General features: G+C 35.7%; 1 protein-coding gene across 2 annotated transcripts; it reads left to right on the top strand.

Moving 5' to 3' along the window:
* The first annotated feature begins 39649 nt into the window (after positions 1–39649).
* LOC141547068 (uncharacterized) lies at positions 39650–120162 on the top strand. Of its 2 annotated transcripts, none has more exons than XM_074275414.1 (8): positions 39650–40188; positions 57435–57524; positions 63531–64405; positions 64826–65182; positions 85541–85677; positions 92326–92486; positions 107108–107220; positions 118930–120162. In XM_074275414.1, the coding sequence occupies exons 3-8, from the start codon at positions 63656–63658 to the stop codon at positions 119353–119355; spliced, it is 1944 nt and encodes a 647-aa protein (XP_074131515.1). In that variant the 5' UTR covers positions 39650–40188; positions 57435–57524; positions 63531–63655; the 3' UTR covers positions 119356–120162. The 2 variants fall into 2 exon arrangements, with proteins under 2 accessions (XP_074131515.1, XP_074131506.1); XM_074275405.1 differs by adding an exon at positions 62033–62143 and having other exon boundaries at positions 57398–57524; positions 63531–65182.
* The last annotated feature ends 24017 nt before the right edge of the window (positions 120163–144179 follow it).

The raw sequence follows: 144179 nt of genomic DNA, 5'->3' as shown, positions 1-144179 counted from the left end.
GAAAAAAACCAACCCACAGCTTAAGAGAACCAAAGAGCCAATAATTATACTGAATATACACATGGAAGAGGGAAGGAGTGCTGCTTTGGAATCAGAGGTCCTCATTTCATATTCTGACTTTGCTACATACGATTTTTCTGATTTTAGGGGAATCACAGTCTCTCAAGGCTTTAGCTTCATCATCTGTAAAATGAGAAGCTTGGACTAGCTTATGTTGAAAGATGCTTCCTGCTCTAAATCCTCTGTGATTGATCAGCTTGTCAAATTGTTGTTAGTTATGTCAATAAAAGGCAAAGCTGAGGGGAGAAGCAATGACAAAGAAACAGAATAAAATGACTCTGAAGCCTGGAATGTGGAGTGGAGAAGAGTAATAGGAACACTTGCTCTATCTTGAGAGCCTTTGGATGCATAAGGCACCTTTACTGAGGGCATACAGGGGAGACAAAGGGTCCCTTGAGCTTGTGCCCAAATGTCCTCTCTGAGCATCAAAGTGACCAGTTAGAGAGATGTTCACACACACACACACACACACACACACACACACAGGCAGACAGAAAGACAGAGACAGAAACAGAGAGAGAGAGAGAAAGAGAGAGAGAGAGAGAGAGAGAGAGAGAGAGAGAGAGAGAGACAGACAGACAGACAGACAGACAGACAGACAGACAGACAGACATACCTAATTGCTGGGGACTAAACCTATATTTTCACTGATATAAAAAAACTCCCAAATGAGGAAACTCCCTTTGCCAAAGCAGCTCAGTATCTTCTCTGCAATTTGTATTCCTAAAGAATTGCCTGGGAGCATTGAGGTATTCTGATTCATTATTAATTTGTCCAAGGAAAAGTCATGTTGCTATCTGTTCTTCACTCCACATTTATGAGAAAGCTATAAAAGACCAAAAAAAATCAAGTCACCGTAGAAAATTTTTTTTAGGGAATTAAATTCTATGATCACAGCTGGACTAAGTAGCTATTACATATCTATGTCTTTCAATATTTTTTTTTTAAAGACTGAGTGTCCCTGTCTTGTCCAAGTTGGAAGTGTAGTACCACTCATGGGTCTGCCATCAGTCCTGATCAGCACAGAAACTCCAACCTGCTCAGTTTCTGATCTATACTGTTTTGCTCGTCCTTAGGCAATCTGGTGGTCTCCTGCTGCTGGAAGCTCACCATATCGATGCCAGATTTAGACACCCAGTTGGCTTTAGCCCTACTCTGGCTTAGAATTCTCAAATTCAAGATCCAACAGCCTAAGTCTTCCCAATAAACAGGACTTACAATTCACAGTGACCAGGTGTCCCCCAACATCTACATCACACTGGTAATCTATTTTCAGCTACTGGGGAACATCATAAGAACTGATTAAGAAGACAGACTGCACTAAAACAGTTTAGTGAGCATATATTATGAGTCACTGAGCGAATCTCGTGTCAGATGACAGGCTTTTCCTGGAATTTGGCTTCACTTTACTAATAATTACTTGAATCCTCTTCTTTAATTCAATTCAACATGTGCATGTCTGAGCCTTTGTGTGGCCCTGAACTCCTAGGACTCAACTTTATGGTCCAAATGGATATTCTGCCTTGGCCTCATCAGGAGATTGTTTGTTCTTCCAGAAGATTCATTTTGCAATAATAATAATACATGTATTCATCAGGTCTAATTCATTATAACTCATTCTATTTGCCTCTGACTATGACTACATGGACACTGAAAATGATTAATACTGCAATGCCCTTCTAGATAAACCTCTAAGTCCGAATCACTGTGATTCATTGCTGACTACATTGGTTCCCCATTTAATACCAGATTCAGCAAAAAGCTCTAGCCCTCTTTGACTGGTTTTAATGAGAGGGAATCCAGTAGTATTAGGAACTGCCACAGTGCCTGCCTGTCTCCATGTGAACTAGACTGGAAGATCACACTGCCAGCCCTGGAAAGGAGCCCACCCACATCGGAGTAGCAAGCATGTTCAGGGAAAATTAAAAGCAAGGAACCCCCCCCCCAACCTCAGGATCCCCTTTGTCCCACTAAGGGTCTTTGGGCAACAAGTCACTTGGTCTAAATCTCTGCTAATTTTCCATATAGATGCTGATGAAATATAATACAGAACCCATTTACCTAAGAATGGATTTAGAAGAGAAGAAATGTACATCTCCTTGTTTCCCCTTTATCTCCCCCACAAAGCTACCTAAAGTTGCCCTGATCACATCATTCTTCAAATAGTTGGGTTTTTTTTAAAGAGTTGAATATATGCAAGATTTATGGCAGACTGTTAATCAGGGCTTGATTATATGTGTGTGTATAAGAGCATATATCATAAATTCTAATTTTTCTGGGCTGCAATTGGCTGTAACATTTTTACAACATAATAACATCAAACCAATTCCCTGAAACCATTGGGCTATGAAAGGCCATAATCAAGCACATCTAGTTTACAGTTCTTCTTATTCACCCCAAAGGTCAGAGCAATCTGTTATTTCCCACAATTCACAGCTGCCCTCTCTGTACTTGCTTCCCATTTTCATTCCAAAATTCCAAGACCTAATCTGAAGTAGGGTATAGTGGTTGGACACTGGGGCAGGAATATCTAGGTTCAAAGGCTATCACAAACCAGATTGTTTGAAGCTTAAATGAGATAATATGTATAAGGTATTTTTTTAAACTTATAAGACATTATGATCATTAGCATATTTTCTGAAAACTCTATCAACATCCCAGCAGATGTGATAAGCAGAGAGCTGTAAGTGGGGCACAGAAAGGGATTTTTCTTTTCTTTTTAAATGTTTTATTAGTGATCTTTTTTTTTTTCTTACATAAGTGTCACTTTCCATGACTCTGCCTCATTCTCCTTTGAACAAACAAACAGGTAGAATAAAGCAAAGGGCAGCTAGATGGTTCAGTAGATGGTACAGTGGTGAACCTATAGAAAGACCAGAATTCACTTTCAGCCTTAGACACTTATTATCTGACTAATAGTAGGCAAATTGCTTAACCTTGTTTGCTTCTGTTCCCTCATCTATAAAATGAGCTGGAGAAGGAAATGGCAAACTACTTCAGTGTCTGCCAAGAAAATCCCAAATGGAATCATAAAGAGTTAGACATGATTGAAATGACCAAACAATAACATAGTCAAGCAAAAAAATAAATCAACATATTGATAAAATCAGAAGATGGATGCCCTATTTTACATCTTTGCTCCTCCACCTCTCGCAAGTTTTACCATTATTCCTTGGAAACTTCAAGTTGTTAAAATCTTTCAGCCTTCTGTTCTTTTACATGATTGTGGTCACTGTGTAAATTTTCCAGAGATCTGCTTTCAAATCAAATCTTTTGATCCCCTTCACTGTATGGTAATTTTCACAGCTTTCCCTTCACATATGGTTGCCAGAAAGCTACATTAAAAGAACCTGCAGTTTCTCACCAATAAGGTGATGAAGGTGAAGGCAGATGGAGAGACCTTTTGACTGAATCCCAAGCCTGAATTTGCATCAACTCAAGAGTAGGAATGAAGAAAAGGGAAGAGTATGAGGTACCTAGGAAACTGCATCCAAACCAGCCCAGGCTGCTCAAGAACACATCTCATTTCACCAGAGACTCCAAAACCCTGGCTTTAAAAACATGTTAGGAATTATGCCCTAATTATAAAGGGACTGCATTCAGGGTTTAAAAGAGAAGAATAAATAAAAATACTGACATCTCTCTTAGTCTTCAAAAGTGCTTAGATCAAACGTACTCTCTCCTTTCCTCCAGGGAGACACATGACCTTCTTTTAATTCTTCCTCTTTTTTGAGGATGATGAGATAGGAAGAGGAGTAGCTAGGAGATGCAGTGGAAAGGGCACTCAGGAAGACTCACTTTCTTGAATTTAAATTTGATCTCAGACACTTACTAGCTGTGTGACTGTGGGCAAGTCATTTAACTGAGTTTCCTCATCTGTAAAATGAGCTGCAGAAGGAAATGGCAAACTACTCTAGTATATTTTCCAAGAAAACCTCAAATGAGCTAATTAAGAATCAGACAGAATTGAAATGACTCAATAAGATAGAAAGAAGCTCACTGGTGAGTTCATTAAGAGAGGATGGGAACCTTCGAGCTGTGACTTTCTCCTGTGTTTCTTTGTTGCCAGAGGTCACAATTCAATGATACTCTTTTCCTCCTATGAGAGGGACACATATCTCTGCCTCAATCCTTGGAGGCCATAAGCTCAGCACCTTCTTAGGAGCTGAGAAACAAAAGATGTAGAACTGCAAGGGACCACAGAAAACATCTCCTCCTGTCTCTCTCATTTTACAGATAGGATAACTGAGACCCGAGAAGGCTAAGTCTGGCTCTGGGCTCATTCCTCTCCACATCTTTTTGGGTTTCCAGTCAGTGACTTTGCATCTAGTCAGAGGCTTTGCATTTAAGTATAGTGTCAAAATTTCTGGGTGTTGCAAGGAAGAAATTTCTTTCTCTGCAAAAATTTGTCTCTATTGAGGAAACCTATTGTTCTTGCTAGAGCAAGCACATCAAAATGATCATGATGATGACAATTGTAATCATAAGATTGTATTAAATTCCAGCAGTGATCAATCCATGTGTGTCAGTTCCTAATTTTCGGTTCTTTCTGCTTCTCCCTTTCTGTCTTCCAAAAAGGTTTAGATTAGGAGAAGAAAGTGTTTCTCATGGGATCAGAGAATTAAAAACAAGAGCCAAAAGAGAAAGTCAGTCATTAAAGTATTGAATTGCATATCGATTGAAGGTTATTTCAATCAATCTGTTCAGGGCTATTGCTTCTACATCAGCCTGAGGGCCAGCCCCTTCCACTTCTATCAGAGAAGGTCTTGTCAGAACTACAGAGTATGTCCCTGATTTCCTTTAGGAAAAACAGGTTAGGAAGGACTTAAGGAGAGAAAAAGTCCCCTAGACCCAAAATATTTATTTGAGTTTTAACTTTTTAGGACAAAACTAAGAATCTCTAGGGTTTTTTCCCACTTTCTTTAATGAAAATGTATGACTTGAGAATTGATTTGTCATCGTCTGGTTTTAAATGAAAATTTTCAGACTGGAAAATAATAATAATTGTGTCACTTTTTTGATTTCATCCATGTTGAAAAGTATTAAGAAGCATTGCTATCTCATAGGACAGATGGTCCCAGTGAGCTTAAGCATTGAATTGGACAGTTCAATTCCTTTCAACAGAAGGTCCCACCTTTTGATTTTTTAAATTATTTTTAAAAAATTTAATAACTTTCATTGATGCCTTTTATTTTTATATCGCATCCATTTCCAAGTAACTCTTCCCTATCCAATCAACTATCCATTCTAATAAACATTAAGCAAGCATAACTGACATATTGACTAGATCTGTTTACACCCAAAGCTCCCTACCAGTGTAGTGAAGAGTGAGGATACCACATTTTTTTTTTAATTTTTTATTTTATTTTATAATTATAACATTGTTTTACAGTACATATGCATGGGTAATTTTTTACAACATTATCCCTTGCACTTACTTCTATTCAGATTTTTTCCCTTCCTCCCCCAACCCCCTCCCCCAGATGGCAAGCAGTCTTATATATGTTAAATATATTACAGTATAATTTAGATACAATATATGTGTGTAGAACCGAATTTTTTGTTGCACAGGAAGAATTGGATTCAGAAGGTAAAAATAACAGTTTACATTCATTTCCCAGTGTTCCTTTTCTGGATGTAGCTGGTTCTGTCCATCATTAATCAATTGGAATTGGATTAGCTCTTCTCTATGTTGAAGAAATCCACTTCCATCAGCATACAACCTCGTACAGTATCATTGTTGAAGTGTATAATGATCTTCTGGTTCTGCTCGTTTCACTCAGCATCAGTTGATGTAAGTCTCTCCAAGCCTCTCTGTATTTCTCCTGTTGGTCATTTCTTATAGAACAATAATATTCCATAACATTCATATACCATAGTTTACCCAACCATTCTCCAATTGATGGACATCCATTCATCTTCCAGCTTCTAGCCACTATGAAAAGGGCTGCCACAAACATTTTGGCACATACAGGACCCTTTCTCTTCTCTAGTAGTTCCTTGGGGTATAAGCCCAGTAGTAGTATGGCTGGGTCAAAGGGTATGCACATTTTGATAAATTTTTGGGCATAATTCCAGATTGCTCTCCAGAATGGTTGGATTCTTTCACAACTCCACCAACAATGCATCAGTGTCCCAGTTTTCCCACATCCCCTCCAACATTCATCATTATTTGTTCCTGTCATCTTAGCCAATCTGACAGGTGTGTAATGATACCTCAGAGTTGTCTTAATTTGCATTTCTCTGATCAATAGTGATTTGGAACACTCTTTCATATGAGTGGAAATAGTTTTAATTTCATCATCTGAAAATTGTCTGTTCATATCCTTTGACCATTTATCAATTGGAGAATGGCTTGATTTCTTATAAATTAAAGTCAATTCTCTGTATATTTTGGAGATGAGGCCTTTATCAGAACCTTTAACTGTAAAAATTTTTTCCCAATTTGTTACTTCCCTTCTAATCTTGTTTGCATTAGTTTTGTTTGTGCAGAAACTTTTTAATTTGGTGTAATCAAAATGTTCTATTTTGTGATCAATAATGGTCTCTAGTTCTCCCTTGGACACAAACTCCTTCCTCCTCCACAAGTCTGAGAGGTAAACCATCCCATGTTCCTCCAATTTATTTATGATTTCGTTCTTTATGCCTAAATCTTGGACCCATTTTGAGGATACCACATTTTAAAATGATATGCAATATTCCTCTTCTGAACCTAGATTTATGGGGAGTTTGTATTTGAGAATAACTTTGAATTTTCAGATGAGGTCAGATTTTTTTTTAAATCACCAGAGATGGCTGCTTTGGAATAACTTGACTGCATTGGGATGAAACATTACATTCAGTCTGTTGTTGTTTTAAATTAATCAGTCAATTAATATTTATTAAGCATCTACTATGTGCTAGGCATTGTGCTAAGTGCTGGAAATTACAAATAAAAAGGAAATTAATAAAAAGGTTGAGAGACAACATAACACAGTAGATAGAAGGCTAACTCTGAGTCAGAAACACCGGGGTTCAGACTGACACAAAATGAGTGATCCAAAATAAATCACAACCCTACAGAGTCCCATGAAACTGTCTAAGACTGATAAGTAGCAGAGTAGGTGCTTATTTGTAACTAATAAATAAATATCAAGAATATTAAGAAAAATGCACACAAAATATAAAAAGATTTCAGGTTATCTTGATCACAAAATGGCCTCAATACCTAAAGGCTTTTTGTTTCCAGCTGATCAAGGAAATGAGTATTATATTCTTTGGGGAGAAAAGGGATGGAGGAGAAAAAAAGAGATAGCATGTCATCCAAGCCATTGCCCTTGAATGGGATAAACTGAGTGAAGACCACTCATAATAATGTGGCTTCTACCTGTGCCCTAATTATGACTTGAGATTTTGCAATAACAAATTGAGCTACAGCTAAAAGCCACAGGTGCTCAATTATCTTATATAAACAAATATTTCCCTTCTGTCTCCCCCACATATACCTTATTATTAGCATTTAAGTACTTAATGCATAAAGAATGGGTTATTAACTATTATTTTTTGTTCCTGGATTCTGGGTAAATTAGAACTCCCCAGGCAATGGGAGGAAAGGTCAGAGGGAGGGGGTTAGGATCTATATAATCTTGTGTTTTGCAGTTTGTGCTTTGTACTCTTCTATTGATACCTTGTCTGTTGGGAATTGTCCTGTCTCTTGAGATAGTAATAAATCCTTTTTTGCTTTTTTACCTTGAGAGCCTTTAATTTGGGTAAGGGTCACTGTCTCACATACCCTGAAAAAATTAATACATCTTCCTGAGCGCAAATCAAATGAAAGTGAAATAATAATAAAGTAAAAAGAAAATAGTAATAAAAAATATATATGGGGGGGGTTTTGTATATATAGTGTATATGTATATATTATATAGATTCTATATGTGTATATACATATATGTATATATGTATGTATGTGATTTTATATATGTATATGTATATATGTGTATATATATGTATATATATATATGTATAATATATATTTTTTCTAGACTACAGGAAGAGATAAGAGGTAGGTGGTATTTAAAATATAACAGGTGAGAACTCTGCCTATGTTGTTCAATTGTTTCTGAATCTTCATGACTTCATTTTAAATTTTCTTAGCAAAGATACTTTGGGAAATCTATCCACTGCACTGTCTAGTTTCTTGAGTGACTGCCCACAGGCTACTGGTTTGCTCTAATCTACTTTGCATCTACTGTTCTACCTGGGTTTCAACTCCATGGAACAAGATGCTCCTCACAAAGTAATCCCATCTCCTCTAATCTTATCATGCTGCTAAATCAAACCCTTCCTCAGCCTCTTCTCTCCTCAGAGGGACTGAAGGGAGGAGTACTAAACTTTCCTTTGTAAGGGGAAGGCTCTGGATTTGTTTTTTAGATCTCTCTACTCTATATCTGCTATTCTCCCTGGTTTCAAATCGACAGCATGCTGGGTACTCCCTGGTGTTCCTTCTACCCCAATTACTGACTCCTTTCGTATGTTGTCTCTTCCTACATTTGATATTATAAGTTCCTTTAAGTCAGTGACTGCCATTTCTTTTAACTAATTGTATCCCCAGGGCTTAGCACAATGCCTGGCAGACAGTGGGTGCTTAATGAATGTTTTCTGGAGTGGATTTTTGGTTTAGATACAGACTCTTCAGGAAGACACATTCACTAGGCACTCTGCTGGTTTAAGGAACTATTATTCATGGTCCCTGATTGAGGAAACAGATTTTCCCATTTTCAGAACAGAAGGTAAAAGTCATGAAACTAATAGATGTAGAGAAAAACTTAGTGAGATCTGCAATGACAGGATTTGTCTTCTTGGAACAAGGATTTTACTTGCTTTAGCTAGAGAAAGAATTAATGATGTTATATATTTATATAAAGTTTATATTTTGTCAAAACACTTTCAGATACATTATCTCATTGACCTTCTTGATACACTGAGTGTGGAAAGGATGGATTTTAGTGCTCTCTGAGTACAGCTTGAATGCCTTTTGCTTGTCATTCAAGGCTCTCCATAAGTTGATCATACCCTTTCTTTTTGCCTTTATGTATAATACTCCCCTTCTGAATTCTACACCACAGACAAGCTAATCTGCTGTCTGTTCCCCATGTATAGCATGAGCTCTCCTCTCCGCTGACATTGCTCACACTATTCTCTATGCCTGCTATACCCTCTCTTTCCTCTTCATCTGTGAATTCCAACCCCAGTGCCCAACATTAAAGTTCATCTTCCACTCCTCTAGGACCATTGTTTGACTTTGTATACTTATGTACAATATTTGTGTACAATATATTGTGTATTTTTTAGAGTTTTGTATTTCTTTAGGTACTGTCATATAAGAGATAGAGATAGGGACTGGACCTGTGACTACATTGGGAAATGGAACTCCTAGAAGAAGAAACTCCTTCTATCAATGCAGGTTGCCACCTTTAATTTAATTGTCTTAAGTTTCCTACGTCACTGAGAAGTTAAGTAACTTGTCCAGGGAATTTTGAAGTTTTGAAGAAAGCAAATCTAAATGTCATGGTTATATTTACAATCTGATAGGGGAATAAGAAAGACAGAAATAATAATATTTTGCTGTATTATATAGGAAGTGATTGTAAATGCAACCATGTCCATTTGCTTTCTTCTAGGATGTCTAAAATAGTGTTCTGCACACTGTAAGCATTTGATCAATATTTGCTGAAAGGGCTCAATCAATCAAGAGGGGAAACTGAGCCTCAGAAAGGCTGTCACTTGACCAAGACTTAATTAGCTAGCATCAGATCTGACTCCAAAGTTTCCTCTTTCCTCTGTATCAAGTGGACCAATTCCACTAAAACAATTACTATTTGCTTATTTCCAGTCAGAAGTTTTCATTTTTCTCTTTGGAAGTCTACTCTCTGCCTCATTCTGTGGAGCAGTTGCTATGACATATACTTTTCTTTTTCTATGTAACTTGGAAGTAAAGCAGCTTAATGAATCATTGCAAATTTTCCCTCTTTAAACAAACAAACAAACAAACAAAAAACGCACCAAGCATGATGGTGAGATTCTTCTCTTTATATCTGAGATAGTATCTGCTCTAACATTTCTCAGGGCAAAGATATTTCTCTTTGTCTTTGATCAGAAAGGGACTGACTCCATTATCTGGAAAAGGGACCTGGGTAATAATCACTTCATGATATATCTGACAAGCTATTTTTTTAGTCATTCAGTATGCATTTAGGACATAGAGTACTACTGTAGACTATGTATGGAAAAATTAAACAGAATTATTAAATCTTGGATTTGACAAGGACTCAAACTTTGGCGTCCATTCCACATTTGGGCAACCCCAATTATTAGGCTTTCTTACCACTCTGTAACTTCTATCCTCTAGACCTAGTCCTAACTTCTAGAATAATGCAGGATACATCTGACCTGGATTCAAATCCTATTTCAAACAGCAATTGGCTATAAGATCTTGAGAAAGTCATTTATTTAATCTCTGCCTCAGTTTCCTCATCTGAAAAATGGTGATAATGACAGCACATTTCTCTCAAGATTGTTGTGAAGATCAAATAAAGACTTTTTGTAAAAGCATATAGTCTGTAATAGGGTCAAGATAACATACACATGCATGTAGAAACCTAAGATTTAGATAATGGTATATTTTATGGATAAAGGATATCATTGTTATGGTCACTAATTCCAGTAAAACCACCGCCTCTCCACAGTTTGGCAAACAGCATTCACAAGGAGGTTTGGCTAAAAAAATCCATTATCCTGCACTGTGACCAAATTATCTAGCCTAGTCCTTGGACACAGAGTCTGTTGCTGGGTCCATATTTGAAATCCTTCCAGCTTGATAGAACCTGCCAAAGATTAGGTTCCATTGGCATAGACTTTGAGAACTCAGAGTTCTCACCATGATGAAGCATTAGAGCAAGATTTTAGTGAAATTTAATAATAGATTGTTTTTTCATTGTTTTTAAATTTCCAAAGTGCTTTACAAGCATTACATCATTTGAGTTTTACCACAACCCTTGAAGGTCCAACAATGTAAGCATTTTTATTTTTATTTATTTCACAAAAAAGGAAACTGAGGTTCAGAGAGTTTATAAAACTCAAGGTCACCTCTTTAAATTTTGGAGCAATGAATCACACCCAAATCTTCTAACTTTTAATCTTTTTGAAAGGATGCTTCTCTCCATAACTTCCCTCCTTTTCCTGTAAACAGACAACATCACTTAGCAAATTCATTAATTAGGGTCATTCTATTATCAACTTTAATCATTTTTTTAGCTTGAACTGAGATCTTAGTTTATTATAGTCATTACTACCTGTCAGTAAGAGATAATGAGCTTGGATTTTACAAGTGACTACCATTAATAATAACCACATACTTTGTGATTTTCCTACAATGATCCTGGGCTGACTTGATGTTTTCATATAACGAACGATTGGAATGAAGGTACAGGGTTTCATGAAAAAGTAACAAATTATTAGATTATCTTTCATAATAGTAATTACAATGTGCATTCAGGAGGGTAGATGGGGGTGGTGTTGATTGTCACATTGGAAAGCAGAGGAATCAATCAAATGCAATTAAAAGGAGGCAAGAACTGCTAGAGACAAGACTGATGCACTGTCAGAATAAGGGCATAGTCTATTAGGAACTTTCAGGTCCTTTCTGGAAAGACTTTACATGCTTTTATGGGTCTGTGATCTCATCAACAATCATTCTGTTCACAAAATAGATCACAGCCCATCCATCTTTTCTCATCCTTTGTGATCCTGAGCCATGTGCTTTCATAAATTCTCAATTGAAGACCTACCCAATGTGCTTTAGCATTTCATAGTTACAAATATAATACACTTCCTGTTCATTTTAATTCCCCCCCTCCTTACATGATCAACCTCTATCCTTTTCCAGTTAGATTTTCCCCTTCAAGTCATCTGCAATTTTCAAGTTTCATTACTTACAACCATATAACATCAGCAAAAAAAAAAAAAAAAAAAAAAATACTAAGGTTGAAAAGATGCTTAGGTGCTAGAGTGAAAACTTTGTGCTTTTAAACCTTAAAAGCTTCAAATAAATCCCATCTCCTCCTACTAACAGATTGAATCAAATGGTTAACTGTCTACTCTAAAGCATTATAAAAATGTGAGTATGACTATAGTGATTTTAAAAAAATATTTGATTTTGTCTGATTTTTATAAATTCACAAAACTAAGAGATTTAAGCAGCTTAGAAGCTAATTTGTAACAAAAATAAAAAAATTTTAAGGGAGAAGTAATGAATAGGTTTTTTAAGTTTAATAAAATAAAGATAGTTACATCAGCAAATCAAGTGATAACATTTACACTTTTAAATTTAACTAACTTAAATTAATTTTTTATATTAAAAAGACAAAAATAAATGTTTCCAAAAAAATTTACTTTGAAATGGAAGATACACTAATCTCAACAATCATCAGAACTTTAGTTCTTATATTTTCTGGAAACTCCTGAGTTCCTAAAAAATGAACCCACATTATCTGCCCCAATTTTACATGGATAATCATACACCTTGCCCTAATTAGTCCATTACTATGAATATAATCTGAAAGTGTTATGAAGAATCCCTCTCTCCAAAAAAGCTATCTGTTCAAATATTTTCATAACAATATTGTATTATTTTCTTTTTAAGTAAGCAACCTAATATCTGATAAGGAGGGATGAGATAAATACATTGTAGTAAGTTAATGTAATGAAACTAAGAGGCATAAAAATACCAGGAAATTGGAGTGGGTGCAAGATTCTATTAAATAATTATAAAATGAAAAAAGGAGGATAGAGAGCATGGACTAGTGGAAAATTGGCCTAAAACTAAAATCAAGTCTCATTGCTGACACATACTGATACGATTCTGAGCAAGTCATCTAAAGTCCCTTTTGTCTAGATTAGAGTGTCAGACTCATGAAATCTTGTCAAAATGCCTGAGTGTAGTGGAACCAGATTAAATATAATTGAGAAATATTTAATAACAATGATTATTACAAATATATATGTAGGTGTGTATATAAGTATGCATATATATGTATATATACATATATACGTATATATACATATATACGTATATATACATATATACGTATATATACATATATACATATATATATATATATATATATATATATATATATATATATATATATAATACAATATAGATGATAGTAATTTGCGGTTTTCGAAGTCAACATGTGATTTGTAGAATCTGTTTCTATTCCACATCATTGGTCTAGGGAACTTTCTAAGGCTATAAGTTGCAGAGGAAATGTAGATCTATTTTTTAAAATGCAAGTCATTGTTGGGTAATGTGCAATTTTATTTATGCTTTCCTCTCCATGGATTGTTGCATTGCCTTCTAGGCAATTCTTCTAAAATTTTGGTATAACCTAATTTATAGACTTGTAGCATTTCTAGGGAAATTTTGTTCTTACAAAAATAATTTGTTATGTCCATGAGTCTCTTGGGATCATTCATAGTTCTTTGTAGTTTCCAGCTTAAATCAAGCACACCCTTTTCTATTCCATTCTGAGTATAGTTCACTATATCTTATTCTTCATTCCTAAGACGTGTGTGTTTGTATGTGTGTTCATACATATATACACATATTTGTATGTATATATATATATATATATATATATATATATATATATATATATATATAAATACATCTATCTACACACACACATATATACATGCATGAATATATATTAGGCCAAATTCAGTAGTGTACTGATTCAACTTCATGTCACAATTTGGACGATATACATTATTTATCCTCCTCATTTTTCCCATTTATTTTAGTAGGCTGATCTTTTTGAAGTAGCCATCACTCTTACTGAAGGGATAGTATTCCTTTATGTAAACTAGTACAATTCTATCTACACACAGAAGGATCTTAAGGACCCTAGTAGATATAGGGAATCCCTCTTGTGTTTAGACTCTTAATGAAAGATGTTCCATAAGACTGATGAGCACCCTTGGCAAATGTCTGTCTCTTCTTTATATTTCATTTTGACTGGTCGGATGAATGTTAATATTTTTTGTGGATATACTATTAAATGATTTGGTACAAATGAATATATCAATGAAATAGCATTTATTAAGTGCTAGTTATGTGCTAGTCACTGTGATAGACTCTAAGTATGTGAATACAAGCAAATAAGGCTGTATTTGCTCTCAAAACACATATCCCTAGTGAGCTCTTATATTAAATCAATATGCATATTAAGCTCCTCCTAGGTGCCAGGCATTATACTGAGCAATCAGTATTATATTCATTATAATTTTAAGCCAATTATGCCTTTGTGAAGATATATCTGGCTACAAAAAAAATTATCTGCAAAAGCCTGCTGGGTTTGATCTCATATTTTTGCCAAGGATATATTCAAAGCATGTATAGAACATTCTCATGAAGACTATATAGATAAAAATCTCTAGTTGCTAATGTCTTCTTGGTGGCCTTTCTTTGGGGAGAGGAATCCTAATATTATCTATGTTGGGTTTTTCTTCCTGTTTGTTAGCAATTATTCCTTCTTTGAGACACTTTAATATTGGATTACTGAATGCTTTTGAAATTTTGCTGCCTCATTTGACTAAGTATTTGGTAGTCTAGCAGTTTTTCCTTTTTTTTACTATCTTAAGTTTCATTTCTACTTCCTCATATAGTATATTGGGTAGTAAAGCATAAGTAACCAAATGCAGCAATTTTACTGTCCAGAGGGAGAATAGGTCACAATTAAATATATAGCAGCCCTATTCTACTTTCCCTCTTTTTGTTTTCCTTTTTTTTTTGTTTGTTTTATTTGTCACTTTTTATGTAGTGATTGGTCTTAACTTATGTCGTACCAATATTCCATTGCTCTTTTTTTGCCATATAAAGTTACATTTTACAAGATTCCATCCTCCTCCTCTGTAATTTATCATATGATTAATGGTCTGATGCTGAATATCATTGATCTAATACTAAGTAGGTGCTGTTTAAATTCTCTCCATTGGCTTCCATGCCTCTTCATTTAGCAAGGGGATGAAACGTTTTCAGTCTAAGGTGGTTTCTGGGATTTTTTGGCCTTCTTGTTGTCACAAATTGTTTAAATTTCCTGATAATCATTTGAAGAAACTGAGGATATTTAACTTAGAGAAGGCTTTAAAACAAACTTTTCTTTTTTTTATTATAGCTTTTTATTTACAAGATATATGCATAGGTAATTTTTTAGCACTGACAGTTGCAAAATCTTTTGTTCCAATTTTTCCCCTCCTTCCTCCCCACCCCCTCCTCCAGATGGCAGGTTGACTAATACATGTTAAATATGTTAAAGTATAAGTTAAATACAATATACGTATATACATGAGACAAACTTTTCTAAGAAATAATGAAAGGGAATATTAATGATGGTACTTTTATCTGTTTTCCATTTTTAAGTCATCAGTCTATTTAAGTAAGTCATATTGGAGCTAGTCATCCCATCTTTATTTTTTCTTCTAACTTGACATAATTTGAACGCTGACCTTAAACAATTAACAATCTGATAACACAGACAATTCTGAAATGATTCCCACATCAATAGTTAGTTTCATTTTTTTTTTGCAATGTTGTTTGGTTCTTATCATTTTAATAAGCTTTCTGACTCTTCTACAAAAGTTTTCAGGATGAACAACTTTCAAAAGAAGAAATGCAACCTATTAATAACCATCTGAAAAATATTCGAAATCACTAATAAACTGAGTAATGCAAATTAAACAATCCTGGAGCACCACCTTGTAGCCAATGGGAAAAAAGATTGAAAGATGAGAAAACTCATGGTTGGGTTTGTGAGATGAAAGATATAATTTTCTTTTTGATGGAGCTGAGATTTGTTTCAACCATTTTGGGAAATAATTTGGAATTTTTCAAGAAAAGTTACTAAAGTTTTCAAACTCTTTGATCTAGGGATTGCACATCTAGTAATCTATCCCAAGAAGATATTGTTTTTTTTTTTGTTTTTGGTTTTTAATTTTAATAGTTTTTATTTACCAGATATTTGCATGGGTAATTTTACAACATTGACAATTGCTTAAACCATTTGTTCCAATTTTTCCCCTCCCCGCCATGGCAGGGTGACCAATACATGTCAAATATGTTAAAGTATAAGTTAAATACAATATATGTATACATCACCAAACAGTTGTTTTGCTGTACAAAAAGAATCAGACTTTGAAATAGTGTACAATTAGCCTGTGAAGGAAATCCAAAATGCAGGCGGACAAAATTAGAGGGATTGGGAATTCTATGTAGTGCTTCATAGTCATTTCCCAGAGTTCTTTTGCTGGGTGTAGCTGGTTCAGTTCCTTACTGCTCTATTGGAACTGATTTGGTTCATCTCATTGTTGAAGAGGGCTATGTCCATCAGAATTGATCATCATATAGTATTGTTGTTGAAGTATATGATGATCTCCTGGTCCTGCGCATTTCACTCAGCATCAGTGCATGTAAGTCTCTCTAGGCCTTTCTGAAATCATCCTGCTGATCATTTCTTACAGAACAATAATATTCCATAACATTCATATACCACAATTTATTCAGCCAATCTCCAATTGATGGGCATCCACGAAGTTTCCAGTTTCTGGCCACCACAAAGAGGGCTGCCACAAACATCCAAGAAGATATTGTTAACAAGAAAAGGATCCTGATGTAAAAATATTCATAGCCCTATTATTTCTAATAGAAAAATATTCAACTATTAGGAAATGGTTGAATAAACTATGGCAACTGGAAGTATAATAGAATATTATAGGACTGTAAGAAATGAGAGGCAACAAGGGGGAGAATATAGAATTGGACATTCAAATTTTCTTCCATGGAAACATGGCCCAGAAAAGCAGTCTGTCATTTTGTAATTCAAGAACCCTAGATTCAGTCCCTGCTTCCCATACTAACTGCCTGAGGAGGGGCAATTCACCACCATCTTAGCATCTCAAGCAACTTTTCAAGACTGTAAGCTGCAGATGAATGGCTGTTCAGTATTTATGAAGGGAGATTCTTGCTCAAAAAAATCAAAGTTCTATGCCCATTTAAACATTACAAATATGAAGAATTTAGAGAAAAAACGAGACCTTCATGAAGTTTAAAAATCAGTAAAAAAATAATGATTATTTTTTAATAATGGCTATAATAAAGCTAATATTGAGAAGCATGGAAATGCTGGACAAATACATTAGCTGGTGATAGTGTTATACTTTCAAAGATAAGAGATAGTTTTTCTGTTAATATTTAACAAAGTAACAACTTTTTTTTTTTTTTTCTGGGAATGTACTTTGTGGCAGAGTTAGGGCATTATATAGACATTTTTAGGACATATCTGCCATAACAAAATGTGTCAATTTTTAAAAGTATTTCAATTTATTTTTAAAAAGAAAATGCCATTTTTATTATCCAGTTGTGTCCATCTTTTTGTGACCTCGTGCACCATAGCATGCCAATATATTCTATAGGATTTTCTTGGCAAAGATAATGGAGTGGCGTGCTATTTCCTTCTCTACTGGATTAATGCAAATAGAGTTTAAATGACTTGCCCAGAGTCACACACTTAGCAATTGTATGAGGTAGGATTTTAACTAAAGTTTTGCTGACTCCAAGCCCAGTATTCTATTCTAGCCATCTAGCTGCCTGCATGCCATATAGGAGTGAGGCTTCAGTGTAACTTCTAAATCCTCTACCTCTTTCATTTCTTCCCTTCTCATTCTATTTGTCGACATTGTTCACTGTTCAGTTTCCCTTCATGCTGAACTCATCAAGCATCACAGGTATTTCTTGCCACGTTATGTGGAATCTTGTCACAGTCTTCACAGACTCTCTGCTGCTTCCTCCTCTGCAGCAGATGTTGAAGGATAAAATGAAACCATCGTCATGGTGATCTTTTAGCTTATGTTCATTATGAGGACTGAAATGGGAGAGGAGTAAAAGCCTCACAAAATGAGGTTTTCACAGATTCCTTTATTTACCTCCTCAAAGGGGGGAAGCTCATGAATCATCTTTTCATTTGGTTGCAATTTCCCTCTACCATTTTATTTCATAGAAGTGGGGATTCTTAAACCTTTTTTGGCTCATAGACCTCTTTGACAGTCTGGTGAAGACTATGGACATTTTCTCAGGGTAACATTTTTAAATACATAAAATTCATAGTTTTATAAAGGATGTCAATATGTTGGGGTAGTTATCAAAGTACTTTTTAAAGACCAAGTTTTCATAAATTTCATATTTAAAATTTCTGATTTTTAAAAATTATAGCTTTTTTATTGACAGAACATATGCATGGGTAATTTTTCAACATTGTCCCTTGCAATAATTTCTGTTCCAACTTTTCTCCTCCTTCAATCCACCCCTTCCCCTAGAGGGCAGTCAGTCTCATACATGTTAAACATGTTAAAGTATATTTTAATACAATATATGTGTATATATTTATGCAATTCTCTTGTTGCACAAGAAAGATCGGATTCAGAAGGTAAAAATAACCTTGGGAGAAAAACAAAAATGCAAGCAGTCCACACTCATTTCTCAGTGTTCTTTTGCTGGGTGCAGCTGGTTCTGTTCATCACTGATCAATTGGTACTGAATTAGATCTTCTCTTTGTTGAAGATATCCACTTCCACCAGAATACATCCTCATACAGTATTGTTGTTGAAATGTCTAATTATCTGGTCCTGCTCATGTCATTCAGCATCAGTTCATGTAAGTCTCTCCAAGCCTCTCTGTATTCCTCCTGCTGGTCATTTCTTACAGAACAATAACATTCCATAACCTTCATATACCATAATTTACCCAACCATTCTCCAATTGATGGACATCCACTCAGTTTCCAGTAAAACTTCTGACTTAAACCAAGAATGTGAAATGAGTCCATTCCCTTATTAACAAGGACAGTAGTGTGTCATTAGACTATGATCTCACATTGATGAATCAATAAACATGTACTAAATACCTATCATGTTCCAGGAATTACAGTAAGTACTAGGGATACAAAGAAAGGCCAAAATCTTCCCTGCCCTCAACGAGTTTATATTCTATTGGGGGAAGAGATACAAAATAAATAGGTTCATATACAAAATACTACTGATAGTGAAAATAATGTTTCTAAACAGATTAAGATTATAATCTTTAATATCTTTTGACCCCTCTGCTACCAGTTTTCACTTTATCACTGTGGAAATGGAAGAGGCTTAAAATTTCTTGACCATGAGTTCAAATGTCATGACTTTTGAGAAATCAGTCTTTTGCTGCTAAGAAACATTAGCAGAGGAATTTTTTTTTGGGGGGGTGAAGAGAGGGAGAGGAAGAGAGAGAGGCAGAGGGGGAAGGGGAGGAAGTGGGAGAAGGAGGAAGGGAGAGAGGGAGAGGGAGAGGGGGAAGGAAAGAGAGAGAGGGAGAGAAAGAGGGGAGGAGGAGGAAAGGGTTTACTTTTACATGTCACTTCCAATAAGGTAGATATTTAGATCTCTCAACTTTTAACTCTAATTCCTGCATAAGTAATATTACCTCTAATTCCTACAGCACTTTAAGATTTACAACATCCTCTCCTTGTAGCAACCATGAGGGCAGTTTTGCTGATGAGAGTATTGGCTTGAGATAAGAGGCAGAGGCAGAATGCATGCCCAGGCAGCTGACTTATGTCTTCTCTATGTTAATCTGGATAAACTGTCTATTCCTTATGTCCATATAGACTCATTCCTTTTCCAGATATTAGTTGAAAGACATTTTAAACCTATATAATTCTATTCTTTTAAATCCATATTTGAATCATTCTGTTGGCTTTTAGCTGCAGTGGCCATTAAGCAGCATGGGAAGTTTTCACTGTTTTTCCTCAAATCTCTAAAGAGTTTCTTCTGTGTGTTGTATTATTCATAATGTTGTACTGACAGCGCAGAGGGAGGAGATACCCAAGGCTTCTCCTTCTGGATCGAGACTATGGACCCAAACCCACTTTTGTAGTCTGAGCCAACTGTACTGAAACATTTCCAGAAAATAGAGCACAGGATTATTATTTCCGACTTATGCCAATATACTTTGTCTTCTTACTGCAATTCCACGTGAAAGGGTGTCACTTATTCTACTATCCCCCACTTCAAGTACCAACAATTCTGAGCAAAGATAGCCTGAACCCTGTGCCTTCCCACCCATTTCTGAAGTTCATAGGAATATTTACATCACATTGGTTGGGGCATTAGTCACCAACTAACTAGCCAACATTTCATGGATCTTGCCAGGCCTTCATAGCCACCATGGGATCTCATGGTACATAGATCATCAACTGTATATCATCTTAGTTAACATTTTGCCTTGCTCCTTCATATAGCCTTGATGATGGATTGAACTTTGATGCAATTGCTTATTATTATTATTAAACAAAAATATATTAAGTACTTTGTGTCATATAAGTGAAGCTTGGAATTAGGAAGACTTATATTCATGAATTCGAATCTGGCCTTAGACATTTACTAGCTGGGCGAGTCACTTAATCCTGTTTGCCTCAGTTTTCTCATCTGTAAAATGAACTGGAAAAAGAAGCAACAAATTACTCCAATATCTTTGCCAAGAAAACCCCAAATTGAATTCTACACAGAATCCTGGTTTTAAATTATTACAAAGGAAACCAATTATGTTGAAATAAAAATGGATTTTTTTCCCTATTCAAGTTAACAGAACCTACCCTGAAATCTATCAGGTTGCTAACCTTATTCAGTCTAGTCTAAAAGCAGGGAAACTTGTTCTCTGAATTTGGTTCCATGACTAGTCTTAGGAAAGTGTAAAAATTTAAGCAATAAACCCAAAAGATGAAAGCCATCTCCCTCTTATGCCCAGGAGGCATACATAAATAAGTTTATCTTGTGTGTAAAGGGTCATATTTGGAAATTAAGAATACTTCAGATATTTGGGGTTTTGCAGTCAAAAAGGTCTTTAATCTCAATGACCAGGCTAGTATTGCAAACAGGTGCTGGTTTCTAATGTCTCACATTTGTATTCAGGGAGTCGTTTTCCATGTCTCCAAAGCCCACCACACAGGCAGGAAATACAATTTCAACGTGATGGATGCTACTTCTATTGGCTTCTTCTTTGCACTCTTGAAATTGCTGATCATACTTTTTTATGTCCTCCCCATCTAGCCCGCTAAACCTTTACACTCAGGACTTGGAAGTTGAATGATTATTTCTAGCTCCTACATGGGTTCTACCCAATCTACAATTTTAAAAGCAGTGTCAGGGGGTTCATTTGCAGCAAACCATTTAATTCATGCTGGGATGCTAATAGGCAGGCTCTATTTTCCTACCTTTTAATAAAATTATTGACAGAAACAAGTGGTTCACAAAGGACTCTACAGGGAAGCATTTCCCCTCCCTGAGCCCTACATTCCTTCTCCCAATAACTGATATTAAATGACACTAATGTCTAATTAAGAACTTGATTGTGTCCTAAAATATTTCTCCTCAGGAAACTAATATATCGACTCCAAGTCATTAGCAGAACTGTGAGCAGACTAGGGAAGGCACTGATGTTCTGACACCACACCTTTTTCTGTTCTTTTTGATTTCATTATTCTCTGCCTTCTAGCCCTTCCATGGCTGGACATTGCAATCCCTGAAGTACTCTGACAAACACATGGAATTATTGAATTACCCAGCCCCATAATCTTCTCTTCTGGTTGAGTGATTGAAGTGCCCATGACTTTCCTCTCAGATAGACTCAGAATACAAGTCCAGTGGGTATGGAAGTAACTATTCATGGTTATCTCAATTATCTCACTACTCTAGGCAAACTTAGGTAGCAGCAGTGCTGAGCCTATGGTCAGGATGACCTAACTTCAAATTCAATCTGTACTTATTAACTGGGTGACCCTGAACATTTAAGCTCTGTTTGCCTCAGTTTCCTTATTGTAAGATGAAGTTAGTAACTTTTTTTTTTTTGATGAGTTGGGGTTAAATGGTTTGCTTAGAGTCACACAATTAGTAAGTGTTAAGTATCTGAGGCCATATTTGAACTCAAGTTCTCATGACTTCAGGACTAGTGATGTATTCACTGTGGCATCTAGCTGCCCCAAGAATAAATTGTACAATATCAATTTGTAACAACAATTTTTGGAGAATCAAATGAGATAATTGTAAAGCACCTAGAACAGTTATCAGGTACATGTGTAAGCATTCTACAAACACCATTATTCTTATTAACTGTTCTCTTGTTATATCTTCAGTAATCCCAAAACATATTCTGCAATTTCTCACTTTGCTTTCTTTACTCATTCCCGCCTCCTTCTATTCAGATCTTTTCCTTCCTTCAATGTCCAGCTCAGTTGCTATTAATTTCTCTGCAAAGCATCCCCCAGTTATCCAATAGCCTTCTGATATTTTCCTTGAGATCTGCATAATATTCTATAGCCTTCATGAACATTCAGATTATACTTTGTAATATAGGTATGTGAATATGTGTCATTTCTACATAGTAAAGCATAAAATCCTTGGAGGAAAGAACCACATCTTGTTCTCCTTGGTACTGATTGCCAATACCTAGGATAATGCATACAGTAGATTCTCAGGGGAAATTCAATATTGATTTTCAAGTTCTTGCAGCTAGAAGATCCTATTTCTAAGGGCTGGGAGGAACCTTAGAGGCCATTGAGTCCAACTCCCTTATTTTACTGATGAAGGGAAATCTTTTGCCTAAGATCACATAGGTAATATCAGAAGTGGGGTTGAACTATGGTCCTCTGACTATTGAGCTAGAATTATACTATTATACTATACCACTTTTCTTCTGTCCTAGTGCTAAATTATAAGGAAATCCACAAACATCACCTGGATCAAAACTAACAAAAATGATATTTTAAATCAGTGGTATTGAATTCAAGTAGGATGAGAGATTACTAAACTCTGTATAAGGAGAATTCTTGAAGTCCAATATTGATATTTGACCCATGTGTTTGATACCTCTGCTCCAAAGAATATCAGCATTTGGTCTCTAGAAAGCCAACAAGATTCAGTGATCTCTCCATTCCTATATTAACAGCACAATGATGTAAAAAAAATTAGGGAAAGATATCTGTAGGGTTCCACTGTTGATTTGTTCATTGACAATCTAATCTTCAGAGGGCTATCTTCCAGTCAGAGCTTCCCAGAGAGGAAGATTCTATTTCTTCTGCAGATATTACTGTTCCAGATTTAACTAATCTCTCAGCAAAGGATAACAAACTGTAAATTTCACCTTCTTTCACATTGTGGTTTGAGTCCTTTTCTTTTTTGAGTTCTGGTTAGGAATAGAAAATGACTTTAATTGCCTAATAACTTTAGAAACCAAAAGGCAATTATTGAATTATCAAGCCCCACAGCTTTCTCTTCTGATTAAATGATTCAAGTGCTCTTGACCTTTCCTCACAGGCACACTCAGACTACAAGACCAGTGGGTGTGGAAGTAACTGGCATAGAGAATAGACTATTTACTATTTCTGAGATATGGACACAATCCTCCCCAAATCACTGCTCTTCTAATATAAATGCCCTCACAATTCTGACCTTAGCATATAGAACACAAGGGGCAGTTCACTACTACCACAAGCATCCCGTTTCATGTTTTGTGGGATGTTACTGGCTTTGATGCGCATCCTACCCTCTTCCTTCAACTAAAAAATGTGGCAAATAGAAATGAGACACTTCAAGGTAATAAGAGTAACATCCAATTTCTGCTTATATATTTTGTTTTCCTAAAAGAGCACTAAAATGAGGGTACCAATGTTTTCAGCTTTGTCATTAACTAGTTGTGTAACAATAAAAAATCATTTTATCTCTCCATATTTTTATTTATTCAAATGAAGGGCTTGCTCCTTTTGGCTTTAAAAATCTATGATTCCTTTCAATAATGATCAACTATGAAAGACTTACTCTGTTTGATACAATGATCCAAGACAATTCCAAAGGTGCCATAATGAAAAATGCTATCTACCTCCAGAGAGAACTGATGAACTCTGAGTATAGATGGAAGCATATTTTTTCACTTTTTGTTTTTACCCCAACATGTCTAATAATGAAATATATATATAAAAAAAAAAGCTATGATTCCTCACAAGTTTTACCGTGTCAGTCTCTTGGCTAGAGTTCTCCTTTTGCTGATTATTCCAGTGTATCCTGAATATATTTCACTTGTACATGTTATTTATATGCTGATTTTACCATTCGATTTTGAGTTCCTTCAGAGGAAGGATATTTTGCCTTTTTTATATCTTTAAGGTTTAGCACAGTGCCTGGCACATAGTGGCAGATTCATAAATGCTTGTGACTTGTGGTTTGGAGCCTTTCAACTGTAGGTTGGTTGGTTGGTTGGTGGTTGTCATTCTTGAAGAGGACCAAAATGACATCACATCTTAACTGTAAAATAGGTTAAATGATATCCAAGCTCTCTTCCAAACCCCAAACATTCTGAATCCCTGAAGATATTTCAGAATTGAATGGAATAGTTTAGTAACTAAGAAAGTCTCATAATTCTTACATGAGATTTATTTATGATTCTATTCATTATCATTCCTGGTTCTTTCAGTTCAGTACTACACAGCTGACCCAGGATCAATTTTCCCACTCAAAATCTAGATCTTATGCCAAATTTGCAGAAGGTGAGATGTTTTATTATCTATCCTCATCTTTACAGAACTTTATTCTGAATGTTTGAGTTTTCCAAAGTCACTGAATCTTGATATCTGTGCTACAGCATGTTCATATATGACAAATATTTTATGGTCTCAATAAGAGTGGGAAGTGTGATTAATAAGAGGCTAAAATAATGCCAAATTATTGCCTCTTTGATGGAGAAATTCCTTTTTTTCTCCCAGCTGTTTTTAGTGGATGCTTGCCTTGATTGATTTCCAAATCAATCATGAAATATGCACCAGCCTCCAGATTTCTTTCTGATTTTATGAGAGGACTTCTATCCTAGCGTTTTCTGGGAACTCTGGTTCTGTTCCAGCCCCTTGATTCCTTTTTTCATAAGCTAACAGATCCTAAGGTCTTTAGCTATTTGCTTATGAAACTTCGGATAGGTGAATTATATGTGCATGAGAATAAATTTCAGGATTTTCCCCCCAATAGCTTACGAATCATCTAAATCCATTTGCAAAAACAAACAAGAAACCCCAACAATTTGCCAGAAGAAATTCATTCTGTATGTATGTGGAGAGGAGGAGGTTCACAATCCAGTGGACTTTTCCCCTCTTTTAAGTCATGTTTCCATCAGGAAGAATGAGAATGGGCAGCCACATACCACCTTTAAATATAAGCTTCTTGGTAATAAAAATATACATCACACGTAATGTAGTATATTCTACTTTTCATTGCTCCATGACATTTTGTCAAACAACTTGGACTTTATTTGGATCTTTCACTGAAAGGAGGAAGACAGATATTATATATATTTTTAAAGCTAGAGGATTTTATAGAGTGCTTTTGCACCTTGATTTACTGAAAAGCCATTTATCTTACCATGCAGGGATAAAAATAATAAAAAGAAAAGGCTTTAAAGATCCCTTTCTAACATTTTTGAGTACATGAATATAAAATGGGAAATTTGGTGCTGATATGAAATGTAGTTTGGTGTATCCTTGGCGTGTTGAAAGAATACATGTGTAATGGAGCACAAGATTTTCCATCCACAATGATAAGTTCAGCTCCACAGTTTTTTGCTTTTATCCCTTCTTTGTGTCTCTGTAATTGCTGGCTACATTGTGCTTCTCTAACTCTCTCTGTTTTTATATCCTTTTATGGGAAAGTGGAGCTGGTGCCAAGCAATGATGATGAAAGATGTGTATAAAAAGCAATCACTGTTACTTTATCAAAACCAAAGCAGATATTTAGGTCACTTCTTTTGATCAGAAACCTTTGCTTGAGTTTTCTGACATACTCTTCTGAGCCTGAATAGTGGGGCTAGGAACGGTCCTCTGAGAACTAGTACCTCACAGGTACAGGACACTGGAGATCACTGACCACCTCAAGATGAATTGTAGCATTACTAAGAAACTTACAGAAATCCTTTTGTTTACTCACTGCAATTATTTTGCAGAATGAGCTTTCTGCACAATTTCTTTTGATGATTTGAGACAAAGCTATCCCTCCCCAGATAATACAGATTGGGTCATGAGCAATCAAAAACATACTAAAATAACTTTAAAGGGGGATCAATACATAAATGTAATGTAGTATTTTTATGTTGAGACTAGTCTTGTGTCACTAGATCAATACACTCAGACATCAGATTGCACTAGAATCGCAGGTATGATTTTAAGAAGTTGGATGTGAGTCTTTGATCAGTCAGTCAGTATTTCTCATGTTTTGATTACAGAGTGACATAAAGATGATACATGCAGATTGATGAGCCAAAAATCATTTATAATTCCCAAGCATTTATTAAATACTTTCTGTATGTAAAGCACATGGTGTTAGCCTTTCTACATAGAAAAATTGATCATGGCAGTATGAATTGGTGTATGAACAACTGTTCAGCTATGGAGCAAAGCATATCAAGCTCCTGTTTTCCACTATCTCTTGAAGTCTGTCCAAATTCATGTTCATGGCTTCCATGACATTTATCCACATCTCTACTTTGTTTTTCCTTTTGCCTTCAACCTTTCTCAACATCAGAGTTTTTCCAGTGTCCTATGGCCAAAGTTATTTGGACTTCAGCTTTAGTATTTAACCTTCCAATGAATGGTCTGAATTAATCTCTTTAAGGCAGAACATCTGGGTTCAAATTCTTCATCAGATGTTTACTGGCAACATAACGGTGGGAAAGTCGAGTAAGCACTCTTAGTTTCTCCATCTATATAAGAATGGAATTGAACTAAGTAGGCTCTAGAGTCCTCTTCTGTTTTAATTCTATGATCCTGGGATTAGAAAATTTTAAAAATTGATGCATTTCCTACTTCTCAGTGAGTTTATAATCAATGAGATATGCATGCAAATAACCAAAACAGACATTTGAATATGATTTGTAGATAAGGTAGAAATAAAATGTTATGGGGAAATATGGGAAAAAATAATACTTTCTTCATCAATGAAGGCTCTGTGGAGGGAATAGCAGCCCCTGAGCTGGTCCAAGGAAGAGTTTCAACAAATGGAATCAAAGTGAATTGGATTTAAATGAGGCAAAGCTGTATAAAGTCATAAACCTCTCTCTCTTCTCCAGAGTCCAATGGCAAGACATAAGTCAAGACGATTGGCAATGGATCCAGCAGAATGGATTAAAAAAGGAACAAATGGGAGAGACATCAAAGAGGAAAGATACTAGGACTGATTAATATATTAATTTTATTCTTTCTTTTATTTGTTCCTTACATAATTAACTTAAATATGATATGTGCCTTTTTACTTTAGAATATCATTAATCTGAAAGTAAGGCCTAAATTAAATATTTGGTACACTATTCATGTAATAAAGACATAAACTGATTTTTAGTAGTAAATTAAGCCATTTTTGTTCCTTCAGCACCACATGTAGGAAAAATAAGAAAAATATATCTTTTTAGAATGATTTCAACTCCTCACTAAGTCATATTTAAAACTTCTTTGGAGCTCAGTTTCTTTATATGTAGGATGTAAAGATTTGATTATTTCAATAGCTGCTAGTGAGTCTCCTTATCTCAAGCCTCTCCCCATTCCAGTTTATCTCCTATTCAGCCACCAAAGTGCTTTTCTTACAGTGCGATTCCATCATGTTACCTATTGGACATCCCATCCCATTCAGGAAACTCCAGTCACTTCTTATTGGCTATAGCATTAAATATAAAGTACTCCATTAAGCATTCAAAGCCCTTCATAATCTAGTCCATTGCCAATGCATATTTTTCAAGGAAGTGACACTGGCCTCCTTGTTTTTCCATGAACAATATACCCCGTCTCTTGGCTCCAGGGATTCTGTCTCTTGTGTCTGCAACGCTCTCTCCTTTGCTCTACTAACCTCTCTGGCTTCCTTCAAGTGCCACATAAAATCCTTTTTCCTAAAGGGAGCTCTTATTTCTTGTACCTTTCCTGTGTTGGTTATTTTCTATTTATCCTGTGTATAGTTTGCTTTGTATATTTTTGTCTGTATGTTGCTCCATTAAGATTGCAAACTCTTGGAGGTCAGAAATTCTCTTTGTATCCTCAATACTTCAAGCACAGTGTCTGACACATAGTAGATTCTTAATGTTAAAGACTGATTACAAAAATAGAGAAGAACTGGGCTGTCCCCTTTAGTTTTATCTTCTGTGATTCCATGTAACTGTAAGGATTGTATGAATTAGCAGTTGCTTATATCTTGCTTATAAGTAAATTTAAAGCAATGCTATATATGTATGTTCAAGTTCTAATTTACTATCCAACTAATTAATCAACCAGCAAGCACTTACTATTTACTTGTGCCAGGCCACTGTTCTAGGTGCTGAAAATACAAAGAAAAAAATAAAAAATCTCTGCCTTCAAGGAGCTTGCATTCTATTGAAAGAATAAAATAATTCAAGGCAGATAACTTCAAGACTTACTTCCTCCTGCTAGATTACCCCAGAGTCAGCCCATTGCATAAATTGGGGAAGAAATAACCATTAATATAATCTAAGGATATTGAAAAATGAAAAAAATGGCTTTAAAATGAGTATAGAATTTGGAAGTTTAAGATCTGAGTTTCTATAGCAATCTAGTGTTTGATAAACCCAAAGATACCAACATTAGGGATAAAAATTCATTATTTGAAAAAAAAAAACTGTTGGGAAAACTGGAAATTAGTATGCCAGAAATTAGATATGGACCCACACTTAACACCATATACCAAGATAAGATCAAAATGGGTCCATGATTTAGGCATAAAGAATGAGATCATAAATAGATAAGAGGAAAAGAGAATAGTCTACCTCTCAGGCCTGTGGAGGAGGAAGGAATTTATGACTAGAGAAGAACTAGAGACCATTATTGATCACAAAATAGATTTTGATTACATCAAACTAAAAAGTTTCTGTACAAACAATACTAATTCAAACAAGATTAGAAGGGAAGTAACAAATTGGAAAATATTTTTATAGTTAAAGGTTCTGATAAAGGTCTTATTTCCAAAATATATAGAGAATTGATCCTAATTTATAAGAAATCAAACCAGTCTCCAATTGATAAATGGTCAAAGGATATGAACAGACAATTTTCAGATAATGAAATTGAAACTATTTCCACTCATATGAAAGAGTGTTCCAAATCACTACTGATCAGAGAAATGCGAATTAAGACAACTCTGAAATATCATTACACACCTGTCAGATTGGCTAAGATGAAAGGAACAAACAATGATGAATGTTGGCGGGGATGTGGGAAAACTGGGACACTGATACATTGTTGGTGGAGTTGTGAAAGAATCCAGCCATTCTGGAGAGCAATTTGGAGTTATGCCCAAAAAGTTATCAAACTGTTGATCCAGCAGTGCTACTACTGGGCTTATACCCCAAGGAAATACTAAAGAGCGGAAAGGGACCTGTATGTGCCAAAATGTTTGTGGCAGCTCTTTTCGGAGTGGCTAAAAACTGGAAGATGAATGGATGTCCATCAATTGGAGAATGGTTGGGTAAATTATGGTATATGAAGCTTATGAAATATTACTGTTCTGTAAGAAATGACCAGCAGGAGGAATACAGAGAGGCCTGGAGAGACTTACATGAACTGATGCTGAGTGAAATGAGCAGAACCAGAAGATCGCTGTACACTTCAACAACAATACTGTATGAGGATGTATTCTGATGGAAGTGGAAATCTTCAATATAAAGAAGATCCTACTCACTTCCAGCTGATCAATGATGGACAGAAACAACTACACCAGAGAAGGAACACTGGGAAGTGAATGTAAACTATTAGCATTACTGTCTATCTACCCAGGTTATTTATACCTTCGGAATCCAATACTTAACGTGCAACAAGAAAATTAGATTTACACACATATATTGTATCTAGGTTAACTGTAACACATGTAAAATGTATGGGATTGCCTGTCATCTAGGGGAGGGAGTAGAGGGAAAATTTGGAAAAATGAATACAAGGGATAATGTTATAAAAAATTACTCATGCATATGTACTGTCAAAAAATGTATAATTATAAAATTAATAAAAGAAAAAAAGAGAGAAAAAAATCTGAGTTTCTATTTTAATGAAGCATTAATTGAGCAATTACTATGTGCAAAAATTCTGTGCTAAGTTCTAGGGATATAAAGAGAAAAATAATTCAGGCCCTGCTCTCAAGGAACTCTCAAGGAGCTCCACATTCTAATTACAACACATAAAGTTTCACTGTAAATCAGATGGAAAAGCTCCAAGGTCATTAGATCATCATAAAAACAGAAAGCAACATATCTTTAATGTCATTTTTCTGATAAAATCATATCAGTTTCTGATATTGAACTATTTGACAATGGCAAGGACTTTGGTGGCAAAAAAATTTTCTTTTTTTGGCTCTTCAGTAGCTGTGACTATAGCAGCTACAGGAGCTACTCTCAAGTTGCATTTCCCCAGGGTTTATTTCCCAGACTGATGGTTGGTGGCTCTGGTCTGGGAGCATTACGATTCCAAAACTCTGGGGCTCAAATTTCTGAACTATCTCCCTCAGAATTTGAGGAAAGGGCAAGGTCAAAGTGGTTATGGAGGGCTGATCTATTTGGCTCATGATGCTGCCTCTTTTCTCCCTCAGTATACCCTGTTGCCCCAGTCAGCCTGGCTTGTTTAACTGCGGATAGCACTTGGTGTGAATGGCAGTCCCTTTCTTCAAAGGAGTCATCTCTCCATATAATGGCTATGGGGGCTGGGCTAGAACAAAAACATAGACAAGTCACAGGATCATAGTTAAGTTATAAGGGATTGAGAGACATCAAGTCTACTTCCTCATTTAACAGATTTGGAAATTGATGCTAAAAAACTTAAATGACTTATCTATCTAACATAAATGACATTTTATGAAACAGGTTTTGAATTCGAGTTTTGAATCAAATTCAGCACTCTATTTACTATGCCTGCTAGTAGACTCTGAGCTAATTTCCTCTTTTAAAATGAGGTTAATACTATGTATATTCTATACAGCACAAGAGTAGACACGAGGAAAATGATCTACAAAATGTATAGTGTTATTCCAAGCTATTATGAGAATTTAAAGGACGTGTCAAAACTCAGTTATAACAAAGCCTCTCTCCTCTGGTTAATCACCACTTGAGACATTAATACCACTTCAAATATGCATCCATAAGCAGGCAGAACCCTAAAGAGCAATCTGGAGAGAAGAGAAAAGAAATGCCACAAGTAGCTAGCTCCAATCTTCTTCTACACTCCTTCTTTAACCCTGCTTGATTACTTCCAGAACTCAGTATTGTCCTCTTCTGGACCCAAAGCCCAGTATAGAAGTGTTCTGAGCAGACCCTTTAAAGCCTGAATCTTAAGTTATCTTATCTGAATCATATTTGCACTTCAATATAATCTCCCAAACTATGGGCATGAGTTGGAACAACCCCTTAACACAGCAATGATCAATGATCTTTTAAAAAAAAATTCCCACATAAATAAATCAATTTACTTTTTTTTTCACTGTTATTCTGAACTTAACAAACTTTCATTTTTCCATATATAAAAAAGAGGAAAAGAATGTAATTAGGAACATTTCAGTAGTACACTGGAGTCAGGAAAAGCTGAATTTCAAATTTGACCTCATTCACTTACAAGTTGTATTAGCCTGGGCCAGTCATTAACTTCTGTTTGCCTAAGTTTCCTCAATTTTAAAATAAGAATAACAACAGTACCTACTTCATCAGATGGTTGAAATAATCAAATGAGATATTTGTAAAGCTTTATTTTCCTTCCCCCAATGTGAAACCACAAATCTCTGTTGCCTATAATTTTGTTTAAAAGTTATATACTGAATTCAGTAATTCCAAAAAATTCTTTGTGTTTCACAGGGAAATCATCTTCTGTTCACTATTTCATTTTAAAAATGCTTCATTGATAATTTTAAAAATTTGGAATAATTGTTTTATTTTATTGGCATAATTTAATCTCCTCTCCCCATTCTCTTTACCTTAAAACGATATAAAAAATCTTTAATAAGCTACTATACTTTTTGCAAAACAAATCCACACATTATGTATGTCCAAAAATAGATATCTCATTCTGCACCTTTAGTCCATTATTCCTCTTATTATTGGTCTTTTGAAATATGGTTGATCTCTACTGATCAGAGTTAAGTATTTCAAAGCTGTTTTTCTCTACAATCTTGTAGTAATTATATAAATTGTTCTACTGGTCCTGATCACCTTTCATCACATCAGTTCATGTATTTTCTCAGATTTCTTTGAATATATATCTTTCATTATTTCTTTGCACAAAATATTCTACTATATTCATATATCATAATTTGTTATCTCCCAAATGATGGACATCCCCTTAATTTCCACTTCTTTGCTACAACCACCAAAAAAATGCTATGAATAATTTTATGCTCACAGATACTTTATTTAATCTCTTTGAAGTATGTAGCAAGTATAGTATGCATAATTTAGTAATTTTTATTTACAAATTGATTTTCAGAATGGGTAGACCAGAGTTCCACAATGCTCAAGTATATCTTTCCATGTTCCCTCTAACAATTATATTCCTCTAAAATTTTGCCAATCTGATGAGTGTTACTTTCATTTTATTATCACTTATTTTTCTTAATTGTCCCATTATTAATATATTGAAGACTTAATATTATTTAAAATTAATATAGAGAGAACTGAGGACATATTTTCTTTCTTTGAGAACTTTCTAATTGTATCTTGGATTATCAATTGAAAAATGGCTTTTACTTATATGCTTAAAATAGTTCTACATATATTTTGGATATGATAACTTTATCAGAGAAACATGGTATATGTTTTTCCCTAATTCCCTTTTAATTTTAACTGCATTGATATTGTTTGTACAATGTTTTCCAACTTTATGTAGTCAAAAAAGCCAGTTTTTGAGAGCTCAGAATTTTCTTTCAGTCCTTCATTTAAGCAAGAGCTCTTCCTCTATCCACAACTATGAAAGGTTTCTCTTTTGCCCACTCTTATGCTTTGTTATTTGACTACATCTCTACTTGGAGATATTTCTGGCATATAGTATGAAATATAGGCCTAAACTTTATTTCTGCTAGACTGCTTTCAACCTTCTCAGCAATTTTTTTTGAACAGAGAGTTCTTACTTCAATAATTGGTTCTTGGGAATTTATTGAACATAATGCTAATATGTTTATTTGTTCCTGTATCCTGTTTTCTTAATCTATCCCACTGATTTTTTTAAAAAATTGATTATAGTTTTTTAGCATAATCTAAAATTACTACATGCCCCCTTTTTGCACTTTTTTTATTTTTTTTTCATTACCATTCTTGATCTGTCATTACTGCATTACAAAGATGGGGGACAAATGTTGCTTATCAATAAGCAACATTTGTCCCCCATCTTTGTAAATTAAATCTTTGATAATTTCATTGATATAGCAATGAATAAATTATTTTAGGTAATATTGTCATTTTTATTATGTTTGTTTGACCTAATCATGAATAATTAATATACCTCCAATTACTTAGATTTTTATTTCTGTAAAGAATGTTTTGTAAAATATAGTTTATAATTTTATTCATGTATCTCAAGTAAGGAAATTCTCAAATATTTTACATATTCTATGGTTGGTTTTAAGAGAATTTTTCTTTCTAACTCTGTTTTTTTTTCATTTTATTGAAAGGCTGATGTTTTGAGAGACTTTGTATATTTTGCTATTTTGCTGAAGTTTTTAAAAAATTATTAATTGCATCTCTAGAATTCATAAGCTTTTCCACAATAAAATATTCAAATATAAGACAACAAAAGTGAAGTTAACAGTGAAAATTAGCTCCAAACAACAGAGAATGGACAACAACAATTATTTAATATGCTATGTGAAAACAATGTCACATTTAATTCAGCACATATCAAATCTTGATATTAACATGATCTGCCATCACCATCATCAGTAAACCCAGATTATGACTTTGAAAAGTTGTGTCATAGACCTTCTTGCTTCAATGGATAGAAGTTGAAATACTATAATGTCATTTTAATGATTAAAAGGTAACAAATAGCTTTGCAAATAAAACGGCATTTTAAAAACTGATATAACTAAAGAATAGTTTTACTTACACATCATATGTCTGGATCTACTCACTGGAGGATTTTGGTACCAGCCCGAATCCTGATTATGGGTGAGGAGTGAAGGGCAGAACTCTTAAAGATGCTCAAAACAGGAGTTTATTTATTCAAAATTCCCTCAGCCTCATATACCCTAATACTTTTACATAACGATATTACACTGCACATGTGCTAACTATATACTGGGCATGGGAGACCACATAAACAACTTGCTATTGTGTGTAGATGTCTCTTTGCCACTTTAATATAAGTGTTTTAATTACAACACAGATTTTCACACCCCCTGATTTCTCGGGTAGATCAAGATGCCTTTAATGGGGATGGAGAGCCAAACAGACACCCTTTGCTGAGCTACAGGATCTTATACCTCCCACTATCTGTATCTACAATCATATATGGTTTTATAGAAATGACTGTATGATACATTTTATATAAGATTTAACCAATAAATTCTATTTTACTATATACATGCATATATATATATATATATATATATATATATATATATATATATATATATATATATATATATATATATATATATATATATATATATATATATGGTTGATTTGAAATTTTAAACAGTTAAATTTAATTCCATTAACATTTTTAGTTTCTTTAACTTTTAAAAAGTAAAAAAAACAAAAAAACCCGCCCTTTTAAAATGAACAACATTGAAGCACAACTGGTTTGAAGAGAAAATCTATTGGAACGACACTAGCATAAGCAATGATAATTGAAACATTTGAAATGAAATACAGGAACACATTCAGAAATATAGAAAATATGGTCTACTATATTTATCATTGGAATTCACAAGTATTATTATGGATGGGGAGGAAAAACTTCTGTTTTTATTTTATACAAATTCTTTAGCTTCATATAGCAGAAAACATGAAAAAATTATATTATATAAAGACAAGAAGATTTTTTCCAGAGAAAAACAAAATACATTTAATAAGCAATGACAAACATGTCTGTGACAGCAATAGGATTACTTATATCCATGGTTCTCAAAGTGTGGTCAGAAAATTCTGTAGATCTGTGAAACCCTTTTTAAAGGGTCTATAAATTCAAAATTAGTTTTTATTTCTAATATGATAAATATCTATAAATATAACCACATGAAGAAAAACTTTGGACAGACTCTCAATTATTTTTAATAATATAAAGATACTTAGAACAAAAATTTGAGGACCTGTGACATATAAAGTTGTTTACAAAATCATTAAGTATAAAAAGTCTCAATTAGTGGAAGAAATATAATATTATCCATAGCTATTCACATGCTCAAAAAATGCTTAGTGACTCACATACAAAGCAATTTTAAATAATTCACTTACAAATAATAGAAAAGAATTGTCTGAAGACCTTTGTGATTACTTTATTGAGAAACTGAAGTTTTATATTCAAAGTGATGAAGCAATTGCTGTAGTTTAAGATGATCATTTGGTTACATGTGTAAGCAGTTGTTTAAAATACTATTAGAAGTTATTGCTAGCAATGTCTTATCAGGAGAAATTTTTAGTATAATTGACAGATTTTTAAATAAGTATTATATAATGTGAGAGAATTCTATTGGTTTTGCACTGATGCAATTCAGTGTCAGAATTAAATAGAGGTCTATAAATAATAATTTAAAATGGAATAATAATTTATATAATACTTTAAAATCTACTAAGTGCTTTATAAATAAATATTACTTCATTTTTTCCTTTAAAACAACCCTGGAATTAGGAACTATCATCATCCCTGTGCAATTGGATATATCATATACTTCACAATCACTTATATCAAGAAATATAAATAAAGAGCCACAGACTACTTTTCAAGTAAGTACAAGAAGATTACTTTTGTTTTTTCCTAAGATCATTAAAAGCAAGAGAGGTATCACCAGATAGTATACAAAAAGCTAGCTTTGACATCAGAAATATTTTAAGATCTGTCTCATACATACTAGCTATATAACCCTAGCCAAATCACTTAACCTTTAAAAGACCCCAAGGAAAACTGGTGCAAATTTTCATGAGTAGAATAAATTCTTCCTTAGAAACTCCTTATACTGATGAAATCACATGTCAAATTAAAAAAATGGAAGGAAATCTTCCTATAGTTATAGTTATATAGAGAGTATATAGTTATATGAGTATTAGGGTATATAGATTTTTATTTTTACCAGGTTGTCACAAGCATTTGAACCTGAAAATCTTATTATCTTTTAGCTTCAAGTGAATGAAGAATTTTCTGCTTTATAAAACCAAGTTATTCAAACCTTAATCTTCTTTTTGTGAAATGAAGATTTCTTCTGTAGCTATCATAAAAACAAAATGTCAATTTCAATTAATGATTGAAAAAGAATATGAATAACAATATCATCAATATCACTTTGTGTCAAAACAGCCCAGTTATCACAAAAACAAAATTATTTCAATTATCATTTTATACACTATGATTATATCAATCAAAATCTATATTGTGCTATTTTATTGCCTATTTAACATTGATTCATGAGTTGTAAAATTAAAATAAATTATTCATTTTATTTAAATAAAAAGCCTAGGAAATTATTTTTATAGATTGTTTTATGAAAAATGTGGTGGCAGGAGAGGATTCTGGGAAGATGATGGTGTAGATCAACCAACCTTTCTTGATTTTCCCCATAAACAAGACAATATTGTTCCTCAGGACAAACATAGAAATTTAAAAACAAATAAGAGTTGGGGCTTAACAGTGGTCCTCCTGGGACAATCAGAAAAGATCCAAAGAAAGATAATAGGACAGAGATTTGACCAATGTGAGGTATAAACACCTTTGAGCTAGTTCCACTTGAGTAGCAAGTTCCACTTAAAAAGCTGGGCTAGCTTAGTTGGAAGCTATCTTTAGCCCCAGCCACAGGAACTATCCTCTTTCTGACAGTTTAGGGAGTCCAGCTTCTGAGTAAAGCGCAGGTGGAACACCAAACCCAGTTGCACTGCTGAAAACAGCCTTGAGCAAGAAGGGAGAACGAAAAGACCTAAGGCAGAGATACCATCAGCCTCTCCCCTCAGGAACAGAGGTGACTACACTAACAAACTCATGTTTTTTTAAAAAATGAATAGTCAAAAGAGAAAGACCTCAACGATTGAAAGTCACTCTGGGAATAGGGAACTCCAGGGTTCATCTTTAGAGGAAGATGCTGAAATTTAAAAAAAGCCTCTCCTATCCCAAATATGGTCACATTTTTTTTATATCATCACATATATATCATCAAAGGGTCACCTGTCCAAAAAGAATTCATAGAAAAAATTTTAAAAGACTTTTAAAATTAAATGAGATTAAGGAAAAACTAAAAATAAGAACATCCAAGAGAAACAAGAAGAAAGTCAACCAACTAGAAAAGGAAACCCAACATGTTAAGGGGGAAAAAAGATTCCTTGAAAGCTGTAATTGGTCAAGGGGAAGCCAACAAAGCTATAAAAGACCAAGAAATAATAAAAGAAAATATAAAGAATGAAGAAAATAAAATAGAATGTGAGACATCTCATAAGGAAAACAACAGATCTGCAGAATATATCAAGAAAGCATAACAATCATTGGACTATCTGAAAGTTACAATCAAAAAAAGAATCTTCATATAGTAATAGAGAAATGAAGAAAATTGCCCTGATATATTAGAATTAGAGGGAAATAGAAATAGAAAAAAAAAATCCATAGATCACCATCTGAAAGAGAACCTATGAGGAAATCCTACAGGAATATCATAGCTAAATTCTAAAGACCCCAAATCAAGAAGAAAAAATTGTTTATTACAAGCAATAAGAAAAAAAAAAAAACAATTCAAATATGCTGGAACTACAAAGTAGAATCACACAAGACCTACCTGTGTATACATTAAAAGATCATAGGTATTGGAACCCTAGATAGCCAAAGAGCAAAAGAACTAGGGTTCAAGCTAAAAATATCATACTTAGGGGGAAAAAAGACATTCAATGAATTATCAGACATTCAGAATTTTGTTGCAAAAAGAGCTGAGCTTCATAGAAAATTTGGCATATAATATCTGAGAGAAATATCAAGTTAACATCAAAAATTAATGTCAAAGAACTCAATAAGGACAGAAGAGGAGAGGAGAGAAAAGAAAAGAAAAAGAAAGAGAAGGGAAGGAAGTGACAGGTGATAACTGTTGTAGCTATTAAGATAAGGACTAGCTATAGAGGCATATCATCTGAGATACATACATATTAAATGTGTGTGTGTGTGTGTGTGTGTGTGTGTGTGTTCTTATTGTTTCTCTTACTTTGCACCTGGAAAAATGAGAATTTGTCATTGCTTGGGTTTTAGACAAATTCTCATTTTTCCAGGTACAAAGTAAGAGTAAGAGAAACAATAAAGAGAACATCTTTAACTTTTAATAAATTCTTCCTTATAGTGACAGACATGCCCTCTTTTAACTTTAATTAGAAACCAAACTGAATAAAATGCTTGACTGTGGCATACGACTGATTTAAAAGAGACTTTTCAACTCAGTACCCAAAACATGAAACAGTAATTCAAAAGGCTATTAAGAGCTAGTCCTCCCACCACCTCTAGTGCTGAGGGAAGGGCTAAATTAATCAAAATGGTAATCGTGTCACAAATCAATTCCTATTTAAGTACACTCCTACTAGACTTGACCATAAAATCCTTAACATCCCTAAACCACAAGCTTAACCATGTTATTTTGGAAAAAATAAGCCACCCCTTCTGTAAGAGAACACACACACACAAAAATCTCTTCATGGGCTATTAACTGGAGAGGTGATCATCTTCCTCATTTTCTCAAATAGCATCTATTACTCACCTGGAGACAGAGCATAATTTGAATGAAATCAAATATGAATTTACTTTGCCCTAGATGAATTAGTACAGGAGACAACAGGCTTACTCTTAATCATTTCCAGGCATATCCAGTCACAGATGCAAAAAAAAAAAAAGTCTCTAGTCAAAAAGATTCAAACGAATTATTAAACATGAGACTTTTGATCTCAGAGACTCCTAGCTTCTTACTCCTGGCCAGCACCGTGTAATGAGAGTTAAGAATTTAAAGCACATTTACTAAAGCCATTAAAAGCCTTAGAGGGATTTGTTTTCCAGAATCCTGGAAAGTAGTTTTTATAGTTTTCTATATTAAGAGAACAAGTTAGATCTCCCACAGTAGAATGTAAGCTCCTTGAAGTCAGGGACTAAATTCATTTTTACTTTGTATCAGCCTGGATCTTGCTTCTAAGTACAAAGTATAAAAAATAAAATTGACTGTTATCTGCCAGTGGCCAGTGCATACATTCCATGGTTGCTATGTAAGTTAATGAGAGCAGAACAGGAGTTGTCCAACTGAACAGAATTCAGGAGAAGCTGGACGGAGGAGCCTGGTGGTATGTGGTCCACCTTAAAAACCCTGTGTGCACACAGAAGGACAAATGCAGCAAACTGGGATTCTCCTGGTCTAGTTTGGTATCCTGGTACTTTACCTAGCTTTGATTCCTAACCTGGCCCTCACTTCCCCCTAGAAACCATCTCCCTTTCCCCAGCCTACCTCTAGCCCTCAGTCTTTGGTTTGACTGCGCTTGCTTTTTGGACCCTGCAGTTGCCTCTGGTTCATTCACAAAACAATGGGCATCTCTGTGCACTGACATTCGCCTCTGTTTTGGACAATGTAAGTGCCTGGCCTTTTAACTTTACTTCCCAGACACCAATCTCTGCTTATTTGAATTTTATCCCCCGCTTCCTTCCCTTGCAACACGGCCTGCTGGAAAACCCCTCCGCTGCTCTGCCAAGACTGGAAGGCTTCAGTTAGCATCATGGAGCCTGGGCAGCCACTTCCCCTGCCTGGGGGAACAGGACAAGTAGGAGGAAACAGATAAGGGCCTCTTGGGTAAGTGTTCTTTGTCAAAACACAATAATTCTTGTGTGGGGAAAACTCTCAAGAATAGGGAGAGGAGCCTGCATATGGCAAAGGGGCTGTGGTTGTATAATTCAAAGGGAGGCAAAATAGATATTTCTAACTCCCATATGGAAAGAGGAGGACCCTTGTAGGCTCCTTGTGGCAAGGTACCTGATCTTGTAAAGCTTAAAGGAAGGCAGAGGGTCATTTTTAGACACTTCTCCCCTGACCTTTCTCCAAGGAAGACTTTGATTACTGCTAGGAGGGGAAGCAAGAGGTTGGGCCCAAGAGCTATTATTCTGATTCCTCAGAGAAAATAGGTACTAGGATGAAAGTATATCTATCTCTTATCTTAAATATTGTTCCCCTAGAGGATATGATCAGGTTCAAGCTAACTTCTGATCATTATTGTCATTATTACTGGAAGATAAAAGCCCAAGCTTTATATCCAAGGCTTGACCCCATTCCCACTAATAGTTTCACAGTGAACACAGATAGAAAACAGCAAAGAAATCACAGCAAAACATAAATAAGAGAAGGTAGACACAGGAGTATATATTTGTTGTTGTTAGTCATTTTAGTGATGTCTATTCTTTGTGACCCCATTTAGGGTTTTCTTGGCAAAGATACTGGAGTAGTTTGCCATTTTCTTCCCCAGCTCATTTTAGAGATGAGAAAACTGAGGCAACAGGGTTAAGTGACTTTCTGAGGGTCACACAGTTAGGAAGTGTCTAAGGGTAGATTCGAAATCAGGAAGATGAGTCTCTCTGACTTCAGGTCTGGCACTCAGACAAAAACAGAATGAAGGAGTTCTCCCATTGGGAAAGAGTAACTCACCTCAATCAAAAGGAAACGCCCTGAAGTGTCCAGTGAGGTAAGCTGGGGACAGGAACATGATGAAGACTTCTGGTTCCACTTTCATGTTCCCAACCTTTTCCTTCAGTGACCTGAAGTAGAGCTGAGATCTCTCCTTTTCCCTTTCAAAACTAGAACTGCCTGAAGACATTTGACACTTGAAGAAGACTCAAACTTGATGAGATCTCAAAAGGGGATTCATTCAGAAGAGTCCCCAAAGGGACTGGCTTTGAAGTGTCCCAGAGGGGTAGTTCTCTTGCTTCTCATCAACTTTGCTCCCTTTCCCTAAGTTGAACAGGGTGTTCATCATCACCAATATGAAGAGAGTCCTAAATAAGTTGTCAAAATGCAGTGAATCCAACATTTAAACTTTTAAAAGATAAATGTTCACTGACAGCATCCATTCCACTTCTTCTTACCCTTTTGTTTTGGTAAGGGACTAAGAAGGGAGAATATAGTTATAATGAACAAAAAATGCAGAGAACTTGTCATGATTTTATAATTATATATAAATATAAAATATATTTATATATTGTATATGTGTATACATATGTGCATATGTACACAAATATATATTCCTCTTGTGCATATTCTACACAAATTATATGGATGTTATTTATTAGAAAATAATTCAGCCAACTGTCAACAAATGTGCAAATATGCAATGTACACTGTGTAAATGTGGCCTCTTATGCTTCAAATACTATGTGCACTGGAAGATTAATTTGGAGCTTGCAATTACAGTCACTAGTTAAAAGTCTAATGGTCAAGGCAGATAGATTTCTTCATTTTCTTTTCATGAATAGAATCCGAGACAAGGTATCTCTGAATGACATTCTTATTGTTATTTATCAATTGTCTATATGAATTTCTGTATGAAAATTAAAGTATTAATTAAAGAATTAATGTATATATATATATATATATATAAACACGTTAAATTTCTATGTGCATATTTATATTTATCCATACATGTACAAGTCTTGCCTATGTTACACACATGTGCCCATGCACACATGTATACATACTCACATGTATATACACATGTGTGAGCCTAATCTTATATGAGTACATTTGCATGTACATATACATGTGTATTGTACATGTGACATTTCAAGACTTGCACAGGATACGAGGTTGCACAAGATGAATTATGATCTGCACCAGTGAAAAGAGACACCTATATTAGTAAGGTCATAGATCCCTTGGAGTACTGAAGTGAATACATAGTTGACTAGGTAAAAAAGACCATTCATTACTTCATTTCTCACCTAGCCTTAAATCACTGAACGTGTAATGACTCAGGCAAACTGAGATCTGGGAAAGACCTTAGCTAGAAAAGGTCAAGGACTCCTACTGCATCCAGAGTCATCTCAAGTCATCCTGATCTACATTGGCCACTGGACCCAGATGGCTCCAGAGGAGAAAGTGAGCCTGGTGACCTTGCCCAGCCCTCCCTCACTTACATCCAATTTACATGCAAGTCATGGCGTCATCTCCCTGATACTATGGTCCTCTTCTAAAACCGAGGACAAACATTAATGAGTGAAAAAATGATATAACTGTTTATAAAAGTTTCTAGATATTGCCCAGAAGTGCTATGTAAATACTAGTTATTAATATTATTATTCTTCTCATCCTCTTGGATAGAGGTGGTTAAGTGATATAATGGATAGAAGCAGAAATTGAAGGCAGGAAGATCTGAGATCAAATTTGGCCCCAGACACTTACTAACAGTGTGACCCTAGGCAAGTCAGTTGACCTTATTTGCCTCAATTTCTTCATTTGTAAAATGAGCTGGAGAAGAAAATAGCAAATCACTCCAGTATCTTTGCCAAGAAACCTCCCCCCCAAGTGGTCACAAAGTCAGACATGGCTAAAACAACTGAAGAACAACAACAAAAATTATAATTTTTTCCACAAATATTCTGCAGACTATTTTGCAGGAGTAACTTTTCCCGTGTTTCCTTAAAAGTATTAGGATAAATACTCATAGATATAATCCATGGAGAATCTTTTGATTCCATTAATGGAGCTTAGACACCTCTTGGGCTCCATCCAGAGGGAAATCTACTTATAGTTATATTAAATAAATCTAATGTGTATACCTCTTTTCAACATAGGCTATTGATCAGTTAAGTGATGTCTACATGTTCCAAAAATATTTCTGTTAATAAGTGTTTATCATGTACTTTGAGAATATCAATCTTCTTTCTTTTTCTTCTTTCTATACCTGCTTAAATGTGATGGCCTCCATTATGTATATTCTTGTTAGAATAGCTTCCAAATCTATTATTGTTCATTTTATAGTTTGTAAAGTATTCCATCCTCTTGACACATATTAATTGAAATACCTTACAACCTCTCAGGAGTCTAAGCATCTTTTCTAAGACAATGTGTTGGAGGAGATATTAATTTGCATTTACAGAGAGGATTTCTCATCCATCATTCCCTATACTCAAGAAATCACAGAGTCAGTCTCTATCCCAATTCCTAAAGTTTTCTTTTTTAAATAGGGGTGGAGGGAAAACTATGAAAGCCATTTTGAAGATGGTAGGATTTAATCTGAGCCTTTAAGGAAGTCAGGAATAGAGGAGGCAGAGAGACGAAGAAGAAGAACATTCCAGGTATGAGGAATGACCACTGGACAAGCTTGAAGTTGGGAAATGGACTGTTGTATGTAAGGAACAGAAACAAAGCCAGTGTAATTAGATCATAAAATATATGGAGAAAAGTAAAGTGTAAAAAGACCAGAAAAATAGGAAAAGACTAATTTGTGAGAGATTTTTAAACATCAAACAAAGGATTTTATATTTTATGCCAGGGATAAAAACAGGATTTTGGAGTTTTTGAGGAGGACAGTGACATGGTCAAGCTTAAGTTTTAGGAAGATTTCTTTGGATGCAATGATGGGCTATAAGAGACTTAAGAAAAAGAGCCCAATTAAAGAATTGTTGCAATAGTCCAGGCATGAGGTAATAAAGGTTTGTAGCAATATAGTGGCTACGTAAGTGTTGAGAAGGGGACATCTACAAGAGACATGTGAAAGTGGACATTGGGAATTGATCTGTGGGTTGAGAACAAGTGAGAAGTCCAAGATGACAATAAGGGTGCAATCTTAGATAACTGAGAAGACAATGGGGCCTTAAAAATAGCAAGGAAGTTTAGAAGAAGAATGTTTTTTTTTTCTTTTTTTTTTTATTTAGAATTTTTTCCCCACGGTATATATGCATGAGTAATTTTTTTTATAATATTATCCATTGTATTCATTTTTCCAAATTATCCCTCCCCCCGATGGCAGGTAATCCCATACATTTTACATGTGTTACAAATATAACCTAGATACAATATATGTGTGTAAATACCATTTTCTTATTGCACATTAAATATTAGATTCCGAAGGTATTAGTAACCTGGGTAGATAGACAGCAGTGCTAACAATTTACATTCACTTCCCAGTGTTCCTTCTCTGAGTGCAGTTGTTTCTGTCCATCATTGATCAACTGGAAGTGAGTTGGATCTTCTTTATGTTGAAGATAACCACTTCCATCAGAATACCTCTGAAGAAGAATGGTTTTGAGGAAGAAAATAACGAGTTCTGTTTTGGATACGTTGGTATTGAGATTTCTATAGAGTATCCAGTTCACAGTATCCAAGAAGCAGTTGGGAATGAAAGACTGAAGGTCAGAGGAGAGGTTAGAGCTGGAAAGATAGAGCTGAGAATCATATGCATTAAAACAATAATTGAACCTATGGATATATTTGTAGGAAATAGAGAAACAGTCAATAAATGAAGGAATATTGAAAATTAGTGAGAAAATGGGGATGAGAGAGGAGACAATCTATTGGGGAAGATAGGAGAGAATGGTTTCAAAGATATACATAGAGTGGTTTGCTTGACATGGAGAAAACCCATTTCTCATATGAAACAGGGATGGAAGAGGAGTTAGAGGGAGAAGGTATCCTAGTGATATGAATTAAGGAATAAGGAAGGAGGGACCTCTTGGCAAATGGCCTCAATATGTTGTTGTTGTTGTTTTGAAGTATGATGCAACATATTAAGCCAAAGCAGAGGCTACAAAGAGTACCAGTGAGGATTGAGGTAGGATGAATAGGTATGAAATAGCTGCTATAGTGAGTGGGATCACAAACTTAGAGGGGTAGAAACGAATTAACCTTGCTGCAGTGAGTACCCTGTTGTTATTGTTTCACATACATTTGTAGTGGACCTAATCAGCCTAGTTTTGTGATTTTTCTCTAGCTCTTTTCAGCTTCCCATGAAAAAGAGTGAAGATGCAGATAAATGAGAGTAATACAAAATTGAGATGTGATTAGTCATGAGAGGCAATAGAATCAAGAGAAAAGAAATTCAAGAATGGAGGATAATATTGAGGGGAAAGAAAAGAGAATGCAATACAGAGGTGATGGCCTGGGAAAGCCCTGAAGGATGGAGCAATTGCAGGTTATGGTGATGATGAATACCAGGGTTAAGGGTCATAAGGAAGAGGAAAAATGGAATAATAAAAGATTAGACTGTAAACTCCTTGAGGGTAGATACTGTGTTTACCTTTTTTTGCATTCTAGGCCTTAGTACAATGTTTGGCTAATAGTAAATATTTAATAAATACTTGAGTGGTTCATATTTTAGAGTTCATGAACATAAATGTTGCAGGTGATGATCAAGGGTTTGACCATCTCTGTGAGAAGCTTATGTGGAATGAAGTTCAGTGTCAGGAATTTATCAGATTGAGAAAGTGGGAAACCAGGGCATTTGAGGGAATATCAGTATGTGAGTTGAAACCCCTACTGGTACAAGGGCAGGAATTACAATAGGAAGATTGCAATCCAGGCATTGGATTCAAGACCATCCTGGGGCTTGATAGATAATAATAGCACCTAGTAGGACCTGATTAGATGATGAATTTGGATTAAGCAAATCTCAAAAAAGGCAAAGGTATTGGTTGATGGTGGTATAGGGAAAGTCTGAAAGTAGTTATAAGGAGAAAGAAGTCTTCTGACTCCCCCATCATGAGCTATTCATGTCATCTGGAACTGTCCAGGTCTCAGTAAGAGCAGAAAATGGAGGTTTGCATAATGGAGTGATGCATAATGCCAGTTACATTACCCCTCAGGGATTTAGGGCATCTGAGGGCTTTATAGCCTCTCTTCCCAAATGTCTCAGTTGAAGTTTCTATTAATGACTAAGGTCCAATTCCATATAACTATTAGCATCAACTACCTTTTACCAAAGAATATATACTTCAAAAATATGGCAAGAACAAATGCACAAATATTTTCCCCAAGATGCACCTGAATTATTGGCAAGTCCCTGTCCAGTTATGGCATGACTGTGAAATAAATCCTCATTTCAGATCCTCCGATCTGTGTCCAGAAGGTCACTGCCCTTGTTCACATTTCTCTAGTGTTTCAAGTTTTAGAAAGAGCTTTCCTCACCACAACTATGCAAAGTAGATATTATAAATAACTTCCTTTAATATATAAGGAAACTCAAAAATTCCCCCATTTGATTTGCACCTTGAAAGTGAGACAAATTTTATTTGCAGTCTTAGGCTTTTATACAGCAGGTAAATATGATTTTTTTCCTCAGCTAATGAAAAAAGCACTGCTGTCATTATTTCTTATTAAATAACCAACTGGAACATTTCTGCTTTGAGATCAAAAGTGCAATGATTTGGTGATAAGAGACAAGAGCTGATTCAAGCTGTTATCTCGTCATGACTGAATGATACTGTATTGAGATCAATCCATTTGGATTGTGCAATTATTTGCTTCAAATGAAAATATATGAGGCAACATGGCTTGGCAACATTAAGGAGCAATTTCGGTACCTTTCCCTCCTGTTTTTGGTTTGGCCTTGTCTAATATAGAATCATTGATTCTGACATTTTAGTCAAAATATTTTTGACAACCACTTTTGAAATAGCAACCAACATTTCAAAGACAAGAAAATAGTTTGGTCCTTGGAAATTAATTTTTTTAATTTAAAAATTATTTTAATCTTTGGAGTCATAAAGACTCTGTGAGCTAAAAGGAGCTTTCAAGAATATTTAGTTCAACCATCTTATTTTGCAAATTAGGAAACTGAGGCCTGTGTAGATAAATAAATCTATAGACTATATGTATATGAATCAACAATTCTGCTTTTCTGCATTCTGAGTAAGTTGAACTCAGAGAAGAAACCTGGATAAAAGATTCCAAAGTAGGAATATGGAAATTTCCCTTTCAAGGGCATTTTATACTTCTCTTAATGCTCTCTAAGACTGAGTTTGCTTTTTTGAAAAAAAAATCATATATATGCTCATAGTCTACTAAAATACCATAGACATTTTTACATGCAGAGGGGATTGACCAAAGGAGTTCCCCATTCAATTTGATGAGCTTCTTAAGAAGTGAACTTTTTTTGTATGAGATTTTGGTATAAGAGAATGATGAATAGACATCTCCACTGAAACTAGTCAGCTTTCTGAATAGTGAATCTTTGAGTATGTAATAAACTCTAGTAAGCCATTAGTTGGCCACTCAATCCTTGGATTGTAAGTTTTTCCCAATTTTGGAAGAAAGGAAACTAATACATGATCAATCTTCACATAGAAAAGTATGGCATCCAATCTCATCTCCACTGGGGCTTTTGAGGAACTCTTGAGAGACAAAGAGCAAAAGAGAATGGAGAGGTGGCAATCATCCCCATAACAGCACCATAACATCCAGTGTTCACCACATCTGCAGTACCTTTCTTCAAGACTATGAGATATGATTTCTAAATGGCTAAGTGAAAAGTGGGCAGCTGTGATAGTCTTTTAACCATAGCCTCAAGGAATGGGCAATTGCTATGCCATCTATACCTTGTGTTTTTTTTTAATTCTACTAAAGAACCTATTTGCTGTGTTTAATATTATTTATTGTAATTATCTGTGGCTGACTCTGTCCTTATTTTGTCTGATGTCGCGTACAATGGAAACCACGTAGTAGAGCGACTTTTTCTAGCACAAAGCGAGACGCTCAACTCCCCAAACTAACTGGGGTAATTACCACAAGTCATTCCACTGTATGTTACAATTACATTTCCTTATAGAAAGTGAACATACTCCTATTGAAAGAACATGGGACACTTGTCTCAGTAGGTGATCCTAATTTTGATCGCAAAATTGATTTGGCCCAGAATCTCAGTGCTTACCTATAATGGTCCTACAGATTACTCTTAGTCCCTCTTCATCCATTCCTTTCTGATCTTCTAGAAAGAATAAGAGAATCATTAGTAAATAGCAGGAACTATTCATGTTGACTTGAAAGGGACAGGTGGCAGACAGCTGCTTGCTTATGGAACCCAAGAGAGCTATTGCTGAGTCCCTGTCTCCTAGTCATGGAACAAGGCATTACCTAGGCAACACAGTTCCAAAATCTCAACTTCTTGTCAAATAAGGGAAATTTCTTTGGCAACAAAAGCTTCAGAGAGAAACGTGAAAGAACTACAAAGTTCAAGAATCTTGCAATTCATTTTTTTTATCCTGAGAAGAGGAATTTATTTAGGCAGATGGATATCAGAATTTAGCCTTCTGGGCAAAGAAAGATTTCTTGATTCGCATTTAACTTATGAATTGGCTCATAAGTGAATCCAAGTTTGTAAATTCAGGTATACATAGTTTCCTATCCAGAGAAAAGGAATCTTCTCTGAACCATATCTATTGGAAGAGGAAAAGGACTACTCATATGGTACCATTGGTGGGAAGAAAAGTAAGGAAATAAAATAACATGAAGGAACTAAAAATCTAAATTTTTATCTCTACTTTTGCTGAGGTAGATCAGGGCTGCTTAAATTTTTTTTCCATTCATGACCCTTTTTACCTAAGAAATTTTTATGTGACCCTGGGCATAAGGGTAAATAAAATCGATATATAAATCAAACATTTACTGATAATAAACCATAAAAGTGTATTTTTTAAAAAATTTATGGTATACATACAATTTTACCATTTATTAAGGATAAAAGCAAATTCATATACTAATGAAATAGATAAGCTTGCTTATTTTTACATAAAGAATTAAATCTTGGCCAAATATTTGATCCAGATACATCTTCAATATTTTTTTAGAGTTGATCAATATTTTGGTTTTATAACCATCAATGCTGAGATGCCACTTTGAATAAATACATAACACAAAATGGCAGATGTATATTTAGGGTCATTTCAAAAACTGGAAATTCTGACCTAAATCCCAAGCCAAAATTCTTTCAATAATTCTTTTGGGAAATTTAGCTGTCATTTGATAAATGACAGCTTGAACTTTAATGGCAGATTATTTCAATTGAGTATGTTTTAGGGACTCAACTTAGTTTTTTAGAATCATAATTTGAAGGGAAGTGTTTCTGAAATTGGGTTTCTATATACTTCAAATTATCAATTAGAACTCTTAGAATTAAATCTTTCAGAAGGTTACTTTTCAATTATAAAATATCTATACTTATAAACATTATAAAGAGATATTTTCCACTCTTTAATATATTCACTTTTTAAAGTGAAATTCAACTTTGTTTTAATGTAAATGTTGCAATATTTTCCTTGAAGCTATACATTTAAATCATTGAATTTTTTGAAAATATCTGACAAGTAATACAGTTCTGAAAGTCATGTCATTGAAAAAATTAAGAAAATTAGATTTCTGCTCAGTCAAAAATGTAACAACTTCATCTTTAATTTCAATAATCTATTTAAACTTCACCTTCTTGAGAACCACCTTACCTCTGCATTACTAATAAGCTTTTGTAATCAGAGTCCATATCTTTGTAAAGATTTAAAAACCAAACTTGTATTGAAGCATAACATTTAATTCTGGTGACTTTTTTTTTTTTTTTTGGCTGTGGGTGCCTCCTGATGGATCATGCAGTGAGTAAAAGTGACGTTTGTTGCCATCAGCTTTAATTTTTGCTAGAAATCCAACATTCTTGCCCATAGTTGCTCCAGCACCATCTGCACAGTCTCCCAACACAATTTTTCCACTGTAAACCTTCATTTGTGAAAAATTCCACGTTATCATCATTATTAGAAGTAAATCCATGTCGCAAAAATGATTCGACATATTTTCTTTTTCTTGTCAATTTAGGACATACTACAACTTTATAGCAAAGATGTATTTTTTACCTCTTCTGTCTAAATGTAGCCACTTATCTATAACCAAAAATATTTTTGTCCTAAATTATGATCAAATATTACTAACAAACAATTTCTTAAATAAATACTAGCCATGGTTTATGAAGTTACATTTGTTTACACTTAATTTAGAAAGCTGAGGTTCACACATATACACATACAGCAGTGATGGTAGAGAAATATTATTAAAGGGCTTTTGTCTTTACTTGCTGCAATTAAACACTTATGTTTCTGTAAAAGAAGGTGATAACAGCAATTTTAAAAATAAAACATTTTAACACAATACAATGCAAAGATGTACTAATTTGATACTTGTATGCCAAGGGATAATGGTAGGAAAATATTTAATTTCCAAAGTTAAACTATTATGTTTCTGTAAGAGCAGAAAACTTTCTGTAAGAACAGAAAACTATGTGCAGTAAAAACACTGCAATTCATAACGTATAATAGTCTTGAATCTGAGCTGAGGTGTTTCTGGCAGTGTTGGTTCTATGTAGTGTAGAAGGCATGCACAGTGCAAAAGTGCACATGATGGATTTTCAGAACCAAGGCTGCAGTGAAGTTACACAATGTATCGCCAGAAACACCTCAGACTGATTACACATTTGATTTTGAATTAATTTTTGATCATTGCACATTCAGAAATCTTTTACTATTGCCAAATTTTTCATGACCCCCACGTTCAGTTCATGACTCTATATGGTTAAAAAGTTTGAGTTAGACAATGCAGGACCAATGACATAAGGATCACCCTGCTCACAGTCAGAAATATTTTTCCTTTCTTGGGGAGAGACAGTCTGAAGGCTCAAGCTCCCCCAGAAAGCACAGTTACTTCTGACTGTGAGAGGGGCATAAGAAACATTCACTAGAATGAGAAAGTATTTACCTATGTAGAAACTTCGAATGTTTCCTCTAAGGGAGTCCAACTATATAATCTCATCTGGTGATCCCAGCAGCTCCCATGGGTTCCTTTGTCATTTCTATGAGATGATTCTCAGATCTCTATATCCAGCTCAAGGCTCCAGGCTAACCTTCAATCCCACATCACCAGCTAACTATTGAACACTTTGATCTAGAGGTCCCAAAGGCATCTCAAACTCTACCTGCCTCCTTATTTTTTCCTCACAGCCATTTTTTCCCTAAAATTCTCTATTCCTGTGGAGGACAAGACCATCCTTCACATGTCCCAGGTTTGCAATGTCAGTGTCATTTTCAACCCCTCATTTTTCCTCTTGAAAATTGAAAAATTACCAACTCTCGTCATTTCTATTACCACAAAGTCTGTTGTATACATCTCTCCACTAATATAACCACCACTCCCATTTCGGGTCTTCATCACCTTTCATGTAGACAGCAATAGCATACTAGTTGGTCTGATTCCTTCAAGTCACTCTCCACTCCAATCTATCCCCCACATTTAGCTGTGAAATTAATTTTCTAAAAGTGCTGGTCTGAGCATGTCACCCCCCTAGTCAATACATTCCATTTATTCTGTAGCACTTCTAGGATCAAATGCAAACTCCTTTGTTTGATATTTTAAGTTATTTACAATGCGGCTCTTCCCTGGTTCTTGTTTTCTTATGCTTTTCTCCCCTACAAAAATTGCCCTTACTCAGACATAGCTCATCTCCATGCTTTTTCATGAGAATTCCCAGAATTCTCCCCAAATTCTCCTCTATCTCCTGGCTTTTTCTAGGACTCAGCTCAAACACTGTCTTCTGTAAAAAGAAGCCTTTCCTGGTTCTTTCTCTCTCTCTCTCTCTCTTTTTTTTTCTTTTTTTGCAAGGCAATAAGGGTTAAATGACTTACCCAGTGTCACACTATTAGTAGGTGTCTGAGGCTAGATTTGAACTCCAGATTTCCAGATTTTAGGGCTGATGTTCTATTCACTGAATCACCTAGCTTCTCCTTGTCCCCCCCACCCTTTATAGTCAGGAGATTTATTTTCACTTTTAGGCCAACATGCTAAAATAAATTTAAACTCCATCTTTGATGGGGTGGTGATTGGAAACAGGAAGATTATATTTTCTTAAAGACTATTAAAAAAGGAGAGAAACATCAGCATAATCAAAAATAACAATTTCATAGAAATTTCTGTCTGCTCACCTTGCCCTCTGACATTTTACACGTATGTATCGTCTAATAGAATATAGGCTCCTTGAAGGAAGGACTGTTCTTGCTTTTTCCTCTGTTTAGTGCTTGCTATATAGTAAGTATTTAATATATGCTTCTTGATTGATTGATTAATTGGTGACAAGTTAATAGAATCTTACAACTAATGAAGGAATCCTATTAACTCACAGGCAGTAAATCACAGGACTCAGAACTTTGTTAAAAAGTTCTTCCCTATGATGAACTAAAAATCTGCCTCCATCTAACTTCTATTTATTAGAACTCTCAAACTAGCCACAGTAAGTCTTCTCTAAGATAAGTTGGAAGTCTCTTCCAAATAGTAAACTCTTAACTATTTGGAAAACATTCTAACATCCTTCTCCTCTTCTCTTTCTCTTCTCTCCTCTATTCTCTTCCTCTTCTCCTTCTCTCCTCCTCCACTCCTCCTTTTCTCCTTTCTTCTTCTCTCATTTCCTCTCTCCTCCTCTCCTCTTCTTTCCTCTTTTCTTTTTCTTCTCTTCTTCTCCTCTCCTCTCTTTTCCCCTCATCTCCTTGCTTCTCTCCTTCTCTTCTCTCTTCTTCTCTTTTCCTCTTCTCCTCTCCTCTCTTCTCCTCCTCTCTTCTTTTCTCTCTTCTCCTCTCCTCTGTCTTCTCCTCTCCTCCTCTTCTTTTCCTTCCCTTCCCTTCTCCTCTCTTCCCCTCTCTTTTCCCTCCTCTCCTTGCTTTTTCCTCCTCCTCTTCTCTTCTCTCTTCTTCTCTCTTTTCTTCCCATCTTCTCCTCCTCCTCTTCTCTTCCTCTTCTCCTCTCTGCTCCTTTTTTCCTCTCCTCTCTTCTCCTCTCCTCCTTTTCTCGCCTCTCCTTTCTTCACTGCTCTTCTCCTCTCCTCACTCCTTCAACAATTCTTTACAGAACATGGTTTCCAGAACCTTCACTATCCTAGTTGTACAGTTCTGGATTGGTTCCATTTTGTTGAGGTCCTCCCTTAAAAAGGAAATTCTAACTTTGAACATAATACTCCAGGTGGACGCTGACCATGATAGAGAGGAGCTATTGTATTTTCTCCTTGTTCTGGATCTTTTGTTTTTATTAGTGAAGTCTAAAATCACCTTAGTTCCTCTCATCAACAAGGCATCATACACAGAAAGGTGTTATTTCTCTAAAACCTCTCAATCTTTAGCCAAAGTAGCTAAGTGTTGAAGTAAATGGAGTGCTGGGCCTGTAGTCAGGCAGATCTGAAATCAAATTTGGCTCCACACACTTGAGAGTGTGAGATCCTAGATAAGTCACTATATTTCCATCTACCTCAGTTTTCTCAACTACAGAATAAGGATAATAACAATACCTACCTTACAGGACAGTTGTGAGGATCAAATAAGATAATATTTGTAAAGTGCTTAACATAGTGACTGGCATGTAATAGGCACTCTATAAATGTTTATTTCCTTCCCTTTCCAATCTGCATCTGTCTATACCAGTGGTCCTCAAACTTTTTAAATAGGGGACCAGTTTACTGTCCCTCAGACTGTGGGAGGCCAGACTATAGTAAAAACAAAAACTCACACTCTGTCTCCGCCCCTCAGCCCATTTGCCATAACCCGGCGGGCCACATAAACGTCCTCAGCAGACCACATTTGGCCTACGGGCCGTAGTTTGAGAACCCCTGGTCTATACCATTGGAAATTTCTCTTTATTTTTAAAAATGATTTTATAGACTATTTTTAAATGCTCATATTATAGATATGTACATATAGCACATAAATACATATGTATTACACATACATGTACATATAAACATAAACATCTTTATGACATTTCCTTAATCTATCAGAGTATAACCTTTCTACTTCAATGATTTTAAAAAATCATTATTTTATAGGTTTATATATTCTCTCCCCTGATGAAGGCTACAGCCTCTCTACCATGTAACAAATAATTTCCAAAAATTTTCAGAATTTTCAAAAATCAAAGAATTTAGCACTCTGTAACCAATCAAGTTATAAACTTACCTGAGTAAAGTAAGGCTAGTCAATGAACAAGATATCTAAGAAAATCAGTCACTGTGTCCAGCCTGGTAGAGCCCATCAAAAGCTTGTATTCGTATGGATAAAGAATGCAAAATTGCCTCTGTGCCACACCAGACTATCAAAGGAAAGGGTAAGAAGGATGCCAGGCACTGTGCTAAGAGCTTTCCAAATACTATCTCATTTAACTTTAGTTGTGGCTCTAACCCTTTAGTATGTTGATATGGCATAATCTTCCATCACATGACCCATGCTGGCTCTAGTACAATCACAAGATTTGAATGGTCAAAGGAAGCAGTCTTCTAGTCCAACTCCTTAATTTTACAGTCAAGAAAACTGAGACTCAGATATGACCAAAGTGACATGAGAGGAAGAAATTCAGTTGAAGGAAAATGGCCTATAATCTTAAGTAAGACTGAAAGAAGCATCCAACTTCTAAACCTCAACAATAGAATATAATAATTTCTTTTAAATTTCTACTCATTAAAAATTATCAGATTAGACTGTCAAGATCCAAAAGCAATTGAACACTAGCCCATCGTACAATAAATTTAAGAACATTACCCACTGAGGGATAGCCTTTTTTTTTTTTTTTTTTTAAAGAATTGGTCAGTTATGGAAGTGGTTATCTTCAACATAAAGAAGATCCAACTCACTTCCAGTTGATCAATGATTGACAGAAACAACTACACCCAGAGAAGGAACACTGGGAAGTGAATGTAAATTGTTAGCACTACTGTCTATCTACCCAGGTTACTTACACCTTCGGAATCCAATACTTAACGTGCAACAAGAAAATTGGATTTACACACTTATATTGTATCTAGGTTATACTGTAACACATGTAAAATGTATGGGATTGCCTGTCATCTAGGGGAGGGAATAGAGGAAGGGAGGGAGGGGAAAATTTGGAAAAACAAATACAAGGGATAATGTTAACAAAAAAAAAATTACTCATGCATATATACTGTCAAAAAATTTATAAATAAAATTAAAAAAAAAAGAATTGGTCAGACAGAAATAAGGTTCAGAGCGCCATCTTTGCCATATACTGTACAATTCATTTCTATTTGAACTTGTTACTACTACTGCAAAGCAAGTGACCATATGAATAAATCAATGGATCCATTAATACATTTAAATTCTCTTTTTAATATGGTCATAGCAAATATCTAAGACTTAAAAAGCAAAGTCAAAGTAAACTTGAGAAATCAGACCAGTTTTATATAATTTTTTTAACTTTATGGAATTTTTAAATGAAATATCATACATATACATATAAATTTAAAATGAATACATGACCTAAAATTAAGAAGTCATCTCATAAGAAACTAAAAGCAAGCAAAAAGTACAGCCAGATTTCAGAATTCTTTTCTCTGCTAATTTAATAGTATTTCTGCTAAATGGAGATACCTTGCCTACTACTTTCCCTTTGTAAGTACTCACCAACCATATTTGTGATCCCGCCTAAAATCCTCATCTATCTCTCAAGTTTCAGTTCTGTTAATGTAGGTGGCATATCTAACTACTTGGGTATGAGTCATTTGATTTAAGACTTTAGAGACTTAAGAACTCATCCAGTTCCACCTCCTTATTTTTTACTGAGGATATAAAACCCCAGAGAGGAAATATATATACATAGACTGAACTTCATAGAGGATATATGATTTGCTCAAAGTGACCTAGATATAAATGGGATCAGTTAGAGACCATACCCTATTCTTCTGACTAAATCCCATTACAATTTTCATGACAAAATGTAGCTTTTCAATCAATAAGGATATGCACAACCAGAATAGGAAGTGGGCCAGTCATAAAGCAAATGTGAAGCATAAGAACAGATGGGGAACCTGAGGGCTGTCCTGGCAGCCAAGAAATACTAACAGAACCAAAAGAAGGCCTCAGCAAACTTGGCCTATCTTCTGTGGAAGATTTACCAATAGATCTGGACAATGATTATGCAAGAAGAAAAATCTTGGGAAGAGATAAGATCTGATCCTATAGAACAGAGATGACCAGAAATAGATTAAAAGATAATTGGGAAATGTTTAACAAAATAAATAAAAATGAGATATAACATTGAAAATATAAATTTCTGGGTTTTTAAAGAAAATATGTAGCCATTAACAATTTATTACTATTTGAGCTTGAAAGTATTACTATGAAGCAGGTGACCATAGGACTAGGACAATGGAGCCATCAATATATCTAAATCCTATCTTTAAAAAGTTATGGCAAATATCTAAGACTTAAGAGCAAAGTCAAAGTATCCCTGAGAAAATCAGACCAACCTCATATTTCTTTTTTTTAATTTTATGGGATATTATTTCTGATGAAATAATGCTAAAAGCACAGTGACCCAAACCCACCTTGGCAATAAGGGATGCTGTCAAAGTCGTGAAGACCTGGGTTGACACCTGGGCAAGGACCGTGAAGAAATTGCTTAAGATCTTAGTGCCCCCAGGTAACTTGTCAAGACTTTTAAGACCACAAGTTCTTTTCTTACCAGGGAACCCCATCTTTCAAAGAAATGACAGGTCTGGTCAAAGCATTAAGAAATTCTAGTAGTACACCGTACAAACTCCTTGTGATTAGAGATTGTTTCCCTTTTTATCTTTAAACGTACAATGTCTAGAACCCAATAGCTATTAAAAAAAAAAAACATGTTGAACTGAATTGACATGCAATCAATAAGAGGTGGTTGGAAAAGACAAGAAATAGAGGGGTAGCATTGGGACGTGTGGGTGGAGTAGATACAATAGAATTTGTGTGGGCCTAATGAAGAACCACTTGAAAAGCTGTTTTAAACATCCTCCCTATTCTTGTCAAAACATTATTTCCCAGCAGCTGAACCATATCAGCCCTTAGCACTGAAATTTAGAAAGATTAAGAATAGGAAAAAAAAAATAAAACTACTTCAGGTGTTTCACAGAGAAGAGACTAAGCATGTCCTTTATGTATAGAGAAACCACCAATCTTTTAAAATAATATTTTCTACATTGTTCATTGTAGCAAATGCTTTTCATTTGGGTTTTCTATTTTAGTTTTGGTATTGCCAACCGGCCCACAATCTATTCACAGAAGACACCTGTTTCTTCCCCATGGAAACAAATCAGTTTGCCCAGCTCCTGGGAGGAAGAAAGAGGAAAGGATATGCTGGCTGACACCTAGGTAAGCGTTTGTTGCAAAATGGGTCCTGAAATATATTGATGATTATCTTTACTTATTCCCACAAAAAGCACCCTCTCTCCGTCTTTTTGGGAATGAGGACAGAAAATTTCTGAAAAATTATTCTGCTTTGTTGTTGTTGAGACTTGAGTCAAAGGGGAATTTGCATTCTTTTATCTGGTTATATTATTTTATCTGGGTCTCATCTGAACATTCATTTCCTTGCACTTCCTATGACAAATTTTTAATTTTACAATGTTATGGAGAAGAACCCTGAGTAGGGAGTTAGAGGACCTTGTTACTAATCCCATCTTTGTCTTTTACCATTTGTGTGACTTTGGATAAATCACTTCTCTAGCCAATTTTTTTTTCTCTTTAAAAATGAAGGGATTGATTTAGATCTGGTGTGTTAGGTGCCCAGGACAAGTGAAACATTAAGCTAGGGTTTCAATAACTTTTAAAATTACCTACATTTTCTAATGACTAAATGCAAAATCTGGTCTTGGAAGAAAATTTCCTAGTGAGAAGATTGCTAGGATTTAATTCCATGAAAACTTCTAGTTGGCTAGCTAAGTGGAAATTAGGTGTGAATTTGCTAAAAATGTGTTTGTGAAATGAACTAAGATGGGCGAATTGAAGCTCCAAATCTCTGGTGAGCTGTAGTCTCCAAGGATAGAAAGAGCAGAGTTGACTGATGATGTAACAAAATGAGGCCATTTTCTGATGCACAAATGTTCTCTCTGGTACTGGATTTTATAACAGAAGGGTTGAGAAGAATCTGGGTAAGCCTAGGGTTTGAGGATAAGTGTTCATTGGCCTGAGTTATTATTGTCCCCATCACTGAGAAAACAGCTTCTCTGTGGAGGAAATATTGTAGGTCCTGCAGTGATGATAGCAAACAGTTGATTAGCTGGTGCTAAAACATTTGGCAATTGTTTGAATTACCATATTAGATTACATGGAATTTTTCTGGATGATTTTTTGAAAAACAAATATAGTAAACTCTATTATTGGATGTTGTTAAGGAATGGAAGTGTTCTGGTTATTCAGTTGCCTGGATATAGCAAGTCACCAGAAATAAATTAGCAATTTTCAAACATTTATCATGAAAGAAAGTGCAACAATGAGGAACTATGCTGAATGCAATTTAACCTTTGATAATTCATCCAAGTAGAATTCTACTAAGTAGATTAGCACCTTCTCAGCCATTTATAATCTTAGAGAATGTCTTGGAGACTTTGAAAGGTGAGAGAACTTTCTATAATCAAGGAAGCAGCCTTGGACCGGAGTCTCCCTACCTCCAAGACTAACTCTCTATGCACTATATCTGGCTGCTTATATCTATAGAAATATAAACAAAGAAAGCACTTTTCCTCACAAAAGTCATGTTGTTTGAAGGAAATTAAGGCTCAGAAATTTGTATTGGCTTGTTCAGAGTTAATTTACTTAGGAAACATAAAAGCTGATATCTTGTGTCCCACTTTTTCTCTACACCATTGTTGCCCAGTATGTACAAAGTAAGAGTTATGATAAATAGGGTTTTGGTTAAAAGAATGATAGATGAGAGTTTGCCTGATGTCCTGACTTTGCATATAACTATTTATTTTCTTCTGCTATGTCAAGGAATTATATAATAGATAGGAATGCTGGGCTGCTCACATAGCAGACAGTCAGACTGTTCTTCTTGTCTCTCTGATGTTGGAACAAAACGAGGAAGACCTTCAGAATTTATGGGAGAATGTGGGCTGGAGACATATAGGTTAGGTAAGCATGGATGAGGTAGTTGAACACAATACTCCAAAGGTTGAACAAGATTAAAATATGGCAATTACTCAGATTATATTTTGCCTCGTGGCCTGATTTTATACTTAACTATTTCTGATTTCCTCAGCTATATCAAGGAATTATATAGTAGGTAGGAGTGGTGGGCTGCTCCAAGGCAAAAGAGAATGACAAGTAGATATCCAAACTAATCTTCTTGAATTCCTTAATGTTGGGAATAAGTGAGGAAGAACTTCAGAATTTATCGGAGAATGTGGGCTGGAGGCATACAGGTTAGAAGGAAGTTCCAAATCTATAAGATTATATTTGAATAGTTGAGATTTCTTCTGTATCAACTTGAGAATACTCCCTGTGTAGGAATTCCCTCCACCCATCCTGAAAGAGCACCAGATGTAAATTGAAGTTATCATCTGTCCAAAATCACACAGCTGGATTTGAAGTCAGGTTTTTCTGATCTCAAGCTTAGTTCTCTATTAACTATGCTATGCTGCCTCTATAGATACTTGCTATATAAAGTTAACATTTCAGATCCCAACCATCAACTTTGCAGTTTTATCATTAGAATTTGAGAATGAATCCAGTGCCACCAATTTAAAGCTACTCTAGGTTTCCTGGGCTGCATTTCATTATTTCCACACTCTCCAGGCCTTTCCCAGGACTACCATAGTTTGTTTGTTTGTTTGTTTGTCAGTGACCTTTTTATCTGATTTAAGCCGAGCTTCTTTGGTGGAACAATCTTTGCCCTGGAGAATTGTATAGTGCTTTGGAAGGCTCACTGTTTTCTAGACAATTTAAATCACATATTTAAAAGTCATTAAAAGTAAATCCTGAAAATAGCATTTGTCAGAGAAAACTAGAAACAGCTAGGAGGTTCCAACAGTTAGGTCAATGGATTGTAACATAAGTGATTTGTGAATTGGGATACTATCACATGAAAAAATAAAGCACTTTGTAAATTTTAAATCACTTATATAGTTACCCAGTGATGTGATCTATGATGTGGGGTTTGTCACCAAATTACAATAGGTACCAAAAGTTTCCATGTACTGTCAGAAATCCCAGTCGTTTTGATGTAATATGATTTTGTGGTCATTTGATTTGGTCATTGAAGACCATTCTCTTTGGCAAAAGGTAGATTTATTTAGGGGAATGGGTTACAGAAGAAATGAAGGGATACAATAGATATTAGAAATGGTAATTATGAAATAGAGTGGGAGAGCATATGAAAGACAAGTTCCTTAGTGGAACTCATAATTACTCAATAGAAAGGGAGCACCCCATGAGATTGGGGCATGCCCTTAGATGGCAGGCTAAATTCTGAAAGGGACTGAGCAACCTAGAAGAGTTAATTAGCTATGAAGAGGAGAAGTGCAATTGGGAAGCATAGTGGAGTTAGGGGATATACCATATGACATTGAGAAAGGGGAAAGGGAAAGAAACCTGAGGCAGAGTGCAGTGGTGGACTGACCCAAAGGAAGGTAGCAGCCATGGGATGGCCCACAAGTAGGTTTTATAGGGAAAAATTAATCTTAGGAAGATTGTTGAGATTAGGAAGAGGACCCCAAAAATTTGGGATTAAACTGGTGTCACAAGGTGTCTCAAAAAGAATTTGCAAACTTGAACCTATTCCAAGTCAAGGGGCAAAGTTTTATTATAATTGTAACACCATTACAAGCAGGCTAAGCTCCAAAGGAAGTTAGCAAGGAAATAGAAGCAAAGAGGTACATTTATCTAGCTTTCTTTCATTGATATGCTAATTATATGGCCCAGAAAAGTGGTCTCTGGAATTTGGTTATCACTGACCAACAGATTATCTCTCTGACAGTCAGCAATGAACTGAGGAGTGGTCTATTCACTATTGTTTCAGGAGTTTGATCTATGGTTTTATCCTGAGGCCAGAAGCTATCTGACTGAGGAGTGGTTTATTCAGAATCAGACAGGTTGAGTGTGGGAGTTTCCTGAGGCAGACTCCAAAGCCAGAAGATTTAGGATTACTGATTTAACAGAAGCCCCCTAAAATCAGGAGACCACAAAATCATATTACATCAAAATGACTGGGATTTCTGACAGTGCATGGCAAGGTTGAGACTGCTCAAGACCTGTACAGAGGATCTCAGAAGTTTGACATAACTTGAATTTCATACTGGACCACTTTCCCAAAGGGTGGGACCATTCTGCCTGTTTGCCTCAGGGATCAATTCTTTAGTTTCTCTTGGTCCAAAACAATATTCAGGATCTCATCACCCAGAACAGCTAGGTGGTACAAAGGATTGAATGCTGGGTTTAGAGTTCAAGTCCAGCCTCAGATACTTTCTACTTGTGTGACCTAGGTCAAGTCACTTACCCCTATTTACCTCAATTTCCTCATCTGTAAAATGAGCTGGAGAAGGAAATGGCAAACTACTCCAAGAAAACCCCAAATGGGGTCACAAAGAATCAGGCATGATTAATTGAAATGGCTCAGCAACCACCTATGACTTTAATGCTTCTATTATATCAAGGTACCTTCATTCTTGGTGTCTTAAAAATTTGTTGAAGGTCAGTTTCTTAGCTTTAAAACGCAACACTGCAAGTCCAGTTATTTTTAATCCTCTTATCTGTATCTCCTGCTAGGGCAACAAATGTGTGGTTAAATTCACTTTGCCCAGCTTTTCCTCAGCCTCATATCTGAAGGAGGAGAGCACTTCCCTAACTAGGATATTCACTGAAGCCATTTGGTTGCTTCCTAGGGGGCAAGTTTGGAACATCATTTGGAGGCTTTGCTTTCATTTCAGCTGGTAAAGAGCAAAGAAGAGAACTATGTGCTTTCCTTTGTGGATGTAGATATCAGATATTAGAAAGTAAGTACTGTGCCTTTTCTAAGTCTATTGGAGCCATTCTCTATGCATTTATTTAAGTAAAAGAAAAACAGTCATTTAGAAATAATACTTATATAGCATTTTAATATCTGTGAAGCATTTTATATACAATATCTTATTTCATCCTAAGAAAGACCAAGTGACGAAGTTACTACAAGCAGTGACCTATTTTATAGGAAAGCTAAGGGACTTGCCCAAGATCATACAGCTAGTTATGTTTTTTTTTCTTTTTTTTTTCTTAAATACATGTAAGAAATGTCGATTATTAGCAGATTTCTCTTGATGACTTCCATTCCAACCCTCGATAAAGGCCCTTCCTTATTCTTTCTGATTGTCTTCTTTTTTATTTAAAAAGGAATGCCTTGAGTATTACATAATGTGGTACATTGGGGGAAAAATATCATGAAAAAAATATAAATTGGAACTTTTTCATAATGACTGTGCAACCACAATGCTAAACACACCTTTACCTTAAATCATTTCTTGTACTTAAAAAAAAACTATTAAGACTAATATGAAGAATACAGATTTTTCAATAACATAGTAATAATTAACTCCAGGTTTTAAATGATAATCCACTTTCAGATAGTGATTCTTTGTAACAAAAGTGGCAGACAATGGTGATATTTTAAGATGAGTTGTTAAGTATTTGTAATAGCCATGTAATTTTAAGTAAAGTAAAAGGTAGCTTTTCTCATCCCCACTATACTGAGATAGGGAAACATGGGCTCAGAAAATATGACATTCCGAAATTGCCATAATAATAAGAGTAAAATTTTAACTTGGGGTCTTCTGGATCCTTGTCATAGCTGACCAATATGTGTCCTATAAAGCCTGTCCAAGTAATTTATCCAAATAGATGTCAACCCCATCCATCCATTCCCAAGTGAGAGGATAAGGAGATTCAGAATTGTTGATACAAAGGTTTTGGGGGCTTATGTAAAAGAAATAGGTAAATCAACAGTTGGTCCTCAAGGGTCTTTCCTTATACCAGTCACCTACAAGTGGGATGATGGGGAAAAAGGAACAAGGAGTACATGAGCTGAACCCCAACAGTTTCACTCATGATGCAGTAGATGGAAAATGGGGAAGGAGAAGGGCAGCTGGGCCCTGAGAAATAGGTTCCTAGCATACTTAAAATACCTGCATTATTCACAAAGTTGGGTATAGTGTCATAAAATAAACCATGCATGGGCTATTGTGAAGCTATAATCATATTTCTTCTAACTATAAATATAAAGACATTTGTTTCCCAAAGCTCCCACTCCATCATTTGCTAGCCCTTATGTTAACTCGGGGCATTTAATTTCATTTATACATTGCTAGAATGGTGACTTTGTTAGCAATGACATTCCTTGCAATCTTTCAGTTACTATCAAGACTGGCTTCAAGTCCCAAAAGAAAAGAAAAGAATTTTGAAGAAGAAAACAGAGTTACCAGAAACCAAAGGAGAAGGAACAGGAGCTTTAGGAGGAAGTCCTCATCAAACAGCTAATGCAGTGCTTACCTGAAATCAGCACAACAGAGCTGACAAGCTGGTGCCCAGATGAGGGCCTTCTGACAAAGCCGGTACAAGATCAGGATCACCAGGATGACTTCAAGGTTGTGGAACATCGGCACCCTCCCCAAAAGGAGGGAATCCCTCAGGAGATACAGAAAGAAGTCACTCAAGAAGAATCCTATAATCTTGGCTGTGGTGAAATAGGACTAGTTCAGACAGAGCTGACCCACAAAGGGAGCATTGGTCCAGAAAATCCTCATGACTCACAGGGGTCAAATGGAACAGATTCACAAGTCTATGATAAAGAAGACCGGAAAACTAAACAGCAAGAACAAGACAAAAGTCAACCAAAGGGGTTCCTTGGGTTGCTGGGAGAAGAAGTCTTAAAAGTGACAAGATTGTGGCAAGAATGGGAAGTGAATGAGGTGATTAAAGTTATGCAAGAACAACATCGTTCCCAAGTAGAAGAGATGCAGAAGGTAATAAGCCAGCAGAGGACGGAAGAGGAAGACCTCATCCAGCACGGTTCTCCAAAGGAGCTAGGAAGCTTGGGGCAACCAGAGAGGAAACAGAACCATGAACATTTATCAGGGAATTGGGATTTGTGTCAGAAGGAGGAAGGAGTTCTATCCCTGCTGCCCCAACAAGATGGAAAGTTATCTAAAGTGTTACTCACGGAAGACCACTTAGGTAGTGAAATTCAAAAAACTGTTCAGCAACAGAGTTCAGACAAAAAAGGGCCAGTAAAAGAAGATGAAACTTCAGAATTATCCCAAAAGGAAGACCAAAATGATGATGAGCCCAAAGTATTGCATCTGGAACAGCAAAAGGAAAACATTATCAGTTTAAAAGGGATACCCCAAGTTCTGCAAGTGGTAAAACAGCAGCATCAGTATCAAAAGGAAGCCATTTTGAAAGTGATGTATCAGCAGCAGACCCATCAAGAAGAGGCCATTCGAAAGGCCATTGGTCAGCAATGTCAGGTAGAGATGGTTCTCAAGGTCATGCATCAAGGATGGCAGTGCCAAATGGAAGCTATTCTGAAGACTGTGAAGGTGCAGCAGCAATCTCAAGAAAAGGCAATTTTGAAAGTGATAAGGCAGCTGGGGTACCAAGGGCAAGAGGACCCCTGGGTGATGGAGCCAGATCAGGATGACCACGAGAAAGAGGAGATGAAACATAGTTCAAAGTCCCCAAACACTGAAGAACCGCAGGACCAAAGAGAAGGAGATCTCAGGGACCCACTGAATCGACACAATGGGGATTCAAAGGGGAGAGAGCAAGGTCAAGACGTGGATAAGGAGTCAGTGACCCTTAAAGCGAGAGCAAGTCAGAGACGAAGAGCAAAGCACGCCCAAAACAGTGGCTCAAAGAAAACAGATCAGCAAACCCAAGACACTTGTGAAGAGGAGAATGATAACAAAGTAGCAGAACAGAACCAAGAGGAAGAAAAGAAATCAAAGAAACAGAAAAGAGACATTCCTAATTATTTTGTAGCAATTCCAATAACCAATGATCAGGTACAGTATTTTGTAGATTTGATGGTTTTCTTTGGGAAGTTTAGGATAATACTAAGGATTTCAAACATGTTGTCCTAAATTTGTACTGTTATATATTTTATAAAAATATAGCTTAAATTCAATTTTAAGTTGAACTTATATGCATGCATATGCATTGTGTATATATGTATATTTATACTTATATGTAAATATACATTTACATATTTACATATATACATATACATACTTTCTCCTATCTAAACTATTTCTTCTTCCTCTTAGACAATCTTTCCTACAACTGTTAGGTTTCCCTCCCCTATATTTAAATGTTTCTCTTAGGAGTTTCATTTTGATTTTGGCATTCTTCCTCCTAGGCACCATGCCTTTCCTACAACTGTTAGGTTTTTTTTTTTTTTTTCCCATATTTAAATGTTTCCCTTAGGAGTTTCATTTTGATTTTGGCATATATTCATACGTACATACCCCTACATGTAATAAATGATAGAAATTTGGGGAGATATGAATGTAAATAAATAGTGTATTTTAAATTCTTTACATTTTAAAACATTTCACTCATTGTGACCCACAGTGCAAAGAAAATAGGAAACTTCCATGTTCCCATGTCCAATTCTTCTGTTCCTCTACCATATTGTCGATGACCAGTATGATCCTTCAGACAGATATATAAGATACGAGCTATGACAGATACAAAATGTCTCTTCCTGAGGTCACTAACTTTCTGACTGTCATCTTTCCTCATTGAATAAAGCAAAGTTGAAGGATATTTTTAAAACCTTTTCCTGGTGGAATGAATCGGGGACAAGGAAGGAGGGGAAGATCTTTAGTTCTTAAACTAATGCTGACCTTGTACAGAGTTTAAACATTCTTCCCTTTTAGACTCGAATATCCTAGAAACTGAAAGCACAGTCATTTAAGACAGCAAGTAAGAAAGTAAAGCAGAACTGAAAAGAAAATAAGCCTATTCCCTACAAAATAGATCATCCCTTCCTGGAGAAAGAGTAAAATAGAAACAGTTGCAAATGGGGATTCCGTCCAAAAGTTCATTTATGGTTTGGTTGCTTAGAACTTGGAATATACTTCAGCATAGAAGATGTTATACATAGTGCTATAGAAACAACTTTAAAAGGTCTTTTTAATTTGCAACATATATGAAGCACACTAATAACTCTACATGAACATGAATCTAGAAATTCATGATAGGTTTCTGCCCCCCCCCAATATTTAAATGTTTCTCTAACAGTTGTTTCATTGACATGGGGTCTAGGAGGAAGAAGAAATAAGAAAGGAGAAAGTGTGTCCGTGCATGTATGTATATACACATACATATATACATATGCAAATATGTATATGTATACATGGATAGAGATCCATGCATAGTACTCTTTCTATAAGAAAATGTGATCTAATTTCCAACTTGGGATGTAAGGAGTACAGACAGACAGATAAATAAGACAGCTAGATAGATAGAAATGCTATTGAAATCAATGTTTTTCTAATCCTAAACTTCTAGTAATAGTTATTACCACCTGGTGTTAAAGGAAGGATAAGGACAATGCTGTGGTGGAGATGAAGATCTCACAGGTAAGAACTGATTCTTAGAAGAGTTAGGATGGGAACAGGAGAGATATAGAGTGGAAATGGCAAGGAAGGGAGTAGATGCATTCATTTCTGTAAGATTTTGTGTTCCAAATTCCCTCCCCCTACCCAAGACATCAAGTAATCCAGTATAAGTAAAACATGTACAATCATGCTAAATATAATTCCATATTTGTCATGTGAAAAATCAAAACAAAAGGAAAAAGCCATAAGAAAGAAAAGGCAAAGAAACAAACAAAAATGAAGGGCTTAGAATATAGCTTGTTTTGTTTTTCAAGCAAAGGAATAGTTAATGGTTGTGCTGAGACAGGGGTGTCCCTCTTGCTGGCAGTATATTTTCTTTTCACTGTTGCTCTTGCAGAAGTTGGAAATTGAGGCAGTGAGGAGCCAGGATAAGAAAATAAGAGATGTCCTCAGGCTTCTTAGACACTGATGAGACAGGGATTTTCATGAAAATTTCTAGCGCCATTAGAGAGAGAAACTGGCTAATAGGTTTCTTGACCTTCATTCTTTCTTTGCCAAAATAATCTTCCTAATGTATAAGTCAGAACTTGTCACTTCCCTGCTGATAAATCTTCAATGGATCCCCATTGCCTATAGGATAAAATGAAAATTCCTTAGGTAGGCTTCTGTGGTCCCCATTTCCCTTTCCAGCATTACACTACATTACTCTTCAGTACTAGTCTTTCCCAGCCAAACTAGACTATGTCTCACCACAAATACTCTTATGTCCTACTTCCATGCATTTTCAGAAGTTTGGAAAATACTTTCTCCTTATTTCTACTTTTCAAAATTCTCATCTTCTTTCAAGGGGCCACTTACTATAAGACACTTTTGCTTATTGGCTCAGTTGTTAATCTGCATATTTGTTTCACTCCAGTACAATGGCCCTCAAACTTTTTAAATAGGGGGCCAGTTCACTGTCCCTCAGACTGTGGGAGGGCCGGACTATAGTAAAAACAAAAACTCACACTCTATCTCCACCCCTCAGCCCATTTTCCATAACCCGGAGGGCCGCATAAATGTCCTCAGCTGGCCACATCTGGCCCGTGGGCCATAGCTTGAGAACCCCTGCTCCAGTGGAATGCAAGCGCTATGCAAGATGGGACTGTTTTGGCTTAATTTTTGTATTCCTAGACACAAACATGGCACCGTGCATTTATTTAGTAGGTGTACAATCAGTACATAAATGCTATTACCATGCCAAAGTATCCAAACTGTTTATAAAAAAGGTTATATCTGTCCAGAATCAAGTGTGAGTCAACATGTTATCTGTGTTATATGTTGAAACATGCAAGACATGCAAGATAGTGTTTGGGGTTTTCAGAAAATGGGCTTGAGAAAAAGCCCAGAGTGGGTCTATAGCAGTTTTAAATGAGGCAGATTTTGACTTCTGAGTATATAATTTAAGTTGCAAATAATCATAATGATGAACTTTCCATCATTGAGTTAGCTGGATTGAACGATGATTTGACACTATATCATCTGATGATGCATCCTTTTGTAGCATCCAATGACTGCTTACAGACTATAGATGATTTTTCATGTTCCATTTATTTTAATGCTATGCTTAAGGCAATAGGAAAGTAAATGAAGTGAAGAACAAAGAAAGAAAGTTCTCATCTTCCCTCTCTATAGTGAACCCTGCCTTAGAAAAATGGTCCTGATTCTGAGTAGTCCTTTAGAAAGTTTGCCTCTCCAGGAGAGGCGATCATTCCTTTGACTTCTAATGTTCACAGTTTGGGGATAGGAAATGGCTTTTTTGCGTTGGGGATTTATTGTTGTTGTCAAGTCATTTTCTGAAGTGCTTAATTTCATGACCTCCTAATGTTGGATTTGAATTCAGGTTTGTTTTTTTTTTGTTTGTTTGTTTTGTTTTTTTTAATTTTTTATTTTATTTTATAATTATAACATTTTTTGACAGTACATATGCATGGGTAATTTTTTACAACATTATCCCTTGCACTTACTTCTATTCAGATTTTTTTCCCTTCCTCCCCCAACCCCCTCCCCCAGATGGCAAGCAGTCTTATATATGTTAAATATATTACAGTATAATTTAGATACAATATATGTGTGTAGAACCGAATTTTTTTTTGTTGCACAGGAAGAATTGGATTCAGAAGGTAAAAATAACAGTTTACATTCATTTCCCAGTGTTCCTTTTTTGGATGTAGCTGGTTCTGTCCATCATTAATCAATTGGAATTGGATTAGCTCTTCTCTATGTTGAAGAAATCCACTTCCATCAGCATACATCCTCGTACAGTATCATTGTTGAAGTGTATAATGATCTTCTGGTTCTGCTCGTTTCACTCAGCATCAGTTGATGTAAGTCTCTCCAAGCCTCTCTGTATTTCTCCTGTTGGTCATTTCTTATAGAACAATAATATTCCATAACATTCATATACCATAGTTTACCCAACCATTCTCCAATTGATGGACATCCATTCATCTTCCAGCTTCTAGCCACTATGAAAAGGGCTGCCACAAACATTTTGGCACATACAGGACCCTTTCCCTTCTCTAGTAGTTCCTTGGGGTATAAGCCCAGTAGTAGTATGGCTGGGTCAAAGGGTATGCACATTTTGATAACTTTTTGGGCATAATTCCAGATTGCTCTCCAGAATGGTTGGATTCTTTCACAACTCCACCAACAATGCATCAGTGTCCCAGTTTTCCCACAGCCCCTCCAACATTCATCATTATTTGTTCCTGTCATCTTAGCCAATCTGACAGGTGTGTAATGATACCTCAGAGTTGTCTTAATTTGCATTTCTCTGATCAATAGTGATTTGGAAGAATTCAGGTTTGTTTTAACTGTAGGCCTGGCACTCTATCCACTGTACCACCTCGTTGCCAAAACATAATAGGTATACATATATATCTCTTCTATTGTTCAGTATTTCTGACTTTGGTAAGTTTTCCTGATTTCAGGCCTGACATTCTTTATCTAGTGTACTAATGAGCTGCCCCACAGACTCTGTCTTAGAGGATGATTTCAAGAAAGAAAAATATTCCTTTGTGTCCCTTTGCCTCTGGTGACATAAGATCTGTATCTTGTCACTTATGGTAGAATACCTGACCCAGAGTCATAACTGAGGAAGTGAAGTGGGTAAGGTGGGGTTGGGATAGAAATGACAAGGAAATATCTTTTCCTTTCTTTTTTCCCCTAACCATAGAGATTAGGATTGGGCCTATGATTTATTGGTATAAGGAACACTAAAGAATGGAGACTCCTTCCAGCAATGCAAGTTGCCACCTTCTAGTTGTAGAGAGTTATCTAGGATACTGAACATGACATAATAACTTGCCTTAATTTGTGTCATAAGAAGACTTAACATCATTCTGGCTTCTAGGCCGTGTCTCTGTTCTATTCTATCCCTGAGTAAGGTTAATTAGGTGAAACCAAGTTAAAAATGCATGAGAGACAGGTTGTATATAATTACAGATGAACAAACACACCTCCTCTGCCTTGTCAGTGTGGAAGAAGTCATGGATTAATGATGTTTATGTGATCCCCTCATCACTTTCACTAGCTGAAAGAGCCCTTCTCTAAGTCAATGTCTTCTAATTGGTGTACACAGGATCTGCAAGATTTATCCCAGTTTACCATATTCAAAAACAACTGTTGCCATATTCCTTGTGCATCCATTATAGAGACAGACTGTATTCATATGTTTTTCTGTACAGATGTATGTAATTACTAGATCTCGAAATTCTCAAAAATCAAGCTTCAGGAGAGATTTGGATGGAGTACTTTGTGGAATAAATGGAGGGAAAGTATTCTTTCAAGAACCATAGGATCACAGATCAAGAGTCATAAGGGACATCAGAATGGACTTATGTCATTTCTGCATTTTATAGATAAGGAACTTATTATTTAGAAATTAAAAATAAAAATAAAGGCTCTGGAGAATTCTGGTGAAAAATCAAGTTGAGAGGATCATCGCAAACCAATTATTTCTCTCTTTTTTTAAGTTTAAACTGTTTCCCTTTTATTAAGGCCCAAGTAAATATTATACAGTCTGGGACTTAATAAAGAAAAATATGTTCAAATGATTTTTTATCATCAACATCTCCAGATAAATGTTATAATCAAGTAGCATTACCAACTGATCTTTAGGAAGCTCATCCACAAGAGTTCCAAGAAAAAACAAACGAATGAACAAACAGCCTTTTAAGAAGAAGCAAGGATTGTAGCTTTAAAAATTAAACATGATGAGAGGTCATCTATATCAATTCCCTGTCAACTCAGTGGTATAATGAGGTAGCATGGAAACAAGAAAGACGAGTTTGAATCTGCCTTAGTCGCTGACTGTGTGACCCTAGGTAAGTCATTAACCTGTGCTTGAATAGTTTCAATTTTAATAGATATTATAAAATTTAAAAATTTTAAGTTTTGAGTTCCAAATTCTCATTCTCCCTCTTTCTCTCTCTGCTCTCTTCCCTAAAACCACAAGCAATTTGATATAAATTAAATTCATGCAATCAGGTAACATACATTTCCATATTGTTAACCTCTGTTTGTCTCAGTTTCCTCATCTGTAAAATGGAAATAATAGCACCTACCTCCCAGAGTCATTGTGAGGACCAAATGAGATAGCATTCATAAAGCACTTTGGAAGATAAAGTTTTTGCTTTAAAACTCTATTAAAGGTTCACCATCTAGCCCAATACTTTGTTTTATAGATGAAAAAGATTAGGCTAAAATGGTTTGGCCCAAGGTCAGATAAGTAGTGAGGGGCAAAACTAAGATTCAAACTGAGGCTCCTTCACTTCATGTTAACATCTAGATATGGGATCATAAATATGGAGCAAGAAGGGACCTCAGAGGCCATCTTGTCAAGGTCATGAGGTTAGGAAACAAAATTACTAGAATTTGAAATCAAGCCCCATGCCTTTAGATCCAGGGTTCTTTCCACTAAACAGAAGTTTAGGGACAAGTGGGTCTTCAAAGTTAACAAATTTCATTGTTATGTATTCTTTACCTGATTGGTTTTTTTTGGGGGGGGGCAAGGCAATTGGGGTTGGGACCTGCCCATTATCATACAACTAGTGTGAAATGTCTGAGGTGCTATTTGAACTCTGGTCCACCTGATTTCAGGGCCAGTCCTTTATCCACTGCACCCCTGTTATGTACTTTTGACAAAACTCATCCTGGAAAGGAGTGTGGGCAGTAATATGTGTAACTTTGGGAGCTCCCAATCTGCCAAGGAGAAACACTTTTATGTTGGCCCCCTGAGCCCTCTGGCAAGCACACAGAATGCTCTCCCCCAATCCTGCCCTCTTTAGGTACTTAGCTAATGGAATCTTTTAGCCAGCCAGTATGGCATCCCCTCTTATGAGAACGTCTGCATGATGTACTATTGCTTGGAGAAATACCAGGCAGTGCCTCTGCAGGAGGTACAATTGCCAGACAAGAACAATACCACCTTTTACTCTGTGGCTCTGGGGAGTCCAATGGCTTCAGAGGAGGCCCTTTTAATTACCCTGAAGTTGTCAAGTCCCTCTAGGAGGAGAGAGGAGGGGTACTTCTTTTGCAGTTGATTAACATGCCAATATATAACCTAGATTATAATAGAAAAATAGTGGAGTTTCTTGACATCCTTACTGGTAGAAAGGGCATCTTTGGGGATATAGAGGTAACTCCCTTCAGTATGACATTGCTCTTAAGTTGAAAGCAATAGGTTTCTTTCTTTCTTTTTTTTTTTTTTTTTTTGGCTAAACCCCAACACTGAGATCACATTTCAGTGATAAGATAAATGGTGATTCATCATAACAGAAAAGCACAGTCTCTGAAGGTCTGTGTCTCTCAGCAGCTTCCCCCCTCCCCCCCTTCCCCCCCTCCCCCCCCCGAGAGATGCTGCTGTCCTCAAGCCCTCTCTCCTGATTGGTGCCAGTCTTTAACCTGGACCACCAATTTCATGAGTCATGCCCCCTTCACTTCTGGCTCTACTTGTGACTCTCAAAGACTTTTCCTCCACCTCACCATCTGTCTTGCCCCTCTTTCTCCTACTCCATTGCTCCCTCTTTCTCCTACTCCATTGCTCTGCTTTCCAATTCCCTTTCCCCATGCCTTTCCCCATTCAAATATAAGTTCCTTGAGGATCACTAAACAGGCTATATAAGACCAAGGCAGTTCAGATGGCCTGATGCTTTTAGGGGGGATAAATGAAAGTTTAGGAAAGTTGGGAAAACATAGAAAAGAACTGGATATTCGAATTGGTTTGAGGAAGGAACAGGTATCTAACATAGGTGAGAGTCATCAGAGACAGGATTTGAACCCAGGACTTGACTATAAGACAAGTGTTCTCTCTACTATTGCCTCCTATCAATAAGCACCCAAATTCATCATATGTTAGGTGAAGCTTGGGCTGTAAGGGATCATGGCATAGTGTGATCTTCTCTGACCATGTCCATTCTCTGCTCAAAAAAAATAAGTCATTCCCTACTGGAGCCATAATAAAATACAAACTCTTTCCTTTGTTATATAAAGCCTCTGTTTATTCATCCTTAGTTTTTCTGAATCTCTACATGTCATCTCCCCTCTCCATGAATTTGTTCATGATGTCTTCCCTTCGATTAAGTTGTAGTGACTTGGGAGTCAGGAAGAACTGAGTTCAAATCTTGCCATAGTCAATATTACACATATTCACTACCTACATATTACAGCCATATTTACTGGCTATTTGACTCCAAACAAGACATTTAATCTGCCTAAGTTTTCTTAACTATAAAATAGAATTCCAAATGAGACAAGGCAAGAATTCACAAGGAATAAGAACCATGCTCCTCAATAGCTTCCCCTAGTGCAAGAATAACAAGGATTTACAGATGGGTATATGGAGTAAAGGTCAAGAAAAAGAATGTTTGGAGCAATGGGGACAAAAGTGCACTAAAAAGAAAAAAAATAATAAAAAGATGGCAGCCGGGATAATACTAGCACACATTTCCAGGGCTGTTGTGAGAATCAAATGAGATCATATATATAGTGCTAAGCACAGTCCTTGGTATGTAGAAGGCACTTAATGTTTATTTCCTTCTTTTCTTCTTTCCTATGTTTAGAATGCATTCCCTCTTCATCTCACCTTTTCAGAATCCTCTTTCTTCAAGGTGCAGCTCAGATGGCAATATCTCCATTTGTGTAATGTTCTCTGATCCATTCTCTCCCACCTCAAATAGCCGTCAAACACTTTTTCTGGCTCCCTTTTCCCTCTCACTCTCTACTATGTATTATACTTATTTGGGTGCATGTGGCTTTCTCAAACCCAGAGTTCAAATTCCTTGAAGTCAGAGACTTTGATGTGTATCTTTAAAAGCTCAACACCTACCACAGTGCTTTGCACATAGTAGTAGCGCTTGTTTGAAGTGAATACATTTGAGGTCCACAGTTTGTCAGGACATATGACACCACTATTAAAAATCTTTGATCCTATTTGCTTCAGGGGATATTTCAGTTTCTCTTGACACTTTTGTCAAGTAAATCACAAAATTCAGTGTTGGAAAGGATCTCAGAATTCATTCAGTCCAATTTGTTACTGAAGAAATTTCTTTCACACCTACATTGTTTTATGCATCTGTAAAGGTGGGAGCAGATGAATTGGATTGTTTCTAACATTCTTTCCAGTGCTACATCTATGATACTCTGATATTCTACAATCCCTCTGTAATATCCCAGATTGAATTGACATTCAGCTTCTGCCTGGTGAGGAGCTCTCTACTTCCCAGGATTGCTCATTCAACTTTTGGATAGCTTTGATACCAACTCTTTAATATAACAAAGCAGCCATTTCAAAACAAGAAGAAAGCTCACAGTGTTGTATAGAAACTTTATTCAGCTATTTAACCAGAATACTTGAGAGGGGGATTGCATGACTGTATGGATCCGGCAAAATTCTACTCTTTTTCTCACACAGGATGTTGTATTTGTAAACGGGCATGATCCAAACAGGCCTTCAGAATGACTGACTTGATTGCTGTGAACTATTCTGGACAAAAACCTTATTTAAAACAAAATGTTGGGTCATTTCTGTCCTTCTAAGAAGGACATAATAAGAACTCATAAGGAATAAGGACCACATTCCACTGCAGCTTTCTCTGGCATTGTGACAAGGATATAACAAGGAATAATCACAGGCAGGTGCATGGATTAAAAGTAAAAAAGAAGAAAGTAAAAAGGAAGGTTAAAATGTGAGAAGAGGCAAAGAGAAGAAATAACCATATTTCTTGAGTTATAACCAGGATAAGACAATCAGGACTTTGTCCCAGGAAGCAGTTCTTCAGAAGTAGAGAAATAATTTACTTTAGCTCTGAGAAAGAATGATTATTTAAATAGGAAACCATAAAGGAAAGAGTATGTGCCATCACTTTCTTTCTTTCTTCTTTCTCATATCCTCCCTTCTAACCTCCTTTCTCAAATATAGAAGCAGCAGCCTTCCCAGCAAGAGCATTGGAGTTCCCACAGAGCTTCTGCCCATAGTGTTTAACTCACTCTAGTAGAGTTACCCACCACAGTAGAAGGTATGTCCTAGAATATTTAGGAATACTATTTAAGTAGAAGATCACATAGCAACTGAAATTATGGGGCAAACATGTCACATGATCATATGGCACATGGCAAAGGAAATTGAAGAGTGGAGCTCAGTCTTCAATGATGAGTTCATTCACAGATTTCTGCTTCTGATACTTAATGCATAATCTAGGCAAATTCTCTCTGCCTCAATTTCCCACTTCTAAAATGGAGAAAATTAAAGACAGTACTTTATAAGTAATATAGAAATGTGTCTCATAGTTATTACAATGAAAACCTCTTAAAGAATTCAAAGATAGAAACAGCCACTTTACCTCAGAGTGACAAATTGAGGTTCAAAAACTAAGCAAAAATGTTAAAGGTCATCTCTAGTCCAACTCCCCCAATATTCTTCCTGCTCTTTACCTGAAATCATACATTGGAAAGATTGGAGGAGATTGTTTAGGAGCTGAAACAGTTGTGGAGGAGTGGGGCAGTGGACAGAATACTAGAATCAGACCTGAATTCAAATTCAACTTCAGATATTTACTAGCTAGATGATCCTGGGCAAGTCATCTAAACTCTGCCTACCTTAGTTTCCTCAATTGTAACAGGGTTATTGGGAGGATTCAATGTGATAAAGTTAGCTGAATTTGAACTCGAGTCTGCTATCTTTATAAAATGCTTTGCACAGAGCCTGGTACATAGTAAGCTCTATATTAAATGCTTCCTTCCCCACCCTTCCCCATTCCATATGCTATTAAGATAAGAGAGATTCCTAAATTCATCATTATCTTTTTAATTTAACAAGATCTTTTAACTTCTCTGAAAGCTTGTCCATTTATATACTAGGAGAGGTTTCCCCTTATCATTTTAACATCTTTGAATTCTAGGGGGCATAGTAGTTATAATAGAGTTATTTAATCTTAGATGATCACAATTATAAATTCTATCCTGGCCTCCTCCTTTTCTTCTGCATAGTTCTTCATTTGGAAAGTTGTTTTATTTTATTTTATTTTTTCAAATGTAGTAGGTGTTTGAAACACATCGCTGCAACTTAATCCTAAAAGTAAAGTTGTGTTTGACTCCTTTTGGAAGGGTGGGGTGGTTGGTGCAAAATTTAATCTAATGAATAAATGTATTAAATCTCAAGAGGTCAGTTCAATATTCTTTAAAGAGAACTGGCCTCTAGCCTAAGTGAAAATGCTTAGCCATCCCTGAGTGAGGAAAGCTTGTACTGGAAATGTTGTAATGTTATATGATTATTCCAGGATGTCCTATTTATTGCTGCTCACTCATCTGCCATATCCATTGTAATGTTTAAAACAAATTTTGCATCTTGGGTAATGGAAAAGGCTATGTGTGGGGAATTTAAATTTAATTTTCTTGATTGAATAGAGTAGTTAATGGCTTAATCCTGAGCCCTGTTCACTAAATTGAATGGCACAAGGCCATCCAAATTTATGGAAAAGACCTCTGAGTTTGGAAGAACACTGAGTTTTTGACCTGAAGTAAGAACTGAAGACTTCAGTTTTATAGGTGACTTGAATAAGAATTGTAGAAGATTTACTCAAAGTTTGTTCAATATGATGTAGTGGCTAGAATATTAGACTTGAAGCTGAGGATAATTTGGTTCAAATTCTGCCTCTGAGACTTAACTAATTGTGTGAATCTAAGCAAGTTGCTTAATTTCTATAATTTTCAGGGAATGTCTGTAAATATAAAGTCAATAGGTGGGCTAAAATCTCCCTCAGTGAGAGTTCTTACATGAACATCATCCCAGGTCCTTTTTCCACATATTTAACTGAGAATGTCAGAACATGGAGGCCAAAGAATTTAAGAACCTTTGAAAGCATGCAAACAAGTCTGCTGTGGTACTCCTAGTCTCTTTATTCCTTGCTACTTAGGGTTCAGAGGGGTTGGTTGAATCATGAATCTCTAAATTATTTGTCAACTTTTAGAATTCTAATATTTTCATTTTAAAAATTAAAAAAACTGAGGTTCAAGCATTAAATGATTTACCCAAGGGGTCAAGGAGTTAGTGTCAGAGCTAAGGACTAAAATTGCCATTGTTTCTACCTTACTGTACCACACCAATAGAATTTGGATCTCATGAGAATTTTCATTTTCAGCCTTGAATCTGAACAGTCTTAAATAATACCCATCTTGATCATCCCTCAATTATCCAACTGGTATTGTCCAAAAAAAAGCAAGGAAATGGTATGACAAATCCTAGTCACAAGGGACTTCTGGTTAAAATGGCAACCTGAAAAAGAAGAAAAATGTAAGTTGCCCAATTTTCTTAAATATGCCTACTTTAGTAAAAATCTAGAAATAGCAACAGGCTGAATAATGATCAAGAGGTTCAAAGAGCTAAAATAAGTGACTTCATCCAGCCTAGAACTATGCAAAAAGTCAGAAGCCCATAGGTGTTAGGTAAAGCCAGCATCAATTCAGGCAAAGAAGAAGAAAGCCTCCCAATATGGGATAGAAATAGTCCAAGGTCATCTGAATTATGTCATGCTGTATATGAATGAGAACAGAGGACTCAGAATGGTGGTGAACTGAACCCATAGTACTAAGAACTTGGAAACATCTAGGAGTATAAGCAAGTAGTTTGGGAAAGTAGAGCCTATACTGGACACACCAGGCCAAAGGACACCAGAAGAGATGCCAGAGAAGACCAGGAAGCTCCAACTTTGAACATTAAAGACACAAGTATCCCAAAATACATCAGTCCTCTCAGTGCAAATAAACCCTAGAATTTAAAGGTCAATGTAGGAATCAAGGTAACTCGAGAGTGACCAATCATGGCAAACCACCCAACCCCAAAGTATAGGATAGATATGGAGACCGTCTCAGAAATGAAAGTTGGAGATATGAGGAAACAGAAGAAACTGACTACTGTGAAGAATTATTATAGATCCAGAAACATCCAAATAGCCAATTCAAGAGGAGTAATTTCACAGCACCTGCAGATACTGGAGAGGGGAAAAAAAATAGATGGGACATAAAAACCAGAAGAATGCCTGAAAGAAATCAGAGATAAAAAAATGAGTCCTTGAAGAAAAGAATTGGAAGGAAAATAAATAGCTTAAAACAGAAATAGATAATGACACCCAAGTAACTCCCTGAAATTTAGAAGAAAACAATGAATCCATGAGACAACATGAAATAATAGATCATATTCTTGAATACTATATTTTAAGAAATCACAAGTGAATATTGCCCAGACTTTTAAGAACTAGAGAGTAAAATAAAAATAGAATGAATCTATCAAGTTACCTTGTGAAAGAAATCCCAACAGTAAAAATCCTAGGAATATTTTAGCCAACATTTAGAGTTTGGAAGTAGAAGAAAAATTCTGCAAATAGAATTCAAGTACCGAGAAATGACAGTCAAAATTGCATAATTAGTAGTTTCAGCTACAAAGGAACAGAAATCTTGGAATACAGTATTCCAAAAGGAACAGACTTAGGGGAATCTGGGTAGTACAGTGGATAGAGTACTGGCCCTGGAGTCAGGAGAGTTCAAATCTAGACCTAGACACTTCACACTTCGCTAACTGAGTGACCCTGGACAAGCCACTTAACTCCAATTGTCTTGCCCTCCCACTCCACAAAAAAGGTAAAGACATAATTAAGAATAACTTAGCCTTCAAAGCTGGTATGATCCTCCAGAGAAAAAGAAATTCAATAGGATAGAGAACTTTAAAGCTGAGCAAATAGATTAAAGCTGAGCAGAAACTTTGAAATTCAAACAGAGTCAAGAGAAAATAAGGTAATTACATCTGAGCAATTAGAAGGGTCTCAAATGATGTTGAACAAGTGCTCAAGATTCCAATATGGGAGGAGGGCAACTAGTCTTTTTTTAGACCTTTAATGTCTTCAGAGGTCATAAAGAAAATTAAATACCAGCATATAAAAAACTTTGAGATTTGTTCAGATAGATTTAGGAGAGGAGAAAAAAAAAAGGAGGGTAAGTAATACTAAGTAAAAAGGAGATGGGCCAAATTTACTAATTCTCAAAACCGAAACACACAAACATATATAAATATAAAGATTGTAGAGAAAGCATTAGATAAACTTCATTCTAAACTGAACTAAACAAAAAGAGTTGGAGAGACAGAGACAGAGCTCTATAAATACACCAAAATGAACATGGAAATGAAAGAGAAGTGGGAGAGGGTTAGGAAGGACAATAATATGGAACAAAGAATAGTCATAAGCAAAACAGCTGCAGAAAGTAGATCCTGAAGGAGGAAAAAGAATGATTAAAAACTAATGATCAGAACCTAGGAGAAAGAAAAAAAGAATAGAAGCAGTGAAACCAAAAATAGCTACAATTTTAAGTTAGTAGCATTGAACATATTTCACACTCATCACTAGCTTCTAATATAGAATAGGGAGCAGAGAAAGAAAAATAAGAAGACAAGTGAAAATAAGAAGTTTGTACTCATAAAACAAAAAAGGCTAGTAGAATAGATTAACAAAATCCAACATTTTGTTGTTTATAAGAAATACTTAAAGCATGAATATTCACATAGTTGAAATAAGGAAATAAAGCTAAATTATGCTTCAAGTGAATTCAAAAAAGCATGACTAGAAATCGTGATTCTAGACAAACAGTAAAAATAAACATGGTTAAAATAAAGAAACTACATTATGCTAGAAAGCATCCTAGGCAATAAAATAACATATGAATATTTAATATACATCTACCAAAAGGAATAACACCTAAGTACTTAAAAAATCAAATTACACTGAAATATAGCAACATAATTGATGTGGGAACCTTAAAAATGTACCTTTTCCCATCAGATAAGTATTAAAGGTAAATTAAGGAATTGATTAAAATTTTAGATGAAATATTCTAGATCTTTACAATTATTGAATAGTAATAGAAAAGAATATACATGCTTTTTAGACGTGTGTTGTACTTTTATAAAAATCAAGCATTATAAATTTAAAGTTTCTGCGGGAGGAATATCATTGAAGTTAAAACTAAAAGGGAAAAAGAAATGGAAACTAAATCTGTAATTTCACTGATGTAAGGAGGAACAGCAATTCTGGGAGATAGGTGCTGTTACTGTCCTTATTTTACAGTTCAAAATAGTGAAAGAGAAGTGGCTAATCCAGAATCACATAGCAAGTAAGTGATTGAGGAGGTATTGAAACACAAATCTTTTTGATTCTAGAGCCAGTACTCTATCTACTGTGCCAGTTAGCTCCCAGATGGCAAAATACCTTCTAATAATGTAGGTTATCACTTTCTCTCTGACTTGTATTCTTAGCTGCCTAGAGCAGAGAGGTTCCACCTCAAATCCAGCATACTGATAAAGATGACAAAAGAAAATGATAGTTGTTGATGTTGGACAGGAACAGACTTAGTGAATTCATAAAAAACAATTTGGAGTCTTAAAGATTCTCTGAGCCATGACCCAATATAAGAGTTTTTTAAAAGAAAAAAAAACTATATGTACATTTTTTTAATAGTAGCACTTGTTGAAGCAAAAATCTAGAAATGAAGGGGAAGCCCAGAAATTAGAGCATAAAATTTTTATAGTATATTACACTGTAAGAAATTATAAAAGGGACAATTTCAGAAAAAAAACAGAACCTGAAGAACAATTTGTACAAAAATAGAATACCATCAAGGAAAACATTTATCTTTATATCTCTCTAAATTTGAAATTGGGACAGATCCTAAGCAACATTTTGAAATAGCTGAAATTTTTTTCTTTTTAAAAAATTATCCCCTTCTATAGTATCTTTATGATATCTCCACATAATTATCCATAACAACTTACTGAGGTTTCTCCACCTAGAATCAGGATCAATCTGAGCTCTAGACTCCATGTTCATAGTTTCCCCATATTCAAATTTATGCTAAGTTCCTTAGAGTCTCATTGTTTTAGTTTTCCAGAGGTGAAAATGATCAAAGCTGATAAGCTAATGTGTAAATTTGTTAATAGGTGCTAGATGATTTAGTTCTTGACTTTTATCATGTCCAAGTATTATGGACTACATTATATAACAGTGACTTTCTGAATACAAATTCTCTGATTTTGTGATGGAGATTGCAGCTCAGGCCAAAAGAGATAGTGGCTTCTGATTGGCCAACAATATAAATGTTTAGGGCAGGTAAGAACTTATAGCACATGTAAGTGAGCACACTTTCTGTCTTCTCCAATGTCGTGGCTCTCTGATTAGAATTGCCACAGATTGCCTGGGAAGGTCAAAACAGATGCCCTCAAACTATCCATAGCAATAAAAATAACTGGCAACAGAAGAGTCAGCCTGGAGTTGGAAATCAGAGGATGGAAAATCACTTGTGAATGTGTAAGTGAGAAGTCTTAGTGTATGGGTAGAACCAGATAGATGCTGGGGTCCCTTCCAAATCTCAAATACTGTGATTCTCTGAGTAGTGGAAAGAACAGAAGATTTAGAGTTAAAAGGACAAATCCTAATTTTTTCAGTTTTCATTTCCTAATTCTGCCATTTACGCCTATGCTACTTTAGACAAGTCATGGAGGACCTTCTGTGGTCCTCATTTTCCTCATCTGTAAAATGAGATATTGGATTGAGTGATTTCAAAGGTTCCTTATCTCTCTAGATATTATGATACTATTTTTGAGTTGGCTACCATTCATAATAATGCCCTTTCCCACATCCACCTACAAGTTCATTCTTTGGTTGGATGGCTTACGATTTGGTGCTCTCTCTCTCTGGGAGCAGATGAATCCCTCTTGACTGGTTTCCTCCATTATAGGACGTTGGTATCTATTCTCCCTCCTGTTTGTGTTAGTCATGGTCTCTGTTCTGTCTAGCACTGAGGAATTAGGCCATTGGCTCAAGGGATGGTTGCCTTGTCAGTGGTAACTGGGGGTGGACAGATGGCTCAGGGTTTCTTCCCAGGGCCATGACAGTCCTTTTGTAATATCCAGATAGGTCAATTTTATGGGAAAAATATTTAATTGCATATAAATTTCCATGACGATTTCACTTCTGAGATAGCTCTAGTTTTGCTAGAACTTAGCAAAAGGGAGTGGTATATACTAAGTGATTAATAAATTATTGGTAACTGAGATAGGCATTTCTGATTAAGCCCTACTATAAACTATTCACTCCCTGAGTTTAGAATTCCTCAAACCAACTCCTCCAACTCTCCAGACTCCCTCCCCAGCCTTAGGGTGCAGTAAAGTCTTGAGATTCCAAGAACAATGGTTTTCCTAACACACCACACTCCTCTCTTTAAGGTAGCAAACGTGCTGTCAAAATGAAGTTCACCAAATTTGATTGTAATTGTCATTGGTTCTTCCACTTAGAATGGTCTTGTTATTAAGTGAAATAGTTCAGTGCATCTGACCCCAAAAGTCATTTTTTCTTTACCCAAACATCTTCACCTTCCTCAAGTTATTAAAAAACTGACCCATTAACAACATTTCTGGATTTCTTACCATATATTCTCCATGGGCCAAGAGTTTCAGAAGTCAGAAAGGCTGACCATGAAGCCATACTGAATTGTCTGAGAAAATTATTTCATCCACTGCTTTCACTTGTTTTGAAAGCCCATCAGTTTGACTATATCAAATTTATAATTGGAAAGTGGCATGAGATTAATTAGGAAATGCTGTTCAATTTTTGTGGTCAATTAGCAGGCAGCTGCACAAAGACCCCATTAATAATTTTATTGTACTGTAAACATTTCTCTGAGCCTTGATTTAGCATATTTAGACTTTTAAAGAGAATTTGATTAACATTGTCTTTCAAATAAATTTGACATTCGAGGAGAGGATAGATTTAATTTGGGTTTTTACATTAATGCTTATCAAGTTATTATTGATTTTCTATCCAAGACCAATATCTAGGCAAGATGGTATCCCTTCAAGGATTCCTCCAAGGTACTCGAAATTAAATTCAGATTTTAGGATATCATGATGGATAATAGCACTTTCACAATCTATTACCACTCCTTACAAATATCTCTCCTTAGAATTCATAAAAACTGTCCTTAACCAAAAGATTTGTTTTCTGTCTTCTGCTGGGGGTTTTGTCACTTTTTTTTTTTTTTTGGATTCATCTATTGAAAAAAAGAGACTTCATAATAGTTCTAGTGGTTGGATGCAGGTAGAGCTAGATTTTTTGGAAAACTGTTAGTATGTCCTTTTTTGCCTTTCTAATGCCTCTCATTACCTCTAAATGTTGTGTCCTCTTGCTGTCCCTTCCAATAACCCCCACCTGGCTTTATAAAGAAAACTGGACAGTTGTGCAACAAGGGTATAAAGGAAACGGCTATAGCCCCTACCCTAAAAACTATATTATTTATTCTTTTACACTGCTTGAATCTAGCCCATAAAATATAGAAGATGGCATGCTGCCATACTGCCAAACTCAAACTGAATTATACAATGATACATTTTAGAGAGAGCATCAAGAACAGGGGTCAGGAGAATCACTCCATTTCTGGGAGCGTGACAATTGTGATTTGGTGCTCCCACAGATTCAGAATGTTGTCTTTGTGTGAGCTACTGGTCACCAGGCTTCTGGGAGATGTAGCCTTGAACATGAGTGATATCCGTGTGTCTGGTATTTTCTGTATGGCTATTTACCCACTTATCCATGCTTTAAATATGCTTATCCATGTTTATTCATCACCTGTTAAATACTTAGCTGTAAAATAGAGGGCAAAATTTTTATGTGAAATTTTTCAGTATTCCCAGCCTTTACTTTAGGGGATTGAGGAGATAGAGTGTCCTTTTTTTGCCTTTCTAATGGTATTCCCATCTTTCCTGTTGGCATTAAGTATTCTGTTTCTGGTTCTTCCCACACCACCAGACTTTTATCTTTTCTTCACAGTGCCTCATATTCAGAACTTTCCTCTTTTTCTTTGTCAAAAGTTATCATCAAAATGTTCCTCTTCTCTCAGGACTCATTTTTCAAGGTGATAACTGGTTAATCAGGTTTGTGGTATTTAATCAGAGACTTTTATTTGGACATCATGTAGCGCCCCCCCCAACAGAATTCCCATCGGGAATTTTAAACTAGTGAGGAAGGTATTTACATGGGCAGGCAACCTTGTCTTTGGAGTACTTCTAGATCCATAGTTGCTTACTCTGCCCATGGATATAGATCTATATAGAACATAAACTCCTTGAGTATAAGACTCTTGTCTAATTCATCCTTGTATCTCCCCAAGCACAGTCAATAATTAATGATTGTGGAAAGAAGTAATCACAGAACACATAATTATGGATGTAGACATGAAGGGACTTTAGAGGTCATCTTGTTCAACCTTATTCCACATGGCTGCTAAATTAATCTTTCTAAAATTCCAGAGGCATAAGAGCAGAGCAGTGCCATCACTCCCATGACATCTTACTTGTACCATTAAAATGATTTTCTAGTGGATATCTCTGCTTCTGCTGTTTTTCTCTCTATTACCACCAACCTAATCAACCTAAACACTACGATCAAAATAATTCTTAAACAGCTCATTTTACTAACTCTCCTCAAATCCATGGTCATCAGGGAACCTAGAGGTATTTATGTTCAAAGTCCATAGCCTGCATTCAGTGCCTCCATAGTCTAGTCTCAACATAATTTTCTCAATGTTTCTCTTCACAAATCCTGTGTAACACCCAAACTAGAGCATTTGTTATTTCTGTAATATTACCTGTACATCTTGGCTCTGTGATTCTTTACTTTAAGTATTCTCTTTTAAACATATATTGGATTACTTGCCATTTAGAGGAGGGAGTGGAGGAAAATTGGAACACAAGGTTTTACAAGGGTCAATGATGAAAAATTACCCTTATATATGTTTTGAAAATAAAAGGCTTCAATAAAAGAACAACAAAAACTCCCTTTTACTTAAATGCCCTCTCTGCCATTTCTTACCCTATCAGTTCTTTAAAAAAAAAAAAAGAGCTTAAATATGATTTCTTCCATGAAAACTTCCCTATTGCTTCTCTCTTTAATTAGTTTTTCTCTTCTCTGAAACATGCACTTCATACTTCTTTTATTGCACATCTCTATTGTACCTCTTATTCTCTGTTGTCTGTGTTCACATACTATTTCCTCCTTCCAGAATGCAAGTTCTGTGAGGGCAGGAACCATGTCTTTACACTCTGGTATTCCCAGCAGAGTCTTACACATAGAAAACACTCAATAAATAGTTGTGGAATAGACTTGAATTGACAATGTGAGAATGAAACAAAATATGTCTTTCTTTTCACACATGATATTGCAGATTCTGGATAAAATTGAAGATGTGCAGGAGTTCATTTACAGTAAGGAGCCTGAACTGCTGAAAGCCCTGATTTCTGTCCAGACTATGCATGTCACCATCATCATAGCTCATCTCAGAACCGAGCAAGATGTGCAAAAGTAAGAACTCCATTAGCTTGTCTGGAAAATTGATTTTATTCATAAGGTGTTTATTTTTTTCCCAGACCTCATTCCATTTAAATAACATATTTAAAGAAATGTTTTCATATTCAACACAAATATCCTTTTCTATTAAAAATGTTATTTATTTGTAATTCACTGGGTTTTCAGCATTAGAATATATATCATCTATGTGACTATGGTAGGGTGGTGGGCACTGTACTTAATTGAGCTAAAAATGGGAAAGGTCTTTAAATAAAGGGCAATAAGCATTTTATTAAGTACCTATTATGTTCCAGATTCTGTGCTAAGTTCTTTCCAAATATCTGTCTGATCCTCACATTAGTTCCTGGAGGTAAGTGCTGCTGTTATCCCCACTTTTTTTTTAGCTGAGAAAACTGAGGCAGATAGAAATATACAGGTCAGTCAGTATCTAGAGCTGGATTTGAACTTGACTTTTCCTGCCTTCAGGAATTCTTCAGCATTCTATGCACTGTGCCTTCTAGCTAGCTGCCTCTTTAAATATACATAGCTGAGTTAAAATGAATCTGCCATCCAGATTAACATGTAATACAAAATAGTATTGAGAGCATAGTGACTTAGGAAATTTCTCTATGGAAGCTATAAAATCAAATATTTTGATCATTGTAATCTCCTTAATAAGCCCCAACTGCACATAAGTTTTGAAAGGTAAATGAATATGTCTAGTACTAGGTTAAAAATGGTTAATAATTCAATGATCCAACTTCCTTGAGTTGAGGAATCTGAGAGAATAAGCCTGGAACAGGACATTTAATCTTGGGTATTTAGCACAAATACTATGTTTCCATGATCATCAGTCTAGTTTATAAGGAGCTGCCCTGGTAGGATTTGCATGCTATTTGGATGGCCACACCTCTGGCTCATGCACTGCTGCTAGCCAATCAGGGTAGAAGCACAGAAAGCCTAGGGGGCAGGAGATGGAAACAAAAAGACTGCTAGAGAGTCTTAACCTGATGGAATCTTTTATTTTTAGGTTGAGAATGGGAGTTGGAGGAAGGAATTAAAGGTACTTTGCAAATTGGGTGATGGCTGAAATTGAATGCTTTGAGCATTAGTGAATAGGAGTCATCCATTTCACTTTTTTTCTTTAAAACCCTTTGAGGATCATTATGTGGGAATATTCTTAGATGCGCCTCACATGGAGATCTGGGAAATTAAATCAGTTTCCCTCACAAATGCCCAGAGCTTTATATTGCTTCAAATCTGTAAAGCATTTCATTTCCTTTATAATAACTAAATGGAGTAGCTAATGGCAGCATTCTTATCCCCATTTCATAGATGAAAACATTAGTTAGAGACCAAAAATTAATTTCCCAGAATCCCACAACTAATAAGTGAGAGAGCAAAGATAAAACTTTAACTTGTCATGATCAAGCCCATAGATTACAGAATTAGCTATAGATTAAAGAATAGGAAGAGGATTTCAAGCTCAAGTTCCCAGCTGGCCAGAAAGAGACAACAGAATAAGGGCTAGATTTGAAGTGGGAGGATCTGAATTTGAATTTTTGTTGATTGGAAATTCACCTTCTCTAAGCTACAGTTTTCTCATCCATAAAATAAGATTGGAATAGATGATTTCCAAGATCCTTCTGCTTTCAATGCATAGATTTCTACCTTTCAAAGTCTAGAAGAGATTTTTTGGTCCATTCGCATCCAATTCTTCATGAGCCGGTTTGGAATTTTCTTGGCAAAGATGGTGGAAGAGTTTGTCGTTTTCTTCTTCAGATCATTTTACAGATGAAGAAACTGAGGCAAACATGGTTAAGTGACTTTAGAGTCACACAGCAACTAGGAATCTGAGGCCAGATTTAAACTCTGGTGTTTCTGACTGCAGACCCCAAACTCTTTATTGCGTCATCTTACTGCCCTCTAGAAAAGACACTACTACTTTAACTCTGAGTAGCCCCGAAAGAATCAATTTAGAAAGCCTTTTCTTATTTTGAGATAGCCTTTCCCTTTCCCAGCCTATACTAGTGGTGATACCACTAGTCTAAATCTTGAAATATTCATGTAATTGCCTATGACAATAACAAATATTGGGACTCAATTAGGAGATCCCAAGAAGGGGCCTGAATTGAGATATTACCTGGATTAGTTGCCAGAATTTAACTCAAAAAGGGGGAAAGAAAGTATAGTATAGGTTCAAGATGTCAAAAGAAACCTAGCTTTGCCAGCTTGTGGCTGAGTGACCACAGTAGATATGATGGAGTAAAAGATGAATGATGAGAAGTGAGGGCATCATAAAAAAAAATTCTTTTTTTGCACAAGGGTTCCTGGATCCTATCTATTTATGTTCTAAATCTGCCTCTTCAGTGTCAGACTAATAGGTCTCAGTTAGTAGTCACAGAACCCAATCATCTTATTCTTAAGGCAATGTTCTTTCCATTAACCTGTCTCTCAAGAGCAAGATAGGAATGACTTCTTCAAGATTCACATCATCCTACCAACTTACACTGCAATGTTTCAGCAACTTAGAATATGCTCATTGAAAATTGATTTGGATGAGAAATTCATCACCCCTGCATTCAAACCAGAATGGGAGTAGAGTTAGGGAATGAGATTCTCCCAACTTAGCCAGGATAGTCTTTGGGTGACAGGGGTATAATCAATCACAAGACTCCTTTTTGATAAGACCCATCAGTGCTCCTCCTTTACAGATACAGTAATTGATAAACCAAAATTACAGGGCTAGGGGCCCAGTGGTGTAGAGTAGGGATTCGGCAAGACAACATCTTTCTGTTCAACTCTGGTGTCAGACACTAATTAGCTATGTGGTTTGGGGTAAGTAACTTAACCCTGCCTCAGTTTCCTCATCTGTAAAATGAGCTAGAAAAGGAGATAGCAAACTACTCCAGTATCTTTACTGAGAAACACGAAGAGTTGGACATGACTGAAGGTGAATTAGCAACAAAAAAAAGCCAGAATTACCTCCATTCTATGATGAAGCATTGGGGTAGGATTTTAGTGGAGGAGTGGAGAAATCTGAGAGCTGAATTGTTTTAAGTATACGTACCATAATTTCTTGTTTCATCTTACTTCCTTTTTTATGACTTAATATTAAGTAGGGAAAAATACAGTTTAATTGCTTACAGATAGAGTAACTATGTGAGAATGATAACCAACTTCACCAGAAATAATCAATATTAGCATGTAATATGCTTGGTTAATTTTATTAAGCCACCATTTCCTATTTTTATAATCACTTAGAAGTTATTAGGTGGCACAGTGAATGGAGCATTAGGCCTGGAGTCAGGAACATCTGAGTTCAAATCTGGCCTCTACTTCTATGATACTAGGTAAGTCATTCTGACCTCTGCCTGCCTCAATTTTCTCAACTGTAAAATGGGGATGATAATAATAACCTCCTCTAGGGTCATTGTAAGGATCAAATGAGTTCATAGTTTTAAAATGCTTAAGCATAGTTCCTGGCACAGAAGAGATACTTAAGAAATGTTTATATCATCTCCTTTTCAACTGTGGGATCATACAGATTAGAGTGCTTAAAGATTTAAACTTTTCAATGTAGGAAAGCAGGGATGACCTATGTGTGTTTTGTGGGGCTTTTTTGTTTTTGTTTTTGTTTTTGTTTTTGTTTTTGTTTTTGTTTTAGTTCTGAGATGTTCAAATCTTTGCAGGGTCTATTATGGAAGATAAATGGGAAATACTTTTCATTTATCTGTCCTTGGTTTCCAGGGAGTAAACTTTAAATCAAATCTTTAGCTTTGTGTCATGGCAGTGGGGAATGCAAGTGCCTTTCAGGTGGAATGAGAAGTTATGATTAAAGCCCATGAAGGGTTGAGAACAGATATGTGGCAAAGTGGTTTTGTCAAGAGTAATCCCTGGAATGTAGAGTGGGTACCATGAGCCAAGCAGGGACTGAAACAGGAAAGAGGACAAGTTTAAGCAACAAAGGGGAAAGAGCTAACCACTAATGGGTTTGTAGAGACCAAACCCTTCCTACCTTATAAGTAGCAGAGGAGGACAGTCCATATAAGGGGATTTCCATAGTCTTTTCATCTCTCAGCTGGAAAATAAAAGCATCAAGCTGGGAATCTCCATGTTTAATGATATTTCCTGCACCTATATCCCCATCCTCTTCCTCCTTTGTTATGATAAATATTTGTATCTTTTAGATGTTCATAAATACCATAGTGCAAAATCTAGAGCTCCCATTTCCGGGCCCTGTTCTTCATCACCCAGGCAGGCCCTAAGTCAGAAAGACAGCTATTGACTTACTCTTTCACCCTGAGAAAGTCACTTCAATACGGTGGGCCTCAATTCCCTCACTGGTAAAATGGGAGAGTTAGACTTAATGTTCCTTAAGAGTCCTTTCAACTCTGAAATTTATGATTCCACAATCCAGTGTGTAGGAGGTTCCATTAATGTAAAAAAAAAATAGACACTCAACTGAGAAAACCCTATAGTATTTATATAAAATTACCTTCCTGCATTCACCAAACTTGGAATGAATGACCTTTTCAATCCAACTATTTATTCCTGAACTTTATTGAAAACCCAGGCAAAAGGGTAAAGGAGGTCTTTGAACTAACATTTCCTCATCAACCTCCTGACATAATCATGAAAAAGTGAATGCTTTCTGGGACCTCATTATGTTAATGCCCCAAACATTTTAATTAGAAACACCCCCAAGTCCATTCTTATATCATCTATTGCCTTTGGGCATATATGGCTAAGAAGATGTGATTTGTGAAAGTGCAATGAACTGAATAAAACTTAATATGCTTGTTGATAACTTTCCCAAGGGTTTTCATTCCTTCAAAGTGTACCAGGTATCTTAATTTGGAATATTTTAAATTCATTTCCATTTCCAAAGACATGAATCAAAAGTCAGTTCTGGAAAAGGATTTGTATTCACTTGAATATAGCCAAATGCAGTGTCACTCACTTTATAAGAAAAGTCATCTGGAGAACAGAAAAAAAAAATCAATTATTAAAAGAGAAATGGGTGTGGGGAGAAGGAGGGAAAGGAGTAAATGTTAAAAAGAGCTTATCATCCAGATTGCCAATACCAGTCACTCAACAAGTCACTTTGCCCGTGTAGGTCTGGCCTTCCTAAACAAATCCTGAACTCCTAACAGGACTGTAATTCACATAGCATTTATTTCTTCTACATGCAGTGTTGTAACCAAATTAGAGCATTTGGGGATCTTTGCTATTTGGAGGCTTTGAGATCTTTGATAGAAATATCCATCTGTACTGAATTTCATTTTTTAATGCCTAAATATATATTCCAGAGAGGCCCCTTTTTGCCGTTATTAATTGAAAATTAGCCTCTCTCTTAAAGTGGAATTATTTACTTTTGTTAGCTCTTTAACTGCTTAAAAGAGTTATATAAAATGTATGTGTTGTGTGTGTGTGTATATATATATATATATATATATATATATATATATATATATATATAAAATGTATGTGCATATGTGTGTATATATATACATATATATAAAATGTATGTGTATGTCTATATATATATATAAAATGTATGTGTGTATGTGTATATATATATATAATGTATGTGTGTATGTGTATATATATATATATATATATAATGTATGTGTGTATGTGTGTATATATATATATAATGTATGTGTGTATGTATGTATATATATATATAGTGTATGTGTGTATGTGTATATATATATAATGTATATGTGTATGTGTGTATATATATAAAATGTATGTGTATATATATATATAAAATGTATGTGTGTATGTATATATATATATAAAATGTATGTGTGTATGTATATATATATATAATGTATGTGTGTATGTATATATATATATATATATATATATATATAATGTGTGTATGTGTATGTATGTGTGTGTGTGTGTATATATATATATATATATATATATATATATATATATATATATGAATGAACAGGCTCAATCCTAGGGAGGCTCTGTGGCCTGGATCTGAGGTTCCATGGTAGACTATAGGGAGAGATTTTTGCAAGGCTGATTGAAACTTTCAGAGACTCAAATAGTGGCAGATAAGCAGCTGCTTACTCTGACTTATCATGGGGCCAGCCTTGTTGATGAAGTTATAAAAAGTTTATCCAAAATCAGGCCCATGAAAAAAAGTTCTGATTTCAAATCCCAAATACCATACCTTCATTAGCATAGTTTTTGATTCCTCAAAAGAATTAGTAAGAGAGTCTTTGATGTATCAAATATTAAGTCTTTGATGTTTCACATACTATGTGCCTAGAGGGATTAATTCTGATTAGAAAAGTATAGTACATAGCCTATCTGGTGCCATTGACTACTTGTGCATTCTTTTATTAATGTGCTGATAGAAACTGGCATCTTGGTAGTAGAAATGCCATGTGGATACTATGGTATTACAACATGTCCAATCATCTCAGACCAGTTAACCAGAGTTTTCAACTAAAAGAAGATGGGAAGGGAGATACTAGAAGGGGAAATCTTCCCCACAGAGGAAGTGAAAAATGGCTTTTTTCTCCCCTCAACGCACCATAATCAATAATCTACCATATTCCTTTGTTTTCCCAGAAAGAAGATAATAATCTGAGACCCTGTCAATGATTTTTCTTCTCTTGTGTGTTCTTTTAACAGAGCCATTTCAGCTCTGGAACAGAGCAAAGTTCGTGTGGTAGAGCTTTTGGATGGCAAACGTCTTAATATGACATTTCATGGGATTGGCCAGTTTAACAATCAAATAATATATGTGAAAATGTCTGGAGAGCAGGAGCAACAACTGCTGAGCAGAATTGCAGGTTAAGTATCTAAACGTGTGTATGAGTAAAATCAGTCATGGTTGTTGGTCTGAAATGTTAGGTTTATTTAAATAGTTTTTGACATTTTATGCTCCACTAGACATTTTATTCTGAAGATAAAAGAAAAATGCATTCCTGAAAGGGAGAAAAAAAAAGGTCAATTTTTCTCTATCAATTGTATTAAGAAATATGATTTGGAGATATTTGTCCTTAGGAATTCCTGTGCTTTATAATCTCCTTAGTACTAGCTTCCTTCAATCTTTTTTAATGTATAGAGTGGTTTTTGTTTTTTTTTTTCACCACTTAGGATGACTCCTGATGGGGAAGAAGTACTTTTCACAGTGCCTGGCACATAGTAGGTGTTTAATGAATGCTTGTTGATTTGATTCAAAGGGAGAAAACCAAAGAAATCTAACAGAGAGGGAAGTTCTGGAATGATTTTATATCAGCAGAGGCCTTCTGATCAACAGGACTGCCTATGGTCTCACAGTTAGATGGGAGGATCATTATAATTATTCCCCAGTGATTTAGCTTTTACCCACCCAGAGCCACTGTCTATTTTGAGAATGAGTAATTAAGCAATGATTTGGGGTCTAGATCTTTTGTGTGACTGTTGATTCCAGCAATTTAACCCTGTTATCTCCATTATTCAGGCCTCTATTCAAGCACCAGCTCTCTTCATGAGTATTACTCTACTAAGAGAAGATGCTTTGGGGGTTATTAAGATATGGCAGGATAGATATAGTCCTTCAAAAGAGTGTCAGAAAGGGCCTCCCCCTTTCCCTGACAGTTCAAGCTGCATGGGACTAAAGACAGATTATACAAATGATTCCCACCCCCCTAGGATGCATCTACCATTGCCTCTTTATTCAGCTGCTTGCTGTCATAGCGTGAGTCAGGCTTGCATTTGTTTCTGCAAAATGTGTTTTGAGAGCTTCTTTTCAAAAGGAATTTCCCCCTATCCATTTTCAGCTCTTTGACTTTGAGGATTACAGCTCCTTTGAAAAGCAGCTCTGTCTTGCAGTTTTAATTTTCTTTCCTTTCCTCACTATGAAACTAAAGTAGTTTTCTCAGAGCAGGGGAATATACACAGCCTCTAATAGACATGGTCCCTCAGTATCAGTTTTCACAAAGTGACCAAGACTGCTCCCTTCCAATTTTGTGCCTTTCCTCAACCTTTGCAAAGTGCTCAACAAAATAGAACAGCCAAAATACTCAAAATATTCAAGTATTTCCCTGAACTTGATCCATTTGGATTTTGTGGTCAAAATCTATTGGTTTAAAATTATGTGTTTTTTAATTGTTGTTAGGGTTTTTTTTTATATTTGGAGTTTATAATGAAGTTATATATAATATATAATATATATAATAGGTTATATATAACCTATTGTGGTTATTCCCTTGTCTAGCTATCCCTTAAGACTGAAAGCTCAGTTATTTAAACCAGAGCAACAGTAACAATTCCATAGCATGTGAGACCCTTGCAAGGAGACACGGAGGCAGCTCAAGAAATGACTCTTCCTCTTGATCTGAACTAGGATAGAAACAGTTACTGGAGTGGAAGACACAATTACTCTATATCTTACTACTTTATCAGGCAGAACAAAGTAGAGAATGTTGACCATAGGGCCAACACTTAAACAAAAAGTAATAGATAGGTATCAGATTGAAAAGGAGCAGTAGCAATGACTTGGCCCCCACTTACAACTCTATCTAGTGTCCTAGAAGTTTGTCTAACTGATCAAGATTCTTAGACTCCAGTTAAAGATTTAATATTGACTGTATATGTGACCACATACCTATGTGACTGAACCAGGGGGACTTCACGAACCCTCTTTCAGGTCTTGATGTCTCTGACTGCATATAATGGAAGGATAAGTATTAAAAATATTGAATAAGAGGAAATATGGCATAGGAAACACTTTGAAATCCTTTGGGAGAAAAATATTAAAGACATTTTGTTTTTCATTATTTTTTGTTATAAAATGCTTTTTAATAGGACAGCTAGATGGCACAGTGGATAGATCACTAGCCCTGAAGTCAATAAGACCTGAATTCAAATCCCATCTTAGCTATGGGACTCTGGGCAAGTCACTTTAACCTCAAATGTCTTGCCAAAATAATAATAAGTTTTTTAAAAATAAAAATAAATGCTTTAATATAAAATAGATTATTTTTCAAATATATATTATTGGAGCTAATTTATCATTTTATACTGACAAGATGCAGAGTTGAAAAGTAACAAGTCAAGTCAGTAACTGTTTACTAAGCTCCTCTATGTACTAACATTTTTCCTGCACACAGTTTCATTTTTTTTGGAAACTCAAAAAAAGTTTGTTAGGGTCACACACTAGCTACGTCATTTCCTGGTTGTGAATTAACTCTCTTTTGAAGAAGGATCAAGTTTTAGGGCCACAAAAGTACTCTGGTATTCCAGTAACTAATGCCTAATGCTTCAGTGTTTGAACCAATGCACTGAGACCTTAAAAAGGAAATGGACTTTTGCTTATAATCACGAAATAACTGGGTCTAACAGCACTCTGCCCACTTTCATCCTCCTAAAATTAAGAAAAGTCACCATGCTTTATTTAGTTCCCTAAGGGGAAGTTTGTTCAAAAAGACAAAAACAAAAACAAACAAAAAAAAAAAGGTCAGACTGGACCAGGGTAAGCAGACATCACCAGGTAATAATATTAGGTTTAAGCAAGTGATTGCTCTATTTGTGAACTGGGCTATCCAAGCCATAGCATTGCTGCTGAGCAATGAATAAGGCAAAAATAATTGTCCGATCTGAATGCTGGACAAAATATTGAGCTATATAGCCAGCTATCCCTGCTTATTTGCCCATTACTCTTTGTTAAAGGCAGGGCATGAGAGAATGAATTCCTGGAATATCTACCTTGAATTTGAACTGTGATCACATCACCAGTAAGATGTCTGTCTCATTGACAATAGACAAGGGATTGGTTTAAAGGGTTTAATTTAATATCTTATGATAAGAGGGCCACCCTTGATTGCATTTAATGTGTATTGCATAAGCAGACAGCTCATTGATTTGCCTGTGTTGCTTCAAAATTGTCTGCTTGAAAGATAATATCACATTTGGACCAGTGTATTTTATCTCCCATTATCTCATTCCTCTCAATATGTAGGGTTTATGCATAGTACTTTTCTTCCCTGTGCTGTGTGCATTTCATTTAATTTTGGGAATCTCCAAAGGTCCAGCACCTTAAGTAATCACTAGGATGAAAGCTCTTCTTTCCACAACTTAAATACTCTTTAAGGAAATGAAAATGAAATTCTCTCTTTGTCACAAGGTCATTTGGAAACTGATCTATGTATGTTCTCTCTCTACCTTCTCACATATAGTGTATATGTACCCATTCACATCAGTTATCTACATAAGTTCAGATAGCACCATTTTCTTGAAACTGATCATCACAATAATAGCTCAAGAGATGTAGAAGTCTACCTGCTTCATAGTCAAAATGACTTGGGTTCAAGTCCCAGCTCTAACATATACTAGTTATGTGATATAGAAGTCACTTAACTTCTTAGGAACCAAAGAAACTTGATAAGATTAAAAGTTACAAAAATAATACAATTGATAATCCAAATTTGAAAGGAATTTCTTCACTTGAACATCTCTAAACTAAGGAAATCACAAATTGGAATCTTCTCCCCAAAAAAGGCTCACATTTAGATGTTGCTTAATTTTACGTATAGTATCATTTTTGGTCCTCAGAATAATCCTATAACTTACTACTATTGATTAGCTCCATTTTACAGATCATTAAACTAAAACTCTTAAGAGGTTAAGTGAATTACTAGTAAATATTTGAAACAAGATCTAAACTCAATTTTTTTCTGATTAATAAGTATAGAATTTCTTTTTTCAAGTTATAAGAGAGAATAACACTTCCAGGCCTCAAACTATATTATACAACAGTACTCATCAAAAACATTTGAAATTGAGTAAAAAAAAATAAAGAAGTATATCAGTGGAGCAGAATATACAAGGGAGAATCAGAAATAATGGAACTTGATGTTCAATATTTTATAAACCAGAAAATATAAATTGCTTAAGAAAGAATTCCCTCTTTGATAAGGACTGTTGGAAAAACTAGAAAGTAGTCTGGCAGAAATTAGACTTAGACCAACATTTTGTGCCATCTTCCATAATACAAAATGGATACATCACCTGAATATGGAAGATCACTCCATTAAAAAATAGATGATCATATGACTCTCACAATTATGGATGAGATGTATTTTTAATCAAACAAAGCATAGATGCAATTCTAAAAGATCAAACAATTATAAATAAATCATTTTGGTTACATGAAATGGAGAAACTTCTACACAAAGTTAATGCATCTAGTATGAAAAAGAAAGCAACTGAATGGGGAAAAAAAATCAAATTTCTCAGATGAGGATTTGGTATCTAAGATACATGGACAATTAACAGTTAATACAAGACCTAAAGCCATTCCCCAATAGATAAGTGATCAGAAAATATGGACAAATAATTCTGAAAAGAAGAATAGCCAGCTATTAATAACCATATGAAAGGGTGCTCCAAATCACTAATAATAAGAGAAAAGCAGAGCCAAGTTAGAAAGTTTGGAGATCATCAGATACTATGCCTCACCCACCAGATTACTTATTGCTATTATTCTACTGACAAATCCTCTTGTTTGTTGTTCCTGGAAAACCTCCAATGAAGAATAATTTATTACCCATTCATTCCATATTTGGGCAATTCTTATTATTAAAGTCTTCCTCTAATATCTATTCTTCTATCCATTGTTTCAGTTTTTCTACATATTCAAGCAGAGTTCACCTAATCCTTTTTTTGAATGACAACCATTAAGTATTTGTGAACAATCTTATCCCCCTTGTTTCCTCATCCATAAGTCTTCTCTTAAGTCACACAATACTCATTTCCTCAATTCAGTCCAATAAGACATAATTCTTGAGTCCCCCTCGCTATCCTGATGGTCTTCCACTATCTATGTCCCTTTGTGGCATTTTTCTTTCTAATTCCCTTCTAATTTCAGAACTAATTTCAATGCTTCACATCCTATTTGAACAGAACAGAGTACCATAAGTCTTATCTGAAATGTTTGTTTTCCAACTGTATCCATTTCTTCATGACTCCATGATACTAGAGTAATTTGCCATTTCCTTCTCTAACTCATTTTATAGATGGGGAAACTAAGGCAAAGAAGGGCTAAGAAATTTGCCTAGCAACACATGGCTAAGTGTCAAAGGCTGGATTTGAATTCAGAAAAATATAGTCTTCCTAACTCTATACCCTGCAATTTACCACCGCATCCCTATCCAGAATATCAAGCAGCAATAATTATAACAATTAGCTAGCTTTTATAAAGTATTTTATATATGTTAGGGACTGTGCTAAGTACTTTGGAAATATCTCCTTTAATCCTCACAACAATCCTAACTATTATTCCCATTTTAGAGTTGAGGAAACTGAGATAAAAGTTAAATGATTTAGTAAGGTCACATAGCTAGGAATTGTTTAAGGCTAAATTTGAACTTCCTGACTTCAGGACAAGCTCGCTATCTACTGTGCCACCTAGTTACCCAACATATCCCATATTCTAGGTGTTATGTTTCTATTTTTGCAGCCTAAGATTGAAATTGCTTTTTGTTTTGTAGTTAAGTCACACTATTGAGCTTGCAGTCATCTAAGGCTTGGTGGGGGGAGGCTCTTTTTCACATAATTTCCTGTCTATATCACCCCACCCCCCTATCCTCAACTTGAACAATTGCATTTTCAAACCTAAGAACAAGACTCTGTGTTTCTCCTGATTAAATTTCATATCGTTAGGTTTAGCCCATTGTTTCAGTTTGAAATACATATTTTTTTTTTGCCACTCAAGATAATAACAATTTTAGCACTGATCACACATGAAAAGGACAGCTGAATTAAAGGGGCCTCTCTATCTCTAATGCAAGGCAACTCAAAGCTACCCACATTCAACAACCTTACATTTAGAGATATTACATTCACCAAGTGGCTAATGTGGTAAAACATAAGTTGTCCTCCTTAGTAACCAGCACTTTCCTAGAAAAATAGGAACATTCTTTTGATACTCATTGTGATTGCCAGAACTCATAAGACAGTTCAAACAATTTATTTTTCTTTCAAATTAAATAGCATAAGATCATAAACCTTAGAGGTCATCTGGTCCAAAATCTCTCATTTTACAGATAAAAAAAAAAAAAACTGAAGCCTAGAAAGGTAACATAGGTTACCTAAGATCACAAAGGATTTGAATTCAGGTTCTATGATACTAAATCAAGTACTATTTCTCCCTTCCACAGGAAGTTTCAGAAGGACTTAAGCTCTGTATTATATTAGGTCCACTATGCTTGTTAACTTGCATTGGTCTTGTTTTGGCCAAAGACCAAATATGGAAAGGTGGAAATGATGGCTGTATCATGTCACAAGCATGAATCTGTAGAGTAAGTGTCCATTGTGGAGTTTCCTTCTACACAGATGTCAAAACAGGACAGCTATGTAGTACCATGGATAGAACATTGGGCCTGAAGTTAGATGAGTTTCAATCCAGCCTCAGACATTTTACTAGCTCTATGAGCCTGAGAAATCACTTAGCCTTGTTTCCCTCAGATCCTCAACTGTAAAATGATTCAGAGAAGGAAATGGAAAAGCACATCTTTGTCAAGAAAACTCCAAATGGGGTCCCAAAGAGTCAGACAAACAACAACAGATGTCACACATAGCAAAGCTTAAGGGAAGAAGAAGAGACTCCATTCCTCTTTGTTTCAACCTATGCTTATCTAAACAATTAGTTAATAAATGTTTATTAAGTGCCTCCTGTCTGCCAAGCAGTATTCTAAACACTGGAGATAAAATGGCAAAAGAGAGCTTCCAGGGACAGGTAGATGGTGCAGTAGATAGAATGCTGGCCCTGAAGTCAGGAGGATCTGAGTTCAAATCTGGTCTCAGACACTTAATAATTCCTAGGCAAGTTATTTAATCCCAATTGCCTTGGCAAAAAAAAAAAAAAAAGAAAGAAAGAAAAAGAAGAGAGATCTTCCAGAAAGGTCAATAGGCCCATAACTTTAGAATAGGAGGAGACTCTAGACGTCATCTAGTCTACTCATCCTTTTCCCATTTTGTAGATGGAGACATTGAGGACCAGAGACATGAAGTCATTTGTTGAATGTATAGTGTATAGAGACAATATATTGGTAACTTAACTCTTTCCATAGTCAATTATTCTAGGGGAAAATGTCATTAAATATAGAGGCAACTGTCTTCTGCCAGATCAGTCTTTACCCAAGCTTGCAGCATTAGCAAGAGTTTCTTTAGTCATACAAAACTCCATATAATAATGTAACTACTTTCCAGTTATTCTCACTCATTTTCACAGGTCAAGGCCAAAATAATACATATCTTTGCTTCAGGCATTTTCCCTTAGCCCTCTATAATGCCCTTGACTAGTTGTTTCTTTATGTTCTATCAATTGCCTTGAACCTTTCATACCCTTTGAAGGGGAAAGAGTAAGAGGCAAAGGAATGCTGAATGGCGAGGTTGGCTTTGGGCAAGATTGTGCAATAGGTGAAGTGTGTCTGTGGCCACCTTCCACTGCTTTTATCCACATTCTTTCCTGCAATCCCTATCCTCTTCCCCATGAGCCAAAAGCCCATTTTCTATAATCCTCTCCTCTGGGTCTAGGCATGTTTCAACCTCTTTATCTTTCATCAAAACTAGTCCCTTCCTGTGCCATATGTTTTCAGGAGCATAATCCTCATTGACTGAGAGATTAGATAGTAACTTATTTTACAGATGAGGAAGTTGAGGAAGCCTTTCCCAAGGTTACTGTGCAACAGTGACTGGTAATGACTTGAATAAGATGATCTCATCTATGCTAAAGTGTCCCCTTCCCAAATGCCATGATGCTTGGATGCAAAGAAAATTCTAAATGTATATTAAGTCCCATAAATAGGAATGATATTGCTGCATATTTCAAGTATGTCCAAATGTAAAGTATTGTTGGCCAGTGAAGATCAAATCATACTACTTGGGTAGGCTACATTATATGTCACTTAAACACAAGCCATTCATATATGATTCCTGAGTTGCCCAATTCAATGACCTTTTCACAATTCTCATCCTCCTTGACCTCTCTGAAACCTTAACACTGTTTCACTCTCTTCTCCTTGATTCTCTCTGCTCTCTTAAGTTTTTGGGACCCCATTCTCTCCTGATTCTCTTATCTATCCATCTCACTTCTATGTTCCTTTCCTGGATCTTCCTCAGATCACACACTAACCCATAGCTGTCCCTCCGTTGATCTCATCAACTCTCACGATCTTAATGCTGACATGGTATTGTAATTGGCATTACTATGCTGACATTCTCTGTCCCAGCCTCTCTACTGACCTCCAATTCCCCATATCTAAAACAGTTGGATCTTAACCTGGTAGATGGTCCAATTCACCTTAAATTCAACATGTTCATTTTCTTTTCTCCCTTGTCCCTTCCCTATCTTTTGTCTACCTTCCCGATTACTGTGGAGGGCAACTCCAGTCTATCAGACTTGCAACCTGAAAGTCATCTTGGACCCTCCCTCCTCTTACACTCCAAATCCAATCTGTTGTCAAGGCTTGTCTGTCTTTTCAAGGTCTCTCAAAGATGCCCCCTTCTCTCCTCTGAAATTGCTGTGACTCTAGTGCAGACCCTCATCACCTCAAACCTTGATTACCCCAATAGCGTGGTGGAGTGGGAGTCTGTCTGCCTAAACTCTCCCCACTCCAATCATCATTTAGTCCCCAAAGTGATTTTCCTAAAGTGCAGATTGGATCATGCCACTCTAACCTACTCAAACTATAGTGGCTCTCTGTTGCCACCAGGATCAACTATAAAATGCTGTCATTCAAAGCCTTTCTTGATCTAACCCATTTCCCTTTCTAGTCTTTTTATACCTTACTCCCTGCCATTTCAATTTAATGCCATTGGCCTCTGGCTGCTCCAAAGACTCAATAATCCACCTCTTGACTTCCAGCATTTTCTCTAACTCCCCCTCCACCCCCATGGCAGAAATGCTCTCACTCCTCTGCTCTACCTATTGACCTCTCTGCCTTCCTTTAAATCCCAATTAAAATGTTACCTCCTACAGGAACTCTTCCCTAATTTCTCAATTAGGCCTTGAGTCCTTTAAGGGCAGAGATTGTCTTCTGCTTCTTTTTGTATCCAGTTGTGGTTTTTTTTAGCTCAATGCCTAATTCATAGTTGGCACTCAGTAAATGTTGGTTGCTATGAACTTTGCAGATAATATGTATGTTATGTATATAATAATATCATAGATTTTGAACTGGAAGAAACCTTAAAAATCCATAGTCACATTTTTATTAAGAATCTAAGACTCAGAGAGATGAAATTATCCACACCAAGGTTAGGCAAATCAAGTCAACAAACATCTATTAAGCTCCTTATATTTGCTAGTCACTATCCTAAGTGCTGGGGACACAAAGAAAGAGGAAAAATATAATTTCTACTCTTAAAAAGTTCACCTTCTAACATGCAAACAATCATGTAGAGACAAGATAGGGACAAGATGACTCAAGAGATAATGAAAAAGGGAAAGGAATGAAGCATGAAGTGGGACCAGGAAAGATTTCTTAAAGAGGGTAGGATTTTTAGCTGAGATTTGAAAGAATTCAGGTCATTCTGGAGACAGAAATGAGACATTAGTAGTGAGACCCAATATTTTAATTCAGACACTCCAAGAAGTATATATATACATGCAATGTGTATGTGCATATGCATGCCATATATATGCATACATAAATATGTTTACTAATATCCACAGAGAGATGCATGCATGCACAGTGACAACATACACATGTTTCTAGTGTGTATATGTGCATGTGTACATATGGCTATACATAGATGGTGTACTTGTATCCAAAATGTGTGTGTCATATATTGCAATAGGGAGTGGATCTTGACCTGTGATTTCATCAATATATGAAATCTGGTCTGTAAACTACTTCTACCTTTGCAAATAAGCATTTTTCAAATAGCTTCTAGACTTACATCTACATTTATATTTACATTGAACATCTAGAAGTTATAATAATTAACCAATAAACATTTTTAGGTACCTATTAGGTGCCAGGCACTGTGCTAAGTGCTGTGGATACAAAAAAAGAGGCAAAAACAGCCCCTGTTCATAATGAACTTACAATATAATGGGGAATGCATCTGGCTACTTATTATTTTAGGGAGGGAGAGAAGGGCAGAGGGCAGGATAGAATTTAGAACTCAAAACTGAAAAGTTTTGAAAAATATTTAAATGTTTCAACATGTAATTGGGGAAAATATGTTAGGGAGAAAAAACCCAATTTAATGGGAGAGACAACATGCAAACAAATATATACAAAGCAAGCCATATATGGGATAAATTTGAAATTATCCAGAGAGAAGGCACTGTGATTAAGAGAGAATAGAGAAGGCTGCCTATAGAAGGGAAGAGTTTAGTTGGGATTTAAAGGAAGCCAGGGAGGCCAGTAGAGTATATGAGGAAGAACATTCCAGGCCTGGTACAGACAGAAATAATGCTTGGAGCCAAAAGACTTGAGTGACTTCTTCATGAAACAGGAAGTGCCTTTTGATTAAAGAGAATGGGAATAAGGAGTAAGGTGTAAGAAGCCTGGGAAGGTGGAGGGGGAGGAAACTAAATTATAAAGAGCTTCCAATGCTAAACAGAGCATTTTGTCTTTGCTGGAGGCAATAGGGAGCCACTGGAGTTTATTGGGTAAAAAGGATGACATTGTTGGACCTTTTCTTTAAGAAAATCACTTTAGAGGTTAGAGAATAGATTAGAATGGGGAGAAACTTGACAGGCCCAAATCACCCAGTCAGTGTTAGTGTTATATTACACACTGGCTGTTTAATATCTCAAGATCTAAGCTATTCTCTAAAACTCAGAGTTTTAGAGGGAGGAGTTTTCCACTGGGAGATCCCTATACCAATGAGATCATAAATTGTGACCAAGCCTCCCAGATGATTAATAGAATATTTTATTTGAATAAAAATCCAGTCCCATTCTCTTATCTCCTAAGTAATCCTATGATTTGGGGACATAACCATCTTCATATTTGGATTGCTCACTCTCTAAAACATAGTAGGAGCAAGAAACAGGTCTCACTTCTACTCTGGAGTGAAGATAATCAAGAGACTACTTAAACAACTAATCTTTAGAAATTCTAATTCAGCACCAGACAGCTGTTGTTGCTGTTTGTCCTTTGTTGGATCAGAGGACCAATGACATCACAAGGTTGATGTCTTGACTTGCAAGTGAATAGGATTTAAGTGAGGCAAGAGTTGTGCAAAGTCATCAGCCCTACTCTCCTCCTGAATCATGGCAGTCCAGTGACATAGGTCAAGATGACTGATGATGGCCTTAGATGTTGTGGAAGACTTCAACCCTTTTAATCTCATTCACTAATTAAAGTCTAGGTAAAATTGAAGCAAAAGAAGGGCTATTTTGCTTTCACAAAAGAATAAGTCTGGTAGGGGAAGACCCTCAATTTCTGGACAGAACAGAAATCTGAGCCTTCAAAATCCAAATAATGATCAAGGTTTAAAGACATATCCAAGTAGCCCTATTTGAATTGATTTTCTCAAAGCCTGATAGACAGTAGTAGAAGCAGATAAGAGATCATTGGCCAGGAAGGTTAGTGGATGGTGGGGAAAGCTGATCCTGGCAATATTTGAATACCAAGTGACCCATATCTTAGAAGCAACTAACAGTACGAAGACCAAAAACATGACAGCATAGTAATCTCACAAAACTCATGAGATGAAGCTAGATTGTTATATATTTTTTGGTAGACCTGTTGTTAGATTGTCAACTTGGACTCATGCTGGAATAAGCTTTCCCTGAGTGGAAGCCTAATCAAGCTACTAAAGTACTTGAAAACAAGAATCTCTTTACTTGGGCATCTTTAAGAGAAGCAGAGACACTATCAGGAAGAAATTGTGGAAGGTAAACCAGCTTCAATGCAGGAGAGAGGCCTAAGTGGCCTCTCAATATTCTTTTGGGGTCTCTGATTTTATAGCCACTGAGCTAAATATGTTTCCCTCAGAAATGTGCTTGACTTACATGCTTGGTAGATATAAGTGTTCTCCAGATGTCCCAATAAGTGCCACTATGAGAGGAACAGCAGCTAGCCTCTCCATATTTTCTCCAAACGCCACAACTTTTATTTGCTCATCCTCTCAATCAGAGAATCACACTATGGATAAGTCATTGGCCTCTGAGGGATTGCCAGCTGCAGTAGCAGTGGTTTGACTATACAGCAGGCATTAAATGAACTGGCTATCAGACAATCAATGTGCTAGAGTGAATGTCTTCAATTCAGGTAGAATCTTCTAGCCCATTTTCATAACTCCCAAATATACTGAGAATCTCTTATTTTTTCATTCATTTATGTAGTTCTCCTAGTTCTTAACATGACTTCTCTTTCTAAAGCATATTTATTCTCTCAAATGCTATTTTTTCACCATTTAGGTTTTACATACTTTCAGAAATTTTGAAACGGAAAAAAAAGTCTTAGAGATCATTCTGGATACTCTTTTTTTGTTTGTTTTTATATATTTTCTTTTTCCAAATACATGCAAAGATAGTTTTCAATATAAAACCTTGCAAAATCTTGTGTTCCAATTTTCTCCCTCTTTCCCCCCCTCCCCTAAATAGCAAACAATTGAATTTAGATTAAACATGTGCAATTCTCCTAAATATATTTCTATATTCATCTTGCTACACAAGAAAAATCAGATCAAAGCAAACAACAAAAAGTGAAAATAACACACTTTGATCCACATTCAGTCTCCATAGTTCTCTGGATGCAGATGGCACTTTCCATCCCAAGTCATTGTTGAAAAGAGCCAAATCCATCACAGCTGATCATTACATAATGTTATTGTAGCTGTGTTCGTTGTTGTCTTGGTTCTGTTCAGTTCATCTAGCATCAGTTCATGTAAGTCTTTCCAGGCTTTTCTGAAATCTTCCTGTTGATTGTTTCTTATAGAACAATAATATTCCATTACATTCATATACCATAATTTATTCAGCCATTTCCCAACTGATGGGTATCCACTCAGTTTCGAAACTGGATCCTCTTTGTGGGTAGCTGGGAGAAGCAATGGATATAGAACTGGACCTAGAGTTAGGAAGATATGAGTTTAAATCAGACCTCAGACACTCTACCTGTGTGATCCTAGGCATGTCACTTAAGCCTACTTGCCTCAGTTTCCTCATCTGTAAATTGAGATGGAGAAGGAAATCAGATATTCCAGTATCTTTGCTTAAAAAAAGCTCAAAATGGAGACACAAAGAGTTGGTCATGACTTGATAACAACTTTTTTTGTGCGTTCCTAAGCCACATCTTAGCTCTCAAGAAACTTGAGTTGACATAGACTTACCTGAAATCACAATGTTCGCTACTGATAAATCGGGGTCTAGAATTGAGGTCTCTAAATCCCAGGACAATGTTGTTTCTATCCCCCATCCTATTTCCTCCTTAGACGGTGTGCTAAACTTGATGTCTGGCTATTCTGGAGCTTTTTTTCAAGCATTTTGAAACAATTAACTAACATTTAATTACAAAAAGTGAAAAATTACTAAAAAAAATCCAGCATCATCTCTGTAGGTGAGGCTGAACTGCCTCATATTTCTATATCAAACCACCGTTTTTCTTCCCAATCAGAGGCATCTGTTAGACTCTGCTCAGCCAATCAAGTATTTTTTGATCACCAGCTAAAAGCCTAGAACTATGCTAGGTGCCTATAGCTCTATGGTATATTCCTTTCCTTTAATGAGCTTAGACAATGCTACATTGCTCTAAAGCAGGGTTTCTTAAACTTTTTCTACTCCTTACCTCTTTTTGGTTGAGAAATTTTTCTATATAGAATACAAAATAGGTATACAAATCAAATATTTACTGGTAATGAATCATAATTTCACGACCCACAGTTTAAGAAGCTTTCCAGCCTAACACAAGTCCCCAACATTCCCAGGCATGTGGAACCAGATTAAAATTTGGCCATTTAAGTTTTTTAGCACATTTATCTCTTTTAATGTTAACATATTTCTTTGTTCAACATGTAAAAGGGGAAAAAATGCTCCTGTAATTTAGATCATCACTAAAATTTCCATCTGTAGTTGCAAACCACCATGCAAACTAACCTGCTATATTAAATCCAATGTAAGAACCTGGTGGTAGATGACAGGGGGGAATTACCAACCAGAGCTTCAACCCTATCTATATGCCAATTGCAGCTTGGCATAATTCATGGATTCCATGTCATTTCCATCATCAGAACTCACCAACATGCCAGAAGTTTAATTTATTTTTTTTGATGAATACAAATGTTGTGTATTTCACATTTTGAATTTTTATTTTGAATATGTGACAGCAGTGAAAACGTGAATTTTGGCTGCTCAATCAGTTTTAATCATGTGCTGCAACTAAAGAGATATTTTGATAATGACAATGATATAGCTTCTGCCCCTCCCTGACTGCCCCCAAAGATAATGACAAATTATCTTGCTCATCAGAGGCTGTGGAGAAATCTTTTCAGGAAATGAACATAGACATCACAGGTAGCAAAGACTTCAGACCACATCTGACTTTCCTGAAACTATCCAAAGCACCTGCAGTGAAGAGAAAGGTAATTAAATTGATTCAAGCCTTTCTACTAAGTATTCTTTTTTCAACTTTTATTCTGTTTTCTTCTTTTTGATAGCAAAAATATTTTAAAGGTATATCATTCTTGATTTGTGTACATGTGTATTTGTATATCTATACACCCATATATGTGTATGTGTATATATATATATGTGTGTGTGTGTGTGTGTGTGTGTGTGTGTGTGTGTGTGTGTGTATATATGTATGTATGTATGTATGTAGGGTTTTTGTTGTTGTTGTTGTTGTTGTTGTTTTGTTTGGTTTTATTTTTGAGATTTCATCCCTTTCTCACCTCTGGCTATAAGTACAATGGCGACTCACAAACCCAACCTGAACCCACCCACTCCCAATCTGTGACTTGCTCCTTTTTGCAACCTGAGCTGATTCATACCTCCTTAGGCTGCCTTGAACCCATCCCCCTTTATCCATCCTCCAGGAGTTTATTATATTAATGCAAGATTTAGTGTAGACACCAATCTTGTTCTAGACCTACTAAGAACTCCCCATTCAAGGGATCCCCAGTAGCCAGGACTGCAGGTGTGTACTATAACATCTGACTTGTCCTTGATATATTGAAGATGTTCATTGAGTCACCATCAATGTGTTGAGTTGGTATTCTAATGGGATAACCTTAAGTCCTATCCACACCATGATCTTATAATTACAGAAGCAGACGGTCAGATTCTTGGGTGAAGTTTGTGGCCAACAGAGAATTAGTCTCAGTTGGAAGTGGGAAATGAATCTGTGACCCTAGATTCATTAATGTCATACCAAAACCAACAGCAGCAACAGAAGCCTTCCCAGCAACTAGCCATATATTTAACCTCCTAACCTTGTGATGGCATTTTCTTATCGAATGAAGGTAAAAAAATTTCACACTTGGGATCTTCAGATATGAAAGACACAAACATGTCCTTAATGTGTGTGGCTACAACCTGCTTGGGATCTAATGTGATTCTATATTTGCTTTTGTGGTCAAGATTTCCTGTTATATTAAGATTGTGAGATCATTTATTTCCATTATCAGAATGGGGTTGGATAAAGCTTTAGCTTTAAGTGAGGGGGAAGGGAAGGAAGAAAGAGGAGGGGGAGACTAATGTCATGTTGGAATACAGACTGCAGAGTTTCTTTTACAATTATAAATATTATATGAAGTGCTGATGTAACCTTTACTGCAGCATGACATGGGATTTGGCTGTCTTTATGACTTACACTTAAGTCTCTGATTAGATTAGTCTTCTCCCCAGCAGACTATTGTCCTTCACATTTGCAAGAACACTCTTTTATTTATTGGATCAATCTAATACAAACCTAGCCACTACAATAACATCCATTCAAACCAGAAAATGTGTTGCAATAAGGAAATTCCCCTATATTTTTGCACCATAAATGCCTTTAAGCTTGCATATTCGTTTGGCTAAGCAATATACCAAATACAAAGTGTCGAATGCCCCATACTCAGTGTTATTGTCTTTCCATGAAGAATTTGATTTAAGTTCCATTCATGTTGCATAGAAAAAAGAAAGTAATGGGATTTTAATGACTTAAGTAGTTTGTTGGGATCACAGATAGCTAAATACAATAAACTAAAGGACAAATTTAGCTATAAGGAAGAGAATTAGATTTTCTTTTTCTTTCTGTTTTCTATTCAGTAACATATTTTTTTGTGTGAAACTTTTCAATTCAGTAATTTCCAGGGAATTGATCTAAATTGGGGGCTTGGGGCTTCACTATCACTCTTTTTTTCTATCCTATTCTATTGGTGAGCAACTTTTCATAGTGAATTTAGAAATAGTCTATTTGGGTGCTTATACCTAACTTTTAGAAATTAATATCTTTAACATTAATTTAGAAAATAAAGAATATCATTTTGCCTTTTAATGATTTTTATAACAAAATCACTTAATGACAGGATGGTGAGGTTTAATCTTTTTTTAAAAAGTAACATCTATTAGGTAAAAGCATAAGTAGAGCTGGAAATTAAAATGCTCTATTGCTATCATGTCAAGCAAATAAGGTGCCAAAATATTGTTCTAGCTATTATGATGCCATCTACTGGCTATAATTACATTTTTATACACTGAACCATCATTTCAGTGCAGTATCGAGGAGGATATTTATGTCACCCATAAGTGAAGTTGTAATAGTTTGCTTTATTTCAAAGCTGTATTAATGGCACAACAGAGTTGTCAACTTCAGCCTATACACTTTTTTTTTTTAAACCTATCATAAATATGAAGGGTCCTCTTCCGATTTTATTTGTATTTGCAAGTCCAAAGCTGCTGCTTTACAAAGACCCTATGTAGTGGATGGATGTGAGGGTTATTGCTTCACCGATCCCAATCCTTTCCAGATGTGCCTTAGTGTATTGACATCTGGATATGGTTCCATTGTGATTGTACCTCAATACATTTTGCAAAAGCAGTCAGATTCCAGCTGCTCACCACATAGGATATGGGCAGTATGCCAAATGGCATGCTTCATGTGCTATTGAATAACATACAGTCTCCATCTGCATTTCTGTGTTTAAGAATAATCAGCACTGGTGTCCAGCATACATAGAACCTTCAGGGTTGAAATAGGGTTCAGTTTTTCACATTCCACACCTGTAGATTCCAACAGGAGGACCCTTCGAAGCAAAATTGTTTTAGTTGCTTGTAAAACCCAAAGTGTCATCGCCACCAAAGTAGTTTGTTATTAGCTGTATTGGGGAAGAACATTATGGATTAAAATAGCATTGTCTTCAGATTTTGTAATTGGGATAAAATTAATTTCTGTAGATAGTTTCTCTAAAATCTTAGAACAACAAATCTATCATATAGGTTTACTTGCTAAAGCTTCCTGCTTGTCATTCGAAAATAGAGTTCGCCAAAGGAGCAAAAAACAAGAGTAGCCTTCTAGAATGCAAGAAGGGAGTCTTTTCTCATAAGTCAAGAAAATAGATCGTAGTCAACTAGCCTAGCAAAGAGGACTTCTCCCATCGAAAGGCAAAGGAAAGAATGCCTTTCAGTGGTGAGGGATCAGCTGGCCATGAGGAGGAGAGTTTGCCATTTGGGAAAACACTGACAAAATAGCATGCAGAATCCATGTCTCATCCATTTAGTCGCTTATTTGCCATAACTATTTTGTGTGTCCTTATGCTCTATCCTCACAAATAAGATATAAAAATGTAAGAATCAATCTTCTCCAAATTGAGAAGGATTAAGGAAGACATAAAACATGTCACCCTCCAAAAAATATCCATTCTACCAGATGCAAGCTGTGACAATGAATAGTTTTTAATTAAAAGGAACCAACTGAAAAATATTAATATATAGTTTGGAAGCACACTGGGGATATCTCAAACTCAGGAAAGTGACTATTCAGAGTGCAAATAGAGCCAATTTTAAAAATTCTATATTTTTTGATACACAGATCAGACTTCAACTCAGTCTTAATAACAAATTACGTTGGGTTTTATAACTTTCTTACAACTTTCATAAATATGGTTTTGCACACACGTATATACATGCACACATATACACAGACTTATTTATGTGTGTATATCTATGTGTACATAGATATACACACATATAAGTATAACACACTTTAGTATATTATTCATGTGAATATATACATGCATATACACACAAATATATGTGTCACACATAGGGACACACTATGTATACACATGTGTGTACATATATATACACACATACAGCTATATATAAATACAGATATGTATATATATAACTATAATATACATGGATATGCCATATAGACATATATATGCATATATCTGTATCAATATATATCTATACTTATATCTATCCATTTTATCTATTTAAAATTGATCCTATGGAAATGCTTTTTTTGAAAGTTATAAAACCCAAGGTGTCATCACCACCAAAGTAGTTTGTTATTGGCTGCATTAAGATTGAATTGAAGCTTGGTTTGTAGGTCAATAAATGTAGTGCTTTAAAAATTAGATAATTTATTTACACACACACACACCAACTTTCTGGAAAAAGGAAGGATAGTGTTGTTAGATATAGAAAGATTCTATTGTATAGGTTAGGGACTTTGATTTTTCTCATCCATTGTGTATAAATTGATTGACATGGGCTATTGTGGATCAATTACGGAATGAATCGGTTGCTTTGGACTATACTGGGTCACAGCCATCCTTTTTTTCAGACCTGTATAAAGTACAGTTAGTTGCAAAGTTGGCATGTTCTCTATAGGTTAAAACTATTATTCCCCCAGCTCCACTGATATCAATTTGAGATCTTCCAACCACAAATCTATAATTGATACCATTAAAAAAAGATATTGTACTGCTTCATAGATTTAGACCTAGAAGAAACTTTAAAGATGATCTAATCCAACTGTTTATTTTATAGGTGACAAAACTGCAGTTTAATGACTTATACAAAGGCCCCACAGTTGGAAAGTGATAGTATATTTTGAATACATTGTTCTTCCCACTATAGCATGATATAAAAGAAAATAGAACTTATGCTTCAAAAGGAAAAATTCATGATTCTTTCTCATTTTTACCACTTAGAATCGTTTTCAATCTTACCAACATCCTATCTCCTCAGTCTTGACCTACCTTCACAAAATAAGCTATAAATTCTTCCAAGAAACCAAAGCATTGAACTGTTTCCAAGAATAAGAAAGCACCAGGTTCCTTTCTCCCCCTTCTGGAAAAGTACAAGAAGAACAGACCATGTTATACTGGGAGGCAGACACTCTGGCACTGGGCAGTCAGAGCTTGCTGCAAAACCACAAGCTTTCCCTCAGTGATTGGGCCAGAGGAGAGGAACACATTTCTGATAAGGAGTTGAAGTTTCATAAGAAAAGAAATCACATACAATGGTCAACAATAAAAATGACCCAAATATTTGTGTGGCTTTTTCCCCTCTTATAGGTCAATAGCAATTTTTACATTTTTGTTTTGGATGAACCTTTCCCAGTTATTAAGATATTCCCAAAGAAGGTTTCTAACTACCTAGTATCCTGCATGTGGCAAGAACCTTATTTTCTCACTGAAAGTCTATCATGTTTGTTTCTTTTCACATAGTTTGATGGCAATCTAATTTGCTTTCAGAGTCACCAAATACTAAATAATTTGGATGTTATGAGATTTCCTTATTTCCCCTTCTTTTCTCCTCAAATGAATTCAGCAAACATTTATTGATCACCTACTGTATTGGACTTTGTACCTAGATACTTGGGTTACCAAGATAAAACTGAGGGACAGTTCCTATCTTTGTATTGTATCCAAAGGTGGGGAGGGGCACAGTGGAGAGGTAGGAAGGGGAATATGACATGGACACAGATAAATCAATAAAAAGTAAATGGAAAGCAAATTGAGAAGGGGGAGAGAGTGTATGTGCTCTCTTCACAATTCACCTGCTTTGAATCTAATTTCCAGAGAGTTGATTATGCTAGTGCTCAGTGTATGCCAATTTATAAGAACCTCATAATGAGTTTTACTGTGTAATTGGCCATTGTGTTTCATGGGGAGAAATTGTGGGAGTTTGTAGAAACAAAATGACTCATACAACTGGACAATGAATGTATGATGAGGTTTATTATACAGGTGAAAAATTAATGTGAGGACACAAAGAATGTGATAATGAACAATGACTTTTATCAGTTAATAAATGTAGAGATTTCTGATATATAGTAGCATGTACCCTGGCTTCTCCTAGCCCAAAATTATTTAATCAGGCAATATATTTTTTAAAAGGAGATGTAATTTTACTTGTCATTTTAAATGGATGACCTTTATAACTCTTGGATTGGAGAATAGGACCAATGCCTATATTTATAAAATAGTCATGTTCTTTTTTTTTTCTTTATTGGGTCTGTGATTTCACAGCATAAGAATCTTCTGGAAAACAATTCCTTTTATCAAGTCAGATTGATAACTTTTTTTTTATTTAGAATTTTTTTTCACAGTATATCTGCATGAGTAATTTTTTTTATAATATTATCCCTTGTATTCATTTTTCCAAATTATCCCCCCTTCCCTCCATTCCCTCCCCCCAATGACAGGCAATCCCATACATTTTACATGTGTTACAGTATAACCTAGATACAATATATGTGTGTAAATACCATTTTCTTGTTGCACATTAAGTATTAGATTCCGAAGGTATAAGTAACCTGGGTAGATAGACAGTAGTGCTAACAGTTTACATTCACTTCCCAGTGTTCCTTCTCTGGGTGTAGTTGTTTCTGTCCATCATTGATCAACTGGAAGTGAGTTGGATCTTCTTTATGTTGAAGATATCCACTTCCATCAGAATACCTCTTCATACAGCATTGAAGTGTACAGAGATCTTCTGGTTCTATTCATTCACTCAGCATCAGTTGATGTAAGTCTCTCCAAGCCTCTCTGTATTCCTCCTGTTGGTCATTTCTTACAGAACAATAATATTCCATAACCTTCATATACCATAATTTACCCAACCATTCTCCAATTGATGGACATCCATTCAACTTCCAGTTTCTAGCTACAACAAAAAGAGCTGCCACAAACATTTTGGCACATACAGGTCCCTTTCCCTTCTTTAGTATTTCTTTGGGATATAAGCCCAGTAGTAGTACGGCTGGGTCAAAGGGTATGCAGTTTGATAACTTTTTGGGCATAGTTCCAAATTGCTCTCCAGAATGGCTGGATTCTTTCACAACTCCACCAACAATGCATCAGTGTGCCAGTTTTCCCACATCCCCTCCAACATTCATCATTATTTGTTCCTGTCATCTTAGCCAATCTGACAGGTGTGTAGTGGTATCTCAGAGTTGTCTTAATTTGCATTTCTCTAATCAGTAGTGATTTGGAACACTTTCATATGAGTGGATATAGTTTCAATTTCATCATCTGAGAATTGTCTGTTCATATCCTTTGACCATTTAAGATTGATAACTTTTAATGCAAATTCTATCCAGGCCAGGGTCCTAAACTTTTTTTGTGTTCTTGACCCTCTTAGAAATTTGGTGAAGGCTTTGAACCCCTTTTTATGACTTTTCATGAGAATTTATATTCTATATAAAACAGGGAGAGAGGGAGGGGGAAAGGAGGAAAGGAGGGAGAAGGAGGAAGAAAGAGGAGAGAGTGAAGGAGGGAAGGAGAGACTAACATTTATTATATAGAGTCTAGATCCATATATTAGTAACCCTTATTCCAGTGGGATTCTATAGTCTATAATCTACATTAATTTGCCCCTAAATTTAAAAAAATCCAAAATTGAAGAAGTTATATAATCCTGGGGTCTATTCTGGCTCTGACTCAAGATTCACAGAAACTCCAGAGATTCAGGCTATCCTGAGATGTAACTAAAGGACTCCTGTAACATGGGAGTGTCTAAACCCAGACAACGTTTGGCAATGAGGTCTGAAAAGGACAAGATGATGAGAAGTTTAAATGCCCTATGGGGACAGGATTGAAGAGCAACAAACATTCAAACAGCCCCAGTAACTTTTTCCTGATTATGTGCTACTAACACCACAGGACATATTGCTAATGAAGTTTAAGTGCAGTTAATTTCCACATAGGTTAACTAGAATTATTTTCTTTCCTAATCACACACAATTTGCCTAAGTCCAACCATCTCTATTATGGATTCAGTACAACTCATCATTATTATGAAAGACACTTCCTCTGCTATTGCGCTTGTTCAATGAGTGGGTATATCTTGCTATGTGAATAATAGCACATTTATCTTTATATTATTGTTCAGTATGTACCAACTTCTAAGAGTTTCATATTGAGCTTTACTGTATAACCAGCCATTGTGTTTCATGGGGAGGAACAGTGGGAGTTTATAGAAACAAAAAGAAGCATACAGTATCACGTGTATGTATGTCCATATTTTTGTTTGTGTATATTAGTCCATCTCTTCCTCTAAAATTTAGAGTTTCTAAGGAAAGGCTTAAATCCTCTCTTTTGGAATGTTGCATAATACCTATTATAATGCTCAGCAGTGTGAGTAGTTTGGCAAATTACATTAATTTACTAATTGATTTTACTTAGCTTCTCAGAATCTCAGAATGGGGCAAGCCTCAGAAGCCAGTTCCTGAACAAGAATTCCCACTAGAAGATATCTAAGAAGCAGTCTTCTAGCCTTTGCTTTGAAGATTACCAGGGGAAAGGGAAACCTAGTAGCTTCAGGGACTTGAGGATGAAATCATTTCTTACACCACACCTAAATTTGGCCCATTATAACTTTGACCCAATCATTGTTCCTGGTTCAGCTCTTCATAGCCATGGAGAACAAGTATAATTCTTCTTCCACCTGATAGCACTTAAAATACTTGAAGACACCTCTGATGTCCTCTGTCAGTCTTCACTCCTCTAAGCTAAGTCTTCATGATTTCAAAACCCAACCTAGTTGTCCTCAGTCAGTGACCAAGTGAATCAGTAAACATTAAATACTTGCCATGTGACAGTTCTAAGCTGTGGAATCCCAAAAGAAAAGGCAGTTCTCATTCAAATAGGGGTACAATATTCCAACAACTATAAATATAATATATACAAAATAATGAGACATAATCTCAAAAAAAAAAAAGCTAGTGAAAGTACTAGCTGTGGGAAGAACTGGTAAAGTGATCTACAGAAGATGGGATTTAAAGAAAACAGAACTTGTAAGGACAGTATGATAAGATGCTTAAGTAGAGAAGAAGGACACATGTATAAGATGGTATTGTAGAGATAAAAATGGTGAATAGGCAATGAAAAGACATGGAATGAGAGAGTGTATTGTGTTCAAGGAACAGCAAGTTTGCCAGTGCTGAATCATATGATGCACGGAGAAGAATAAAGAGTGAGATGAATAGAATAAGAAGGTAGGAAACACTCAAGTTGTAAAGGGCTTTAAAAGACAAATAAAGAATTTTATATTTTCTCCTAATGTGACAGGGTAGGATGGTGCATGTTCAGCCTATATGCTATACCAAGATTCTGTAAAGCTAGTAAAATCAATTAGTGAATTAATGGAATTTCCCAAATTCTCCACTATGATGAACATTATAATAGATACCATACAACATCCTAAAGGAGGAGAACTAAACCCTTAAGGACTTCCTTTAGAGTTTAGAGATAAACGAATATACACAAAGAGAAATATGTACATTGTTTCAGAGAAAATTTTGGCAAATGAATGTACAAGTGGACAGAAAAGTGAGATAAAAAGACCAATAAAAGGTTACTATAATACCACATGTATGAGGATCTGTAGAATGGTGGATGATTAACTGGAGAAGAAGGACATGTTCATGAGGTGCTATTGTAGAGATATAAATGGCAAGATTTGATAATGTTGGATTATTAAGTGTGAGTGAAAAGTCAAAGATAACACAAAGGTTGTGAGCTTGAGTGAATAAAATGATATTGGTGTCCCCTACCAATAATAGGAAAGTTGGAAAGAGTGGAGGATTTGGGAGAAAGGTAGCAAATGCTATTTTGGATGAGCTGAGTTTGAGGTACCTACATCTGATGGTAGTTGCATAAAAGCTGCTGGTGATGCAGGATTGGAGAGATTTCTCAGGAGAGAAATTAGGGGTCTGGACATATAGATCTGAATCATCTAGAGATAGTAGTCAAATTCATAGTAGATGATGATATCTTCAAGCAAGCTTTGTGGTTCAAGTTAAACTTAACGTGTTTTCGCTATTTTGAGGGGCATTTGCCTGATAAGAGCAGTAGAAAGCTGAAAACCTGTCTGATTCAAGAAGCTGTCTCATCTACTGCACTTTCCAAGCAGGTTGTGCTACAAGCAGGGGCAAGGGCAGCATCAGTGTTGAAAGGGTCTGAGGCAGAGCAACCTGAGCAGTCTTCAGCTATTCTAGACATAGCCTCTCCTGGTAGGTGTCTCTGAAGGGTAATTATCTTGTGCATTGAACATCTGTTCTATGTCAGTTTAAAAATGTAGCACTCAAAATTGAAAACAAGATTGCTGATGTGGTCTGACCACAGCAGCAGGACACTGGCCTCTTTTATCCTGGATGCTATTCCTCTTTTAATTCAGCCTAAGATCTTATTAACTTTTTTGACTGCCATATCACACCACTGACTCATATTGAGCTATCAGCCCACTAAAAACTTATATAAATGACTGTCTAGCCAAACTTATTTTATTTTCTACTAAGTGAAGTGAAGTCTTGGAATTTTAAGTATAGGATGTCACATTTTGTGTCTATTAAACATATCTTTTTTGTATTCAGTTCAATATTCTAGATTATCAAAGTCTTTTGTATTATCTTCAATTTTGATAAGTATGAAATCTTTGCTTTAATATAAAATCATCAACAAAAATGTTGCCCAAGGACAGAGCTTTGGTTCACTTCAATGAAGAACTCCTTCAAAGCTGACATTGAACAAGAATGTTGTCATGGGTCTAGCAATTCAATCAATTCTAGTTTTATTTATCAATCATTTAAGACACACCTCCCTTTTCCTACAAGAATAATTATTACTACCACATCACCCTGATCTGCTAGTATAATAAACTTGTCCAAAAAAGAATATCTTTGGTCAAATGAAATCTTAACAAAGCTATGCTGGCTTTTTTTTTTTTTTTTTTTTGACCACCATTTCCTTTTTAAATGTCTATTAACCAATCCATGAATAATACTTTTTGGACTTTTGCCATGAACTCAAGTCAAATTCAGTGGCCTCTAGTTTACAAACTTTATTCTCCCTTCCCTCCCTCCCTTCCTCCCTTCCCTCCCTCCTTCCTTCTCTTCCCTCCTCCCTTCCTGCCTTTGACATTTGTCTTTCTGAAGTCCTGAAATAAGTACCTCTTGCCCTTCACTATATTCTTTCAGAAACCACTGATAATGAATCCACAATCACATCTGCCAGTTTTTCAGTACTTTAGCATGTATTTGATCTGGGTCTATTAATTTGAACTTGTCAAGAGCAGCTAAATGCTCTTACTATCTCCCCCATTTCCTTGGATATCAATTCCCTATTAACCACGATGGATCCAAACTTTCAGTTATCATCATCCCATCCACCTTGAGCAATGATTCTTTCTATCCTTTCTTTGATCTTCCTCTTTTCCCCATCCTAACTTTAAAGAATTTTGTTGTTCTCTTACCTTGCTTTGCCAAGTTCAGCACATTCTGAGCTTCAGCATTTCTGACATTCTAACGGGACCATGACACTTGAGAATTCATCTTCTGTTATCTGCTCTTGCTTTTATCTTCTCTGCATGCCTTTAAAACTTTGACAAGTTGGTTGATAAGTTCACATTTTACTCACATGGGTTTCTTTAGCCTCCTTTTCTTTTCATTGGAATTGTTTCTTTTTGGGGCTTGAGAATTTCATCTTTAGAACTTCCCATCTGTCCTAGATTTAATTCTCTTGCAAAATTGTATTCTATATCCCCACTCTCATCCCTCATTCATAGGGATACCATGTATCCTAGGTATTTTTAAAATAAAAATATTTCACTTTCTGTTCCTTTATATGTGACAGTGACTGCTTTGAGGGTTTTTTGTTTGGTTTGGTTTGGTTTTTTTGTGGGGGATGGAGAGGGTAGAGGGGGGACAATTAGTTAATTTTTTATTTTTAAAATTCAAAATCAAATATAATATTTCTATCATTATCTAAATCTTAATGGTGTAGAGTGTCAAAGTCATATGTTCTCGAATTTATGTCCTAGAAATATAATACTAATTGTTTTTCTTCTTTTAGGGCTTTAGAAAGATCTATTCTGAATTATATAAAGAATATGAAGACTGCCCCTTTGGGATTGAAGTCTTTAGTCAAATCGATCTTTGCTCCATGCATAAAAAGAAGCAAGAATCTGGATATTATCACTGTGAATGTACAATTTCTGTTGCTTCTGGGAACACAAATGAGGCCCAGAAACTACCCATCGAGATAGAGTATTTGGAAGAATTGTGTGCTCACATCTCTCCTGACCCTTGCTCAGAAGCCAAAACCACTGAATGTTGCCGCTGTATCTCTTGTATAGCTGAAGATGATGAAAAATCCACTGAACATGTAACCTCACCTGGGGCTAGATGTGAGACAGCAGACCATGAGACAGGTGCATTAGTTTCAGATGAGATCTCAGATGAGATCTCAGATGAGATAGATGGAAAGGTCTCGCTTTAAGTCATTTCCTGAGATGTTGCCAGTACAACCAGATGCAATGAAGAAAATAGATGAGAGATCAGGAAAAAAAATGAGACTGACAGATGGTAATTTGCAAAGAGTTGAATCAACAGTAATTGTACAGATCAGCCTGCCTGCCCAGGATAAGGTAGAACTTGTTCCAATCCTCAGCTAACTAGAGGGAAAGCCACAGTGCCAAGAGGTTCTCTAAACTGACCCATAGGGTGTTCTCTGGACCGAGATGACAACACAGAAACTGACATGTGCCACTTCTTTTGAATGCCATCTGGAGAATAAATTACTTTGTAAGCCACATCAGAAATCATCTGTTTGTAAATGAGGTAACAAAAACAAAAGTGAAATCCATCCAGGAATGTGGAGGGTCTCAATCAAAAACTAAAGAAATCCAGATGACAGAATACTGCTTTTGGCAATTTCAAAAGACAAAGCTGTCTAACTATCGTCATCTATTTATTTGCCTGTATATTTTTGTGGACTGATTTCATGTCTTTTTTTTTTTTTTAATCCAGGACTTATTTTCTGATTTTGGAAAAGCCAAATTTAAATCTTTTGGAATTGTATTTTATTCCAATCATTGAATGATAAACTCCTCAAAATTGAATGCCTCTGACCATTTAAGAGGATGGAGGAAATGCTATTGTTAGTGTCTCACAGTGCCATAACCAAAATGAAAAATGTCCTCCTTTAAATATTTGACTTGAGTTGTTGAGAGGAATTGTAATCTTTCTTGGGTAAGGGAGGGGCTCAACATTCCACTTGAAATTAAAAAATGCATTCACAAAATAAGCTGTGAAGACTTTGTCATTTTTAATAGTAATTTTTAATTTGTCTCAGAAAAAAAAATTAATATTGAAACCAGTAGATGGTGCTAGTGAATACCAACTGTCCCTGAGATTTAGCCAATGATGGAAATTATGGAAGACTAGAGTTTCAGACTAAAGATGACGGTTAAAAAAAAAAAAAAAAATCTATTACAATTAAGAAGCAAGGAAATGGATTTTGGAAGGAAGTAAAAATCAGATCTCTAAAGTATCTCTTTTCTCGAATATTGAGCATTGGGTTACACTGGTCTTTATGAACCTGGAGAATTAGTGTTTAATATCAATATGTGCATTTGAGACTAAGTGTCCATTACAGTGATTTTTTTTTAGAGCAACTCCTATAAAACTGGCTTATAAAACTGGCTTATCCATATTAAGAAGGCAGCAGGTGGTGGGATATTCATCAAGCATTGACAGAGTACGGGTAGGCTAGCAGCTTTGCAGTTCATGTAAATCTTTATTAAACTTCTGTGTTTTCACTGTTTGACGTGCCTTTGCCTGGCAGGCTCTGGAGTAGGCTGAAAACCATGTTTGCACGTTTCAGGAAGCCGGCTTGTCTACTGCATTAGCCAAACGATTATACTGCAAGCAGGGAACCAGGGGAGGTAGGAAAAAAGGGGGGGTAAGGAGGCGGTCTGAGGCAGAGCAGCCTGAGCAGTCCTCAGCTATTCTAGACACAGCCTCTCCCTGTAGATGTGTCTGAAGGGTAATTATCTTGTACACCCAGAATGGGAACAAAACGGAAAAATTTGCCTCTTACAAAGTGTAAGAGATTGTCTTCCCCACTGGTGGGAGTCTTGAACTTATTGCTTGAGCTCTAGCTTTGCTTATCCTGTGTAGTCTCTCAGTCATTTTCTTTCCCCTCCAGATGAGCTCTATATTAAATACAAGTGACTGAGGAACAATGACTGAGTGTTTAATAATTCATATCTGAAGGGGGAAAAATAGACAAGCACATCTTATTGTGATGAACACATTAAATGGATGTATCCTAGCACCCAGTACAACTATAAAATTACCCTAGTACTGGGAGGAAAAAAGAAAATGTTTGTCTCCTTATTTATGGTTTCAGAGAGAGCCAAAAGCAAACTTGGACTTTCTGTCCTGGAAGAAGTTATGAACTTTGTAGTTTAAACTTAAGGTCTGAACTTGAATAGGGGAGGAGGGAAGGGAAGGAAGTTGGGCCCCAGAGACTCTTTGCTTTTTATCTGAAACCAAGGGGCACTCATTGAAACTTAGGCTAATGGAATGGAAAGGTTTTCCCTTGGGAAAGTGAGCTTCAGTATGTAACATCAGCTGTGAACCAGAAGAGTATATCCTTAACTGGCATTTCAATGTGAAATGGTGGTTTTCATAGCAAGTTTGCATAATTCAGGCCTTCTATCCCCTTGGTGAAAATGTGCTGAGTCTGGAACTTGCTCTTTGAGGTTTTTGCAAGAAAGAGGTAAGTGTGTCTACAGTCTTGGAGTTACTGGAAAGAGTGCAGGCCTTGGAGTCAGATGATCTGGATTAAAGTCATTTAAATTTTCCTAATTCTCTGTCTATAAAATGGGCAGAATAATACTTTTAATGTCTAACAGGGTGGTCATAAATCATAAAACACTATATAAATGTGAGCCATCATTACTAGAATCTCTACTATTTTCAGCTGAGCCATTTTATACATTTACCTGTTTATCCATATAGACACACACACATAGGCATGCATGTGTGTGTAATAAAAAGCAGTAATTCTAAAATGCTGATAATTTCAGGGCACTGTTTCTCTTTCCTACATAGATGATTTGTCACAGTACTTGATCATCTATCAGAAGATGGTAGCTAAGATTTCGGTAGCAACTTTGACATTTACAAAGTGCTTCACATATACATGCACACACGCATTAGCATTATCCCTATTTTATACATAAGTAAACAAAGTCAATTCTAAGTTTAATGAACTGACATAGGTACCCAGCTCACCAGTGACAGAGTGGAGGAATCTAGTTCTTCAGATGCAGAAGAATCTACTGTATATTATTTTAGATTTAGAGTCAGATGGGACCTAGGCAGGACCCCAGCAGCTTTCTTGTCCAAACCCCTTCACTCTCCTCCATCTACTTATTTAATCAATCGGTAACCAAGTTTTGTTGATTCTATTTTTAAAAATCAGAAAATGTTATTTGCCAAGCCAGACAGGGCAGGTGTTAACAGTGGATAGAATAGTTGGAGAGACTTATTTTCCTGAGTTCAAATCCAGCCTCAGACACTTCCTGGCTATGTGATACTTATGGGCAAGTCACTTAACCCTGTTTGCTTCATCTGTTAAATGAGCTGAAAATAAAATGACAAACCACTCCAGTTTCTTTGCCAAAAACAGCCCAAATGGGGTCATGAAGAGTCAGACGCTACCGTAATAGGCTTTGGGAATACATCTTTCCAATTATCCCCTTCTTTTCACTTATACAGCCCATAGTCTAGTTCAGGTCCTTATTGCTTCCCAGCCTAAACCTTTGCAATAGCCTCCAATTATTCTGCCTCCATGTAGTCACCTTCCCAATCCTGCTCCATACAAGACGCCAAAGTCATATTCTTAATGTACAGGTCAGTTAATGTCATTCCCCTGCACAAGAAGGCCAAATACCTCTCCTTTCCAATACAAACTCCTCTGACATTTAAAGCCCTTTACAACTTGGCTTCAACCTACATTTCCAACTTTTTATTCATTATCTTTCATCCTTTGGTCCGGCCAAAGCAACTTTCAGACTTGTTTCTCAGACTCCATTCTATCTCCTGAGTCTGTGCAAATGTACAGTCTGTTCCCTTTACCTGGAATGCTTCCCTCTTCTGTTCCTTGGAAACTTAGTTTAATTTAAAAACTCAGCTCCTACCTGAGGTCTTTCCCCTTTTCCCCAGCTAGCTGCTAGTACCCCCATAAAATTAGCTTGTATTTACATTATATAAATGTTGCACATGCTTAATATATAATTGGCTTGATATAAGATTGTATATTTCATAGGAGAAAAAGACATTTAAATATTTCCTTTCCATTCCTAGTACTGTATGTGGAATATAAGGGCTTAAATAAGCTTGTTGAAGAATTGATTCACCTAATTTAAACTTTTTATTTCCTCCAGCACCTAGTGCTCACCAGTGGGCATCTAATACTTTTTTAAATTTAATTATACTGAAAATTCATACTTATTAAGGAAAGTGTAAGGATGCAACTCCCTGTTTCTCCTAGAATGTTAAACTTTGCTTCAGTTGTTCTGAGGGCCACAACCACAATGAGAAAATAAGAGAAATTCCCTTTTTAAAAATTGGCATTTTGAATCCACTTAAATATAAAGGTATTATTCATGTAGTGTGGGTTGTAATTTCTTGATTTTTTATTATTCTTTTTCTCCAATTCTCTATATTTGATTCAGATACCTCTATTAGAAAGGATAATATGCCAGTAATGAAAGAGATACATAAATGAGGAGATAAAAGGTGCATGAGACATTGGTTCTTTGAGACCCTTTTCGAAGCTAAATTTGTTTTGATGTTATGTTATTATGATAGTAAGGTCCAGAAAGAACTTGAATGCTGGTAACATGGCATTGTGGTATCTTGGGCAGAGCACTGGGCTTAAGTGAAGAAGATCAGGGTTTGAATATTACTTCAGAAATTTACTGTGTGACTTTTACTTAGCTTCTCTTGGCCTCTGTTACCTTACCTATAAAATGTGGATGATAAAAACATCTCCATCATAAAAGAAGGGAATGGGCCACATGTGCAGCTCTTTTTGAGTAGCAAGGAACTGGAAACTGAGAGGATGCCCATCAATTGGAGATTGGCTAAATAAGTTGTGGCTTATGAATGTTATGAAATATTACTGTTCTATAAGAAATGATCGGCAGGATGATTTCAGAGAGGCCTGGAGAGATTTGAATGAACTGATGCTAAGTGGAGTGAGTAGAACCAGAAGAACATTATACAAAGTAACAAAATTATGTGATGATACAATATAATGGACTTGGGCTCTGACAATTCCAATAAATTTGTGATGGGAAGTGTCATCCGCATCCAGAGAAAGAACTATGGAGATGGAATCTAGATCAAAGCATAATATTTTCACCTTTTGTTCTTGTTTGTTTGCTTGTTTGTTTGTTTTTCTTTCTCATGTATTTTCCCTTTTGATTAGATTTTTTCCTGTGTAGCATGATGAATATGGAAATTTTTTAGAAGAATTGCACATGTTTAACCTAGATTGGATTATTGGATTGCTTGCTGTCTTAGCAAGGGAAGAGAGAGGGAAAAAATGTGAAACACAAGGTTTTGCCAAGATGAAGTTGAAAACTATCTTTGCATGTATTTGAAAAAAATACAATTTAAAAATTTAAAAGAATTCCAATAAAATAAATAAAAATATATCAAAATTTGGGACTTTGTAAGCATCAAATAATCAGCCTAGAATCAAGAAGACTCATCTTCCTGAATTCAAATCCAGGTTCAAATGACCAGTTGTATGACCCTGCACAAGTCACTTAACCCTGTTTGCCTCAGTTTCTTCCTGTAAAATGAGCTCAAGAAGGAAATAGGAACCAATATAGTATCTCTGCTAAGAAAGCCCCAAATAAGGTCACAAAAAATCTGAAACAATTGAAAATAACTGAAAGCATCATATGAGAAAATGAATTTATATGAATTTATATTCATATGTTTCTCTCAGTTCCTGGCATGTAATAAATGCTTAATAAGTTATTTATGTATATCTATGTCATTATATCTGTATATCTGATTTTAAGCTAAAAGACACCATGGAGATGACTGGATCCAAACTGTTCTCTTTTCATATGAGGAAATTAAGTCCAGAGAGGGAAGTGATACACCTTCAACCTAGGAACACTAGATAAAGGGGTTAAAGTAAAGAATTCTTTTTTTCTTAGTAGAAGATTTTACAGAGTGCCTACAATACCTCTCTGGAAAGAATGAAATCCTACCATCTGTAAGGGAAGAGCTGGCCCAGAATCCATTGATAGAGCCATAGTTTAGGTATGAAAGTTTTCTCTAAAATATATCATTATCCATCATGGTCTAATATCTAAAGATGGATATATAGATAGATAGCATGGAATACTCATGTTTGAGTCCCACCTCAGAAACATATTAACTGCAAAGGTCACTCAATGACTTCTCAGTGTTTTGGGCAACTCTTTGGAAGACTGGAAGCTGCAGAGCAGGTGCTCATTTGCTTCCTCACTGGAAATTCTTTACATTAATAAAATCACAGGTCTCATAAAAAAATTTTTTTTAATAATGTTTTTCCACCAACTAAGTAACAAAAGACAAGGCATGATGGCAGGGGAAGCTTTTTGCCCTTAGGGATTCTGTTAAGTGATTATAAGGAATTGTTTACTCCGCCTAAATTTTCTTGTAGTTAGTCTGAACCTTCCCTAAATACCAGTATTTACTTCTAAATTCTTCAAAAAGCCTGTTGAGTAATTGTGATTGATAGGGAATCTTAGCATGTTCGGTCACCATGAGTTTCCTGGCTTGCATTAGGTGGGTAGTACTGCTTGCTCTAAGAGCCTTGTTTCTCCCACTTCCTCACTGCTATTTGGGATGATAATAATCTTAGTTGAAAGGTGTTGCTCACACTATTACTTTTTCAAAGAGACTGAAAGACCAGAATCTCACCATATTCAGGAAGTGTCCCATTTTATTGCCTCCTTCCTTTTATGTTGCCAGGAATCTGTGAACTGCTGAGGATTGAGAGAAGAGTCATAACCGATCGAAAATATGTTTCTTTCAATAAAAGGTGCCCTTGTTGTCAAGGTAGAATGAGCTGCTTGTAAATAGAGAGGTCGGTAGACAGTAAAGCTATCTTAAAGTCTCTGCAAGTACTAGTCCTTTCACTGCTCACTGAAGAAATTGAAGCTTAAAATAATTGTTTCTTATCAGAGAAGTAATTGGATTTTGCCATCAAGGACCAGTTTGTCTGATCAACCTATGCCAAACAACACATTTACAATATTTCCCTTACAGACTTCATTAAAGAATACCAGATTTTCATTTGGATCAACACATGAAAGATGGGAAATGTCCCCTGATGGTGAATAATCATTTCAACACAAAGAGGAAATGGAGCAATTTCAGAAGTAATAGTAGCAAATATATGTACAACTTTTAAAATTAGTCTGTCTCCATTTCTCCCTTCACTTTTCCCATTCCTCTTACAAAAGCCTTTTTCCTCCTGGTGTCTTATTCTTAACTTTACACAAAAAGATTGTTTTTGTCCTTCATTCTCAAAGAGAACCAGGACATCAGGGAAATGTTGCCATGACATGCAAATTAATTGGATTTGAGGGAGGGAGGGCTGTGCAAAGTCACCAGCCTCACTTTCTCCTCCAGAACCATCTGGATCCAGATATGGCTGTGATGCAATGGATAGAGAAATTGGACGTTGAATCAGGAAAACCTGGGTTCAAGTCCTGCCTCAGATATTAATTATACAACCTTGGGCAAGCCATTTAACTGAGACTCAGTTTTCTCATTTTTAGGTAGAACTTAATACCTTTTAAATCCCTTTCCAGATCCAAATCTATGATACCATGAGATAATAATACTTGATCTACCCTCTCTATGGAGTTATTGTGAGGAAACCCAATTTTCAAACTGAAGCACCATATAAATTATTACCATTGTCACTGATATTGATAATGTATTATTGATATTGATGATAATACTTCAAAAAGCTGTAACTCCCAATTGTATGAGTATACCATACTAATACAGATAGCAAACCTTTTATAATTTAGGAGTTAATTTTTCCAAGTCACTTCAGCTGAAAAAACTCATCAAGAATCTACTTAATGAACCTCTCCAAATTTAACTTAACTAGTTGGCTCTTCAGAGGACAAGCATGCAATTATTCCTTTAGTATGGAAGCATACTAAAATCTCCCTAGCTTGGCTTCATTAAGGACTGGTTGGGCTTGGGGAAAACATGAGAGATTTTAAATAAAATAATTTTGTCATATTTTAAATTCTTTTGTTATTGTTGAATTGTATATGACTTAAAAATATTGGAGTGGTTTGTCATTTTCTTCTTTATCTTATTTTACAAATGAGGAAACAGATGAGGCAAAAAGGATTAAGGGACTAGCTCAGGGTCACACAGCTAGTAAATGTCTGAGGTTAGATTTGAACTCAGGAAAATGAATGAAGAAGAATCCAGTGAGATATCTCAGAGATCTAAATAGAATGTGAACCCTGTAATGCTCAAGGGCTATGACAATAGGACATACTCTGGTCCTAGGTAGTCTGAATTCTTGGTGAGAGCAATGCGGGGTGCTGCAGTCATTGAGAGTAGCCTAACATGGGCAATAAATATTCCTGAGAGTCACTGGGCTGATGGCCTGAGGATACCACCACCTGGTGGCCAAAATATGTACTATATCCCTTGACCAGTCAATTGATGAAGGACAGCCTTCCTCTCCATAGAGCGGAAAAAACAAGGGAATGGATGGCTACAACTCCCTTGCATATCAACTCAATTTTCCCCATCATTGAAGGATAAGAGAATCATTGATTTAGAAGGGATTTTAGTGATCACCCAATCCAACCCTTTCATATTTTATTTGGTTTTTGGTTTTGAAGGCAACCAGGGTTGTGACTTGCCCATGGTCACACTGCTGGTAGGTGTCTAAGGTCACACTTGATTTCAGGTCTTCCTGACTCCAGAGCCAGTGCTCTCTTCATTGAGTCCCTAGCTGCCTCCCCAATCCTTTGAGGGGAGGAAACTAAGACCCAAAGAAATTGAATAAGTGTCAAAAAACAGATGCTAAGTGGCAGAGCTTGCTAATGCAGGGCCTCTAACTCGAAATCCAACACACTTGTGCTGTATCAGGATGCAGGGATTTAATATCTATGTTGAATCTATTTTATATGCTATGGATTTAAAGTATTGAAAATTATTGTAAGACTTACACACAAATCAGCCTTGGAACCTTATTATCACACTTTTACAAGATCCCCAAACACCTCTACATACTCTCATCCTCATATAGATTCTTAATTGAATCACTTGTTGATAATAATGCTGCATTTAAAATCATCCAGAGAGAAAGGGACCCATATGTGCAAAAATGTTTGTGGCAGCCCTTTTTGTAGTGTCCAGAAACTGGAAACTGAGTGGATGCCCATCAATTGGAGAATGGCTGAATAAATTGTGGTATATGAATATTATGGAATATTATTGTTCTATGAGAAATGACCAGCAGGATGATTTCAGAAAGGCCTAAAGAGACTTACATGAACTGATACCTTCAATGAGATGATTCAGATCAGTTCCAATGATTTACTGAGGGAAAGAGCCATCTACATCCAGAGATAGGACTGTGGGAACTGAGTGTGGTTTACAACATAGCATTTTCACTCTTTTTGTTGTTGTTTGCTTGCATTTTATTTTGCTTCTCTTTTTTTCTTGTGTGGCACAATAATTGTATAAATATGTATACATATATTAGATTTAATATATATATATTTCTGCCATGTTTAACATATAGTGGACTATTTGCCTTTGGCGGGGAGGGGAGGGGAAGGAAGGAAGGCAATTGGAACACAGGATTTTACAAGGGTTAATGTTGAAGAATTGTCCAATGCATATGTTTTCAAAAATAAAAAGCTTTAATTTTTTAAAAATCTCTAAAAAAAGTTATCTAGAAAGGGCCATGTTAACCTATGATTTTTGAAACTGCTACATAAGGTGATAGGATAAAGGGTTAGGTTAAGCAGAGAGGGAAGCAGTATTTATTATTATTATTAATACTAATATTAGTATTAATATTAATCAGTATTAAATGCCAAGTAGTAGTCTTTTAAAATGTTATTTCATTTAATCCTCACAGTAACACTGTAAGGTAGGTGCTGTAATTATTCCCATTTTACAGTTGAAGAAACTGAGCAAACAACTGACTTGTCCAGAGTCACACAACTAGGAAGTATTTGAGTCTAGACTTGATTAAACTCATTTGTTCCTGACTCCAAGTCCAGCACGCTATCCATAGTGCCACTTAGCTACCTCTAACTAGGAAAGTCGTGATAGCTCACATTTAGACAATTCTTTAAAATAAACAAAGTTGATTGTGTGAGTGTGTGTATGTGTATGTGTTGACCCTCACAACAACACAGGTGCTATTATTCCCATTTTGTAGATGAGGAAACTGAAGCTCAGGGGCTTGTCCAGATTTGCAAAGCTAATATCTGAAGTAAGATTTAAGCTCAAGTCTTTATGATGCCAAATCTTACACTCCATATACTGTTTTATTGCACCAGTATTTGTATTCAGAGACAGAATTGTCCCTAGAATACCATGGACCATCGTGATTTTTCATATGAATCTCCTGTCACGTGTTTTACAGGTGATGACCAAAACAGCCTGAAATGTGTCCCTGATAAAGTAGATACAGACTGGACTGGTGGTAGGTGAAGTTGACAGTTGCCCAAAGTGAAACTAATTTGAGGTCTTGGGGGAATGGTGGCAGGGGATCAGCCATTTAATATAACTTTTTATAAATGTGTCTATTGTGATGCAGGGACATTGTAACAAATCAAATACACTATGTATTCTCTCTTAGATATAAGAAGAGCCAGGAAAGTAATCAGAAGTCTGACTGAGGCATAACTGCTTTGTCTTGCCTCTACTGTTACTTATACAGAGAACATTCTAAATGTCTCCTGGCATTTCCATGAATAAGACATTCCATCAGTCCTCTCCATTCATTTTTTCTAGCTGTGTCCCATGTCTAGAATGCTCTTGCTCCTCCATTCTGCATATTGCCTTCACTGTCTTTAAAATCTAACTCAAATCCTGTGTTTTATGGGAAAGTTTTCCCAACATCTCTCAAATCCAGTACCTTCCCTTTCCTTGTTTCCTATTCATCCTGTACATAGCTTGCTTTGTATATATTTGTTGCATGTTGACTTTCTCATTAGATTATAAGCTCTTTGATGTTAGAAACTGTCTTTTGCCTCTTTTGTATATTTCCAGCACTTAGCATGGTGCCTGCTTTGGTAGGCACTTAATTAATGTACATTGATTGAAAGAATGAAGTAACAGGATAAAGTCTTATCCTGTTACAATAATGCTAAGGGACAATGTAAATTCTTTTGTTGTACTGGAATTTTGTTATATAAAATGAATAGTTTTCTGAGCCTTGAAAATATATTCTTTAATTTGTGAAGATTTTCACTGTACAAAAACTTTTTTATCTAGCTCAAAGGGAAATAAGGAGAAGAGTGATGATTTATCTAATATTCTGATTAACTGCAAGTTAAATCAACTCCCCTTTCATTTACTCCCTTTTTTTTCTTTCCCAAGACTAATCAAAGGATAATGAGAACCAGATACCCTGCAATTATTCATTCAACAAAGATTTATTGAAGATTTACTCTATTAATTATTTAATTGCTATAGTAAGATTTAATAGCTTAAAACTAAACTAAGACTTTGGGATATCCTATATCATCCTGCTGAGGGAATTACAAAAGAAGTGTAAAATATGATTCCTTTCTTCCAAGTTTCCCATCCAGTTGGCCAGATAATATATCCTCCCACAAAATCATTAAGTAGTAATATAGAATCACATAAAATTAAGTGCTCTCAAAGTATTGTGGGGGGCTGCTTTATGAAGCCAAACTGGATGACTTTCTATCTCTTGAACATAATCAATGTTTTCTAGCCTTTGTGACTTTGATTATACATTTCTCTGTACCTCCCTTTTATCCGTTCAGTCCTACCCAGGATCTCTCATATCCCGTACTAGAATATAAAATCCATAAAGGCAAGACACCTATGTTATCTAAAATTTATTTCTTTTAACACACAGCTAGGTTCTTCCAAGTAATAGATGCTTAACAAACCAATTCAATTTAACAAATCTGTTCGATTAATTCAGTGAAAAAGACTTCTTAGAATAAGTAGGATGAGAATTGAACCTAGATGAAAGACTATTTCATGGAAGGTAAACAAGAAGAATGAGGCTACAGAAGCAAGAATGGGCACAGTATGATCCATGTAGAGTGAGAAAACTGGTCTAATAGAGTAGAGGTTCATAAGGTACAGAATGACTTTATAAAATTAGTGTTTTGGTGATGTCTAAGTGAGCTCTACATGGGGCACATTTGTGTGAGGAGACTCATCCTAGAGTCTGTAGGTGAAATTGGAAAAAACTGAAATGAAGAGAGAATTACAAATATATTAGAAAATCACAGCTAAAGGGGAAAGTCCTTTCTCAATCTTAGAAGGATAATAAGTAAAGAAAACTTTCAAAGTTAGAATGTTGTACAGTACCACAGATTTAGAGCTCAAAGTGCTTTTAGAGATGATCCAAACTCCTCAATTTGCAGATGAAGAAACTGTGGTCTAGAGAAATAATAATAGCAACTAGGTAGTTCAGGGGTTGGAGGACCAGTCCTGGAGTCAGAAAAACTGATATTCCTGAATTCAAATCATACCTCAGACACTTAGCTAACTGAGTAATCCTGGCAAGTTACTTAATCCTGTTTGCCTCAGCTTTCTCATCTATAAAATGAGCTGGAGAAGGAAATGACAAATCACTCCAGTATCTTTGCCAAGAAAACCCCAAATGGGGTTATAAAGAGTCAGACATGACTGTGAGATAAATTATCTTTCTGTTATATTAATAATCAATTATTAAATTAAGATTGAGGTTTTTTCTCCTCTGTTTCTTCATTTGGGTCCAAGTGGAAAGTTAACCTCTGTAGGACATGGATGTTTAAGATTAACCCTTACTGTCAAGGACCATGCTCTTGGCCTGGACCCCACCCAAGTCAGAGACCTTACTGCTGTTTAAAGTGTAAATAGAATCCAGTCGAGGCAAATTCTTACCTTGATGGAATGAGCCCCTCATCCTTGTAACTCTCCATTTGAGTTTAGAGTTACTCAGCTCATGAAGGAGAGAGTCAACAGAGTGATCTGGATGGAAATGGATTCCCCTGTACAAATTGCTAAAGGCAATTGATTCTCATAATCAAGGACATGTTTTCAACAGGAAGAGCTGATGACTTCTAGCCCCACCTCCTCATTATATGTCCACCAATCACTTGTCAGAGGCATTCCCTTTTACAGAGATATAAAACATGCAGTGTCTCTGTTGAGGGTCTTTGGTTACCTAAAGAACCAATAACAATCAATTTATTATTAGCTAGTCTAATTAATAAATTGATGATTAATTATCCAGAAACTCTGCTTATCAGTATTTTTCATTCATTACAATTGAAACTATTCAACAATAACAAGAAGTAAGTGATTTGCCCAAGACTACATCTTAGAAAAGCTCTAACATGCAACAGAAGCTTTTTGATATTCGAACTTGAATTGTCAATTCCTAACAATTCTGAGATCTAGATGGTGGGGAGGGGCAGGGAAAAGCTTTGCAGTAAAACAAGTAACTTTGTGAACATGAAAAATGAGCCTTTGGGACTTAAAATGCTTTTTACAAATAAGTTATGCTTCTAACAGTATCAAGTTAGCTATTAAGTTCCTTGAGCAGAGCAAGATTTTCATCAACAAAAATAGCATTTAGAGGTGTTAAATAATAATGAATCCATCAACAAACATTTATTCATTCCCTAATGCACTGGGAGTTACAAAGACAAAATTCCTTGTCCTCAAGGAGTTTTCATTCTATCCACAAGGAAATGATAGGCATGTGTGTGTTCATACAAAATATATACAAGATACTAAAAATACAAAATATATATAAAAATACAAGGCAAATACAGAATAATCTTAAGAGCACTAAGAAATGGGGAATTCAGGAAAAACATAGGAGATAGCCCTTGAATTGAGCTTTGATAGGAGGTAAAGAGTCTAAGGAAAGAAGAGAGAGAATTTTTGACATGAGACACCACTTGTGCAAATAGACATAGATGGAGGATTGAATGTTGCATGTAGGAATAACTGTGGAATAAGTCGAAAAAGGGAGGCTAAAAATAAGTTGTAAAGATCACAAAATGCCAAACAGAAGAGTTTGGGCTTTAACCTACCACTAACCTATCACTGATAAGTAAGCAAGGAAGGAAGCAATATCATCAGATCTGGTTTTGGAAATACCATTGTGGTAACTACATTTCCTTATTACAGTTCTCTGTAATAAATAATACAAATAGGACTAATTCTAATTTATTAAAAAAGGAAAGTGAAGCCCAGAAAGAATAAGTGGCTTCCTTAGTCATACACTAAGTGGCAAAGCTTGAATGTGAATCCAAGAACTTTGCTGATCAAAATGAATTAATTCATAATTAATAGCCCTTGGAGATGATATTTTGAGAGCAGGTAAGAATTCTTGTATCACTGAAGTATTGTTATTAATTAAAACAATAATTCTTAAATGATTATTAGTATAATTGAAATAACTTTACATGTCACTTTAAGGTTCACAAGATGCACAAATTATCCCATTTGAGTTTCACTAGAACCCTTTGAGATAGGTACTATTGGCATCATTATGCCCATTTTATAAAGAAAAATTGAGGTATTAAGTGACTTACCCAGCTTAAACAGTATAAGAGACTAGATTTGAATCCCAATTTTCTCCTGACTCTTAAGATAAACAGTCTACTCACTTTATCACAATGCTTCCTGGCCTAGGTGTAGAGGCAATAATAATAATAATAATAATAATATCTTACATTTAATAGTGTTTTAAAATTTGAAAAAATATACAAATATACATTCTACTTATTCATAAAAGAATTAATATATTGATGGAAGTAATATTGCCTGTGGATTAGAAAAAAAATGAAAAAAAATAATGATGCTAATGACTTCAGGTTTTTCTTTTTTTTCCCTTTAAGACAAAGGTCTCTGCTTTCACACTAAAAAAAGCAGGTTATAAAACGGACTGTGCTGAGAGGAAGAATTTTCACCTAAAGGAGTACACTTATCTATTTAACAGTAGGGGGAGCAAGATGTAGGCAAATCTCTAGGCTCAGGACACAGAAGAGAAAAGCATAAGAATTTATGTAAGTTATTTTATGTGAACATACCCAGAACTGAGTCCAATTTTTGTTTTTTCAAGCCTTCCTATCCTAGTTTCCCATTTACTGCTGAGGCTACCATTATCCTCCCAGTTACTCAAGCTCATCTCATCCTCAGCTCCTCATTCAAACTTACCTCACACATCCGATTTGTTGTCAAGTCTTATCATTTCTACCTTCATTTCTTGTTTATATCCTTAGATCTCCTCTGACATCACCTTCACTCTGGTGTGTTGGGAATATTGCAGTAGCCTTCTGTGATTTCCTGCCTCAAGTCTCCCCCTACTATAGCCCATCTTCTACTCAGCTAGTTTTCAAATGTTTCTCCTTGAAACAGTTCTGACCATATAACTTCTCCCCTCCATTCATAAACTCGAGTATATTCCTATTACCTTCAGGATTAAATATGAAATCCTTTATCTTTTTAAAGACCTTTATAACCTGGTTTCTTCCTACCTTTCCTATCATCTTGTACTTTATTCCCCTCCATGCACTCATGTAATGACACTGGTTTCTCTGCTGTTCCTGAAAAACACACATGCACACACACAGGAGAGAGAGAGAGAGAGAGAGAGAGAGAGAGAGAGAGAGAGAGAGAGAGAGAGAGAGAGAGAGAGAGAGAGAGAGAGAGAGAGAGAGAGAGAGAGAGAGAGAGAGAGAGAGAGAGAGAGAGAAGGAGAAGGGGAAGGAAAGGGAGAGAGAGAATATCTGCTTAATAGGGAAAGATCTTCAAAAGAGTAGTGACATATAATGATAAAAATTTATACTCTCTCACTATCTCTGTTTCTTCTCTCCTCTGTTCTCCTCACCTGATCTCTTTCTTCTTTCTCCCTCCCTCAATTCCTTCCTCCCTTCTCTTTCCTTCCTTCCTTCCTTCCTTCCTTCCTTCCTTCCTTCCTTCCTTCCTTCCTTCCTTCCTTCCTTCCTTCCTTTCTTCCTTCCTTCCTTTCTTCCTTTGTCCTCCTCCTCCTCCTCCTCCTCCTCCTCCTCCTCCTCCTCCTCCTCCTCCTCCTCCTCCTCCTCCTCCTCCTTCTTCTTCTTCTTCTTCTTCTTCTTCTTCTTCTTCTTCTTCTTCTTTTCTCTCTGTCTTTCTCTATATCTCTGTCTCTCTGCCTCTCTGCCTCTGCCTCATTCATATTCTCTCTTTGTCTCTGTCTCTGACTCTGTTTCTCTTTGTCTCTGTCTCCCCCCTCTCTGTTCTCTCTCCCTCTCCCTCTTTTCCTCTTCTTTCTCTTCCTATCTCCTTCTTCTGGTTATTTTCTCTCCCCATACCTGAAATTTTCTCCTTCTTTACCTCCTGGTTTCTTTCCCTTCAAATCTCAAAAGGCCAACCTTCTGCTTGAAATCTTTCCTAATACTTTCTAACCTTTGTACCTTCTCTCTGAAATAATCTCTAGTTTTTCCAAGATATATTTTGTTAAATACTTCAGCTGGAACATATGTTCCTTGAAAGCAGGGATTGTTTTCCCCCCACCCCATTTAGCATCCCCAGCACTTTAGTAAAGTGCCTGGCAAATAGTAAGCACATAATAAATATTTATTAACTTATTCATGTGTCCTATGGCATCTGATCTTTTTGGTTTGGAATTGGGGAGGAAGGGAATAAATTAGCAAATTGAGCATTTTTATAGATGATCTAAGGTTTATATAGGACTTTTTAATTTTATTATTTTTTTAAATTTGGCCAGGACCATTCAGTTGATGAGTGTTGGCACTAAAATTCAATCCAGTTCTCTTAGTGTCTTATTTGAGAACTCTTCTGAGTATACTAAACTATGGAGCTCCTGGACCATCTCTGATTCACGTAATTAGAATAAAAAAAAAAAAAAACATGGTTATTGATTAGTTTTCTAGCATCTTAGAGCTTTCCATTTCTTTGCTCACTCAATCTTTATAAATATAGATTGTAATCAGTTGCTCTATGTAAAAATATGAATTAGTATGAAGAAGTATCATTTTGAGGTAGCTAGACAGTGGATAGATAAAAGTGTCAGGCCTGGAATCAGGAAGATTCCTTTTCCTAAGTTCAAATACAGATTCGGACACTCACTTTCTCTGTGATTCTGGGCAAGCCACTGACCATTGTTTGCCTCAATTTCCTCTGTAAAATGAGCTGGAGAAAGAAACAGCAAAACTACTCTAATATATTTGCCAAGAAAACCTCAAATAAGGTCATGGAGTGTCAAGTCACAATTGATAAATGACTAAACAAATCATTTTCAGACCAAATTCTCAATCAATTATCAGCTATTTTGAGTGGATCTACTGATTTCCCTCTCAGAGATCTTTGCAAATCTCAGTAAGCCCTAGGCAAAGCTTAGTTATTTTACAAACAACCAGTATGTCATTGATGCTCAGTAAATATACTCAATGATAATCATCCCTAGGTCCTTTGAGATGAAAGCTCAGCTCTGGAAATTTTATCTTTTCCATCAACTATTTACAGTGTCAGTTCTGTCCTAGTTCTAGTTTATGATCTGACAGTAAGTATTGAGTGATATACAGAAGTGCTCTCTGACAGGCAGCATGGTATAGGAGAGATAGCTTGGACTAGAAATCTAAAGTCTTGGTCCCTCGTCTCAGCTTCACTAAGTGTTAGTTGTGTGATCTTGGACAAGTTACTTAACCTGTCCTGACCTCATCTATAAAAGGCTGGAGGTTGAATCAGATAAATTGTAAGGACCTTCCCAGAAATAATAATAGCTAACATTTTCATAGCATCCACCATATTCCTAGCTGCACTGGTCATACCTACAGTTTTGGCTGACTTTGGACCACAATACAATGTACATGTTCAACTTCTCCAATAGAATGTTAGCAACTCAAAGCAATAGTTATTCCTTCCACATTGTGGCTTTTCCCTTCATGATTTTAATGTATCATGAGAAAGTTTAAGAAATTAAATGGGAATTTTGGGAGATTTTTTTGGAAGTTGCAGATGACATGCAAAGGACATAAGATGACATGGAAAAAGTTTAGAAATTCAGAAATGCATAAAATATATGTATAGTGTTGTATAGTATCAATCTGACTTCTCTGGTATGAAAGAAAAACAAAAAAAAATTGTATACAGATTTTTCAGATTGTGGAGGCACTGTTCTTTAACCCCCACAATATGGAAGGGATAACTGTAGTTGTTTTCATTGTGACTTTGTATCCCCAGGGCCTTAGTACATAGTAGATGATGAAGTCAGAGTAGCAATTCTTGGTTAAAAATAAACATGTGACAAATTCACAATGGCTATTCTCTTTACCATAAAACAGGTTTATTTAGGGGGAAAAGCAACAAAATAAAATAGGCACCAGAAGTGGCAAATATTAAATAAGATTTGGGAGATCATGTAGTTAGCAAGGAAAAGACAAGTTCCCCAGAGGAACTCACAATTTACCAGGAGGAAGGAAATTTTCCATGAAGTGAGAGTCAGCCACTGAGTGACAGGTTAGATCCATAGAGGAGTTTAGCAGACTAACCAGTTACCTAGAGTAAGGAGAAAGGCATCGTTAAAGGGAAGACACTATGAGGGAGAGAAAGAGAATACCTCATAGTGGGCTTAGTCCTGAAAAGAACTCAGCAAAGATCTTCATCATAAGCTGATCTTTTATAGGGGAAATACAGCCTTGGGGTTTCTCAAGGAAATAAAGTTGGGAACTCTGAAGAAGAGATAAAGAAGAAGGGGAAGTACCAGAGAGCTAAGAGGGATCAAAGAGGAGCCAGATGGAATATCTGGCAGACCAGGTCCCAGACCTCTCTAAAGATATGCTAATCAGTATCTCAAAAGATTGATTAAAATATCCAGAGGTTGGAGGATGGACAAAAGGAGGTTGATAAAGAGTTCCTTTCTTACAATCACTCTATACAAACAGGATAGTTTGAAAATTGATTATGTCTGAAAATAGCTGGTTGGACTTCTTTTTGACAGGGGAAGAGAGTCACTCTACATTAGCAGAAATAATAAATGCTTTTTAAATGATAACCAACCTACTAGATATGTAACACCCTAATTTTATTGCATAAGTAAGTGGTTTTTTTTCCTCAATAGTATTTTATTTTCCAAATTCATATATGGTTTTCAAGATTCATTTTCTTTTTTTCCTCTCTTAAAATTTATTTTTTTATTAATTTTATAATTATAATTATAACATGTATATTTTATTTTATTATAATTTATAATTATAACAGGTTATATATTTTATAATGTTATAATTAAAATTTATTTATTTAATATTCCCCCCCAGTTACATTCAAAACAAATTTTTTTACATTTGTTTTTAAGATTTTTGAGTTCTAAATTCTTTCCCTTATCCTCACCTAAAATTAAGTAACCACATGGGAAGTTATGCAAAAACATTTCCGTAAAAGGCAAGTTATAAAAGAAAACAGATCTCCCACCCTAATGAAAATAAAAATTAAGAAAAATTAAGTTAAAAATAAAGAGACAGAGAGAAAGTAATAGAGAATGCCTCCATCTATATTCAGACTCAATCAGTTCCCTCTCTGGATATGGATAGGATTTTTCATCATAACATCATAAGTCTTTCAAAGTAAGTGTGGATAATTATACTACTGAGAATAGCAAAGTCATTTATACTTGTCATCCCAGAACATTGCTATTACTCTGTGTATAGTATATTTCACTTTGTCCATGGTGGACTTTCCAGGATTTTTTTTTTTTCCTGAGAGCATCTTGCTCATCATTTTCCAGAGAACAATAATATTCCATTAGAGAAACTTGCTTTGAATTTTTTTTATAATTACTATTGCTATTTGTATTTTCCCCATTTTATTCCCTCTCTCCTTTCACCCTGTCACTCCTCAAAATTTCAACATTCATTTTCATAATTTTTTTGATTCCAAATTTTTCCTCCCTCCCTCCCTTGCCTCTATCTTTCCCAACACAGCAAGCAATTTGATAAAGCTTACACATGTATTTTTAAACATATTTCCCTATTTGTCATATTGTGCAAGAAAAACCAAACCAAAAGGGAAAAAAATCAAGAGAAAGAAAAAGCAAGCAAGCGAACAAAAAAAAAAAAAAAAAAAAAAAGTGAAAATACTATGCTTTGATCAACATTCAGTCTCTTTTTCTGGATGCAAGTGGAATTTTCCATCCCAAGTATACTGGAATTGTCTTGGATCAAGGTAGGTATTATGTATTATATATATATATATATATATATATATATATATATATATATATATATATATATATATATATATATATATATATATATATATATATATATACATACATACATACATATATGTGTATGTATGTGTATACATATACATATATGTGTATGTATGTGTATACATATACATATATATATATATATATTATATGTAACATAATTCTTCTGAAAATTTTGTGATTTCATCAGGACAGGGCACTCTGTCTACCAAGACAAATTCAACCATCAGTGACTTAAAATTAAATCTTAGGGAGTTGCCTGAGGCACTTAGAGAATAAGAATATATGGTGTGGAGCTAAGATAGTGGAGAGGACACAGGCTTCTTTCTGATATTCTTCCACCACTCTCAGATAATAGCCAATCCAGCTTCTGAATTAGTTCTAGACTGGCAAAATCCACAAATATTGGGAGTGTAACAAATTACCAGCAGAAAATCATTTTGAAGATCACCAGAAAAGGTCTGTTTAAATCGATCACTGAGGGAGGCAGCCAGGTGCAAGCAAACCAAGCGCAGACAATACAAGCTCTACAGGGCAGAGAATCTAGAGGGAGGAATCTACAGCAGTGTTGGCCACTCTGCCCTGGTTGCAAGCCAGTAGATCATCCGAGAAGTTATAAAATACCCAACACAAACATTAAAGGTAAATAGTGAACCCTGATGGGCTGGAGTCTCACAGGACCTGGCCATGCCCACCCAGCACTGCTGCTGTTTGTAGAAAAAAAGCTTGGAAAAACTCCCTTGCCCTAAAAGCAGATCCCAACTTTTTTTTTTTTTTTTGTAATGAATAAAAAAGCAAAGAGACTCTGACCATAGGTAGTTTTTATGGTGAAAGAGAAGAACAGATTTCAAACCTTGAGGAGACTAAAAGCAGATTGTCTCCAGATGAAGCCCCAAAGGGTGATATAAATTGGTCTCCATTTCACAAGGCTCTCCTAGAAGAAATTATAAAAAGATCTAAAAAGACAACTGGAAGAAAAATGGGGAAAGGAAATGAAAACTTTGCAAGAGGGTTTGGAAAAGGCAACACAAAATAGATTTAATGAAATGGTAAACACATCTAACTCATTAAAAGATAGATTTGACAAAATGTAAAAAGAAAACAACTCCATGAAAAACAAACTGTACTTTTAGTACTGTCTCTAAATATATTATTTGTTCACAAATGATTTGTCTATGTCTTGCCAGTTTATGTTTACAGAGTATGCAGTAAAGTGGATGAGGAAGGAAATAACATGCATGCTATGGAAAAAGTTGCCACATTTATCCCCAGATTTTATAGTTGAGGAAACTGAAGTTCAGAGAGATTAAATGATTTTTCCAAGATTGTCTTGCTAGGAACAGAGTTGGAATTCAAATCTAATTTCTCTAATTGTAAAACCAATGTTTCTTCCACTATTCCTAGCTGCTCTGTGAAACATGCACAAGGGGAAGATCCTACAAACAAAAATTGTCATTCAGCTAATGCATGGCCTCTTCTTTTTCTCTTTTTAAAAAATCAACCATCATTTATTAAGCACTTACTTTATGCTGAGCTCTGGGGAAAAAAGAAAAAGCAAACAAAAGCAAATAAAAAATTCTTACTCTTCAGGATATAGTTAGGAAATTAAAATACATAAATAACAAGAGGACAAAATAGATTTTGAGATGTTAGTAAAAACAATACAGAGTGCTATTAGAGTCCTGAGAAGAAAAAGATAATTCTTGACTATACAAATGGCTCTCTGTAGGAACTAACATTGAGCAAGACCTTGAAGAATGAGCAAAATTTCAACAAGTAAATACTACATGAGTTGAAGAAGCAGAGCATTTCAGGTAGAGGATAGAACATGAGCAAAGGAAGAGGTACAAGTCATGATCAATTGCTATGGTTGTAATTTAATGATTTTAGAATTAGTACTCTATTTTTCTTTGCAGAAGGTTTTTAGCTGACCAAACTAACCCTTGATTACCTCTGTAACTTTGCCTAACAACCCAGAGCCTGTTTTTTGGATCTTAATTGATACACAGGCATATTTAACACTATCAGATTCATTTACTTTTGATTCAGCTCATCCTCCTTGTTTCCTTCTTTTTCACTTCCTCAGTTTCCCCTTGGTTACCCATCTTTTCCATTTCAGATTTGGACTCCCATGTGAAAAACTGGCCAATAACAATCTTGGCCAGCTGCTATTCCTCTGATTTAGTAATGTGCTCCCTATTCCTTATGTTCTTCCTCAATGCACTTGGCTTCTGCTCACAACCCTTCTTTGACCACTTTGACTGTCTCAAACCTCCTCATACCTTTTCAAGCCTCCCATGGTACCTTCTCCTGTTATGGTCTCAGGGACTTTATCTTATAGTTCACTAAAAAAAACTGAGGTCATTCACAAAAAAAAAAGGTTTTCTCTTCTATCTTTCTCCTACTCTCACAACATTCAGAAGTTTTCCTCCCACCTTTTCCTTCTTCATCCTTCTCTCATATGAAAAGGTAGTTCTCTTTGCCAAGACAAATTCCTCTACATAGACCCATGGTCCCCTTCTGCCTTGTCTTCTCCAGAATATTGCCTTGTCTCATTCTCATTTTGTTAGTAATCTTCAATTTCTGTGTCTACTTGTCCCTTCCCTTCTGCCTACAAACACACTTATGACTTTGCAATCTTCAAAATCTTCACTTGACCAAACCATGACCATTAATTTCTGTGCTACACTACTCCTTATCCAAGCTAATCTTCTTGAGAGAACCCTTTACAATGGATAATTCTACTTCCTCTACTCTCACTTTCTCCTAAGCATTCTGCAGTCTGTCTTGCAACCACATCTTTTTTTTGCATATTTTAAAATTTTATTTTATATTAATTTTTTAAATTATAATATTTTTACAACATTATCCCTTATACTCCCTTCTGTTCCAAATTTTCCCCTACTTCCCTCCACCCCCTCCCCTAGATGGCAAGCAATCCCATATATATTAAATATGTTATAGTATAGCCTAGGTACAATATATATGTGCAGAACCGAATTTTGTTGTTGTTGTTGTTGCAAAGGAAGAATTGGATTCGGAAGGTAAAAATAACCTGGGGAGAAAAACAAGAAAATGCTAATAGTTTACACTCATTTCCCAGTGTTCCTTTTCTGGGTGTAGCTGATTCTATCCATCATTGATCAATTGGAATTGGGTTAGCTCTTCTCTATGTTGAAGATATCCATTTCCATCAGAATACATCCTCATACAGTATCATTGTTGAAGTGTATAATGATCTCCTGGTTCTGTTCATTTCACTCAGCATCAGTTGATGTAAGTCTTTCCAAGACTCTCTGTATTCATCCTGTTGGTCATTTCTTACAGAACAATAATATTCCATAACATTCATATACCACAATTTACCCAACCATTCTCCGATGATGGAAATCCATTCATTTTCCAGTTTCTAGCCGCTACAAAAAGGGCTGCCACAAACATTTTGGCACATACAGGTCCCTTTCCGCTCTTTAGTATTTCTTTGGGATATAAGCCCAGTAGTAGCACTGCTGGATCAAAGGGTATGCACAGTTTGATAACTTTTGGGGCATAATTCCAGATTCCTCTCCAGAATGGTTGAATTATTTCACAACTACACCAACAATGTATCAGTGTCCCAGTTTTCCCGCATTCCCTCCAACATTCATCATTATTTGTTCCTGTCATCTTAGCCAATCTGACAGGTGTGTAGTGGTATCTCAGAGTTTTCTTAATTTGCATTTCTCTGATCAAGAGTGATTTGGAACACTCTTTCATATGAGTAGAAATAGTTTCAATTTCATCATCTGAAAATTGTCTGTTCATATCCTTTGATCATTTATCAATTGGAGAATGGGTTGATTTCTTATAAATTAGAGTCAGTTCTCTATATATTTTGGAGATGAGGCCTTTATCAGAACCTTTAACTGTAAAAATGTTTTCCCAATTTGTACTTCCCTTCTAATCTTGTTAGCATTAGTTTTGTTTGTACAAAAGCTTTTTAATTTGATGTAATTACAATCTTCTATATTGTGATCAATAATGATCTCTAGTTCTCCTTTGGACACAAATTCCTTCCTTCTCCACAAGTCTGAGAGGTAAACTATCCTATGTTCCTCTAATTTATTTATGATCTCATTCTTTATGCCTAAATCTTGGACCCATTTTGATCTTATCTTAGTATGTAGTGTTAAGTGTGGGTCCATGCCTAGTTTCTGCCATACTAATTTCCAGTTTTCCCAGCAGTTTTTGTCAAATAATGAATTCTTATCCCAGAAGTTGGGATCTTTGGGTTTGTCAAACACTAGATTGCTATTTTTATTCACTATCTTATCCTGTGAACCTAAACTATTCCCCAGATGGTTTTGGTGACTGCTGCTTTATAATATAGTTCTAGATCAGGTACAGCTAGACCATCTTCATTTAATTTTTTTTCATTACTTCCCTTGAAATTCTTGACCTTTTGTTCTTCCATATGAATTTTGTTGTTATTTTTTCTAGGTCATTAAAATAGTTTCTTGGGAGTCTGATTGGTATAGCACTAAATAAATAGATTAGTTTAGGGAGTATTGTCATCTTAATTATATTCACTCCGCCTATCCAAGAGCACTCAATGTCTTTCCAATTATTTAAATCTGACTTTATTTTTGTGGCAAGTGTTTCATAATTTTGCTCATATAATTCCTGACTTTCCTTTGGTAGATATATTCCCAAATATTTTATGCTGTTGTCCATTATTTTGAATGGAATTTCTCTTTGTATCTCTTTCTGTTGTATTGTGTTGGTAA

The sequence above is a fragment of the Sminthopsis crassicaudata genome, chromosome 1 (assembly GCF_048593235.1).
Source record: "Sminthopsis crassicaudata isolate SCR6 chromosome 1, ASM4859323v1, whole genome shotgun sequence".
In the NCBI taxonomy this organism is placed as follows: Eukaryota; Metazoa; Chordata; class Mammalia; order Dasyuromorphia; family Dasyuridae; genus Sminthopsis; species Sminthopsis crassicaudata.
This window is presented reverse-complemented; position numbering and strand designations above follow the sequence as displayed.

Excerpts from the sequence above, each read along its gene's own strand:
- LOC141547068 (XM_074275405.1), top strand. The coding sequence starts at position 63,656 with ATGCAGTGCTTACCTGAAATCAGCACAACAGAGCTGACAAGCTGGTGC. Across the intron at positions 85,678-92,325 it reads ACCGAGCAAGATGTGCAAAA|AGCCATTTCAGCTCTGGAAC; the intron begins GTAAGAACTCCA and ends TTCTTTTAACAG. Across the intron at positions 92,487-107,107 it reads ACTGCTGAGCAGAATTGCAG|AGGCTGTGGAGAAATCTTTT; the intron begins GTTAAGTATCTA and ends CTTGCTCATCAG.